A 144179-nucleotide genomic window follows, 5' to 3' on the forward strand; every position below is an offset into this window, starting at 1 on the left:
TGTTCAACAACTTATAGAAAATATGCATTTCTAAAATTCAAATCAGTTTCCTTAATCGATTTGTCATTATGCTTTAAAATCATTCTTGGATGATGAGTTGGCTGACCGAAAAGAATCCCACACAGTTTCCTAAAGGCTTGTGACAGTAGGTTAGGCTGGACATTCAACATAAGGGAATATTTACCAAATAAAAGACCATTGATTTTTGTATTAGACAAAGACATCTGGAAATTTCTAGATGGATTTAGGGATTCTGGTCACTCTAAGAAGAATATAGAGGTAAGCCACATCTGACTTATGGGCATATTCCAAGTCATCATTTCTCTTCCTACATCCTTACAAAGTTCCAGGAGAATCTGTCAATGGCTCTGAAGCCAGGCTCAGGAGGTGCATTGGTATTCCGCGAATGGGACACTTTGCTTCATTCCTTCAGTATAAGCTCCCCTGCAAGCTTTGTGCAGAGAGGCGGGAAAAGGGGCTATGATCCCCTTAAATGAATAGCCGAGTTAGTGAGTATATAAGATCTATTTTGCTTGTTATTCATTAATTGGGAAGCAAACATAGGTAAAATCACATAATGGTGGAGATTACCCCGTATGAAACAAACTGACCACAGTCACTATGACACCTCCAGCTGGTGACTAGCCTGATCAACCTTCCCGGATCCGCGCGCCCAGTCGGGGCCCGGGCCGGAAAAGCGCGGCAGAGGGCGTGGCCCCGAGGAGGCGGAGACAAGATGGCCGCCCAGAGCGCTTGGAGGACCTAAGAGGCGGTGGCCGGGGCCACGCCCCGGGCAGAAGGGCCGCTCTGTGCGCGCCCGCTCTATGATGCTTGCGCGCGTCCCCCGCGCGCCGCGCTGCGGGCGGGGCGGGTCTCCGGGATTCCAAGGGCTCGGTTACGGAAGAAGCGCAGCGCCGGCTGGGGAGGGGGCTGGATGCGCGCGCACCCGGGGGGAGGCCGCTGCTGCCCGGAGCAGGAGGAGGGGGAGAGCGCGGCGGGCGGCAGCGGCGCTGGCGGCGACTCCGCCATAGAGCAGGGGGGCCAGGGCAGCGCGCTCGCCCCGTCCCCGGTGAGCGGCGTGCGCAGGGAAGGCGCTCGGGGCGGCGGCCGTGGCCGGGGGCGGTGGAAGCAGGCGGGCCGGGGCGGCGGCGTCTGTGGCCGTGGCCGGGGCCGGGGCCGTGGCCGGGGACGGGGACGGGGCCGGGGCCGGGGCCGCGGCCGTCCCCCGAGTGGCGGCAGCGGCCTTGGCGGCGACGGCGGCGGCTGCGGCGGCGGCGGCGGCAGCGGTGGCGGCGGCGCCCCCCGGCGGGAGCCGGTCCCTTTCCCGTCGGGGAGCGCGGGGCCGGGGCCCAGGGGATCCCGGGCCACGGAGAGCGGGAAGAGGATGGACTGCCCTGCCCTCCCCCCCGGATGGAAGAAGGAGGAAGTGATCCGAAAATCAGGGCTAAGTGCTGGCAAGAGCGATGTCTACTACTTCAGGTACCTCCCTGGGGGGAGGGGGTCAGGGGTCAAGAGCGGGCCTGGACAGGGTATGCCAGGATGAGAGCTGGGGCCCTGGGGGCATGTGGCAAGGACAAGCTGGTTTGGTGGCGGAACTCTTGGGTGAGAGTTGACCCCAGTGCGGTGGGAGGCAGTGTCAAAAGGTGAGGGCCCGCAAGAGTGAATCTTATGTGGAAGACGTCAGGGAATATGGTTGGCGAATAGAGGGTTACCCTGGCAGGATGGTTAGTCCACTGAAGGGTTAAAAGGAGGTGTAATTCATCGAAACTATAAAACCCAGTCACTGTTGGCTCCTGTCCCAGCCTGTCCCAGATTCATCATCACAAGTGTTTAATCATGCACATGTGGAAGAATTAGCTATCTCCAGTAACACGGTTTCATTTACTTCATCCAAGAAAGTTTTGCATAAAGCAGCTATTTGGAATGCCTGAAGTTGTTTTGGAACTTCCTTGGTTTTGCAGAATATACTCTTTTGAAACTGACACACTGTACTAAGTTTTTAGATTCCTAGACTGAAATTTCCTCCCCAGGGAACATTTGTCACTATCTGGAGACATTTTCGGTTCTCACACCTGGGGAGGGTGTGATACTGGCATCTAGTGGGTAGAGGCCAGAGATGCTGCTACATATTCGATAATACGAAGAAGCTCCCACAACAAAAAATGATCTGGCCCAAAATGTCACCTGTACTGAGGTTGAGACATCCTGTTTTAAATGATTCAAGGTTTTTCACCTTAATGTGATCTTGCACTGCCGTGGTCATGCCACTCATGTCTTTAGTTTGTGTGACCCAGTAAGCTCAAGAAAGTGCCTATGGCAGTTGACATCCGTGGACTTAATACACATTTACTAAATTTTTTAATAAGCCATCCTATTGATAGAAGATAATATAAACTTGTATTCAGTAGTTTGGAGATTCGTGTTTGTGGAGTGATTGAAGCATTTTTCAGGGTATGTATATGTATATGGCTATTGGAGACAATTGTCATTTAGCTATTGTAATAATGTTAATGAAGGATTTCCTGTCCTCTACAAGAAGTTCTGGGAAAATGTGTCTGTACACATACCATGCTTATGAACTGAAAATACTTTTAACTAGATTGAAAAGGTTAAAGAAATGTACATACACATGTATACACACGTATGTGCACACAAGAATGTGATTACTGCTTGTGCAGCACGTAAATACGAACACATTCCTGGTGGTTGCTATATATGGATGAGTAGTTGTAGTGAGTTCACTTCACCTCAGCTAAAAAACAAAATAAGAGTGATGTTTCATTAGAACTTAGTTTTCCACTTGATCTGGACCCTCATCTTGAAACCTCATATGATAAAATGGAGGACTTATTTTAAATATATGAAGGTGATATTCGCCTGTGGTCCCAGTTACTCACGGGACTGGGGCTAGAGAATATCTTGAGTCCCCGAGTTCGAGGCTGCAGTAACCTATGATTGTGCCTGGGCGATAGAGTGAAACCCCATCTCTTTAAAGAAAAAAAAGAAAAAAGAAAAAGTGTGATAGTCTTGGTTTGTATTTCCTCGTAATTAAATATTTGATTTAATGATAAGAAAGTTATTGTGAGCACTTTCACAGGTCCTCCCTCAGGGTGTGGGGCCAGGATTTGGTAGCTGGTGCTAAGAGAAAACCTTTGATGGCATCCTTGTCCTGGGACTGTGCCAGTGGCAGCTGTCATTCAATGGGACAATTTCTTCTGATTAAAAAAAAAGTTATTGTGGTTAAAAAAAGATTAGTCCTCTCAAGTTCATTAGTTTCATTTAGTGCTGTTCATAATTGTCCATTTTCTAGTATTCTTTCATTAACAGAGCATTCTGTTTTCTTTGTAAGCAGGCAGTCTTCATAACCTTCTGTGAACTATGTGCTGATGTCTTATAGGCAATTATATTTGACAAAATTATTCTGTGTCTGTGATTGAACTCCTTGAGGAATAGATGACTAGTTTGTTCGCAGTAGAACATCTTAAACTTTGAATTTTACTCCTTATGGTAGTTCTCCTGGGATATGGTTTGTTTGGTTTTGGGATGATGTATTTGTTCAGACTAACTTTGGGTATTGCAAAGCTTTTTGTTTGTTGGTTTTTCTTGTAGTTGGAAAAGTTATTTCAAGAAGTCAAGATTGTTGTTGTACTCATTTGGATTTGTGGCCACTTAACATTTTCTTGAATGTGTTGTAAATTTTCTGATGTTAAATTTATTTTATTTTTTTTTGAGATGGAGTCTCGCTCTGTCGCCCAGGCTGGAGTGCAGTGGCGCGATCTTGGTTCATTGCAACCTCCACCTCTCGGGTTCAAGTGATTCTTCTGTGTCAGCCTCCCAAGTAGCTGGAACTACAGGTGCCTGCCACCATGCCCGGCTAATTTTTGTATTTTTAGTAGAGACGGGGTTTCTCAGTATTGGTCAGGCTGGTGTTGAACTCCTGACTTTGTGATCCACCCACCTCGGCCTCCCAAAGTGCTGGGATTACAGGCGTGAGCCACCAGGCCTGGCCATTAAATTTTTAAATACAAACTTAATAAGTTTTTTTTTTTTTTTTTTATTTGAGACGTAGTCTTGCTCTGTCACCCAGGCTAGAGTGCAGTAGTGTGATCTCAGCTCACTACAAGCTCTGCTTCCCAGGTTTGCCATTCTCCTGCCTCAGCCTTCTGAGTAGGTGGGCGCCCGCCATCACACCCGGCTATTTTTTGTATTTTTTAGTAGAAACGGGGTTTCACGGTGTTAGCCAGGATGGTCTCGATCTCCTGACCTTGTGATCTGCCCACCCGGGCCTCCCAAAGTGCTGGGATTACAGGCATGAGCCATTGAGTCCCCCCTCCCCCGATATGATCAATTTAAAACAAACTTTCTAAACAAATTCATCTTAAGGCAAGTCGCAAGCCAGTATAGTGGTAGTTACTCTCTATGATTTGCCTTTTACTTGTTTATGTAAAATGGAAAGGACACATTGAACAGATTTATGCCAAACCTGTTTCGTTCAGGGCCTAAAGGAGCATTGTCTGCTGTTTATTTACTGTCTACAGAGGTTCAGTTACTTTGCAGGATTGTTAACAACCAGTCTTGTTTTTCTTCTGAAAGGTTACATTCTGAGCCAGTAAGGTATATGTATGTAGCATAATATGATGATTGTGATACAGTAGTTAATTTGACTTGTGACTGTAGCTTTCTGTGATGAATGATGGCGGTCACTTATTGTAAAGAAAGACAAATTATTTTTCAGCTTACAGTGTCACTGCTTTACGTATTAGTGTCCCCATGTATACTCCACCCTTTAAAAATTCCATTAGTTCACCGAACACCCACTATCTGCTAAAAGTGGGTTAAGAGTTAATTCTCCTGTTGGTAATGTGAACACCTGCACCCAGTTGTTCACACAGATTCTAATAATACTAACCCCTGAATTAGCCTGCCCCTGGGGAGATTAATTTAAACAAATCTGTGCCTGTTAATGTAGGGTGTGGCAGGCACTTATTAATTGGACTGAAATTAAGCTCATCGAGAAAGCCTCAAATTTTGGTAGTATGTTTTTTGGCTGCTTTTTTGAAACTGCCAAGTTCTAATAGGAAGGAGTGCCCCTAGTTGCCAGTTAAGCAATGTAATTATAGCTTCTGTCAGGATTACTGATAGTGTTGTGGCGGTTCATATATTATCATACAGTGTGTTTGTTTAAGAGAATGTCGTTTGACTGGATCCATTGGTGTATTTTCTGAAAAAGTTTGTTGCCATCATTTGAAACCATTATTTGAACAGTAATTTTCTAACTTGTCTTCTTGACTCCTGTCATTTCTAGTGGCTTGCATAACACTTGCTGATTGATATTTTTGAAATATTTTCTTCCTCACATAGTCTTTGTTTAGTACCCCTCTCCTGCCCTTTTTAAAAAATCAAGTCTAGGCTGGGCGCCGTGGCTCATGCCTGTAATCCCAGCACTTTGGGAGGCTGAGGCAGGTGGATCACGAGGTCAGGAGATCGAGACCATTCTGGCTAACACGGTGAAACCCTGTCTCTACTAAAAATACAAAAAAAAATATAGCCAGGCGTGGTGGTGGACGCCTGTAGTCTCAGCTGCTTGGGAGTCTGAGGCAGGAGATAGGCGTGTTGTCCCAGCTGCCTGGGAGGTGGAGCTTGCAGGGAGCCGAGATCACGCCACTGCATTGCAGCCTGGGCAACAGAGCGAAACACAGTCTCAAAAATGTGTGTGTGTGTGTGTGCGCGTGCACCATTTGTTGCTAAAGACTAGTATGATACTTCAAGAGCATGAATTCTCAATCACTGAGGTTCAACCATGGTCCTCCCCTCATCTTGGTTTGCCTTTAAAAACAAACAAACAAAAAACAAATGGACCCTCCATGTAGGTTCTGTAGAAAACTGACTGAGTGGACCCAGGTAAGGAATGTGACCATTGTCACAGTTCTTACATATTTGAATTAGTCTTCTTGGCTTTCAATAAAAAGCCTTTTCTGATATTGTCCTCTTTCTCATTATTTCTATGTAGTTAAACTTGGTGTCCCTTGTATAACTTTCATATTCATTTACTTAGAACTTCTGGCTTTCTCACATAGCTGTTTTTCCCCTCAACACAATGCTGAACACACAGGTGCTAAATAAGGATTTATCAATTGATATTCCACCTAGCATTTTGTAAAACAAGCCTTAAAATGACTTCGTAGTTTTTGCTTTATTTCTGTTCCTGTGGTAGTGTGTTGGGATAAAATTGGTTGAGATATTTTATTAATAAGGCTACATGTTTTGTAGTTTCTAGTTTTCATCATCAATGTGAGGGTACTGCAGAAAGCCTTTCTCTGGGATTTTGAATATTAGAGATACAGTGAAAATGGAAAATAGGATGCTCATAGTGCACAGACACAAGTGAGAAATTGGCATTTGAATTTCATCGACTGTATAACATAGAGTAAAGTAGTGTAGGGTCTTCTGTGCCTTAATTCTATGTGTATTTGTGTTACAGCTCTCAGAATTTTGGCAGCTGTTAGTATTATTTTGCTAAATGCTTTACATGAATTGTCATATTGTGGTTTTTTTTTTTTTTTTTTTTTGAGACGAAGTCTCACTTTGTTGCCTAGGCTGGAGTGCAATGGCGCAATGTCAGCTCACTGCAACCTCTGCCTCCTGGGTTCAAGCGATTCTCCTATCTCAGCCTCCTGAGTAGCTGGGATTACAGGTGCACACCACCACGCCCGGCTGATTTTGGTATTTTTAGTAGAGACGAGGTTTCACCATGTTGGTCAGGCTGGTCTTGAACCCCTGACCTTGTGATCCGCCCGCCTCAGCCTCCCAAAGTGCTAGGATTACAGGCGTGAGCCACCGTGCCCGGCCTATCATATTGGATTCTTATAACCCTATGAAACATAGGTACAATTATCTCCATTTTACAGATGGGGAGTTAGCAAAGGGAAGTAGCGTGCTTGGGGTTGTATAGCTGGTAAGTTCAAAGTTACAATCCTGAAGCAGGTGGTTTAACCTCAGAACTCCTAACCACCATGCTCTGTTGCACAGCATAGAGATCCCTACTTGTATTCTCAAATATTACAACACCCCATGTCTAATCTACTTTATTGGGCTTAGTGTGCCATTAAAATAATGTGATTATTTACTATTATGCTTGTATCCTGAAGATGTCAAAGGGTAAATTTTAAATCCTATTTGATAGTGAAGCTATTGTACCAAAGGATAACCCTCCAGCTTTATATAATCCTGGAGGGGAAAAAAAAGTAATAAATCCGCATAATTAAAGCAGTATTGTTCTGGGTAATAAAAGTGATCAATTTGTTCAAAAATATTCTCTCTTTGATAAATGTTCAACCTAGGATTACCCTGTTATTTCTCAGATATTGAGGTTTGAGATACAGTTGAAATACACCCTACAGATCAATTTTTTAAAAATCTCTAGTTGGAGGAAGGAAAGAAATGCATTATTTATTAAGAGCTTAATTGCATAATAGAAAATTTGTCTTGCTTTTAGTCTTTTCTCTTGATGTTGTGTGATTGAAGCCTGCATCCAGAAATGAAAGACATAGGTGTGGTGGAGATTATGCTCTGATACATTTTCCTTAGCTGTACTATCACATCTTTTTGTGAGATGCCAAAGGAATTTTTGTTAGGGTGCAGCATTGCTGTCTGTCCTGCATCTGATTTTTAGAATCTGGCATGCAAAGTCTCACCTGCCCCAACACCCACAATACCTGTATTAGAGGAAATACATAGCTCAAAGGAACTGATGCATATACATTCTAAAAATACTGTCCAACAGAAATTGGTAGATTTTTTTCACATTGCTTTTTAAAATGTTATTAATGAGATACACAGTCATTTTTTCATAATTTAATTTTAATGGAATTTTAAAGGAAGTGATGCTTTTTTTGATTTTGTTTTTTAGATTCTATAGTGGGGCTCATAGACGTTCATAACTCTTTCACTCATGTTTAAAATCTTCTCAAGACTTGCATGATGAATTAGAAATAAACGATAAACTCTTCCTGGATTTAGTGTTTGGCTGGGAATCTTAATGCCTCTTACAGCTTTTGCATATTGATCTTTCATTGTTCTTTGCCATTTCCAGTGAGAAATGATGGGGAAAATTTTGTAATATGATGTTTTACTTAATTTTATCAGAACTTCTAAAAACTAAAACTTCCCAAGGAAGGAGAATAAAATTATGGAATAGAATGAAGTTTGAATAATATCTGCAGATTTCATGATTTTGTCCTGTCTTCTTTCTCAGTATAATACAAATTCAAACTCATTTTGAGAACTTGGTGTACATAAACTCCATGTGAATATAAATACTAAAACTTAAAATTAGATTTTAAAATTGAACACTTAGGACTTCTAGGAATAATTGAATGTTTTACAGATGTGAGGAAGAACATCATCCCCCTATTTTATTTTATTTTATTTTATTTTATTTTATTTTATTTTATTTTGAGATGGAGTTTTGCTCTTGTTGCCCAGACTGGAGTGCAGTGGTATGATCTCCACTCACTGCACCCTCTGCCTCCTGGATTCAAGTGATTCTCCTGCCTCAGCCTCCCAAATAGCTGGGATTACAGGCACATGCCATCATGCCTGGCTAATTTTATATTTTTTAGTAGATGGGATTTCACCATGTTGGCCAGGCTGGTCTTGAAGTCCTGAACTCAGGTGATCCGCCTGCCTTGGCCTCCCAAAATGCTAAGATTACAGGCGTGTGAATGCTGAGATTACAGGCATGAGACACCGCGCCTGGCCCATCATCCCCTTTTGAAGATTTTTTGTTAAATGCTGTATCTTGGTATTCTTTTCTTTGTTATTTTTACAGTGGAAGAATGCATAGATAAGCAAGGATGAATGTCGCTAAAATTCTTTTTAATAGGCATTCATCTCTTTTAAAAAGCCTTTCCTAGAGTCCCCTAGCAGAAATGGGAAGCTCCTATGGCATTTGAGTATAATTCTGTTAACTCTTACCACATTTGCTTTAAGAAATAGCTGGCAAGTCTTTGTTGCCCATGAGATTCTGAACCTCCTCAAGGTCAGGAGCTGCTTCTGATTCATTTTTGAATCTTCAGTATCCAGCACAGTCCCAGGTATAATATGGAACATTTTTGATAAATCCTTGTTAAATGAAGCAAATAGTAAATACATTTCTCTATTAATCAAAAAACTTACGGTTAATCTGGCTGTGTACATAGGCCTGCCTACCCTTATAGGGGCTGTTTTATGTCCCCTGCAGTTACCAGCATCCTGCCTTGCACTAAATCAGATATGCAAATATTGAGTAGCTGAAGTAAATGTAATTTTTTTCCTCAAACTTGTATATGTGTAGTGTTGATATATATGTATTACCTATAGGCTTTTACATCTAAAATGATTTATAGGACTTTTGATTTCATTTTTAATATTAAAATTCTTTTATATTTTGCTTGAAAAAAATCTACAAGGGCTGGGCATGGTGGCTCATGCCTGTAATTCCAGCACTTTGGGAGGCTGAGGTGGGTGGATCACCTGAGGTCAGGAGTTCGAGACCAGCCTGACCAACATGGTGAAACTCCATCTCTACTAAGAAATACAAGAAAAATTAGCCGGGCGTGGTAGCTGGTGCCTGTAATCCCAGCTATTCAGGAGGCTGAGGCAGGAGAGTCGCTTGAACCTGGGAGGTGGAGTTTGCAGTGAGCTGAGATCTTGCCATTGCACTCCAAACTGGGCAACAAGAGCAAAACTCCGTCTCAAGAAAATAAAAAAATAAAAATAAATAAAAAAGAAAAGTAAATAAAAAAAAGAAAAAGGCGGGGCACAGTGGCTCACGCCTGTAATCCCAGCACTTTGGGAGGCCGAGGCAGACAGATCACAAGGTCAGGAGATCGAGACCAGCCTGACCAACATGGTGAAACCACTTCTCTACTAAAAATACAAAAATTAGCTGGGCGTGATGGCATGCACGTGTAATCCGAGCTACTTGGGAGGCTGAGGCAGGAGCATCGCTTGAACCCAGGGAGTTGGAGATTGCAGCTAGCTGAGATCGTGCCACTGCACTCCAGCCTGGCAGCAGAGGGAGACTCCATCTCAAAAAAAAAAAAGAAAAAAACATATCTTCAGAAATTGCTTTTGTATCATCTTGGAAGGCTATATTTCTATCTAATTTTAACTAATTTATTTTTTCCTTTGCTATAAACGTGAAGCATTTGTTACAGTATCTTGAAAGTAGAGTGGTCTGTATTAAAAAAGAAGAGAAAAATGAAGTAAAAGTGGATATACAAAAAACATGTTGCAACTTTTTAGTACCAGATTCCTGAGTCACATAAACTTACCCTGTCAAGTTACCGTAACAGTTTCCAAATGCTTTCCTTATACTTGCGGACTTAAGTATTCGAGGACCAGTACATGTGCGCACAGACCACACTTCGGTTGTCCTGGTTTAGAATAAACAATGGGAACTTTTGAGTCAAAAGATTTGGGCTTGTATCTTGCTTTACTGTGTTAATCTTGGATGGATACGTTTTTGTAAGCCAAATCTAGTGTAAGAATTCTACCTCATGGAGGCCAGGCACAGTGGCTCATGCCTGTAATCTCAGCACTTTGGGAGGCCAAGGCGGGCGGATCACGAGGTCAGGAGATTGAGACCATCCTGGCTAACACAGTGAAACCCCATCTCTACTAAAAATTACAAAAAATTAGCTGGGCATGGTGGTGGGCGCCTGTAGTCCCAGCTACTTGGGAGGCTGAGGCAGGAGAATGGTGTGAACCTGGGAGGTGGAGCTTGCAGTGAGCCGAGATTGCGCCACTGCACTCCAGCCTGGGTGACAGAGCTAGACTCTGTCTCAAAAATAAAATAAAATAAAATAAAATAAATAAATGAATAAAAGAATTCTACCTCGTGGAATTTTTTTATGATTAAATGTGCTTGCCATGTGTAGGTGGTTAGTGCATCAGTAAAGTGTTAGCTCCTTTCTCTTCTTTTAATTAGACAACAGAAATAGAAGCGCATGCTTTGTATTTATGTGAAGGTTTACTGTCTTTTGTTGTATTTTGAATGTGATTAGGGCAGACCTTAGGTTATAAAGGTTCCCCAGAGTTTAAAAAAAATATTATCTATGGGTCAGGTATGGTGGCACATACCGGTAATCCCAGCAGGAGGATCGCTTGAGGACAGGAGTTTCAGACCAGCCTGGCTAACATAGTGAGACTCTTGTCCCTACAAAATTTTTTTTTAAATTAGCTGGGCATGTTGGCCTGAGCCTATACTCCCAGCTACTCTGGAGGCTGAGGTGGGAGGATTCCTTCAGTGGAAGAGTTCAAGGCTGTAGTTAACCACAGTTGCTCCGCTGCACTCCAGCCTGGGCGACAGAATGAGACCCTGTCTCAAAAAAAAAAAAGATATATATATATATATACACACACACACACACACATATATATATAATATGTATGGGTTATAAAAGTAACCCATGCTCAGTGGGAAAGTTGGGAAAATATAGAAGAGGATAGCGAAGTAAGGACAGTCATTATTATAGTCCCAAAGAGAACTACTATTTTATCAGGCAATGTTTGTTGTTGAAAGAAAGAAAGAGAGAAAGAGGGAGAAGAAGAGAAGAGAAAAGAGAACCACTGTTAATTTTGACATAGTAGCTTCCAGTCTGGTTTTTGGGCATTTTTGTTTAAGTAAATACTAATATGTGTGTGTATGTATATATGTAAGATATATGTATAAGGATATATATGTGTATACACACACACACACATATACCTACATACACACACTTTTAATTATGGAAAAGTTCAGACATAGGCAAAAATAGATGGAAAAGTATAATTAATCCCTATATAGTCATCCAGTTTTAACAGTTACCAACTCCTGGCCAGTCTTGTTTTATCTGTATTCACCCCATTCTCCCCAGTTATATTTTGAAATAATTCCTAAACATGCTTAATTTCTGAAAGTGTTGTAGTAGTGTCCAGTCCCCAATTCAACCAAAATAACCAGTGTTTTTCTTTTTTCCTTTCTCAGAAAGCAAATGCCTTAAGGATGAGACTAGGTAGAATTCTACATATGGCTCATTTTTCACATTTTAGTGGCACACCCTGGTTTTTAATTTTTTAACAAACTGATACCGAACAGTGGTCCCCACCTTTTTTGGCACCAGGGACCAGTTTTATGGAAGATGGTTTTTCCATGGATCCCGAATGGTTTTGGGATGTAACTGATCCACCTCTGATAATCAGGCATTAGTTAGATTCTCATAAGGACCATGCAACCTAGATCCCTCACATGCACAGTTCACCATAGGTTCATGCTCCTATGAGAATCTAAAGCTGCCACTGATCTGACAGGAGGCAGAGCTCACGCTATAATGCTCGTCTCCTGCTGTGCCTCCTGGTTCTTAACGGACCATGGTCAGTGTCCAGGGCTAGGGCTTAGGGATCCCTGAAATAGAGATAATACTATTAACTATAGTAATTTACTGTAGTAAATTTTTTCCTTATTCATACTTTAAAAATAATTCTCCCCACCCCCACCCCCTGCCGCCGCCCCCTGTAATCCTTCCCACTCAACCCCACTGCCAAGGAATTTTTTTAAATTTTTGTTTTGAGACAGGGTCTTGCTTTGTTGCCCAGGCTGGAGTGCAGTGTTGTGATCATTGCTCACTGCAGTGTCGACCTCCCAGGGTCAAGCAATCCTTTCACCTTAGCCTCCTGAGTAGCTGGGACTACAGGCACGTGCCACCATGCTTGGCTAATTTTAGTGTTTTTTGTAGAGGCTGAGTTTCGCCTTTTTTGCCCAGGCTTGTCTTGAACTCCTGGCTTAAGTGATCTGCCCACCTCGGCCTCCCAGAGTACTGGGATTATAGGTGTGAGCCACTTTGCCTGACCAGCAAATTCTTTAATGCTCAAATTTACTTGCCCAGAGTCTTGATTTTTTAAAAGCTTTCCTATTTTGGGGGCAAATCTTCAGCTAGCATACTTAATGTTTAAACAAAATAGAGAAATTTTCTTACATACATACAAAAGTAGTGGGAACTACCCAGCTTAAACAGTTTGTCAACACATGGTCAATCTTATTTCATCCCTATCCCAATTTACTACTCCTGACCCAACCTTCATTATTTGAAGCAAATCAGACATCGAATAAGTTCATTCATAAGTAAGTATTCAGTATGCTATTTGAGAAGATTTAACTTGTGAAAATTTTCTAGCAATGCAGAACTCTGTGTTTCAAAGCTAGAATGAGGCCAACAGGCAGTTCATGACTATTTGCCTAACGTAGGCAATAATTACTATATGGGTTCGGAGGAAAGAAAATTCCTATTACTGGGTTCTGTGAAGGCTTTATGGAAGAGGTAGTATATAAAGTGGATTGGTATTTCTGGGCTCTTGGAGACTGGGCATAGCATCATGCATTATGGACCAAGTAAAAGACATGGTTCTTGCAAAAAACTGTGGAAGCCATTTAGACTATTCAGAATAGAGTGATTAAACCAATATAGCTAGAGCAAAGGTCACTAGGTAAGAGTGGAAAGTAGGGTTGAAAGGTTAAGAGGAGGCCATAGCACCAACATAGAGAAATCCCGTCTCTACTAAAAATACAAAAAATTAGCTGGGCATGGTGGCGGGCTCCTGTAATCCCAGCTACTTGGGAGGCTGAGGCAGGAGAATCGCTTGAAGCCAGGAGGCGGAGGTTGCAGTGAGCTGAGATCCCACCTCTGCACTCCAGCCTGGGCGACAGTGCGAGACTCCATCTCAAAAAAATTTTTTTAAAAAAGCGATGAGGCCATAGGAAAAAGGATCTAAAACGCAGGCCTAAGATGTTTGGCTCTCTTTTTTGCTAATGGGGTAAAAGTCCACTGAAAGCTGTTAAGCCAGAGCTGTGTCAAAGTGGTGTAAATTTTAGGAAGGGCCATGTGGATAGTGTAGAATGCAAAGAGACTAGCAAAATTAGCTTATCATGGTGATTTAGACCTGAGGTGATGCAGACGATTTGGGCAGTGGCAATGGAAAGGAAGGCTGGGTTTAAAGGTGATCACTTAGAAAGTGATCAGACATGGGAGATATGAATAAAATAAGAGTAGATAAAATCTATCAGGGACAAGCTGTAGAAGAGTGCTGAGGATGGTGCATTGTAGGAAAGCCCTACATTTAAAGATTAAGGGGAAAGGAGTTAAGGAGGTTTGGGGAGCTGACTTAGGTAGGCTTTTCTCTTGGGGGTGTGTGTGTGTGTGTGTGTGTGTGTAGCAGTGGACATTCTTTCACTTTAGCGAGTTTCTGATTGTTTTGTATCTAAGTACAAAACACTAACTCTAATTTCATGTTTTTAGTCTCAGATGAAATTTGATTTCTCAAGAAAATTGTTATTTAAAGTTAGGGAAATGTTTCTTTGAATACTTAGTCTTGTAAGTAAGAAGTAAGCGTTAACATTTAAAGAAATTTAAAAAAAAAGAAAGTTGATGTTTCTTTTAGTCTCAACATTTCCAGTGCTGTAGCTTATAGAATTTTTAGTATGGAGATTTTTTTTATTCCCCATAAAGTATTTTCTGATACTGATGGGAAGTGATGTGCCTCTGAACATGCTGTTTAGCTGTCTAGCTAGCCATCTGCCATCTGTGACACCCCTTGTCACTCACAGTCCATTTCATCTTATTCCAATCTGGTGGCTGCTACCCCCATCGTGTTAGAAATTGATTTGAAAATAGACTTGTGTTTATTTAAACCTCTGGTCTCCTCATAATGGTTTGACTGAACATTATGATTATCCATGTTATCAAAGAAACAAGAAAAAGTATCTTCTATATTAGAGTAGTAGTTTCAGAGTAGAGTTTCACATGCAAGCAGCAGGTCTTCTGGAGATATAATTTTATGTCATAGACTGAGAGGGCATATTATAGTTGTCTAACTCAGGTAATGGTAATTACAAGTAAGTTCATAGTGCAACAAATTGTGAATACCACTAAATTAAAGTGAGCGTAATTGGAGTATTTCTGGTTTCAATTACTTTTTTTTTTTTTTTTTTTAAGATTTGAAAATCAGTTGCCACATAAAATTCCTTTCTTCTTGATAATAGAAACTTCTAATAGAAACATTAAAACTGCTAAGATGGAGTCAGGCTTAAAAATTGCTTTAAACAGTTTAATTGAAATGAAAAGAGGTCAAGACATAGTTTAAGTGATGACGTTTATTTTTGTTATTTTTATTTTTAAGTGATGAAATGTTCTTATGTGAACGGGAAAGATACAATTCATGTTTTGATTTTCAATTAGTATGTTTCTTCAGGGCTTTCTTCAGAGTTTATTTAAATAGTAGGTAGAAGAAGTTAAAGGTGTGATCACAGTTGGTTCAGGAATGGTATATCTAGGGGGCAGTTGATAGGGAATTTTTTTTTGTGGTTGAAAGTGAAATAGTATTTCATTACTGGGATTAGAAGTAATCATAATGGGCAGAGAAAACTGAAAATGACTAATATCCTTTACTCAGTCATCTAGAGTTAAACAGGTTTTGAACTTCCCTAAGTTACGAATTGATGCTTTTAAAATAAAAGCTTAGTCACTTTCAGTCTTGGTGTTTCTGAGATCAGGGCCTACAGCAGCCATTATTGAAGGTAGATAGGTGATTAAATTTAATCACTTTGGGTAAGAGTAGAACTTAGGTGACAGTCTTTTTGTTCATCTAGCATTTATTTCCTTAGTTTGCCTCTCCCAAGGTCAGTTTGCCCCTGTATAGATGGTGTGTATCTCATCTCATGGGCAGAATTCCTACTTAACCATTCCCTTGGGCCTTGCCGTCCTCCATGTTTGCTTTCAACTCCTGAAGAGTAAGGTCTCTGGCCTAAAATCCCCTGGGGCAGCCGGGTTGACTTCCCTTAAAGCACCACACACAGACTGTAGCAGTTACGGAGAAGAAAATGGCTTGTAGTACTGTTTTCTGAAGGCAGCAGTATGTATGACAGATACTTGTAGCTATCCAATACAGATGTTTCATAGAATTCCATCTGTAAGACAGGAAATGGTGATTCATTATGAATAAGAATTTGCTGGTTACTAGCGAATATTCCAGCTTTCTTTTGAATATGCTAATAGTTAAAACTTCTACCTTTTTTCCTTCATTGCTAATTTAGTTTATTAGTAGAGGATGTCTAGCCTTTTTGTTTATAATAAATACCTTCCATTTCTTTTTTTTTTTTTTTTTTTGAGATGGAGTCTCACTCTATTGCCCAGGCTGGAGTGCAGTAGCACAGTCTCAGCTCACTGCAACCTCCACCTCCCAGGTTCAAGCGATTCTACTGCCTCAGCCTCCCAAGTAGCTGGGATTACAGGTGCACGCTGCCACACTGGGCAAATTTTTTGTATTTTAGTAGAGACGGAGTTTCACCGTGTTGGCCCAGGCTGGTCTCAAACTCCTGAGCTCAGGCAGTCTGCCCTCCTTAGCCTCCCAAAGTGCTGGGATTACAGGTGTGAGCCACTGTGCCTGGCCCCCCATTTTCATTTTTAAAATCAATAAACATAGAAATAATATGAAGCCGCGTTAAACTGCTAATAAACTGCTAATCTAGATGATAAACATAAGCGATCACATTTCGTGAGTATAGCCTTTTAATTGAGTTCAAATTATCTTGATTTGGGAGAGAGGTATCTAAAATGAACTGATCGCTAATGAGTTTTGTTCTGTAGAGGAACATCGTACTGAGGCTCTATTATGTTTTCAGCTGCAGTGGATAACTGACATTTCAACTGTTAAATGAGGAACTACTTATTGCAGGTTTAATTTGTGAAGTTTGTCAATTGATTCCCTCATAAATAGCTTGCTATTTGTTCGCTAAGCCATATGCTAAGAGCAGTGTGCTTATCTTTTTGGTAAGAGTTACTGCCTGAACATTTCATCTTGTGGAAAATGAATCTGTTGAAATATGGGTTCTACTCTTGAACTGTTTTTTATTGCACTATCTGAGGGATAACTGAGAATTGTCATTTTATTTTATTTTATTTTATTTTATTGAGACAGAGTTTTGCTCGTTGCCTAGGCTGGAGTGCAGTGGCACGATCTCGGCTCACCGCAACCTCTGCCTCCTGGGTTCAAGCGATTCTCCTGCCTCAGCCTCCTGAGTAGCTGGGGTTACAGGCATGCGCCACCACACCTAGCTAATTTTCTATTTTTAGTAGAGATAGGTTTTCTCCATGTTGATCAGGCTGGTCTCAAACTCCCGAACTCAGGTGATCTGCCCACCTCGGCCTCCCAAAGTGCTGGGATTACAAGCATGAGCCACCGTGCCTGGCCACGGAATTGTCATTTTATTTTGTGGAGAGATTTTGTTTATTCATTTTTTGTGGTATGTTAACTAGTTTATCAGAATCTTGTTTACCAATAACTTGAGTATCTGATAATAAGGACCATATGGCTATTGCAGCTTTTTTTTTTTTTTGAGATGGAGTCTCGCTCTGTCGCCCAGGCTGGAGTGCAGTGGCGCGATCTTGGCTCACTACAAGCCCCGCCTTGCGGGTTTACGCTATTTTCCTGCTTCAGCCTCCTGAGTAGCTGGGATCACAGGCGCCTGCCACCACGCCCTGCTAATTTTTTTGTATTTTTAGTAGAGACAGGGTTTCACCATGTTAGCCAGGATGATCTCGATCTCCTGACCTCGTGATCCGCCTGCCTTGGCCTCCCAGAGTGCTGGGATTACAGGCGTGAGCCACCATGTCCAGCTATTGCAGCTTTTTATAAGTGACATAATAGCAGAGTAATCTTTACTAATGTTTCATATTAATTTAGGTCATTAGTATAATGACAAAGTATAATACTTTATTTCTTATGTGGTAAAACACATTAATGAAAATGTTTTCTAGCTTAGTTTTAAAAATTGTATGCCATATAACTTAAATAAGCGATAGTATTTATCTCATTGTGTCTGCAAAAACCACATCGTTTAGTATTGAACTGATAAGGTTTTTTGCTCTCAGAAAGTTACCTTGTTCAGTGCTAGCCTTTAATGGTGTTTGAAGTTTAAAAGTGACATTGTTGTTTGACTCAGCAAGGAAATATATAGGAATTATTGTAATGAAAATAGAATTTCGGGTGGTAGTAGATTATTTCTGACTTGAATTGGAGAATCTCAGAAGACTTCCTAGTGGAAGTGGAGCACATTTTAGCCGGGCTTGGAGGATTTAATAGCCTTTTGATAGGCAGGATGTTTCTGTGCTCATCCTTCCATCTGCAAAGACATGACTGGAAGATTCAAAGGTATATGGCATATTTTGGTGATTTAGAGTTTGGAATGTAGGCCACCAAGGCTGGTGGGAAAAAAGTCTGGAAAGAAAATATAACAGACGTAAAGCTTTTGATGGCTTATTAAGGAGTTGAAGCTTTTTTGTCAACATTGAGGAACCTGAACGTTTAGAACTTGGTACTGGATGTGTGACTGAGACATGGGGGTGCTGAAGGATTGTAATGTGGCCTTCTAGCTTGGAGAATGAAGTGCTAAGTGGACAGCAGTGCTGCTGACACAGGTGTGGAGTATAGAAGATCAGGTTTTGGGGGTGGAACTGTGTTGTGTGGTGGGCAGAGATGATTCAAGTTTTGGACAATATTGCGAGTGACTTGCTGTTTTATTTTGTGATACTGAGTATTCTGGAAATCCAGGTTAGAGTTGGAGTTGAGCTTTGCTTGTGTGGGATCCCGTACTCTCTCCTCTGGTGCTTTCTTGTATTGTTCTTGTTGTTACTGGTTGTTATCTTCATCTGCCTGCTGAACTCTATACCTTGAATTGTGTTTCAGGAGTACTTAAGTCATGTGGTTGTGGAAAAAGAATGTCGATAGGATCTTCAGTTGTCTTGAAGTGTGTTGGGACAGACTACCAAAGAGTTTGTGACAAGTCAGGGGTGTATTGCTGTGGATTTGACCCAGAGAGAAGTTTTCTTGTTCCAAGAGAATATTTATTGCTTGATCTCTCAGCCTTTTTCCTTTTATCTTCTTATGAGTTATTTTTCTTTTATTGTGGTCACTTGGTGCAAGGTTAAGTTCTAAATGTGACACATTGACTTCTTTGAGAAGTATTCTAGAATTCTCACAATTTTCTTGTGACATACCACGCTGACTTTGTTCTAGCACATTTATTTTATTCAGAAAATTTATTAGGTGAGACTTTGGGGCATTATTCCTATAAAAAAATTTCTTACAGATTAATGCCACACAGGAAAAAATGTTTTTGGGAAAGACATTTTCCCTCCATATAATTCTGGCATTTTTGTAACTTTCCAGCTTTAGCGGTATTACTTACCAGAAGTAAATTATTCTTCATGTGCTTCCCTAAGGGAGGAGTTTGGCTAACAAAACTCATGTCAGCATGGTACAAGCACGTTCACAAATATTTGCTCTAGTTTTCTCATTTCAGTAGTATTAGCATTTAAATATTGTCAAGATTTAAGAATTTTTTTATTGTGAGTGTTATGAGCCCAAATATGATATAGATTCCACATATTTGTGTGTGTGTGTGTGTCTCTGTGTGTGTGTTTTAAACAAGGGTTGCTGACTTCAGATTAATTTGTTATCAAGTTTTTTTCTGATTATTGCTGGCATAGTTGTATATGTAATACTTGCAGGGAAAAAAAGCATTTCAAAATCAATTTGGAAAGGAAGTTTGTGAGATTGAAGACATTTTTAGTATACCTGTTATGCTGTGCATGAAGTTTGGATTTAGGTTCTCACAGTAGTTGCTGAGTGACCTGTGGGATAGGCTGTGGCAACATGTTATGTGTTCTAGTGAACTACCTAGGGGAGCGTTATATTAGGTGACACGTGCTCTCTTCTTACAGGGAAGTTACGGAGTTCCCTGTAAAACTTTAACTTTTTTTTCTTTTTTTTTTTTTTGAGACAGAGTTTTGCTCTGGTTGTCTAGGCTAGAGTACAGTGGCGCGATTTTGGCTCACTGCAACCTCTGCCTCCTGGGTTCAAGCGATTCTCCTGCATCAGCTTCCCGAATAGCTGGGATTACAGGCGCCCACCACCATGCCTGGCTAATTTTTTGTATTTTTTTTTTTTTTTTAGCAGAGACGGGGTTTCACCATGTTGGCCAGACTGGTCTTGAACTCCTGACTTCAGGTGATCCACCCGCCTCTGCCTCCCAAAGTGCTGGGATTACAGGCATGAACCACCATGCCTAGCAGAACTTTAACATTTCTTTAAAAATATGTACAATAGAATGGGGTATCAATTGAGGGTAGAGGAAGACATGAAGAAAAGGCTTATGTAGAGACCTACAGTAAATATTGTTGCCTTTTATTCAATTAACCTTATCTTTCTTTTAGTCCAAGTGGTAAGAAGTTCAGAAGCAAGCCTCAGTTGGCAAGGTACCTGGGAAATACTGTTGATCTCAGCAGTTTTGACTTCAGAACTGGAAAGATGATGCCTAGTAAATTACAGAAGAACAAACAGAGACTGCGAAACGATCCTCTCAATCAAAATAAGGTTGGTTAATTTACTTATCGCATGTATATGCTACTTCAAAAGCTGTCCAAAAAGTATCTCACATCATAGTCACTGGAATTTTGGTTGTCCAAATGTCCCATGCATGTCCCCGTACCCTGCCCACCCTGTCCCAGCAAGAGAGAGCTTAAGTAAATTGTGCACAGTAGAAAATAGCATTTCAGTATCTCTCTAGGTCAGTGAACGTCACACTTTCTGACCCACTGGGGCTGTTTACAAAAGGTTTCTTTAGTGTTAATTGTCTGCTTTTTTTCTTTTTCCCTCAAAATCGTTCCTGTTGTCCAAAAAGTGGCAACATTTTAATGTGGCAGGTATCTTTATCTCATAGTTTATAATTACGTATTGATTTTCAGGTTCAGGTTTTGAGAAAGGGCAGTGTTTTGTTTTTGGTTTTTTTTTGACTTTTGATGATGTTGAAGATAATGAGTTTTTGGAATAATATTCTAATACTATGTTTGGATATTTTTCCGTTAGCCCTTAGCTTTATTGAGCTGTTTGGTTGATAGTTTATTGTATAGCAATTGAAGCAAATCTCATTTGAATTACGATACAGTTTGAACATTCCAAATCTGAAAATATCTGAAATCTGAAACTCTTCTGGTCACAGGCATTTCAGATGAGGTATACTTAAGCCTGTACTAATTTAATTGTGTTAAAGAATCCAATATCTTTACAAAGAAAGCTGCTTTTTCCCTGAGGACAACTAAACCTATGTGATTATTTTTTCTTAGTTTTTCTTCCTCTAAACTTCAGGGATCTGTGTGTATGTGTATTGCTACCACCATTGTCTTCACAGTGACAGTGAAAATAGTGGAGGGAGAAGTAGGGGCTCTCTTTCTTAAGATGTGACTGATGTGTGGGACTAATGGGACTCATGTAATCCCGTAAGTCCCAGTGGGCTCATTTTAGGAACCCATTGGCAGCGTAGCGGAGTAAGAAGGGCTTTGGACCTGGGAAGGCATGACTTGGTGAACTGGCTCTGCTACTTACTAGCTGATGCAGTCATGAGAAACTTTCTTAGACTCCAAGGGCCTTCGGTTTCTCATTTGTAAAATTAAAGAAAGAAAATTTTCCCTTCGCATTGTTGTGAGGAGTAAATGGGAATTTTTTAGAACATCTAGCAAAGTAAATTTGACCCATGTTAATTCCTTTGCTTTCCACACTGCTCTTTCCATAAGCCACCCCCTTTCCTAAGCACCAAGCCACCTCAGTGAACAGTGTTGCCTCGTGGCCAGCGTTGGAAACTTTCTGACCCAAGCTCTCTTCCCTCTTGTCATTTTACATTTTCTGAGGGGCATGGGGTCTCTGCTTCATACCTGTCTTCATTCGGAATTCAGCTTAAATTTGTGCAGTTTACAGTAATATAATTTCTAATAATTGATACAGAGGTCAAAATGCATTGTTTCTTCATAGCATAATACCTTGCATTGGTTTTCATAGGGACATTGGCAGGTCCTTTGTTTAGAGAGGCAGAGTGGAAAAGAAGGCTAAATTGCCTCTGTATTCCTTAACTATGGGGTGGATTTGAGTTGGTCATTATGAAGATGTTAAGAAAGGTAAGAATAGCAGTAGACGGGGAGCTCAAGTTAGCAAAAGTTAGGATCTTGTGTGTGTATAAATCACTGTGATTTCAGCTTCAGGAAACCTTTATTCTGGGGTTACTTTGCTTCTTAAATGTACAGAGAAAAATTCAGGTTTATGTTTCTAAAATTGCCATCTTAAAACACAGTGCTGGGTACCTATAAAAGGGGCTTCAGTATTTATGAAATGAAGGGTACTTTCAGATTACCGTTCTGTACCAGAACCACAGTTTAGTTACGTTAAGTGTAATGTGCAGATTTATTTTTCTGACACTTACGTTTCATCAAAAACCAAACACTAATTCATCTCTTCAGTTTGTGTGCACCTTTCTGCTCTAGCTGCGCTGGAACGCTCATCGTCCTGCACCATGGCATGCGCTTTCAAGACTGCTTGCTCATGCGCTGTTTGCTCTGCTTGGAATGTGCTTACCCCTTTCCCCTTCATCTGGTGAACTCCTACTCGTCCAAGACCCAGCTCCGTTGTCTCCATCTCTGGGAAGCCTTCCCTGCATACTCCAGGCAGAACCAATCCTTTCCTCCATAATGCTTCCCTGGTGCTTTGCCATTGTGTTTGTGACTTGTTTGTCTGCTTTAGCTAGACTGTGAGCTCCATGAGGGCAAGGACCATGCCTGTTTTTGTTTTTGTCTATGTAGCCAAAGCCTAGCACACTGTAGGTACTTAATAAATATTGCTTTATGTTTATTTGATTTACCATCCACCTCATTTCAGAAGTGTATAGTGGTAATTAATGTTTATTAAATTAATAAATATACTATACATTATTTTGGAAATGCCTTTCATTTTCATTGTTTTCTGAAGCTTTCTGCATGAATTTTTGGAGGCATGGTCTTTTTGCGTGTGATTTTATTTAGATGGTCAGAAAGTGGAGCTTTGCATTTTAAAAAATAAGTTTTCTTTGAAAGTAACACCAACAACATATTAGGTAGCTCTATAAAGCAGAAAATGTATTTGTGGCTAGTTAAGTAATAACTGTATTATGTCTTTTTTATGATAGTACAGTGTAAAGAAAGCTAAGAGCTTTAAAGTAATTAATAGAAATCTGAGGTAAGAGTGGTTGTAAATCTGGCTTCAGTACATTGTTGTGTTTGTTTTGTTTTGTTTTGAGACAAAGTCTCGCTCTGTTGCCCAGGCTGGAGTGCAATGGGATGATTTTGGCTCACTGCAACCTCTGCCTCCCAAGTTCAAGCGATTCTCTCTTCCTCAGCCTCTCGAGTAGCTGGGATTACAGGCACCAACCACCACGCCTGGCTAATTTTTGTATTTTTAGTAGAGATGGGGTTTTGTAATGTTGGCCAGGCTGGTCTCGAACTCCTGACCTCAGGTGATCTACCCATCTCGGCCTCCCAAAGTGCTGGGATTACAGGCGTGAGACACCATGCCCAGCATGTTCTGTTTTTTAAGCTCTTATCTTGAAAGAATTAGAGCTTTAATTGACAAAATAAACTTTGAAACAGGCTAAATTATAATTTAAGTAATTATAAGCTATGATTTTAACATATTTTCCACATCAGAGGTGAATTACTGGTGATGAATAATATCTTTAGGTATGATTGGAAAGATGTCTTTTTTTTTTTTTTTTTTTTTTTTTGAGATGGAGTCTCGCTCTGTCGCCCAGGCTGGAGTGCAGTGGCACCCTCTCGTTCACTGCAAGCTCTGCCTCCCAGGTTCACGCCATTCTCCTGCCTCAGCCTTCCGAGTAGCTGGGAATACAGGTGCCCGCCACCATGCCTGGCTAATTTTTTGTATTTTTAGTAGAGACAGGGTTTCACCGTGTTAGCCAGGATGGTCTCCATTCCTGACCTCGTGATCCGCCTGCCTTGGCCTGCCAAAGTGCTGGGATTACAGGTGTGAGCCACCGCACCCGGCCAGAAAGATATCTTTTTAAGAACTCTGCAGAGTGGTTTTAAATTCTTTTAGGATGGGAGAGTAGGGTGAAGGGGGCATTGTGTTTAGTCTCTACTACTATTTTTGCAGTACCTATTTCAGATATCTCAAACTCAATCTTAACCTTACCCTGAAAATCGATTCCATTCTTGATTACATTATATCTTATTGATTTTCTTGACTGTTATAATTATTTCCAACCACCACCTCCATCTCTTCAACTGACATTGTTGAAATATCAAGAAGGTTACTGAAGATATTCCATTAGGTTAATGGAAAAAGACTAGAGAAAGATTTGGAAGTCATCGGCACAGTTTATATTTGAAGTCATGAGCAGGTTTCTCAGACCTTAAAGGGAAAAGTTACAGAGCAGCATATCCAGGGGAACATTCTGTGATGACGGGACTCTTTTCAGCCACAGGTGACTGTTGAGTGCTTGACATGTGGCTAGTCCGACTGAATAACTCAATTTTTAGTTTTACTTTAAAATTAAATAGCCAGATGTACCTAGTCAGTGTCAAACAGCACGGCTCCAGAGCTTTGCCTCTCAATATGCAAACAAAAACCAAACCTTTGCTTCAAAAGCTAAATATTGTTTAGGCATTTATGTTTGGTTTTTCAAAGAGGAGATGTTGCGGGGTTTCATAGATGTGACTGTCAACATTTTTAGCAGGGAACTGGGAGGAGAGGCAAGATGATATTAAAATTTAATTGGAGACACTCTAGGATAAAGAAGAATACAGTGATTCTAAGTGCAAGAATACAGTGATTCTAAGTGCAAGATATGTTTAGAGAACTTCAAGTAGCTTGGTTTGTCACTGGAAGTTTATTTTAGTGTTTTAGATGTATAAACATACTGAATTTGTGTTTCTAGGTCTTAACATCAAATGTTTTATAAATTAAATCTACAAAACTAATAAAATTCAAGTTCCCTAACATTAATTTAATGTGACATATGACATATTTTATAAATTGCTTACAATATGAATATGGTATGGAACAAATTATTTTTTAGTTTTGCTTGACAATACTACAGGTATCTTGGAAAGGCTCAGTTCTGTCATCACATTTCTCTATTCACCCAAATTGGATACATTTGAAAATAAAGAACATCATATTCTCTTGAGTGGAATCAGTTGTGTGTTAAGTCTGCCATTATTTATTTCTCATGAATGATCTTGGTTTAAGGTGGTAGTATGTTATTGTGAGTATAAACACATACTTGGATAGGTATATGGCTGTATGCTAGGTTTTCAGTCACATGATCTAGAAAGTACTTGTTTTAATTATCCTCAACAATAATAAAATATTTTGTGGAGAGCTCATCTATCTTGGTGGCAATTTCTGTGTAGTTTGAGAAACTCAGTGGTGATGATAAGAATCAGATTTGGGTATATTGAATGGGGCACAGTATGGAGACTGGATTTGGGAAGGGATGAAACTAGAAGTAGGGAGAATAGTTGGGCTGTTGAAGTCTGGAAAAATAAAGATGGCCTGAATTAATCCTGTGGCAGAAAGTATGGAAAGGTGAGACTTGAGAAATTAGAAGTACCTGATGGTTACAGAAAGAGAATTGATGCATGCAACAATTCTGGCTTTGGTCACTTGGGGCAGGGAGTCAGGGGATAGGGGAATAAGGGCAAGTTTTGGGGGTGGAGTGGGGAAGATCGAGTTAAAATAGTTTTGTTTCTTGGACTTCCAAAATGATCTTGGAGACCCCCAGGAATTCTCAGATCACACTTTGAAAACTCCTTTGACAGTGTTTTTGTCATTGATAATGCCCAAAATAAGGACAAACGAAGTGTATCTTGTCACTCTGTAGGCCCATGGATTAAATGAATAAATGAATCTTGTAGAGAGTAAGAGGACCTTCCAGAAAAGAAATAGGAGAATCAAGAGAATGTAGTGTTACAACAGCCTGGAAAACAAGACTTTTGTTAGAGATCAGGGAGGATAAAGACTTGTCTAGCCATTGGATTTCTAAATTATGAAGCAACTGGTGACTTTACATTACCAGTTTCAATGGATAGAATAAGTCCTATTTAGAATTCCAGAAAGTTTCTGGGAAATGGGAGACTGGAAAAACAATGTGCCTGTTCTTTCAGATGTTTTAAAATTTTATTATTTGGTTAAGTGATTTGGGCACATAGTGAAAAGGATACTCAGTGAAAAATGTCTCCCTCTCTCCTGTCTCTCAGTCCCAGTCCTCTTCTTTAGAGGAAACTTGTTAATGAGGCTTTTTGTATGTCTGTCTAGAGCTTATATGCATTTATGAACATGTACACATACATGCATTTTTACCCCTTTGCACAAAAATGGTTGGACTACTGTCAAGAAACTTGAATGAGAAGTGGAAGAGAGAAGACAATATTCAGAAGAGAATGCATGATCAGAGAATGTTATGGTTATTTTTCCTTTAAAGGTTTAAAGAGGTCAGCTTGGAAGGAACCAGTAGGCAGAGAGGTTTCTAATCTGGGTGACCATGCCTCAGAAAGACCTCCAGGAACCTTTGCATCGTGTGCAATTTTTGTGTGTGTACATTTTATTGTTGAGACAGGGTCTCACTTTCTTGCCCAGGGGGAAGTGCAGTGGTGTGATCACAGCTCACTCAGCCTTGACCTCCTGGGCTCAGGTGATCCTCCTATCTCAGCCTCCTGAGTAGCTGGGACTGCAGGCGCAGGCCACCACTCCTGGCTAACGTTTTGTGTTTTTTGTGGTGACAGGATTTCACCATGTTGCATGGGCTGGTCTCAAGCTCCTGAGCTCAAGCGATCCACCTGCCTTGGCTTCCAAAGTGCTAGGATTACAGGCGTGAGCCACAGCATCCAGCCTTGTGTACATTTCTCCAAGAGAGCTTATTTTCCTCAAATTCTCAATGGAATCTGTAACTGAAAACCACTTTTTTAAAAGCAGGAGAAGGAGCTTGGCAGAAGATGTGAGGGAGTAGGTGAAGAGCCAGATCACTTGCTGCAGCTCAGAATAGGCATTTGTTTGACTATGGATTTTGCAGTTATTGAAGTAATGCCGTACTGGACTGACTTATTTCTGCCTGAGGTACTTCATGGCCAGTTAATTACATTCAGAGCCCTGTGATAGGACCCTTCCGATGACCAGCTCCTGGTAGGGCCTATAGTGTGGTAAGAACTGCCTCTTGGCTTCTACCTTCCTAGGATTCCTCCATCCTAACCGAAAACAAAGACTTCATTTATTCCACCAACATTCCTGACCTATGGAGAAAGTAAAATTGTTGCCAAAGATACTGATATCCTGTTTGTCAGTTATTAAAGTCTTGCTCAACGGAGTGTTTTCTGGTCTCTGTAGATAAAGTTGGGGACAGGGAAGGGGAATGAATAGGTCGTAGGTGATAAGTCTAGCATTTCTAGGCCCTAAAGTCCCTCCAAGGGATAAGTGCGGGCCACTGTTGAATACAGGTTTCTACTAATTGGATGCTGAAATCAAAAGTGGAAGTGAGGAGCAAGTAGCTGTTGTAGGATGATGCTGCTGCTGCTGATGATGATAATGATGATGCTCTAGACACGTGCCCGTGGAGATAGAAGTGGACAGATTCTAAATCTCTTTTGAAAATAGAATTGACTGGTTTTGCTGATGAGTTGTGTATAGAGCATAACAGAGAAAGAGTACTTAAGGGTGAGTTCTTGGTTTTTAGATTAAGTGAGTAGACAAAAGTGCCATTTACTGAGGTCACTTTAGGGAAATAATTTATGTGAGTAAATAAAATCAATTTTAAATATTCAACATTTGAGGTGCTATACAAAAACCAGAAGGAGAAGCTTTCCCCATGGAGGGAGTAGCCAGTGTAAATTCTCTAAGGAAGGATGCACTCATCATGTGAAGACAAAAAGGCCAGGTTTGCTGGAGCTTAGTGAGTGGAGGAGTATTACTAGGTGAGGTTAAAGTAGGCAAGCCTGGTAATAGGGCTGTGCCAGCCAGCATAAGGAATAGTATAGAATGCTGTCTGAGAGTTTTATGTAGGGAGAAGTATGACTGCTTTGACTGTATGGAAAACAGAGTTACAGAAGTGAAAGTCGGAGACCGGTTAGGAAGCTGTTGTATTTGTCCAGGTGGGGATGATGGTGACTTGGACAGTACTGGTTTAATGAATGAATAAAGGAAGAAAGGGTAGGATGTAGCAAAAGACCGTAGAGCTAATTCATGTTCTCTTGTTCAAAGAGCTAATTTTTCTCAAATACAGAAATATTTTTAGTAAGTGAATACATAAAGGATATTTAGCTGATATTCTTTACCTAATGAAGATAATCAGGTTATTAGCTATTAATAATAGTACTGTTCCATCCTTTTGGCTAATTTGAGTCATGTAGATATTGATTGGATAGAGATTGCTAGGATGCAAAGAGTGAACAAAAGAATGTTATCCATGTTAGCAAATGGGCTTGCTGATGAGAATGATTTGTTCAGTATGATACCAGCTTTATTATATTATAAACTAGTGCTTCAAATGTGTCTGAGTGTGATAGAACTTTTTGAGAGGGCCTGGACTTGGCTATAGTGATAATCATGAAGGTAGATTCGGAAACAGAGTTGTCCATGATATGGCTTTAACAAGCTTTGTTTAGTATGCCCAGGTGTTAACAAAACTTTTGTAGGTCCTGAAGAGTTAAGCTAACTTGTAGGCTCCAGGTTGGCAATAGAATTAAGCCCTACGGAAAACCATTTGTGTCACTATTTCCATAGTTCTCCCAATATGTGTACATAGCTAATGCCAACTGAGAAGTAAAGGAGATGATTAATTCCATATAATAACTGTCTGAGTTTGAGTAGGACTGTTCTAGGATATCTGGTTGAAACTCTCTGGCATTTTTGGTGATGTCTGTTAATGATCTTACATTAACTAAAGCTCCAGTAAGTTATTTTTCAAGCAGAACTCTTCAAAACTTGTTTCATTGATGAATTGTAATCATTCTTCTGTGAACAGGTGTAGTCCTTTTTAATGAGCTCAAAGTATAGTCCATCCATCCTATTAATATTTTAATATGCCATTGATCTCCTTTAAAAAAATCTTGTTCCCCACATAGGATATCAGACTAAGTAGATTTTCTGCATAAACATCATGGGTACCAGATAATTTTTTCTTTACTTTTTGTAAAAACCTATGAAGTTGCATAAATTAGTGAATATACTAGAAACCACTAAATTGTACATTTTAAAATGATGAGTTTTATGGTATGTGAATTATATTAAAAACTTATGAAGAATTGTAAGGCACTTTCCATTGTTGGCATTTGATTTTGTAGAAAGACATTCACTATGGACTACTGTATATATTCTCGAGCAAATCTCCAATTACTTTTTGAGAATAGCCTTGATTTGACCTAAAGGTATCACTCAGGCACACCTTTGTTTGAACCAGGGGATACCTTTATTTCTGGGAAAACTTTAACAGGTTAAATTTCTAAATTTTAATAGCATGTTCAATAACCTGTTTAGGTTAAAGAAATAACTGCTATTTATTTAGAATTTGTACCAACATGACTATATTATAAACTATAAACTTGTTTTATTAAGGGCTGAATTTTTTTCTTTTTTTAAATGACTATATATAGATGGTCCAGTCAGTGCCTGGCACATAGTAGGCACTCAATATTTGTTCAATGATCAACTGAATGAAAGCTGCATTTGTAGCAGCAGCAGCATAACATGCATTATCTCATTTGATTTTTATAAGAATCTTATGCAGTAGCTATTATTATTCTCATTTACAGATGAGGAAACCGACCTTAGAGATACAGTCTCTGCTTCTCAAATTGGAGTATCTTTTGGGGGAGTGTGTGCGTGTATGCAAAAACCACAGAATTAAAATGACACTTGAATAATATTTGGAAGTGTCAGTTTTATTTGAACATTTTGGGTAGGTAGAGCAACATTTTTACCTTAAACATGGCTAATGTTTAAGGTAAAGTGCAAAATTTGCGTGAATTTTAAAGATAAAATGAGCTAGACTTGGACCCTAGAATATGTACAATTTGAACTGTCATAAAGCTTTATTTCAAAGTCATACTGAAAAAAAGTGGTATTTACAATATTGTATAGTATAAGTCCCTGGTGTTCAAACTATGCTGTGTGGAGGCTTTACATGATATTCATAGACATCAATGGCTTTAAAGGAATCCATTTTGATATCTTTAAATTCCATATACACTGTTTCCTTCAATTGATCTGAGAATGTAACCTGTGATAGAAGTACACATTATTTTTTCTGTAATTCTCCTTTATAGTCAACCTCCCATTTTACAGAACAGCATACTTCTCACTTGTATGCAATATTACCATGGTACAAAATGTTTGATATCATAAAGGGACAGTACGAGATACTGGATTGAGAACACAACTGACTCAGGAACAGTCAGTTCTTTCCACAGGTACAATTATTTGCTTTCAACAAAATTTAGAGGACTTTATGTAGATGTTGACTGATTTTTTAATTTTTTTGATGGTTCACTGTTACATTCTATCATGTAACTCAAAAGGAGTTCAGAGAATTTGAATGACTTGGAATAAAATTCATTCTATCTACTCATTTATGTGAACAACATTTCTCAGTGCTACATTTATGGAAAAGGGACACTAGGAATAGAATTGATGCTATAGCTTGTCCCATTCTAGCAATTAGTAATACACACTTGAGAATATAAAATTGTTTAAAAAATTATTTTCATTAAGCTACATATATATATATACACACACACAATAAATTTCTATATATATAATTATGTACTAAAAATTGTAATACTTTATTTTGGTCACATATATACTAATAATTGTAATAAACCAGAAGAAATTTGTTGTTTTATCACTAAGAGCTTTATGGTCACAGAAAGTGAAATAATTTCATGATATATAAATGATCAGTGAAAGATTATCAAGTTTAAAATAGGAAATAACTTTGGAAATGGAATTATTCAAAGAGCAAAGGGAATGAAAATTTATAACCATTGAAGAGTTTGTTCATATATCAATAGGTAATGGTGGGTACATTTAGATTCTGTTAGATGTAACAGTGCATTATTAAAGTATTAGCATTTAAATTACTTCTGGTAAGTGCATCCTTTGCAACTGATTACATTAAAATATGAAATATTCTTGCTGACTTTAAAATGCAGATGGGGTATATATATTTTCAAATTTCTCATAAGGGGCAGAAATACAAAATTAATTGACAACCACTGGCTTATGATACATGTTCTTCATATGCCTCTTTATTCTCTTGTATCCTTAATCACGTGAGATCACTGGAAGATTATACAATAATTAGGCCCTAGGTGCCAATAATTAGGCACCTTTACTGAGTTGTCCTTTAAGTCTTATGTTCTTGGTTTTTATGGAAAGTCACTAAAAAAGAAAAAAACATTTGAAATCTGCTTAGTATTTGTTGTGAAGTTTAGTGCCTTTATCCATTTTCTTCTAGAGTTAATACCTGGACATTTTTTGTTTTCCTCATTACTTGGTATGCGTCCTCCTTTCTGACCATGATATCTGTGTAATTGAATGTTTCTCTCTCTGCCCAGGCCCCTTGAAAATTCAGATCCACATTTGATGCTCAGCTCTAGTATCACTACTGATCTTTTCAAACAGATATCTGTTTTTTCCTTGTCCTTGATTTTCTGTTTTTAAAAATTAATTTTTGTGTATTTTGTCCTTTGGGAATGTACAAATGATATATCTCAGATACTTATTGGAAAGAGGAAGTAAAATTTTTAAAAATAAAGATTTATTTTATGTTCCTCCCTGCAACTAGGGGGATAAAATAGATCCTCAAGAACAATACTTTAAGCCTAATATACACATTATAAAATTTATTACATTTTGATTTGAGGACTAGTCTGTACATAGATTTTTCAAAAGTTGGAAACTTAGTTCTGATATTAGAATGTGTTTGCCAGTTTAATTTTGTAACAAAGAATTTCCGCTTCACTTTTTCTTATATTGAAGTTATAAGAAGATTGCATATACATAAAAGCTTTAATCTTGTCCCATAAAAAAGTGTCTGGCTTTTAACTCCAAAGTTGATGGTAGATTGCTCCTTTAGATTCTAAACTAAACTGTAGAAAAAGACACACAACTGGGCATAAATTAATAGTGACTCAGGGCAGTCCTCAGGATAGAGGTAATAGAATTGACGGTTTCTGGGAAAACTAGTTAGTCCAGCTTTACAGATTACTCAGCTTCATGTGATACTGTTTTAGAAAACCAAATTAAAGACATTCTTTCTGTTGTCAGAGCTTCTAGGCCAGTTAAAAGGAGAAAAAATCCTAAAAACCAAAATAAGATTGAGTGAAGAATAATGCAGCATATTTTGAATAATGTCTCATTCTGTACCAGTGGGGAATGAACTGTCTCATTAGACAATGGAAGTTAGTTGTATATCTTAAGTATTTTAGCCAGGCTTTTCTTTTAATTTTTTTTATTGCACAGAAACATAAGTGAATGGAAAAACGTCCATCTTACCAGTGTAGCATCAATAGCATCAATAGTTTGACATATTCCATGCTTCCTTCCAGTCTTCATGGATTCAGGATTCATAGTTTAAAACAGTTTAGAGTAGTTCCTGCTGCCTCCAGTCATCCTTGGTTAAGAATGAGAATCTCACAGGTTTGAATATGTTTACTCATGCAGACAGTTGCAAATACTTCTCTGTGTCTACTGAGTAGACACGTGATGCCACCTTTGTTCTAATACCAGCAGAGTATATCATTCTTTATTAAGAACAAAGTCCAGGCGCAGTGGCTCGCATCTGTAATCCCAGCACTTTGGGAGGCTCAGGCAAGCGGATCACGAGGTCAAGAGATCAAGACCATGCTGGCCAACATGGTGAAACCCCGTCTCTACTAAAAATACAAAAATTAGCTGGGTGTGATGGCGCATGCCTGTAGTCCCAGCTACTCAGGAGGCTGAGGCAGGAGAATCGCTTGAACCCAGGAGGTGGAGGTTGCAGTGAGCCAAGATCGCGCCACCGCACTCCAGCCTGGCGACAGAGTGAGACTCCATCTCAAAAACAAAAACATTAAAAGCCAAACAAGGTATCATTTAGTGATACATATTGATTATACCTAATTAGTGACAAGAAGTTCCCTCTAAGCATTTATGTGTGAAGCTGCTTAAGGACTGAATATTGCCTGTTGTCATTAATAGGTTGGATGACTTCATTTAGGGCCTCCAAATGGTCTAGATGTCATATATCAGAGGTGTTCAAACTTTCTTTGCATCACAGAATGACCAGGAGAGTATTTAAAATGCATACTCCTGAGCCTCACACTTTGTAGAGTTGGCAACCTAAGTGGTTACTTTGCAGCTTAGCCAAATTTGCACATTTTATATATTTTTTGACAATCCATAAAGATAAAGCTAAATACCTTAGAAATAATACTGTTAGAGTCATGTAAGATGAGTATATCTTTTAAAGGTAAGCAGAGACACTGGGGGAAAAATGAGATAAAGGCATGACAGGATTGCCCAATATAAACAGAGAGGAGGGCTGTGTTGTGTGGGGAGGTGTAGAGGTGAGGACACATTTAATAGTGAATCTAAAGAATACTGTAATTGTAATAGTTGTCAGATTATTGTGAGGCTTATCTTTCTAGGCATGCTGATGTTCTTCAAGTAGAGGTCACAAACTCAGTGCCTATAGGGCCCAGACAGGTAATGCAAATATGAGTTGTTGAGGAATGTTGCAACAGGAGACCCTGAGGCCACTACTGGACAGCCATTTCTAACCAGTCACAGCCTATTGTTGCCAAACCAAGTCCAGTATTTCTAGATCTTTCAGTTTTTAAGAGAAGCTAGAATTCTGGATTTTATATGAAAACTCTAGATTTTTAGGTGCTGACTTAATTTATTAAAGGCACTAAAAAATGAACACTCATCTCTGGGTTGGACTTGATCCACCTGTGATCAAGTTGCAATCTTTGTTGTAGAGCTGTGCTTCCCCAGGTGTGGTCCCGGGCATAGCAGCATCAATAACACCTGAGACCTTAATAGAAATGCAAATTCCTAGGCCTTATCTCAGACCTGCCGAAAGCCCAGTGCCAGGGGTGAGACTCAGTCATCTGTGTTTTAACAAGCCCTCTGGGTGATTCTGATGCATGCTGTTTTGGAGCATGGAAGTTGACACTACAGTTTCTATGTGGGGTAGTAGTAAAGTTCATCAAATATCCTGTAAATATCAAAAAATATATCAGATGTATTTTGTTTTCAGGTATATGTAACTTCATCTTTTTTCCCAGAATCTCAGAAAACACAATAATTGTGTTTTCTCCCTTTTCTTTCTTGTTAAGAATATTGCAAATTAACTTAATAGCAATTCTGGTCACATTTTGACCTCGTTGGAACACATCTTAGATTTTATTGATTGATTGATTAAAACTAGGTAAATAAGTTATGTCGCTTTACGAAGCTTCAGTGTTAAGTCTCCTTTAAAAGTATTAAATATAATATTCAGTAAGTCCTCACTTAATGTTGTTGATAGGTTCTCGGAAACTGACTTTTAGCCATATGATTTGTAATGAAACATATTTACTCTAGGCTAATTGATATAAACAAAAATTAAGTTCCTGTGGCATATTTCTGGTCACAAAACATCCCAAACTTCTAAATAAAGACCAAAACACTTCTAATGATAAACATTGAAATTAATGTGAGCTCTCCACACGTTTAAGGAAGATTAATATAAACAAGATTATTATTCACCCACTGATTCCAGTTCAGGGTCGTGGGTGGCCAGAGCCTCTCCCAGCAACTCAGGGTACCAGGCGGGGACCCCACCCTGGAAAGGACCCCTTCCCATCACAGGTTGCACTCACGCTTGCTCAGGCTGGGACCATAGGGATGCACCACTGAACCTAAAGTTCACTCATCTTTGGGATGTGGGAGGAAACAGGAGTACACAGAGAAAACCCAAACAGACCTGGGGAGAACATGCCAACGTCACACAGATGGGCTTAGGCTGGGAATGGATTATTTTTTTCTCATCATTGTTATAACAAAATGACATTGAACAAAACGACATTATTCAAAGACCTACTGTATATTAAAAATAAGGAACATCACATTTTTCTAAATTGAGTTCTGTTTGCTGGAATTAGAACTACCATTTCTACTTACCTATTTTTATATAAAAGAGGTTAATTTATGTGGTTTTATGTAAGTCTGGCCTCCTAATTGCTGATCAGGTTGTTTATATTTTAATGCCCAAGTATGCCAATATTTCCCTCCATTCTCAGAATGTAGAAATGGTTGCTATCCTGATTGTTATCCTTAAAGTTCTTGGCCAGGTGTGGTGGCTCACACCTGTAATCCCAGCACTTTGGGAGTCTGAGGACTGCAGATTGTTTGAGTCCAGGAGTTTGAGATCAGCCTGGCAATGTAGGGAGACCCCATCTCTACAAAAAAAAATACAAAAACTTAGCCTGGTGTGCGGTGGCACGTGCCTATAGTCCCATCTACTCGGGAGGCTGAGGTGGGAGGATTGCTTGAGCCCAAGAAGTCGAGGCTGCCGTGAGCCATGAGCCATGAGGCATGCCGTTGCGCCAGTCTGGGCAACAGAGTGAGACCCTGTCCCTAAACAAACAAACAAAACCCCAAGTTCTTTTTTTTTTTTTTTTTGTATAAACCAACCTTAAACATATTTGTTCATTTAAAGTCACTAGTACCTTGCTAATCAGATACGAAATTTATGGAGAGAATTTTCTTACACTTAAAAGTATACAAAAAGCTGGCCAGGCGCGGTGGCTCATGCCTGTAATCCCAGTGCTTTGGGAGGCCGAGGCGGGCAGATCACGAGGTCAGGAGATCAAGACCATCTGGCTGACACGGTGAAACCCCGTCTCTACTAAAAATACAAAAAATTAGCTGGGCATGGTGGCGGGCGCCTGTACTTCCAGCTACTCGGGAGGCTGAGGCAGGAGAATGGCGTAAGTAAACCCGGGAGGCGGAGGTCGCAGTGAGCCGCACTCCAGCATGGGCGACAGAGCGAGATTCCGTCTCAAAAGAAAAAAAAAAAGTATACAAAAAGTTTTTCATTTATTTTGAGGAAACTTCGTGCATGTGTGACGTATTAGGTGCTTCAAATGTACTTTAGAGTATTTAAAATGCTGCGATAGACTGAGAAGTTTGGAATAATTTGATTTAAAGTAATAGATATTGAATTTGTAAGAAGTCATCTGCTTGTGTTTATGTAATTTTAAATAAAAATAAATTTATATTCACAGGGTAAACCAGACTTGAATACAACATTGCCAATTAGACAAACAGCATCAATTTTCAAACAACCGGTAACCAAAGTCACAAATCATCCTAGTAATAAAGTGAAATCAGACCCTCAACGAATGAATGAACAGCCACGTCAGGTAAGGATCTAATTCTTTCTCCAATCTTATTTTTCAGAAAAATGCTGGTATTTTTACCAGACATAATTCAAATAAATTCTGGCTAAAATGGAGTGTATTTGGAAAGAAAATTGTTTTATGTCCTAGGCTATTACATGAATGCTGGAGTATGCAAAATTTAGGTAAAATATTTTTAAGAAAATACTTAATAAGTTAATTAAGAATGAATCTAATTCATAATATGGACTAAATTTTTATGCTTTTCGTGTGGTAATATACATCAGACTTGGTTCTGCTAATCTTAGTTTTTTAAAGATTATCTTTCCAAGGATAATATTTCATAGAAGAATGAAGCATGTAGTTCGTGTTGCTTAGTTTAAAAATATTTTCTATTATTTGGAAGCTAAGACTACTTTTTATTCTGATTTCTTATTTTGTGAAATCTGTCCCACCCCTTTTGAAAAACAGAATTAGATAAACTTTGTCAATCTGGTATATTGTCCTGTGACTTCCATTTTTGTACAAATTCAATTTATTTTTCTCTTTCTTTATTGCTTCAAGCTGTATTCCACTAGAATCTTTTCTTAGAAAAAAAGCATTACCTGAAAGGCCTCCCTGCAGCCTATTAATGCCATATATCCCGGGGAGGGAGACTGGACAAAATGCTTAAACCTTCCATGTAACCTTGCTTATTCACTCCCTAAATATGGTCAAAAAGCCTAGGTAGTTCATGAATTTTTAGTAGCAATTGGGGTGAGGGAGTGGAGGGAGAAACATCTGTGCGTTTTTTTCTCTCCTTTCTCTGCCTCCTCCCACCTGAGTCCAGCTAAGGATTAGAAACACTGATTTACCTACGACGGTTATCTTTTGCTCTCATATTCCCCTTTTAGATGTCTCACTCCACCTTTTCATTTGAATTTTGTTTTTCACTAGTCCTTCAAGTGTCTCATCTCCAGACTTCATAAAGGATTGGGCCAAAACTTTCAGACAGTTGCTCTAGAAGAAACTACATAAAGAAATTCAGTTCCCACATCCTCTGTAGTGTTTTTTCCTCTTCAGGTGAGCCAGGAAAACAGAAGATATTTGGAGCCACATTGGATCAGCATCTTGCTATAGATGTCTCAAGATTTGAAGTTCTAAACTTGCTTTACTGTTGGTCCCCAAGAGATTCAACAGGGGCCATGTAAGTGTATCACATCCAACATAAAAGATGCGTACCTGCATGTGCCTTTAGCCTCTTGTCACCACTTAGGTTTTCTTTGGGCCATTCAGCTTTCTGTGTGAGGCTTTTCCCTTCTGTTTTACTACCACACCCAGTGATAGTCACAAAACCACAGGAAGTTGCAGTATATTCATTACAACAGGGAAGGAATTCTGGCATTCTGAACTTTGTCCACCTTGATAAAGCCGTTCCCTGATTGTATTCTTTCTCAGATACTATCTAAAGTCTTGAACATCTTGTCCTTTGACTTTTTGGTGATTTAAAAATCATTTCCCCACAAAGATATTTGTTAATGGAAAATTTTGAAAGTATGTAATTTGGTAAAACAGATTTGCTTCAAAAATTCTGAAAGATAAAGAAGGTGGAATGTCATCTTTAATTAATAATATCATTCCACGTTGGAAATTTGAGTTCTTTATGAGATCAGATAGTATTTAATAGATTTGATCCTCATCTTTTCTTTGCCAAATCATTCTCAATATAGTCTATAAACCCAAATATTTTATTTAAAGATCAACTGATTAGCAAATTCTGTCCATTTTAACAGTAATTTAATTATTTTCTGCACCTAAATTCAGTCACAGTTTTAAAAAACTCTGGTAATTTTTTACTGGGTGTTTATCTGGCTATAGAGATACTGGTAACTTACAGTTTTAAAGTTGAAATAACCAGACTAGTTGCTCCTTGTTCTTTGGTATGTTGAATAGTTTTAAGTTTTCCTTCTTTTATTATGGTGTATGAGATTATTCTCAAATGAAAGGTATGTGTCCAAAAACCTAAGTTCCATCTCCTCCATCTCTCCCCAAAAAACTTAAGTCATTTCAACCCAGATCTTTTGAGGGTTTAATCTTCCTTTTAGCTTGCATAGACAGGAAGTGTTTAAAATTATTTAGCAGGCCACTTCTCCAAAAGCTTTGGCTGTTTTTTACTTTATCCTTATGGTACCTGACAATTTTTGCTGGATGCTTTTGATTGTGCTAAGACATTAGTTGTCTTTCCTCTTTCTTTATCTTCAGTGTAAGAAGTGAGGTAATATTTGACCACTGTCTCACCAATAGGACTGTGCACTGGGCAGAATATGGGAAAATAGTAAAAAGACAATTTTCATGTTAATGTTTTAAAAATCATGATCTGTTATCCCAAGTTTTCCAGTTTAGATTCAGTTTGTTAGTAAAGGAAAGATGTTAGTTTTAATTCTATTTTGATATACATATGGCAGATGACTGCTAATCAGCTATTGTAATTGAGGAGATCGTTGGCACAATATACATAGGCAAAAATGATTCTTCCAATTTTGCTACCCATTACTTAGATTCATTGAATTCGGTTGGTAATATAAATTGCCAAATATTCCAATTGGAGGAGTTATTTTTATCATAGAGTAAATGAATTAGACGATGAGGTTTCTATTTTTGAGGTTTCCATAGATATAAATGTTTTTATTCTTTATATCACATTCTTTTAATAAGATGTTCAAGATAATGATATTGTAATTCCTTTTAAAGTGTTGAATTTTGAAGCCTATAACTAGGATTAGGCTTCTGAATATTAACTAGGCTTTACTGTGAAAAGATCTGAAATGTTTAATTTAGACGAGAAGCAATCATTAAAAATAATAATTCTGTCTTTTATAACCAACATCCTATGCCCAGGTCATTTATATGGCAGCCTAATTTGAATTCTATAAAATGTATAAATTATGAAATTTTAATGTATTTATTCCTTGAAAATGCCTTAACTTTAAAAGTGCAAATTAAGGTATGTAAAGAAAAGCATTAAACAGAATTCAGTGATTTCTATAATTAAAATTGTAAGGTAGTGATGGAATTTGTAAAACCTGGTTATAATAGGGTAGTAGCCAGCCATCTTTGTATATAGCATCAGTGTATTTGATAATTGCTTGTCTTTTCTTTAGATTAAAAAGACCCCTGTAGTGGGGAGGAGGGAACTCTGCCAATTACCAGACTATTATCCCAAACAGTAATCACTGAAATATCATTATTCAGCTAGATGCATAAAACACATCTCAAGATCTTTTTAGTGTAATTGAGTTGTAATTTTTTGCTGGTAACAATGCCTTTCCTAGTTTACCCCCTTTATAATATGAAGAACTACCATTTCTGTTTCTTATTTCTTTACTGCTGTCATCTTTGATACTATCTGGTCTCTTGATTCCTTCTTTTTCTCTTTTAGTGTCAAACCAAAGAAGCTTCATCTTTGAACTATTACTTCTTCCTTTTAATTATTAGATTATAGAGGGATAAAAGGCTTTTGTGTTTTTGACAGTCTTTGAATATTAATTACATTTCTTACAGAATATTCACTTTTTTGTAGGAGTAATTGTTTAACAGTAAAGAAGCAGATTTGAATCTTCCACTTGATCTTAGATATTTTTTTCCTTTTATTTCATTTTGCCAACTCTCCTCGCAAGGATATGAAACTTTCCTTTACCTACTTCTCTAGAAGCCAGCCTTTTCTTTTAGAAGGAATGTTTTAAAATGTATTAGAAGAAACTTTCCTGGTTGAAGATAAATTTTTTAAATGTGCCGTTTAAAGTCACTGTGTATGAAAAGTGTATGAAATAGTTCAACTTTCAGTTGCTAAAACCCAGAGGGTTACTATTTCAGGCATTCTAGCAACATTTTCTTGTTTCTAATCTCTAACAGTTATTTCTAGTATAGTCTCATTATAATGTTCTTAATGATTGACAAATAGATAAGCTAAAGCACAGAGTCTCATGGTGGATATATTCCTTTGCTCTGGACAGAAAAATTGACTGCCTCGGCAGAGAAAATAGAGGATGTGTCCTATAACACTTAAAAATATTACTCTGGGTACTGTTGGGAAGATGCCATATACAAAGTGCCAAAGGAATAGTAGAGTAATACAGGCAAGTGCTATAGGTGTTTAAGAAAAGTGAGGTTACTGTTGCTAGGAGGCTTGAGAAAATCTTTAGAAAAGGCATGAAACATATGCTGGACATATTTTTAAAATGTAAAAAATATTGTGTAACAATATTTTATAATGTTTCCTTGGGCTAGATTCCCAGAAATATAGTTAGTGTGAATATTTACATTTTTGATACATACCAGCAAATTGATTCCAAAGGGTTGTACCAAATTAAAAGACTATCAAGAAGTTATATACTTTCCAGTTTCAGCCTACCTTCTGTAGCAGCAGTCCCCAACCTTTTTGGCACCAGGGACTGGTTTTGTGGAAGACAATTTTTCCATGGACCAGGTGAAGGGGTGGGGGGTAGTTTTGGGATGAAACCATTCCACTTCAGATCATTGGGCATTAGATTTTTATAAGGAGCATGCAACCTAGATCCTTCACATGCACAGATCACAATAGGGTTCGTGCCCCATGAGAATTTAATGCTGCCTCTGATTGGGCAGGAGGTGGAGCCCAGGCAGTAATCCTTACCTCCTGCTGTGCTGCCCAGCTCCTAACAGGCCACGGACCGCTACCTGTCTGTGGCCTGGGGGTTGGGGACTCCTTTCCTATAGCTTTGACTATTATTAGTTCTTTTTTTTTTTTTTTTTTGCAGGGCGGGGGGGAGTAATTCAGTAATTTAAAAGGGTATTTTATTTTCAATTTAGAGGCATTTGTGTTAAATTTTAAACATAAGAAACGTTTAGAGCTTTTTAAACTAGGGAGTAGCTTTTATATTACCCATCTGAACTGAACTTAAAGGTATCTCTTGGTGGCCTAAAGCTAATTCCAACACGTGTACTCTGCAGATACACTTCGTCCTTCCTTCTCAGAGACCCCATCCAATGGAATATGTCACTTACCTTTTATCTTCAACCTGTCTCTAAACTGGCTTCTTCCCAAAGCATTTAAATGTATTCAAATCCACCCCATCTTAAAAAAAATTATCCACCTCACTGCTCCCCTTTTAGCGTTTGTTCTCTTTCCTTTCTTGTTAAAGTCAAACTTCTTGGCATTGTGTGTGTGTTTACTATCTGCTTTACCTCTTACTCGTATGTTTATATCTCTGAAATAATAGCTTTTGGTCTCACTGAAACTGTTCTTATCAGGATTGCTGATGTTCCTTGTTAAACTGAATGGATAAATTGCAGTCTTTAAATTTCTTGCCCTGCTTTAACATTAAACAATATGACTACCCCTCTTTCTGAAACATTCGCTTTCATTCTTTGACTCTGCACTTTCTTGGTTTTCCTCCATACTTTTTTTTCTCAATCCCCTTCTTAGGTTCTTCTTTCTCTATCTGTCTTTTAAAATGTTGAGGTTCCCCAGGGAATACTATGCATTCCTTTTTGTATGTAAACCCTCCAGGGGTGATTTCACTCATTCCCATGGCTTCAGTTATCATCCATATGTTAATGATTCCCAAATTTATATCTTCATCCTGAGCTTCAGTCGTTTGTGTCAGTTCTCCTACTAACATTGTTCACTTGGAAGTCTCACCAGCACCTGTAATCTATCGCTTTATCTTTGTGAACTCCTTTGTCATCTGGTCAAATCTGCCTTTTATTGGATGTGCTTTATCTCAGTGAAAGGACCACTATCCACTTGGCTGCCTAAGCTGGAAACCTGAGCATCACCCTTGACTCTTCCTATCTTTCACTCCAAGCGTCTATTTAGCCAGCAAGTCCTATTGATCCTACCTCCTGAATGTTCTCTTACTCCATTCTGAGACTAGGTAACTATCATTCATTTTATCTCATCTCTCATCTCTCTGCTTTTTGACTTTTGTTTGTTTGTTTGTTTTTGTTTTTGGAGATAGGGTCTTGCTTAGCTACCCAGGCTGGAGTGCAGTGGTGCAATCATAGCTCATTGCAGCTTCAACCTCCTGGGCTCAAGTGATGCTCCCACCTCAGCCTCCTGAGTAGCCAGGACCACAGGTGCACACCACCATGCCTGGCTAATTTTGTGTTTTTCATAGAGATGGGATTTCACTATGTTGCCCAGGGTGGTCTTGAACTCCTGGGTACAAGTACTTCTTGTTTTGTTCCCTTACTTCTCTCTTCATATTGCAGCCAGGTGTTCCTCTGGGTGATGGTCTGATAGTGTTCATAGTGTTATACTGCTGAAAACCCTTCAGTGCTTTCTGGTAGCTTTTAGGGTAAATTCAGAACTCTTTGACATGACTGCCAAGCCCTTTTGCTTACCTCTCTGGCCTCACCTTCTCTTGTTCTACACTCAAATCATATGGAACATTTTTCAGGTTTTTGCATATGCTATTCATTCACTACCCCTGACCCTTGCATACCTTGATCAGATTTCATGCTGTTTCCTTTCCATCCTTCAGCTGGCTGTTTCTTACTCATCTCTCAAGTGACATCAAGAACTTAGAAGTCACTTCTTCTGTTCAGAAAACCCCTGATTTACCAAGTTTGGATTTAGAGACCTTCCTTAGTGTTTCTTCTTTCTTCTTTTCTGATCACAACTGTATTAGGTTATTCATTGCTTCATCCACAATTTCTCTATTATGTAAGTGCCTAATATGTAAATTTGTTGAATTAGTGAATTAAATTATTCATTCATTAAAAAATTATTTATTGAGCCTTCAACTTGTACTTTTCTAAGCAGTGGGATACTGCAGTGAACAAGACAAAGTCCCCGCTGTCGTGGAATTTTCCATCTAGTGTGAGGATAGGAAGTGAGTCAGACAAATACATGTATAGATAATGTATCATGTTGTGTTAAGTGCAATGAAAAAAACACCAGAAGAGTGAGAGAGCATGTGGTCTTCAAAAGCAGAGAAGTATGGAGGGAACATTCTAGACAGAAGTCTGTCAATTGTATGTAGTATGAGGACTGACAGGGTTAGGAGATCATTGAAGAAACTCTTACAGGAAGTTAGGGCATAAGTGATAAGGGTGTGTTTTATGCTGGTCATAAAATAATTGATGGCTGAGCATGGTGGCTCGCGCCTGTAATCCCAGCACTTTGGGAGGCCGAGGCGGGTGGATCACACGGTCAGGAGTTCAAGACCAGCCTGGCCAAGATGGTGAAACCCTGTCTCTACTAAAAATACAAAAAAAAAAAAAAAAAAAGAAAGAAAGTAGCTGGGCATGGTGGCAGGTGCCTGTAATCTCAGCTACTTGGAAGGCTGAGGCAGAGAATTGTTTGAACCTGGGAGGCAGAGGTTGCAGTGAGCCGAGATCGCACCGCTGCACTCCAGCCTGGTGACAGAGTGAGACCCTGTCTCAAAAAAATAAAAATTAAAAAATGACGAAATTTAATGACTTATCAGCTCTGCCTATATGAAGAATCTTAGAATAAAGTGTGAGAATGATGTCATTGACAGAAATATGGACATAATAAAGGCTTAGCTCAATATTTTTTAAAAATAATAAAATATGAATTTGAGTAGTAGAAAATTTATACTCTTTTTTTTTTTTTCTGAGTCGGAGTCTCACTCTGTCGCCCAGGTTGGAGTGCAACAGCGCGATCTCTGACTCGATACAACCTCTGCCTCCTGGGTTCTAGCAATTCTCCTGCCTCAGCCTCCTGAGTAGCTGGGATTACAGGCGCCCACCACCACACCACGCCCGGCTATTTTTGTGTTTTTAGTAGAGACAGGGTTTCACCATATTGGCCAGGTTGTCTCAAACTCCTGACCTCATGATCTGCCCGCCTCGGCCTCCCAAAGTGCTGGGATTACAGGCTTGAGCCACCGCGCCCGGCCTGAAAATTTATAGTCTTAAAGTAATTGTTACATGTTGAGCTAGTAGGCTGGAGTCCAAGAGAATCTGGAGATATGGTCAGTCTTTATGGAGGGAAGAATTGCAATGGAAACATTATATGTGAATTTTTAAAAATTAAGGAATGAGGCTAGATGCAGTGGCTCAACATCTGTAATCCCAGCACTTTGGGAGGCTGAGGCAGATTTCTTGAGGTCAGGAGTTTGAAACCAACCTGGCAACATGGTGAAAACTCATCTCTACTAAAAATGCCAAAATTAGCCGAGCATAGTGGCACACGCCTGTAGTCCCAGCTTGGGAAGCTGAGGCATGAGAATTGCTTGAACCCAGGAGGAGGCAGTGGTTGCAGTGAGCTGAGATCAGGCCACTGCACTCCAGAGTGAGACCCTGTCTCAAAAAAAAAAAAAAAGAAAAAGAAAAAAGAAAAAAAAATTATGGAATGCATAATAGGCTGTTGGTTCATAGTTACCAATAATTATCATGTATTTTTCTAGTTCATTTTAAAAACATGAAAACTGTCATGTGGAAGGATCTGTGCAATTTTTTTATTTCTCTAAGTAACATAGGAATACAGAAGAAAAAAATCGAATAGTGTTTTTAAAAACTACTTCTCAAAACAGTAGTTTACTACTCCAGTTAAGTCTTCTAGTCTGTGCCAGAAACGTTTATTCTTAATTCTTATCATATCTTTTTATAATTCTCTTCATATTTCTAATTAATATACTTATTAGGCTACGTCTTTGTTAATTTTAACCATTATTTCTTTGCTTTCCCCAAGGATAAGTGACTATATAGTTCTCTCTCTCTGCCGTCATGCTCCCAACCTAGATGTATCACAATTTTAGGTAAATAGGTTAAATAGAGTTTGCATTATTATGAATGAAAATTCTTCTGGGTAGGGTAAGTAATGCCCTGCCACTCCTTTCTGTCATAAGTCTTTGTTGTTTTTAATCTTAATAACTCTATGTTAGGTTTTCTAATATAATTACAGTTAACCTTTTCTGATTTTAAAATTTCTGCCACATAAAGAAAATCAATAGTATTTTCTTTATGCTGCTAGGATGTAAATCTGTGGATCAACTGGGGAGAATTAATATTTTTATAATATTAAGTGTTACAGTTCACAAATCTTATGTATTCCTCCATTAAGGTTTTATAGTTTTCAGTCTAGTGATCTTATATATCTTTAATTGATTCTTAGATATTTGATGTTACTGTAAGTGGTGTCATTTATAAAATTTTTATTTCCTAATCATCTTTGGCTAATATTAGAAATAAACTGATTTTGTGTATTCACTCTGAATTCAGTTATCTTTCTAAATTATTAAGTCGTCTATGATTCTTTTCGACTTTACATGTGAATAAACATGTCATCTGTCAAGGAGAGTTTTCTTTCTTTCTTTCTTTCTTTCTTTCTTTCTTTCTTTCTCTCTCTCTCTCTCTCTCTTTCTTTCTTAACAATCTTTAAACCTTTGATTTTTTGTCCTTGTTTTATTTTACTAGTAGAACTTCCAATACAATCTTGAATAGAATTGATAACAGATATTCCAGTCTTATTAGTGATACAAGGGATCATTTTTAATGTTTCTTCATTAAATGTGATACTTGCTTTTTTGTAAATATTATTTGTCAGATTAAGGAAATTTGCTTCTATTTCTATTTTACTAAGAATATTTCTTATGAATGGATATTAAATTCCATCAAATTATTTTCCTTTACCTAGTTAAGTGATCAAGTAATTTTAATTATTTATTCTGTTAATAAAGTATATCATATTGATTGGTTTATGTGATTAATTTCACTGTTTGATGTTTTTGAATGTTAAACAGATCTAGAATTTCTGGAGTAAGCCCCATGTGGTTGTAATGTTTTATCATTTTTATCATTGTTTATAGAGTTGCTGTTATTAGGCTTAGGATGTTTTGCATTTATATTCATGATCGAAATTGACTTGCACTTTTCTTGTAATTTTCTTCTCAAGTTTTAGTATCAAAGTTTTTCTGGCTTTGTAAAATGAGCTGGGAAGTGATCCCTCTTCTTATATTCTCTGGAAGAGTTTGCATAAAATTGGCATTTTTTAAAAACAAAAAACATTTCTTTTTGGAATAATTAATTGGGAGGTCATCTCAGCCTAATTTTTTTACGGAAAAGTTTTAAATTATATATACAATTTTTTTCTTTGTTTTTGAGACGGAGTCTGACTCTGTCGCTTAGGCTGTAGTGTAATGGTGCGATCACAGCTCACTGCAGCCTTGCCCTCCAGGGCTCAAGTGAGCTTCACACCCCAGCCTCTGGAGTAGCTGGGACTACAGGTACACACCACCACACCTGGCTAGTTTTTAAAAATTTTGTTGCTTTTTGTAGGGATGAGGTCTCACTATGTTGCTCAGGCTTCAATTTTTAAAATAGATACATGGAAGAATATTCATTTTTTCTTTCTAGTTTTTATCATGTGATTTTCTAGGAATTTGTGCATTTTATAATTTTCAAATTTAGTGGCATAAGGTTGTTTATATATTTCTAGTAATATTTTTAATGTTTGCAGTATCTATTGTGATGTTCTTCTCTCTGATCTTGGTAGTATCCAAATGAAAAGTGGAATGAGGTATTGGGGAGACCTTTCCTAACAGGTTTTGAACTCAGTCTATACACGAGCTTTTCCTCATTGAAATTCAAATCCAATTCGATCAAATTTCTTTTTATAAGGAAACATTTATTTTATAGAAGTTATTTCTTTATAATGGATTATGCCTCGTCTTATTTGTCACTGTTGCCTAGAAGTAATCTTATAGTACTATTGGGATCTTTGTTTTTTTATGCCTGTATTTGTTTGCTATTTCTTTGCACTTTCTTTTTATTTCCAGCTTTCTGAGTCTTTTTACTTTTACATCTGTCTCTTGCATAAAACATATAGTTGAGTTTTTTAATTTGTTTAAAAATATGATCTGAAGGTCTTTTTCTTAATTGGTAAGTTTACCATTACATTTATTGCTATTACAGATATGTTGGTCTTAATTCTGTCACTGTGTTTATATAATGTTTTTAATATTTTATCATTATTTTTTGGTATTTCTATTTTTGTTCTGTAGTCTGGGTTTTTCATTTAAATATATACTTCTGGTAATTTTGAGGATTTATAACCTGATTTTAATTCTAGTGGTTGACTAATGTCAAATTCTAAATAGTGCATATGGTGCTTCTATTTCTCGATGTATTGGTATTAAAAAGGAAGAACGACTGGGCTTGCTGGCTTATGCCTGTAATCCAAGCACTTTGGGAGGCTGAGATGGGAGGATTGCTTGAGGCCATGAGTTTGAGAGCAGCCTGAGAAGAAAGTGAGACTCCATCTCTACAGGAAATTTTTAAAGAAACTAGCTGGCGCAGTGGTGTGGGTCTGTAGTCCTAGTTACTCGGGTGGCTGAGGCAGGAGGATTCCTTGAGCCCAGGAGTTTCAGGTTGCAGCGAGCTATGATCATGCCCACTGCATCCCTGACTCTCCTGCTTGGGCAACAGAGTGATACCCTGTCTCAAAAAAAAAAAAAAAAAAAAAAAAAAAAAAAAAAAAAAAAGAAGAAAAGAAAAATTGTGCCTGTTAGTGTCCTACAGAAAGAATAGGAATTAATTGGCCGGGCGTGGTGGCTCATGCCTGTTATCCCAGCACTTTGGGAGGCCAAGGCGGGCGGATCATGAGGTCAGGAGATCGAGACCATCCTGGCTAACACGGTGAAACTCTGTCTCTACTAAAAATACAAAAAAATTAGCTGGGCGTGGTGCTGGGCGCCTGTAGTTCCAGTTACTCGGGAGGCTAGGGCAGGAGACTGGTGTGAATCCGGGAGGCGGAGCTTGCAGTGAGCTGAGATCAGGCCACTGCACTCCAGCCTGGGCGACAGAGCAAGACACCGTCTGGAAAAAGAAACAAAGAAAAATAAAAAGAGCAAGACACCGTCTGGAAAAAGAAACAAACAAAAATAAAAGGAATTAATTTACACTACTGAAATTAGTTTCAAGAAAGCTTTTCTTAAGGGAATGTCTTCTCATAAACAACTAATGATCGATTCTTATCTATTAGAGATCAAAGTTCCTGCCATTGAGTGGGTTTTGAAATCAGCAATTTATTCATTCCACAGCATATATTGCTGATTAACAGATGCTATATTAACAAAAAGTCGAACATGTTCCCATCCTCATAAAACTTTGAATTTGATAAGGAAAACCAACACTGAACAAATAATTACAGGCATACTGATGTACGACAAATATGTGAAAAGTAGTGAAGGAGCACATCTAAGTTCCTGTATGAACTTATGTATCAATAAGAAAATGATTATAGCTTTTTCTGTGGAAGGAGCACATGAAAAATCTAGGCACCTCGAATGATGCTCTTATTCCATAGTTGGTCATCTTAGGATAATGGTACCTTTTCAGGCACTTGACAAGTATTGTATACCCACAGTGTGTAAGTTAGAGAGTATTCATGGCAAAATTTAAACAAACAACTACAGCAAATGCTTACTGCACCTCTATCTTCATCAACCCTAAAATCTGCCCTTTGCTTTATTAATCTATCCTATTTAGCCCAAATTATCTTTTGCCTTAACAAGAGATCACGTTGTAGTTTGCACAGCACATGAAAGAAGCTTTTCCTTGATTTATGCAATAATTTTCTTGTCATTATCTAGCTCTTTCTTCTTGGGCCACTCTGACAAAATAAGAGGGTAGCTCATACTTGATCTTTGATGTTTGCAAACCATGGTATTTAAGTTAAGTTGTTATTGCTGACCATTAACTAGACAATTCAGATACTATATGGGGTTGATCTGAAATAAAGCAGTTTATAAACTGGACGGTGAATTTCTTCTTGGCAGGAAACACTATTCATCCACATAGCCCTAACTCAGTGTCTTGTATATTTAGCTTTTTGAGAGTGACAAGAAAGTACACACTTTCTGGATTTTGCTTTAATCGTCAGTTATGTGACAAGAGTCTCTATTATTTGATTAGCTTTAGTAACTGCCTTATGAAAGTGAGTAAGATATTCATTGAATTGATGGAATCCTAACATTAGAAAAAAATTCTGAGCAATTTGATAAAAGTTTTTTTCTCAAAAAACTTTCTCATATTTTATTAGTGTTTTGATAACCTGAGATAGATCTGACAGTTATTAGGATTTCTAGTTTACTAGTGAAAATATATGCAAGGAGATTAAGTGCTTTGCCCAAGCACATCTATTTAGTGTTTGCACCGGGATTAAAGCATTTAGCTGCCAAACCAGCACTTTCTATCACCCTGTCCTCCCTCTACTTAGCCAAAAATTCATCTCGCAAACATCTGAGTGCGAATTTTGTGTCTAGCATCATGCTCTTGACAGCTGTAGATTGCAGATAAAACTTTAAAAATGGGAAGATTTTTAAGGTAACTTTTGGTTCTTTTGTTTTATAAAGCATTAACACTGTTGTCCTCATATACTTTAAAAAGTATATCACATATCTTATGCATTTAAATTTTTTTCATTAGAAAAAAGAAAAATGCTTATAGTCTAAATCTTTGACAATTAATGTTAGACATTTTAGTTTGTTGCTTAATAGTAGTAAAGAATACAGAAACATACAGAGAACTGTCATGAAAGGTCCTCAGTCCCCTGGCAGCAGGCGAATATATCAGTGAAGTAGGACAGGGGAGGCTTGAGCTAGGAATTGGATTTGGTAATTAGGTTACTGTAACCTTGGGCAAGGTCAGTGTTCATATAAATAAGAGAGGCAGAGCCTGGGTTAGAAGGAAAAGAATGAATAGAATGTGGGGAAATAAGACACAAGGTCTCTCTGCTAGTGGGAGGGGAAGATCAAGATGGCTTGAGGGGGAAGCAGTGTGAATAAGGACATGTTTTAAGTTGTCAGTGTTCAAGTGCATTTGTCACTTAAAAGAAGATGTCCCAGGAGAGGAAGGGAAAAATGGAAAATGTGAGAAGTTGGGCAAATTGATGGGGCAAGAAGAGGAGGAGGTAGAAGACGTGATCAGGAGCGCAGGTGGCGGGATAATCTTAGAAGGGCAGCAGATTCTTATTTCTCTAAAATAGGAGGAGATCTGAGGTGGAAAGGATGACGTTCATAGAGGCTCTAGACCTTCAGGCTTCATGCCTGACTTTTCTAGTTGTTCTGAAGTTGCTCTACAGGCTTCTTGGCTTGGAGGTTAATATTCAGCTTATGGTGTCTAAAATAAACAATAAAAAACAGGAATTTGGATATGTAGGAGTTTTAGATGAACTTCCCTTAGTTTCATTATTGAAATTCAGCAGATTTCTCTGGTCAGTTTATTTTTTGTTCTAACGGAGATTATAATTTCAAAAGGGAAGATGCTTTTTAAGATAATGCATGAGGGCTAAAATAAGTTTTAGGTTTTCGTGTGGCTCAGTTTGGTGAATTTTCTCCAGTTTTCATGTAAGAATTAGCCAGGCCTACTGACAGCTACATGCTAATTTATGGAAATTAACATGTTCCAAATAAACCTGTCTGTTCTATTTTGCTACTGTACCTACATTTGAACACTTAAAGTCATTCTAAATGGAGCTGTGCCTTTCTCAGTAGTCAGTGACAGATTGCACAGGTGTGGGAACCTCGATCCTGTGGTAAATAAGAGAGCCCCTTCTAAAATCTGACATCTCTCTATACAGATAATTTCTAGTTTACAAGTTATGATACAAAATTTCATGTTTCATTTATTTGGAACTCTACATCTTCCAACAGAAATGATATTATAAATGACTCTAGTGTTCCAGACCCACCCATAAAAGACCATTTAATCTAAAGTATATCTGAATTATTAAAAATACTTACAACCACATTTCTAGCAGCAAATACGTTGACTATCAACTTTCTGAGGTATGAAATGTTTCTCCCACTTGTGCTTTATCTGACTCTCCAGAATGACTGGGTTCTCCACCACTCCTAGTTGTCTGGCAGTAGAAAAAAGAGGCACCCACATCCAAGCCATTTAGATAGGTTCTTCTAAGGCTCATGAATGAGGGGAGCTGGGAGACACACTACTGAGAACTGAGAGAGGAGCTTGCAGTGATGGTGCATGCTGGCGGGGGCCCTTCTTTCTGTTTCTCCTGTGAGATCTGGGTGCCTGCCTTTATAAACCTTATTTCCCTATCCTTTTTCACTTTCTCTGGACCAGTGGTTTTCAACTACACATGATTTTGCTTCCCCCATTTCCTCTTACTGCCCCACTGCCCACCTACCTGGGTACATTTGGTAATGTCCAGAGATATTTTTTGGTTGTCACAACTGGGGTCGTTCTTCTGACATCTTGTGGGTATATAAACCAAGCAAGCTGATAGTCATTTACCCCCAAATGTCAAGAATGCCAAGGCTGAGAAATTCTGCTCCAGACAGTTAATGCTACTGGTTAGGGTTGTTTTTGCCTTTTTTGATTCATTGCAGCTTAGAAATATAGTCTGTGTTCCCTGATTCTCTCCCACCTTCTATTCTTGAAAACAAGCTCATAGCTCTTTTGAGGTTTTTCTAAGGGCTTTAGTATCATCACATCATGGAACTAGATGGACCAAAAATAACAAGAAGATTACAGTTTTAGGAAATCTTAATTAAAAGCTATCCATCCTCTCCACTGGACTTTAAATAAAGCAAAATTCTGATCTTTCTCTAGGCTTCAGTCCTTTCCTCCCCGTGATGATGGTTTCCTCATTCCCTGGTCTTCCAACCTTCTAATTAATACTGCTCCACCATGGAGAGCTTTAGCAGTGATCCTGTTCCTCCCAATGAGAAACTACAGGGATGAAAAATCCTTGTGTTATTTTAATGAGGAGTTAAGGAAAGGTTCCTTTGTATTGCATAGATCTGGCCAGAACTGTTTTCTGTTGTTCTCCTTCTTTTAAGAAAGTTTCAGGAAGAGATTTCATCCCAGCCTTTCCTTAAGTACTGCTGCACAGCGCAGGGACCTCCTTTCTCTTCTCTCCTTCTGTCTACTGCTGCTCCATACTTGCCACCAATGCCAGCTTCATGGACATGTGACCTGTGCAGTTACACAGGGCCTTGTGCTTAAAAGAGCCCCTCACTTAGAAGGAAGGGCCTATGCCTGGTTTAATGCTCTGCCGCTATATACCCTTGAAATTCTTAATATTTTTTTAAACAAGAGGCTGTACATTTTTAATTTGTTCTGGCCCCAGTAAATTATATAGCCAGTACTGCTTACCAAAGTACTCCCAACCAACATTAGGTCCAGGTGAGAGGCAGTCTGGCTTGGAGGAGAGGAGGAAGAGGAGAATTTAAAAATATTTGTAGTAGCAAGAAATCCCCAACTGAAAGCGAAGGAAGGGAAGGGAAGATTCATATTCATGTGCTCAGTCTCTTCATTTGCTAATACTTACCTTTCAGAATTGATTATTTTTGCTTTGTTTATACTTACTAATTTTAATAAAATGACCAACTACTTATTAAGTGCTATTGTATGATCAGCAATGTGCTACAAGCCACAGGTGAAACGAAATAGTAAAATGATAGTTGCTGTGTACTGGGCATATTCAAGTGTTTATAACATTTCCTCATTTTGTTCCCGTAACCCGTTGAGATTGCTTATATTGTCCCATTCCATAGAGTATGAAACTGATATTTAGAGAGGTCAGTTGTCCAATTTATAAAGCTCGTGAAAAAGCAAGTTTGAACATTGGTTGTTCAGATTCTAAAACCCAATCCCATTCACTCTGCTAATAAGTTAGATATTCCTGTCCTCAGGGTTGACTGTTAAGTTGAGGTTGTGAGTATACATGGAAAATCAGTTTCATTTTGTCTAGTGAATTATTTTTTTTAACACAACAGAGACACATCAGTACTTTACAAATTGGATATAATGATTTATGAAAATAGTGCTAGGATATATGATGTAGATGCTTTTCAGTGTGGTCAGGAGAAGTAGCTATTATAATTAATCCGAAACAGTATTCTTACAGAAAAAATTCAAAAGCCTTCAGTTATATATGCAAATCGCTCCATCTCTTTTTCCATTTTTTTGAAATACTTGCTCCCATATCATTGTTAGTGTTGCTTAGCTGAAAGTGTCTTCTTGGAGTAGTTTAATTTCTTTTTTTTTTTTTTTTTCAGACGGAGTCTTGCTCTGTCGCCCAGGCTGGAGTGCAGTGGCATGATCTCGGCTCACTGCAAGCTCTGCCTCCCGGGTTCACGCCATTCTCCTGCCTCAGCCTCCCGAGTAGCTGGGACTACAGGCGCCTGCCATCACGCCCGGCTAATTTTTTGTATTTTTAGTAGAGACGGGGTTTCACCATGTTAGCCAGGATAGTCTCGATCTCCTGACCTCGTGATCCGCCCGCCTCGGCCTCCCAAAGTACTGGGATTACAGGCGTGAGCCACTGTGCCCGGCCAGGGTCTCTTTAATTTCTATTCACCAAATAAAAATTTCATGTTCTATGTGACTGATATTTGCAACTGTGGTCTAAGAAAGCTAATTTGCAGAGAATATATGTTACACCAATTCTTTATTTTTTACCATGTGAGCTACTTCTCATGACAATTTGGTATCCCCATAAAACTCTATGCTGGTCTTAGCCTCAATATATTATCAGCCTGTCTTCTTAATTCTGCTTAAGGAAGAGGCAGGCATCAGGTGTAGATTACCTACAATTGACGAGTATCTATTACTTAGGAGTTAAATGGATTAAGAGTAATTTGATACTTCTCTTAAAATTTACTGATCTATTATTATCAGCCTTTGATGGCAGTAGAAGTGTCTGAGGCTTGTACTATATAACCTAACAGGAGCCAAACGTATAAATGCTCTTTCAGAGCTTTTGTTAAGAGGACTGTTTAATCACACTGACCTGAGTTTTAATTCCAGCTGCACCACTGATTAATTGTGTAAGTTATTTAAGTTCCTCACGCTTCTGTTTCTTTATCTGTAAATGAGAGTAATATCTTCTCCAAAATGCTGCAGGAAAGTTTAACTGAATTTCTGTACATAAAGCACTTAGCACAGTGCCAGGCCTATGGAAAGGTGTTAATGGCTAAGTGATAGTTTTCCTCCTCTTCCTCCCCCTATTTCATCAAGACAGTATGACTGGGCATAGTTTCACTGGGTAAAACAGAACATTGGGTAAGCCCTTTCTTGATTTATACCTAAACAATTAGCTCTACTTTTAAATAAACTTCAACGTATCTCCTCCTGCAATGAAATAATTAGAAGGCAAATGTCTTCCTCTTGTTGTCTGCAAGGAAGAGGATAGAATAATATTTTTAAAAAATCTTTCAGCATATTTAAGAATAAAAGTTGGAGATCTTGGTGGTCACTACACCCCCACTACATGCACACTACCATTTTTCTTTTTTTTTTTTTTGAGACGGAGTTTTGCTCTGTCACCCAGGCTGGAGTGTGATGGTGTGATTTCGGGTCACTGCAACCTCCACCTCCCGGGTTCAGGCAATTCTCCTGCCTCAGCCTCGTGAGTAGCTGGGATTACAAGCATGTGCCACCATGTCCAGCTAATTTTGTATTTTCAGTAGAAACAGGGTTTCACCATGTTGGACAGGCTGGTCTGGAACTCCTGACCTCAGATGATCCGCCCACCTTGGCCTCCCCAAGTGCTGGGATTAGAGGTGTGAGCCACTGCACCCAGCTACTAACATTCTTTCAACACAAACCAAGCCAGTCTTTCTGATACCTCGAACCTGCATCAGAATCACCTAAGGTATTTGTAAAAAAATAAATAAAACTAGCTCTCTAATCCCAGACCTACTGAATAGAATCTCTGGGGATGAGGCCTTGGAATATATTTTTAAAATAAGCCACCTTGGTTATTTTTCTTTGTAAGATCTTTAGAAACACTGACCTGCACTCTCTTACCTCCTTGCCCATACGATTCTTGGGTTGAAATAGTCTTTTCTCTTCTACATGCCTATGGAATTCTTACACAATTTTCAAGGGCTACCTCTTCCTAGAAGCCTTTCCAGATCTTCCCAAATTGAAGTTAGAGACGTATCTTCATTATTGCAGTCGGCCTTGTAGAGTTTTGCATGTTTTCTACCAAACAGCTCCTGGAGGGCAGTGGTTGTCGATTATCCTACCAAGCATCCCCAGTGCCAGAAAAACACGTTACATATCATGGGCATTCAAAGAGTATTTGTTGAATATTGTTGATCCTCAAATTCCTTTTTCCTAGTAAGCCATCTCTTTTGTTCTTCAGTAAAGAGTAGAAATCTCTTCAGAGTAATATTAATAAACTCGGGGTGATGAAGGTAAATAATAATCAGCATTATCAGCCTCAGTTTCCAGAGCATCAAAATAGGGATCAGTGTCTGTGAATGGTGGCGAGGGGTAGTTTGTGATCCCTGTTTCTTTCTCATCCTCTTTGTATATTCTTCATAAGGCAAATTGAACAAATCCCTCAAAGTCCAAGTTGAATACATAACAATTACGAAAAGGAAATGCTATCGTGGGTTCATTTTACTTTCAGTAAACAGATTTGATCATTGACCTCACTAAAGAAGCAGTTTTTGTAATACACCTTCATGTTTGTTCTCTGGGACACTAAGTGGAGTAAAGTCCATGCAGCTGTGCTTCCGTTGATGTCCTTCCTAGGAGAACTGTGCAGAGAAAATGTGTAGAGATGAACTGCAGTGACCACTAAGATGGTTTCTCCAAAGATGCTCTGCACTGTCACTTGAATTTTAGGCACTTTTGTGGTTTTAAGTGACTTTTAATTCCATCCCATGTTTCTCTCTCCATCAGCTGGTTTCCTGGATAGGGCATTGCCCAGACGGTGTTATAAGGTGATAGGCATGTGGAGCTAGCCAATGTTCTAATATACTGGAAAGTGACAAAGAGAACAAGGTATTAGATGCACTCAGAGTATCTGGTTATTGAGGATTAGAGGGAGATGTAATAACTGAGGGTGATAGCACATTTTGGGAGTTTCTCCAAATGTTAAATCACTCTTCCTTATACATGTTCTATATATTGATCATTTGGCTTCACACCAGGCAGCAAGATTAAGCTGAGAAAACCACTGAATTTGGCAGGGGAAATCAGATTTTCAGTGAGTAGGTTAGGATTTATGACAGCAGTAGTGCTTATGGAGTGTAGTGCAAGAGACTAGGTAGCCATCATAGAGGGAGAGTCCTTACATATGTTTTGAATATTTTGAGTATTACTCATCTTTTGAATCTTAAAGTCTTTGGGCTGCTAATGTTTGAGAAAGCGGGGAGACTTCCAAGTGAACAGAATCTCCAAGGAAAAACCTACTCACCTAAGTGAGTAGATCAGGAAATTTTAAACTTAGGCAAAGGAAGACCTTTTCCTCCCCTGCTCCCTCTGAAGCACTGAGGGCTATAGTGGCCAAAGATAATGAGAAAAGATCTTGGAATTTGGTGAGAGGAGCTGACTGTTAGAGTAGGTTTAGTGCAAGTTGGCTAGAAAGGGGGTGGGCTAATAAAGTTGCAGTAGGCTTGGGAAAGGGCAATAGTGCACATTGGGCCATTCCTTGAGGAACAGGCTTAGAAAGAAAAGAAAATGGTCATTATATAAGCTGGACAAAGTCTCCACGTATTAACAACCAGAAAGTACAGTCCTAGCACCCCAAAGAAGTTGCTTGTGCTGAGCCTTTGCTGTCAGACTCCCCTCCATCCTAATCTCTGGCAACCTTCCCTATAGGTTTTCCTTTTCAGGGTATCATAGGAGTGAAATCACACAGAGTGGGAAAGACTGGCTTCTTTCACTTAGCATAATGCCTACTGTATGTACATTTAAAGTGCATTTTAAAATGCAAAGAATCCTTGCCCGCATCCCCTGCCGAAACAAATAAAACAGGGATCTGAGAAGATGGATGTACAGAAAAGTGAGTTAGGAACATACTGAGATGTAAACAGACATTTACCTCCTGAGGACTGTTTCAGTTTTCAGTGAAATTAGGCGAGCTTGTTAGCTTTGAGTGAGTGTTGGAAAGGTTGGAGAGGAAGTGACCTTGACCATTTAAGTGTTTTCTTAAACTAGCCTCCTCTCCTTCTCTGACCTTTTTCACTCCCCCTTTCTTCCCTGAGTTGGTGGTGGGGGAAGATACACACACACACACACACACGCATATATATATATATATATATATATATATATATATATATATATATCTCCATTTTCATGGCATAACAATTTTGTTATTTTTGCTCCTGAACTCTGGAAATGGTGCTTTTACTATCGAAAGAGCATATGCAAAATCTTAGTTTCTTATGTCCTCTCTTGTAAAGAGAGCATCCACACATAGCAGATTCTAATTTCAGCCGTAGTTGAGGGCTATCAGATGACACGTGGTGGTTACCAGGATGTGATACAAGCTAGAGCCATATACTTGTATTTCAGTCCGGGATTTAGTTTTACTAAATTTTTCTTTTTAAATTTTTGTATTGCTTTCCTTGTTACTGATAGAAGTTTAAAAGTTAAGAATTAAAAAAGATAGAATAAAACAAATTATTTTTTAGTATCTGGAATTGGAACTTTTAGATGTAAAAGATAAACAATGTATCTGTTCATAATTCCTATGCTTTTATTTGGTAGTGTTGATTTATTTTTACAAATCAGTGACTATGAGATTAGTAAGTGCTTTTATTAAATTGTATATATACACACACACACACACATATATAAATGTTTAATTATATTTAATTCTAAAAGCACTTACTAATCTTATCCTCACTAATTCTCCTGGATACTTTTTCAATAGAAATGTAACTGGGTTTTGTTTTCCTTTTTTTTTTCTATAGCTGTGATATTCAAAGCACAGATGATATTATTCCACCAAAGAGCAAGTAGAAAGCAGGCAGGTTTTCTTGGGACATTTATTGCATTCATCAATTATTACCTTCACCTTACTACTTTTCATTCATGATGAGTAATACATTTATATCCTCGAATTGTTGACTTGTTTATATTGACAACATATTCTACTGATAATGTGATTAGCAGAGAGATGTAAGATGTTACTATATACCAAAGGCCTTCCTTGGTGCTAGTGTTGTGCTTATTACAAATTCAGCATATTGCTCTTCTAACATAAATAGAATTACACTACTGTGTCTTCTCATTTATCTGGAGAACAATTATCTGATACTTCACATATATCTAGAAGTCAGAATGTAAGCCCCAAAAGCCCTCAGAGTGGCCACAGTTTGCTAAAAGCAAATGTGATAAATCTTGTGCCCAGTTTATAATGGATACTTTATACATATTGCCTTATTTAACTCCCACAGTAATCTTTTGTGATAGCTATTGTTGCCACATTTATAGAAGAAGAAATAAATTGAAGATTCTGAAGAGGTTATAAACCTTGTCCAAGGTCTTCTATCTAGAGAGTATCACAGCTGAGATTTCAGCATGGGTTTAGACCTTGTCCAAGGTCATCTATCTAGAGACAGTGTTGCCGCTGAGATTTCAGTATGGGTTTGTGTGTCCCCCAGATCCTCACTCTGAGTCCAGTTGCTCCCATTTTCAGTCATTCTCATAAATATTTTTTCAGTACCAACTATGTGACAGGCCCTGGTATCCGGGATTAAAGGCAATTATACAGAGTCCTATAGAAATCCTTTATCTGTTTTTTTTGGCTGCAGTAAATATGAAACAGACTAGAAAAGAAAGGAGGCATGAGGACAGTGATATTGTCTCTGCTACTGACTGTCACATCTGCAGGGTGAGCACAGTACCTAGTAGGAACTCAATAAATATATGTTGAATGGGTGAGTGATATTAGTGAAAAGTAATAACTAGGAGAGAGAATCAAACATGAAAAGGATATAAAATAAAAACTGTAATTGTCTTGGACCAGTTAGTGTTTGAATAAGCAAAAAGCTCCATAGCCCCTAGGGCATGAAGAGCCTCTCAGTGTACTCACTGATGCCCATAATGATGACCTGAGGCCACTAAGGACCATGGTGATCCAGGCCCTGTGCAGCAGGGAGTCACTCATGAATGTGACATCCAGTTTAAAAATAAAGGAGGTGCCTAAAACATTTTAGAAAACGTTTCATTAAAAATGGTCTTTTCTCCCTTAAAGTGTGCTAAAGAGCTAAACTTCATTGTCTTGGAGAAATCCTATATTGGAGTAGCTCTTTCTCTAATAATATTGGATAAAGAGGGATAACACATCATATAATTTGTTTTCTTTTCCCTAATAAGTCGTAGCATTAAAATTTCATGCCAGATGAATCTTTAAAAAATTCAAATTCTTTTCTTTGGAAGATACCCTATAAGAAACTATACATAGTATACAGCATATAACCATCCATAGTACTGTAACAAGTGAATAGGTCACATAAAACAACCTTTTTTGAGCAATGTCATCTGAGAGGATTATGATGTGTTGAAATAATTCACGTTTGGAATATCATTTAGCTTTTTATAAGGAAAAATGAGGAAATTATAGGAAACTATTGAAATGATTTAAATTTCATTATTCAACAGCATCGATGCGCTACTTTCTTGTTTCAAGAATGTATCTATTAACAGTGATATTTTGCCTTACAGCTTTTCTGGGAGAAGAGGCTACAAGGACTTAGTGCATCAGATGTAACAGAACAAATTATAAAAACCATGGAACTACCCAAAGGTCTTCAAGGTATTATCTAAGTTCAGTTGAGCAGACATTTATTAAGTACCTACTGCATGCCAGGCACTCTGTTAGATGCTGTGGATTCAGCAATGACTGACAGGAGGTCTTTGCCTTGGGAGGTCATATGCCTTGCTGGATGACGTACCTCTTGTGTTTTAGTAAAGCCAGGCAGAAGCTACATGAAAAACTTGTATGTTACAGGGATGCTGCCGTGTAGTATATTATCTTAGATTTTTTCTGTGTAAAAATTTTGGTTTTAGGTTAGGTTCATCACAGAAGCTAACCCATGTGCTGCTTTTAGCACTGGATGCGGATGAGTAACAGAATTTCTCAAGCTTCCTGCTTATAGCAGCATCTGGCCCTACCACCTGCTCTTTCTCTCATCCTCTTACCACAAGAACAACTAACAGCTCTCCTTCTGCCCCTCCCTCCACAAACTGGTGCTCTAAGTAGCAGTGGGAACAGATGCACTTTGGTCCAGCAACAGCAGCCAGTGGGATCTGGGGTAGAAAATTCAGTCGCTGGTCTACCTTTCGTGTTATATGAGAACTGCGAGTTCTAAAGAAGAGTTTATTTTTCAAGTATTAAAAATTTGGCTTCTAAAGCTTGATATATTGAGAATTGCTCAAAAATCCTCATAATTCATGGTTAGATTGTTGCCTTATCTCTTTATGTTCTTGGAATGTTGGCCTTAACTAGTTAAACAGGTTTAGGACTTTAACCATTGCATTTACATGTGACACGGTGCCAGTATCTTACAAGTAATCAAAGTGTGCAGTTATTAATTCTCTGATTTTGGCTGTTTTGTTAGGTTTATGAGAAAAGCTGTTAAAGCCACAGGTACAGCTTGCTTGCATTGGCTTTTTCTTTGAATCCTGAGACAAAGAAGATAATTGTTGAGATATTTCTGGAAATTAATGTTAAAAGCTATAAGGAGAAACTATACCAGTACTCTAGGAATACATTAAAAGGGATACTTGAGTATAGTCGCTTCACCAGGTCTCACCTCATTAAAATAATTAACATTGCTTGGGGAAATATAGCCAACTTTTTAAAAGTTTAGTACCTTGGAAAATGTGTTTTAAAGTGCTGGTAAAGTATTATTAAAATGCTCAGCTATAAGCTTACAGCAAGCATGAGGATTTGTTTTTTAAAGTAAGAAAAAATGCTCAGCTATTTTGTTACTATTTCTTTAGTGTGAATTATTTAGTGTATCATACCTATTGAGTAGATATATTATCTTTTGCTGCTTTGTTTTATGTCAGTTTTACATATATGATCTCAAATATATATATAAATATCAGTTGTTTTAGGTCACATAAAGTTTGTTCAGCACATTGAGACATTTCCTTTAACTAGTACTTATTTCTCATTGCAGGAGTTGGTCCAGGTAGCAATGATGAGACCCTTTTATCTGCTGTTGCCAGTGCTTTGCACACAAGCTCTGCGCCAATCACAGGGCAAGTCTCCGCTGCTGTGGAAAAGAACCCCGCTGTTTGGCTTAACACATCTCAACCCCTCTGCAAAGCTTTTATCGTCACAGATGAAGACATCAGGTAATACAGTTTAACATGACTTCATAAACTTGGGTTTTTACATTTGGGTAAATTTTATGCTGTTCATTAGGTTCAGTGGCATAGCTAGTAAGTGATATATCACCTAGAAAGTTATACTTTTTTTTTTTTTTTACAGAGTTTTACAGAAACTGATGGAAGGTGAAAAAAGACCATTATAACAAATACATGCTTGAAAGGGGTGTAAATGCTGCATGCCAGGGATATCATCATGGTCATGTCCAAAGGACAGGCACCAGATCAGTTATATTCCCTAAGCATCATTTTTACTGTGTCTTTTGCAATTTGAGATTCTGACTTTCTATTCTAAAGAACCTCTTTCTGACAGACACAGTGGCTCATGCCTATAATCCCAGCACTTTGGGTGGCTGAGGTGGGAGGATTGCTTGAGCCCAGGAGTTTGAGACCAGCCTGGGCAACATAGTGAGACCCCATCCCCACAAAAAATTTTAAAAAATTAACCAGGTGTGGTAGTATGTAACTGTAGTCCCAGCTACTTGGGAGACTGAGGTGGGAGGACTGCTTGAGCATGGGAGGTCGAGGCTCCAGTGAGCTATGGTCGCATCCCTGCACTCCAGCTGTGGCGACAGAGCTAGATCTTGTCTTAGAAAAATAAAAATAAATATAAAGAACCCCTTTCACTCAGTCATGCCTTTTCTGATTGCTTCCTTCATTGGTTTGTCTGGAAACCAGTCTCTCTTTAAATCAGATGATAGTGATGCTGCTCTTAAACTTACTTGTGACACAGTAGAGCAAGAAGAGAAGCAAGTAAGAAAGAAGAAACCACAGGTAAAGCAATAAAACAGAGTCAGGAATGAGGCAAGACGCAAACTATCTACTGACATCTTTCACTCTTTCTAAGGCTGACTCACAAGTTAGGGTTTCAGCAGCAAATGGTAAAAGGAAAACATCCAACTCAGATTGGTAGAACCCAGAAAATAGAAGCAAACCATTGCACAGGAAAAGCAAAACTACTCCAGTTAGTAAGACCAAAGAGCAATTCTTATATGGGTTTTATGACCTCAGTATCATTACTTTATAGTGATACTTTATAGTGATACTATAGTATATTGCATTTTCTTTAAAAATATGACCTTGTGTATACTTCACTACTTCTGTCCCCTGAATGTAAATCAGTTTAATTAGAGTATTATTCCTAGACAAAACCAGCAGATGGCACTTTCGAATCCTGTAATTTTAAAATGTTTTATATTTGTTATTTTGTTTGTTTTTTGAGATGGAGTTTTGCTCTGTTGCCCAGGCTGGAGTGTAGTGGCACAATCCCGGCTCACTGCAACCTCCGCCTCCCGGGTTCAAGCAATTCTCCTGCCTAAGCCGCCCGAGTAGCTGGGATTACAGGCGAGCACCACCATGCCCAGCTAATTTTTTTATTTTTAGTAGAGACAGGGTTTCACCATATCGGCCAGGCTGCTCTTGAACTCCTGACATCATGATCCGCCTGCCTCAGCCTCCCAAAGTGCTAGGATTACAGGTATTACAGGTGTGAGCCACCACGCCCAGCCTATATTTGTATTTTTTAAAAAAATCCATACAAAGTTGACATGAAAATGTTTTTAAATGGGTAAGTCTATCTAGGTTTATAATGCGAAAGCCCTTCTTGGGTCTTAAAGTAATTATTTTGCAAAGATAAAAAGTGGTACAAAGTTGTATTCATATGCCTTGCATATGAATATTGCATATGAATATGAATAAAGTTTCTTAAAAACTTTATTTTTTAAGAAAACAAAATGTAAAAAATCAATGAAAGGAGTCAACTTGCTCATTGGATTGTTCTTACCCTTGAGGAAGAAAATTACTCCAGAGATAAGTTCTTTTCCATCTTGAATGAATACTGAATCAGCAGGGATTCCGCCAGGTCCTTATGTGTGTTGATGGAGGTTCTCTGAGTTATATCACAGGAATGTTGATGGCTTCAACACCAGATCTTTTGATAGTTGAGGAAACTATCTCAAAGCCAATTCTGGAAGATTTCCTTTTTGGGTAAATTTGTCTAACAAATTGCTCATTTGATTTAATTGTCATGACAGAAATTAGGAAGCAAATACTCCTTGTTGAATTAGTACATGTTCAAAATAAATTACTGCAAATGGAACTGTTACTCTTTATCTAATTGTGTATGCAATAGTCTGTCTACATTAAACCTCCAGCTGAAGACCCCAACAAGATATATCTCAAGTATTTTTAGCATATTTGATACTATTTGCATTGATGGGTAGTTTTGTTTTTTCATACTTTGTAACAAATTCTCACAAACTTTGCAGCTTAAAACAACACCCATTTATTAGCTCGAAGTTCTTTGAGGTCAGAAGTCTGGGCCTAGTGTGACTGGGTTCTGTGTTTGGGTCTTACACGTGTCACTGGACTGTGTTCCCTTCTGAAGCTTGGGGTTCTCTTTCAAGCTCATATGATGGTTGCAGAAATCATGCCTTGTGTTTTAGGGCTGAGGCCCCTGTTCTTTTGTTGGCTATGGGATGGTGGCTGTCTTAGCTCCTGGAAGCTGCCTGTAGTTCCTTGTCTTGTGGCTCCTCCATGTGCCCCTTTATGCTCCCGTCAGGAAGATCCCAGCTCCACTAAGGGGTCCTATTAGGTCAGGCCCACTACAGTAATCTCTCTTGATTGACTCAAAATCAGTTGATTGGTAACCTAATCATGGAGAGATATACCATCATATTCACTAGTTCTGCTCACCCTTAAGGGGAGAGAATTATATAAAGAGTGCACATAGAGGTGGTTTTGGGGAAGGGGGACTGTTGGGGACATCTTACAATTCCGCCTATAGCAATGGGCAAATGATTAAATTTCAGCTTTCACAAATGTGGAAAGTAATGCTCAAGATAGAAGAAAATCAATGGGAAATGTTAGAGTTTAAGATAAAATTCTCCATCCAAATCACTGCAGATGGTGCCATTTGCTCCATTTTCCCCATCTTCCTAATGAGGTTACTCTAGGACAGCTGTGGAGATTCTTGTACTCTTATCAGTGAGAGCCTGCCAGTGAAACTAATAGGTCATTTGTCATAAACTTTGAGTCACTGACCCAGAGGTGAGACTAACTATATAAGAAATAAACAAATATGTTCTGCTTGACCCTGTCCCATGGCATGAAAATCTGTCGAACTCCAGTTTCTTTTAATATGACAGAGGCTATAGAGCTAAGACTGACCCAGTGACAGCTTCCCTCTTTGAAAATTCATTTAATAAGTGGAAGTCTATACTTTTTAACTCTTTGTGGTGTTTTGGAGTTTCATAAAGATATCCAAAGTTTTTGTGGGAAGCAGTACATATATGTCACCTTCACTATCTTGGACATAGTCTTATTTGGTCAAAGGGGTGTGATCTTGAGTAGACTGAATATGACTTGGCAGCTGGTTGAGCCCCTATGGAGTGAATACTCAGGGACCCTTAGTGCAATCTTCTATAGCATTGTTCCTCTACCCCTCTGCTGTCCCAGGTTTGGGAATTGCTGCAATCTGTCTTCCTCAATTATTGGTAGAGAAAATTACTTTTTTTTTCAGTAGAACCCTTAGTACATTCCTTGTTGCATCTTCATTTCCCTCTCTGCATTTTTCCTTATCTCCTTTCTTCTGGTCTCAGGAGGTTTGCCCCGTTTTCTGTTCTGCTGACCCTCCCTCCTCTGCCATTGCCTTCTGTTCTTGTTCCCACTGGAACCTTTTCCTACCAGTTTTCTCTCCTTCTCTCTTCTCTTGTCTTTCTTCAACCTTTGCCTCTCTATTTGGTTCTGGATGTCACTTTATATTTACCGAGCTTTGCTTGCTAGACCCGTATTAGGAATTTGTCTCTTACCCTCTGGGGGCTCTACTTTCATTTTTTTTTTTTTAACTTTTTGAAGATAAAGTGTATACTGGTAGCCTTTCTTCCTGTGCTTTGTTCTTCATCTAGTGGTTCAGAGCCTTTTTAATGACTTGGAGTTATTAACCCTCACTTTTGAGGTTCCTTTGTAATCACTGAGACACAGAGAAACTCATGGCATGTTCTTAAGCAACTCACTTTCTCAGTCGAAGAGAACTTTCCAGTGTCTGTCCTCAGTGTGCAGAATCATGTGGTCTTGGCTCCTTCATGCTGACCTGTTGCCTGCAGACCTGGGAACTCAGGAGAGAGCTCTCTCCTAACTAACCTAGCCACGGAATGTCAATCAAATCCCAGCTTATCATGTCTCTGCTTTCTCCATCTTTCTCAGTGCTTCCATGAACAAGTCACTTTTCCTTTGTTATTTATGTTCCCTCCATCTTTTATTCCTGCTTCTAAGTTATTTCTAATTGTCCTTATAGGAATAAACCCAAATTTTGACACAGTCGACATTTTCAAAGTTGAAGAAAAGGTCACTGACGTCAATCTGCTCTTTCTAGAATTTCATGTGTGATGAGGGATAACTGCCTGTGTGAACATTCCTCTTTTTGGCAAGGCTCATTGGTGAGATTTGATTTATGTTTAGAAGCAACTTCTGCAAAATCTGAAAAGGAACTCTATTCTTCTTAGAAATTTAATGATTTTGAAGTAAGGATGAACTTATGTAGCAGCTTCATATTGTCATTACTTGCCAAATTATCAGTGCCTTTTTATTCTGTTTTTAAAAAGGAAACAGGAAGAGCGAGTACAGCAAGTACGCAAGAAATTGGAAGAAGCACTGATGGCAGACATCTTGTCGCGAGCTGCTGATACAGAAGAGATGGATATTGAAATGGACAGTGGAGATGAAGCCTAAGAATATGATCAGGTAAACTGACACCAGAGAGAGTGACTTGGAACTTAAGATGTTGTGTTTTCTTGGCCGGGCACAATGGCTTCTGCCTGTAATCCCAGCACTTTGGGTGGCTGAGGTGGGCGATCATTTGAGCTCAGTAGTTCAAGACCAGCTTGAGCAACATGGCAAAACCCCATCTCTACCAAAAATACAAAAAATTAATTGGGTGTGGTGTTGTATGCGTGTGGTCCCAGCTACTCAGGAGGCTGAGGTGGGAGGATCACTTGAGCCTGGGAGGCAGAAGTTGCAGTGAGCCAAAATTGTGCCACTGTTCTCCAACCTGGGTGACAGAGTGAAACTCCATCTCAGGAAAAAAAAAAAATGGTGTTGTTATATTTTCTTGTTATTTTCCCTTTAGCTTCCTCTGCAGTGAATGAAAAAGCTACTCCTCTGCTTGGGTTAGGCATGTGCTGTTATTTGGTTCTTCTCTCTGGATTGAAGGACCATATAAGTTATTGCATCCTTTTGTTCCCATTCTGGGAGGACATTCACACCCCTGCAGTCACTTGCAAGGGATCTAGTCTCCTTTATTAAAACCAGGTGGAAAACCTCTAAGGTGTCATTAGAGAAGAGCAGCAGCAGAAGAAAAGGACTTTGTCAGGTAGGGAGGAACGGCCCCAGGAGAGGAAGGTGACTGTCATCTCCATCACAGTAGCCTGTGGGACATATTGCTTCTCTTTAAAGTTATGGTGGCAAAGTAGCAAAATCTCTTTATTTTTCTTAGGTTCTCCCTAGCACAGATTTGATGTGGGGAGAACAATAAGGACACTGAAAAGCATAATAAATACTTTACCTTAAAAAATACACAATTTTAGGCTGGTTTTGGTGACTCATGCCTGTAATTTCAGCACTTTGGGATGCCAAGGCAGGCAGATCACTTGAGGTCAGGAGTTTGGGACCAGCCTGGCCAACATGGTGGAACCTTGTCTCTACTAAAAATATAAAAATTATCTGGGCATGGTAGGATAGCTGGAATTTTGTAATTGTAGCTACTGGAGAGGCTGAGACACGAGAATTGCTTGAACCCGGGAGGCAGAGGTTGCAGTGAGCCGAGATTGTGCCACTACATTCCAGCCTGAGTGATGGAGTAAGACTCTGACTCAAAAAACAACAACAAAAATGCACATTTTGATCTTATCTCAAACTCACATTCCAGGCTCATTGCTCTGTGCGGTGGGCATACTTGTCTTCAGAGGAGCACATGCAGATCTCCAAGGCTTTCTGTTGCGTCTTGCTTCCTGGCTTCCATCCTGCTTTATTTTGGCAGGCCATGTCTTCCTTTTTGCCAACCCAAAACCAATTATTTATTGTTTCCTTTGAAGCCAAAACAGAGGGAGAGATGGGGGTGCTAATGTGATGTCAAGGGTCAACAAAGCCTCTCTGCGAAAGTGACATTTATGTTGAGCCTGAAAGATACATAGGAATGAGCCAGGGGAGGTTTGGGTAAAAGTGTTCCCATTAGAAGGAACAGCAAGGAGAAACTTGATTTCTTTAAGGAATGAAGAAATTATCCATGTGGTTGGAATGTAGTACGTCTGGGGAGGGGCGGGGGGAATGTGTGGGCGGTGAACCTAGTCACCTAGGACCTGTGGGTTGTTAGAGAGATTGATGACTGCTTGAGATTGATTATGAAAATTAGTAGGAATCACTGAAGAGTCAGTAGCATGATCAGATTTGCTTCTTTGCAAGAGCCTTATGGCTGCTGCATGAATACAAGAATTGGAGTAGGGAAAGCTTGGAAGCAAGGAGACCAATTGGGTGTTGCTGCAGTAGTCTCACAAGAGATGATGGTGGCTTTAGGAGGATGTTGACATGCCATTGGGTTGGGAGAAGAAGAGACGGGTACATCTAAGATGTAGCTGGAGAAAGAATCACGTGACCAGGTGACTGCCTGGAAGTGAGGGTGAGAGAGTGGTGAGGATGCCTCAGGGTTTTCACTTGAGCCATCACTTGAGCTGGGTGAGAGGGAACTCTGTTTGGTAGGGGAACAGGCTAAGGGTAGGGATTGCACGGAGGGTGAGTTTAATTGTTAACACAATTTTCCCCTTCCATGAGTGCCTTTATCTTAATCGAGGAGTGGTTCATGCCACAGCAAGACCAAAATCCAATAGTACATATAATGTCTTACATTTACATGTCCATCCATGGCAGCACTTCTGGGTCACAGTTTCCTGACCATACAGAATCATTTCAGGATGGGTGTGGTGGCTCACGCCTATAATCCCAGCACTTTGGAAGGCTGAAGCGGGTGGATGTCCTGAGGTCAGGAGTTTGAGACCAGCCTGGCCAACGTGATGAAACCCTGTCTCTACTAAAAATACAAAAATTATCCAGGCATGGTGGTGGGCACCTGTAATCCAAACTACTTGGGAGGCTGAGGCAGGAGAATCTCTTGAACCTGGGAGGTGGAGGTTACGTGAGCCAAGATCGCGCCACTGCACTCCAGCCTGGGCGACAGAGCGCGACTCCATCTCAAAAAAAAAAAAAAAAAAAAAAAATCATTTCAATCCAGTTCAGTGCTATTTTAGCTCTTTTTCTCTTCTCTTATTGAAGACATGAAGATGCTGTGTTGATACTTGGATTTTGTTTTCCAAGCTGGCAAAGATATATTTATGGGCTTTGATGAGTGTACTTAAAATGCTGGAAGTCTTTCAGAGGGAGGTCTGAAGTGCGTTTCTACTGTCTACGGCTTCAGCTATGCTGTCTCTGGAGCACAGAGGGATCTGGATCTCACCTAATCCAGCTTCTGCACTGTTGCTTCAGAATGGACTCTTAGAAAGCCCTTCTGTTCTGTCAGGGCTTTTTGGTTTCTTTCCAGACTTTTCTCATGAAATTATTTCAGATAATCAAGGGTCACCTAATTGAGGTTTTACTAGACTTCTGCTTCGTTTTTAAAAAAATTCTTATTATTTTTGAGATGGAGTTTTGCTCTTGTCATCCAGGCTGGAGTGCAGGGGTGCAATCTCAGCTTACTGCAACCTCTGCCTCCCGGGTACAAGCAATTCTCCTGCCTCAGCCTCCCGAGTAGCTAGAATTACAGGTGCCTGACACCACACCAGGCTAATTTTTTGCATTTTTACTAGAGACGGTTTTTGCCATTTTGTGCAGGCTGGTCTTGAACTCCTGACCTCAGGTGATCCGCCCGTCTCAGCCTCCCAAAGTGCTGGGATTACAGCATGAACCACCAGCCAACTTTTGCTTCCTTTACAGATTACTTTGCAGGTTGGCATCAAGGCTATTCCTGAGCAAGCCTGTGTTGTAGGCACTGGCACTATACTTATATAGAAGTTGGCAACTGCTCATTGCCTTGCACAAATGTGGATAATAGTAATAACAAACTAATATTGAATGATTAGAATTTTAATCAGGTCTTTAAAAGTAGCCATTATTTTGGCATGTTAGGTAGGGAGAGATTCAAATTATGTATGCAATCTTCTAAACTTGAGGATGGCATTATTAGACTAAGCCATTAGACTTGTAGATTGGAGAGGATTTAGATGTACTTCTTAATTATGAAAAATACATTTACCTTACTCAAATAACACCATATATACCTAAAAGTTTTAAGAAACTAAAGGACAACCACATGACTTAATCAGCTGTCCATGGTAACCTGTGGTAAGGTAGGACTTAGTTGAGTAAAGGGTGGGATATGGCCATCTTCACGGGCTCATAAGCGATAACCAAGGTCCCTTCAGGTCGACCAGCCTCATCATGCCTCAGCTCTTTCTAATCCTCCTTATTAGTAAGGTGGATGTTTATTCACTTATTTATTTGGTTAGTTAAATAGCAGGTTGCAATTTACTGTGTTATTTAAATTTTACAATCGTAGAGAAATGCCAGGATATTAGACAAACATTTTAGAAGTGATTGTAAGAAGATGACTATAAAAACAAAGGTGTGAATATATTTAGCTATACATGAGATAGGATATGAAATACATAAATAGTTCCATTTGCAGTTGCACAGTGCCATTTCATCCAGGTTAAACAATAGGAAGACTCGGTACATGCCTGTCATCTGTAAATGCTCTCATGTGAAAGAAATTGTGAAGTAAAATAAAGTATCTTGAGTAGAAATTTTTCTACGTTTTCTCAAAATATATTTGGATTGTTCTGTATCTATTCTGCTCTTTCATTCGTATGCCCTTTGAATTCTCTTTTTATTCTGATGTAGATAATTGTAGTTAGAAAATATTTGCATAAACATAAAGAAGAATACATATGATTTCTTTGGAAAATTAACAGGATAATAAAGGTTATCATCAAAATAAAATGAAACAATGAGGGGATATGTTGAGCACTTTTTATTTATGAAGTGCTGTAACTAAATGTTCATCAAGGCTGTAAAAACATGGTTCTAAGTGGAATTCAGTCTCTAATTCTTTTTTGAGTATTGCTGACCTCTCACCTGATAAATCACGGGATTACTTAAATTTGTTCTTTTTTTTTTTTTACAGGTAACTTTCGACCGACTTTCCCCAAGAGAAAATTCCTAGAAATTGAACAAAAATGTTTCCACTGGCTTTTGCCTGTAAGAAAAAAATGTACCCGAGCACATAGAGCTTTTTAATAGCACTAACCAATGCCTTTTTAGATGTATTTTTGATGTATATATCTATTATTCAAAAAATCATGTTTATTTTGAGTCCTAGGACTTAAAATTAGTCTTTTGTAATATCAAGCAGGACCCTAAGATGAAGCTGAGCTTTTGATGCCAGGTGCAATCTACTGGAAATGTAGCACTTACATAAGATATTTGTTTCCCCCACAGTTTTAATAAGAACAGATCAGGAATTCTAAATAAATTTCCCAGTTAAAGATTATTGTGACTTCACTGTATATAAACATATTTTTATACTTTATTGAAAGGGGACACCTGTACATTCTTCCATCATCACTGTAAAGACAAATAAATGATTATATTCACAGACTGATTGGAATTCTTTCTGTTGAAGAGCACACACAATAAAGAACCCCTCATTAGACTTCCTCTGATTTACATTCATCTCTGATCCCTGGGCCTTAGGTTTGACACGGAGTTGGAGGAAGATAGCGCATACATTTGCAGTATGAACTATTGCCTCTGGACATTGTGAGAATTGTGCTTTCACCAGAATTTCTAAGAATTTCTGCTAAATATCATCTAGCATGTGTAATTTTTTTTTTCCTTGCCTGTGACTCGGACTTTTGATAGTTCTGTAAGAATAAGGCCTTTTCTTCCCTTGGGCATGAGTCATACACAAGTACCCTTCAGGTGTTACTAGAAGGCGTCCATGTTTATTGTTTTTTAAAAACAGCAGTTTATCCTTGTTGAAGCGACATCCATGCAATCTTTTATCTATATTTAACTTCCAAATAAAGACATTAAAAAAAAAAAAAAAGAATGTTTGGCACTCTCTAACGTCCAGTAGCTTACTGAGTTAACAGGTGCAGGTCAGACTCTTGGCTACAGTGAGAGGCAGCTTCTGGGCAGAGTTGCTTAATGAAAGGGTTTGCAATACTTTACAAACCATTACCTGTACCTGGCCTGGCCTCCAAAATATTAACATTCTTTTTCTGTTGAAACTCGTGAGTGTAACTTTCATACCACTGGAATTTATTGATATTTAATTGTGAAAACTAGCATTACATTATTAAATGAGTTCCAAAATCAAAACATACTTAATCTGATACCGAGGAAGGGAGGGAGTAGTTATAAGCAAATTAAAACAAATTTTGAGAGATAGAGCAAAAGTGAAATCATTCTATAGGAAGGATGTGTTTATTTCTTAACTCTTGAGTGCTTTTAAAATTAGACCCTAAATTATGCAGTCAAGGGTGTGACCAATTCCACATGAGTGTCACCTGTACATTTTATTATCACTACCTCCAGTTCCCAAGGCAGGGAAGAAGAGGGGAATAGTCAAAGCAATATGACTGGCTAGGTTTGGGCTGCTGTTTTTCCTGGACCTTTATGCCAAACTACATAAACACTTCTTGGAATTCCTGATTTACACTCAACTTTGATCCCTGGACCCTAGAGCCATTAGTTTCCTTAAAGCAGTCCTGCTGGTGGATGAGCAGGGAAACTTGTAGACCCTGGAGGCCAACTGGTAGAGGGTGCTTGCCCTGGCCCCATCAGACTGTCCCAACTGGGGTGGGGGTGAGGATCATAGTGATTTCTTTTTAAAAGCTAGTGTGACTAGTGAGAATGGATGTCCAAGGGCTTTTCTCTTCCTCCCCTAAGTCCATGATTCTTCATTTGTGATCAGGGTTGGGGTAACTTCAGCTTGGTGATCATATATTCTTCTTACAAACCAATACAGCCAAGATAAATGTGTTTTTCTAAACAGCTTGTAAAAGCAAAAACAATATATACACATATAAAACTTTGTGTGTTTTTTTGGTTTTTTTGCTTATATACTTCACTCAGGTGGAGAACAAGGTATGAAAGCCATTATATGGTGTCCCTTGGGGACCATGCCGTAAGTCCAGGGTGTTCCCAGTATACCCACAAGACAACATGTTCAAAACTTCACCACCTGGTCCCCACAAACCTACACCCTCTTCCATTCCCTCACTCTGGTAAAAGCAAGCCATCTTCTCCAGCTGCCCAAGGCAGAAGCCCAGGAGTGAGCACAATGCTGCCCTTTCCCTTGCTTCTGACTTCTCATCAATCCTCTTAGAACTACGGACTGCACCCCACATCTCCTCCATCCCCACGACCACTGCCTTCATATGAACTGGCTTTCCTGTCCCCTTGACTTTCAGTGGCTTCCTTTTTTGCTCATCTGTCCACTTTCTTCCCCTTCCCTCTCTCCATCCCCCTTTTTTTCACTCCATATAGTCATCAGAAAGATCATCAAAACAGGCAAATGTGACCGTATTATTTCCCTCACTTACCTTTGTATGCCGTTTAGAGTGATTTTTAAGAGCATGCACTTTGAAATTAGGAGAACCTGTGTCTGAATCCTGATTTTGCCATTTGTATGACTTGTCAGGTTATTTAATCTCTTTGAGCCTGTCCCTCCTCAGTGAAATAGGAATAATAATACCTACCTCATAGAGTTGTTGTGAGGATTCAGTGAGATAGACTGTTTCTAAAGTGTGTAGCACAGTGCCTGGCACATAGTGGGTGCTCACATTGGAGCACACTATTGTTCCTATCCCTGCAGGTGTGAGTTTTACATCCTTTCCAAGAGGCATTTGCTAATAACCCTAACTACCGCCTATCCCTGTGACACTGTATTCTGCCTCAGCACCTTATTTCCCTTGTAGACATTTTCTAAATCTGTATTTTATTTATTTGTTGGCTTTTTGTCTATTTCTCTACTAGAATGTAAGCTCCCTGAGAGCAAGGATGTGTTTGTCTGATTTTCCGTTACAGCCCCAGTGCTTAGCTAAGTGACTGGCACCTAGTAAACACTCAGTAACTGCTGAATAAATGGAATAATGGTCAAAAGGCTCTTCATGATCTGATCCCTACTTCTCTGTCTGATTTACATTCATCCTGCCACTATCCTCATTGCACCTTCAGCTCAAGAAAAACCTCTTTACTTGCTTCTTTGAAGTGCCCCTTGGGCCTCCGTGTCTTTATACCTGTTGTTCCCTTTGCCTGAAACACGCTTTGCCTGCCCATCTACATGGTGAATTCCTAATCATTGGTGAAGTCTCAGCTCAATGGCTACCTCCTCTGTGAAGTTGTCCCTGATTTCTCCAGGCAGATGTTCTTTCCCCCCTTCCCAGTTCCCACTGCACTTTGTAAATACCTCCATGGAAGCACTTTATTGTATTGTATTGTAATTTTTTTTTGCATGTCTGTTTCTACTATTAGACTGTAAGCACCGTAAAAGCAGAGATTGTGCTTTTTCATCCTAATGTTCCCAGAGCCTAGCCCAGTGTCTGGCACATAATAGCTTGTCATTAAATATTTGTTGAATGAATCTGTGAATGAACAAGAGTCATGCAATTGAAAAAGTGTTAGAAGCTGTATGTATTATAAAGGAAAGAAATGCCCTTGGTGGCTTCCAGGGTTTTTTTTCTTTGTTTTTTTTTTTTTTTGTTTTGTCTAAAAAGGAGATCTAGAGAGTGTTATACAATCTCTTTGAATATAGGATCAATTGTTTGGATTTTTAAAATAATATAGAGCTTCATAAATAATTGCAAAGATATAAACAAGCTTTGTGATTTCTCAAATGCTATGAAGTCCAAAATAAGTATTTGCACTATTAGTATTTCCATAGTAAATGCTATGAGAATATGTACAGCAATAAATTTTGAAGCTTTAAAACTGTTTGTGTAAGTCATCTTCAATGACTTAATCCATGAAGGACATCTCTGGATTATGTTTCTTGGGCACAGGGGACATCAAGCTGAGGGGTGGGGTCCCAAAGTTCACAGGTCGGGCAGGGAACACCAGTCAGTTAAAACCCAATTAGCTAGCAGTAGCTGTGGGATTTGGACTTGGAGCAGTAGGCCGTCAAAATGCATGCCTCGAAGGATCTGGAGTAGGCTTTGAAATTTTAATTTGCATGCTGGTTTTCTCTATAAGGGCACATACAAATATTATGTGAAAACAGTTACTTTTTTCAATTATTTGACTTTTAATGACGGGAAAACAAAAAGTTTTTTATTTCCTCACATTTATATAGCATTTTATAATTTATGGAACACTTTCACCTCCATTAATGTTATCTTTGAATTTTAATCTACATGTAAGCCATGTAATATGTACATATTCTTCTTTTTTTTATTTATGAGTTAAGGAATCTAAGACCCAGATAAGTTAAATGACTTATCCTAGCCAATAAGATTCAGAGAGGGAAATTTGAATGTAGAGGTTTTCTGTTTCTATAACGCCATGCAACCTTCCAATGCTATTCTCCACTCAGGTCTTAAGCTGACAAAAAGCAACACAGTTTGGTTTAACAAGTAGAGTATGACTGTGGACTGAAAGCTGAGTGATTCTTCCAAGGAAATCTGGTCCTTTTATGGGTGACTAGTCAAAGCTTTTCCAGTAACCCCCCGCCCGCTGAGAAATCTTTACTAGGATTATTTATCTTATAAAAGAGGTGAGAATAGGTAAAGCTTCTTAATCACAGAATGTTAAAAATTATTTTTATCTGACGGTTAGGGTTTTATTTGTAGTACTTTCAGCTTTTTGCCTCATGAACTTGATGTTCTGAGAAGTCTGGCAGCAAGATGCAACGGGACCATAGGCTCTGGGGCAAGAGTCCCCAACCCTTTTGGCACCAGGGACTGGTTTCATGGAAGACAATTTTTCCAAAGACCAGGGTGGAATGGGTTGATGGTTCTGAGATGAAACTATTCCACCTCAGATCATCAGGCATTAGAGTCCCATAAGGAGTGTGCAACCTAGATCCCTCGCATGTGCGGGTCACAATAGAGTTCGTGCGTCAATGAGAATCTAACGCCACAGCTGATCTGAGGAGGCGGAGCTCAGGCGGGAATGCCCGCTCACTTGCTCACCTCCTGCTGTGTGGCCCGATTCCCAGCAGGCTGAAGATCAGTATGAGTCTGCTGCAGCCCGGGGCTTGGGGTCCCTGATGTAGGGCATGTGTAAAACCATTCACTGGGAGTGGGAAAATAGCTGACCTTTTAATATTTGTTTTTATCTAATGTTTTCGTGATTCTAATTTTTGAGTTTTTGTATATACACATTAGAACAGTACATGTATATAATTTGTAAGTAAATACCCATAAATTTGGGAATACGTTTTTGTTTCAGAAAGGATTTATTAGCAAAGGAGTTTTGAGACTGTTGCTCCAGTGCAGGACTCCTCATCGGGAGTCCATATTCCGCTGGAGTCAAGGAGCCTGCCAGACTCTTGCCATTACACACACAATTTTATGACGATGAGCCTTTCTCCTGGGGTAGTATCAGTAGCTTCTGTAGAATTCTCAATGGGGAATGTATATCCAAGAATGAGCCACGAGGGCTGATCTAGTGATTTCATTCCACTCTTGAAGCAGAATGGCTGGCACATACAAATTCAGATCATTTGCAGCTTGGTTTGTTGTTGTTGTTGCTGCATTTGTTGGTAGCCTCCAACTGACTTTCCCTTTTGATTTAATGAATTAATGCTAACAAAATACCTAATACAGTGACTTACATATGGTAATGTATTTCATAAATGGGAGCAACCTCTTCCCTCAAAAACAAACAAACAATGCTGGTAAATTGTTAGGTATTGCAATATGCTTTTGGGGGAGTAACCTTGATTTTTGCTGACTGGATAAATATTCCCTGGACTGAGAGAGAACCAAAGCAGGGAGTTAATTGTGTGTGTGTTGGCAGAGGTTGATAGCAAGCAAGAATATGCTTGTTGAACACAGCATGGTTCATACAAAGGCCTTACACCCAACAATAGATAGTTGTGTGAAAACAGAAACATTTGGAAACTTGAGGGGACTGATACAAATAGCAACATGGCAGAATGTGCTATTGGGAATGAATGCCTTCTTTTAAGCCTTTCTCTTCCCCTCCTCTGTCTCCTACAAGAACCGAGTCACTTAGTGTAATTTTACGAATGAGAAAACTATAAGTAATTTTACGAATGAGAAAACTATAACCTTACAACTATGACTTTTCTTTTAAGAAACTCATGTGGTAGTTTGGAACAAACAAGAATTTGGTTTTACAGAAGCTGCTGTGAGAAGAGGATGAATTAGTCACCTAACTCAGAAAACATTTAACACTGGGGGTGGAGGGCTGGGGGAAGGGTGAGTGCATTATTACTCAGTGAGTCAGAAGCACACTCAACTTTACTGGAACTTTGTATTCATTCAAGGAATGGTCACAATCTTTGTTGTTGTTCTTCTTCCTCTTCTTCTTTTTTAAAATGACATTCCATAGGCTCTATTGCCATGTTATTAAAGATCAGTAGAAAGGCAAGAGGAAATATGGGTTAGGGTTAAAGAATGGAGATAATTCAAACTACTCAGGAAATTTATTCCTCAGAGGGTGCGACTGTGGTCCCTGGTTTTTTGCTGACTGTTAGTCAGGATTTGTTCTCGATGTCTAGGGGCTGCCCATATTGCTTGGCTCATGGCTCCCTTCATCGTGTTTTGTTTTGTTTTGTTTTGTTTTGCTTTGTTTTGAGAGCCTGGCTCTGTCACCCAGGCTGGAGGCTGGAGTTCTGTGACTTGATCTTGGCTCACTGCAGCCTCCGCCTCCCGGGTTCCAGTGATTCTCCTGCCTCAGCCTCCTGGGTAGCTAGGATTACAGACATGCGCACCACCATGCCCGGCTAATTTTTATACATTTAGTAGAGATGGGGTTTCACCATGTTGGCCAGGCTGGTCTTGAACTCCTGACCTCAGGTGACCCGCCTGCCTCGGCCTCCCAAAATGCTGGGATTACAGGCATGAGCCACGGCACCCAGCTGGCTACCTTCATCTTTAAAGCCAGGAATCAGGTCAATTTGTCTTATTGCTCCAACTTCCCTTTCTGCCTCATGTCTTTCACTCCAGCCAGAGAAAGTTCTCTTCCTTCAAGAATTCATTTAATTAGATTAAACTCACCCAGATAATCCAAGATAATCTTTCCATTTTGAGATCTGCAAACTTTATTGTAGCTGCAGAATCACTTTAGCCATGTAACCTAACATGATTACAATTTATAGACATTAGGGCTTGGATAATTTTTTGGGAAAGGGCATTCTGCCTGCCACATACAGATTATCAGTCTCAGATGGTTAAACAATAAGGAAATACATATTAAATGTAACTAAAAGACAATCCTAGGGTACTTTAGATTCTTAATGCAAACCACAGGGGTCTAGCTTTGCTTCTGTGTAGCCTTCTAACCATGGCCTCCCTTCCATGAATTGACTTCAGCCTCAGCTCAGTAGTAAGACGGTTCCAGGTGACACATCCACACACAATAATAGCCAGAAGGAAAAGATAGACGTCTTCCTATGCCTGCTTTTTATTATTTATTTATTTACTCTTTTAAATATATGATAGAGATAGGATCTCATTATGTTGACGGGGTTGGTCTTGAACTCCTGATCTCAAGCAATTCTGTCTCAGTTTCCCAAAGTGCTGGGATTACAGGTATGAGCCACCACACCCAGCCATATGCCTGCTTTTTAGAAGGCCCCAAATACTTTCCTTTGTGCCGCATTGGCTAGAATTGGTTAACACACCCTTTCCTAAACTAGTCGCTGAGAAAGGGGATTGGAATTACCCCACATGGCTTAGATTAATCATAATATGGGACTGTTGGGGCTGCTGGGGAGTCAACCACAACACCTGCTTCAATCTTCTGTCTCAAACTGCCTACTATTCTTTTGTGCTTTCCCCTACCTTTCTGCTTTCATTTTTACTGGTTTCTCTGTAGAATTAGTTTCTTTTATTCTCACAATCAGTCCAGACCCTATATTTTCTTTTCTTTTTTTTCCCCAGATCCTTTTTTTAACTTAAGCCAAAACAAACAAACAAACAAAAAAACCCCACCACATTTCTTTCCTAAAGCCTTGTCAAATGCATTCCTCCCTCCAATCTGTCCCTTCTCAGTAGCGCGACTATGCCTGACACCTTGTATATGAGTACATATTGCCTGTTCCTCAAATGCTTCTCATCTTACCTAGGTTATAAGTTCCTCTAAGACATGAACAATGACTTTTTAAAAGAATGAATTTGGGCATAAGTTCATCAACTCATTCCCAAATGAGTTAAGAATCGAAGTTGGAGGACACAGTCCTCCACAAGACCACCTTCACTTCTGAAACCACTGCAAGTTTAGGCGATTCCCACAACCACCCTCAAGTTTGGTAATTTGCTCGAAGGACTCACAGGACTTGCTAAAAATTATTATGTTCATGGTTATGATTTGTTGTAGGGAAAGAATACATGTTAACATTAGCCAGAGAGATATATAGTCTGCAAGGATTCTAAACTTAAAGCCCACATTGTCCTCCTCCCATTGAGTGATAAGACATTACCCTCCTAGCATTGACGTGTGGTATATATGGGGTATTGCCAACCAGGAAAGCTTACCTAAGCTTTAGTGTTCAGAGTTTTTAACCAGGACTGTGCTTAAGACATGATTGATTGCTTGCCCACATGGTTTTACTCAGTCTCCAAGTCAACTGAATGCATAACACAAAATCCCCACCCTAAGTCACATGGTTGATCTTTCTGGAGTGGTCAGAGCCTACCCTGACACAAGTGGCCCTACCCTAAAATCCAGTCTGACCGGGTCACACCCTACAAAGAAGACACTTATCAGATATGACCTAGATATCCCCCAGACGCTGAGGGGAAAGGCTAGTTCTCTCTCTGGGCAAGGCCAAATTCTTTATTTCATACTTTGTGATAAGTATTTTGGTAGTAAACACTAATTTGGTTATTACTATGGCCCTGAGAAAAGTTCCCTTGATAATTAAATTAATATTTAGGTATTCTAGAATGATCATATTTTAAGAGCAATTAACATTTAATGCCATTCCACTAAAGCTTTGTTTTTCAACTTTATTCTTTCTATGCAGGAATACTTTCTTGTAATCATCACATAAAATAAGCAAGATAATTTCTCTGTTGTGCTTTCTTCACAAGTTATATAAGATAATTAAGACATAATTGCTTCCTTTTCCCTTAATCTGGAGCAAACAAATGGTTCAAGAATAAACAACAAGGACATAGACTGAGTACTCTTGCAAACACTTTACAAACTCCTGGAAAGAAAAGACAATGATCTCCATTAAACTTCAGCAATAATTCTTACTTATTGTATCAACTACAAAGTCATAGGTCTTTCTTATCTTTAATATATTTTAAATCTTTTTAAATTCATTCTTTTGCCTATATCATATTAGAACTATTTTGGTTCTAATCTTATAGCTCTAATAAAAGAGATAAACCAACTCAGTGAGGCTATAGGACGAGAGACAAAATCTTGACATATATTATTTCTATGATAAAGTCATCATTATCTGGAGAGTCCTGAGGTTCCAAAGTTGATATACAAGGTGAAAAATCTCTCTTTCTATCCACTCAGTCGAAATTACCCTAGAAAACTCTCTAAACCCCTATATAGTACACCATATATAGTTTGGCATATATGATTTTATAAAGTAATTCTTTTTTTTTTTCTTTTGAGGCATGGTCTTGCTCTGTCAATCAGGCTGGAGTGTAGTGGCAAGATCTTGGCTCACTGCAGCCTCGGCTTCCCAGGCTCAAGTGATCCTCCCATCTCAGTCTCCCAAGTAGCTGGGATTACCAGGACATGCTACCATGCCCAACTAATTTCCTTTTTCTAAATTAGAAATGAGGTCTCACTATGTTGCCCAACCTCAAACCACCCTCCTGCCTTGGCCTCCCAATTGTTGGGATTATAGGCATAAGCCTCTGGGCCTGGCCAAAGTAGTTCATAAAATTAGTCTAAAGCAGTGATTCTCAGTCTAAGACAGCTTTGCCTTAGACTGCCTAGGAAATACATGACAACATTAAACCATTTTTGGTTGTCACAATGAGAGGAGAATGGTGCAGTTGCTACTGACATCAAGTGCATAAAGGCCAGGCATGCTGCCCAAAGTCCTGCAAGGCACAGGACACATCCCCAAAGTATCAATAGTGCCAAAAGGCCGGTTTAAGGAAATATATATTTTTAAGGCTCTCTGGATATGCCTGATCATTACATTTTGCCTTTCAGATAACTGTCAATCTCCAGAAGTGAATGGAGGTTGGAGGCGAGGGCAGAGAATTCTAAAGTGTTCCCACATGACTGAAAAGCTACATACCATTTTATTCTTGTTTTTGTGTTTCTGGTTGGGGTTCATTTATTCAACACATATAAAAAGCACTTAATTTCTACAGTTGCCTTTTTAGAAACTAGGCATAATTCAGATGACATTCCTGGGCCTCAGTTCTCTTTTGGGAGTTAGACACTCACAGTAGACATTATAAGCAGGTCATGTCCTCAGAATGTTAAATGTGATGCCCTATCAGGGACCCCTCTAGGTATGGATGCATTTCCCCAAATTCTGACCTCAGGACCAAGTATAACATTTAAATAGATTCAGAAAAAAATATTTTACATAACGTACCATTCTTTTATGATAATAACTCTCAGCATATTTGGTGTAGAACAAATGTACCTCAAGTCAATACTGAACATGCATGACAAATGCACAGGTAACATCACACTAAACAAAAACAAGTAACGCTTTTTCTCTAAGAACTATAACAAGACAGGGATGGCCACTTTCATCACTTTTGTTCAACATAGTACTGGATATCCAAATCTGAGCCTTTAGAGAACAAAATCAAAGTCATCCAGATTGTAAAGGAAACAGTTAAATAATCCTTCTTTGCAGATGATGTAATTTTATATAATAAAAATCCTAAACACTCTACCAAAAAACTTAGAACTAACAAATTCTGCAAACTTTCAGGATACAAAATGAAAACACAAAAGTCAGTAGCATTTCTATACAGTAAGAATGTATTCTCTGAAAAAGAAATCATAACTACAATAGCTATAAAAATATATTTAGAAATAAATTTAACCAAGAAAGTGAAAGATCTCTACATTAAAAGTCAAAGAACTTTGAGGTAAGAAATTAAGTAAAGATTGGGCATGGTGGCTTACTCCTGTAATTTCAGCATTTGGGGAGAACAAATGCAAGAGAATCATTTGAGCCCGAAAGTTCAAGACTCGCCTAGGCAACATAGAGAGACCTCATATCTACAAAATTTTTGAAGTTAGCCAGGCGTGGTGTCATACACCTGTGGTCCCAGCTATTCAGAAGGCTGAGGTGGGAGGATTACTTGAACCCAAGCGGTTTAGGCTGCATGAGCCATGGTTGTGTTGCTGCATGCCAGCCTGGGTGACAGAGCAAGACTCTGTCTGGAAAAAAAAAATTAAATAAAAGACAAATAAAAAGAAAGATGTTCTTTATTCATAAATTGGTAGAATTAATATTGTTAAAATGTTTATATTACATAAAATGATCTACAGGTTTAATACAATCACTGTCAAAATGCCAATGATATTCTTCACATACAAAAGGAATCACCCATTTATATGGTACCACAGAAAACACTGAATAGTCCAAATAATTAAGCAAAATAAAGTAAAGCTGAAGGCATCCAGTACTTGACTTTGAAATATACCACAAAGCTATAATAAGCAAAACTGCATGGTACTGGCATAAAAACAGACACATAGTACAATAAAGCAGAGTAGAGAGCCCAGAAATAAATCCATGCATTTACAGCTAACTGATTTTAGACAAAAGTGACAAAAACACACAGTGGTTAAAGTACAGTCTCTTCAGTAAACAGTGTTAGGAAAAAGTGGATATCCACATGCAGAACAAAGAAATGAGACCCTCATCGAATCTCATACCACATATAAACAACAACTCAAGATGGATCAAACACTTAAATATAACATCTGAAACTACTGGAAGACAACATAAGGGAAAAGAAAATATGATATTGGTTTGGGCAATTACTTTTTGAATTTAGCCCCAAAATGCAAGGAAACAGAAGTGAACATAGACAAATGAGATTATTTCAAACCAAAAAACTTCTGCACAGCACCAGATACAATCAATGGAATGATAATCTAGGAATGGGAAAAATATTTCCAAATTATGAATGTGACAAGGAATTAATATCTAAAATGTTTAAGAATCTCAAATAACTATATAACAAAAACAAATACATATTAAAAATAAGGAAAAACTTAGGCATTCTCAAAAGAAGACCCACATATGACAAATAGATATATTAAAAGTGTGAAACATTAATAACTATTCAGGAAAGGCAAATAAAAACCACTATGAGATATCAACTCACTCCTTTTAGAATGACTATTCTAAAAAGGCAAAAAATAACAAATACTGACAAAGATTTGAAGAAAGAGAAGGCTTGCACACTGTTGGTGTGGATGTAAATCAGTACAGCCATTATACACTTTCCTGGTTGTATTAATCTATTTTCACACTGCTATAAAATAACTGCCCAAGACTGGGAAATTTATAAAGAAAAGAAGTTTAATTGACTCAGAATTCTGCATGGCTGAGAAGGCATCAGGAAACCTACAGTCATGTCAGAAGGAGAAGCGGGCATGTCTTACATGGCAGAAGGTGAGAGAGTGTGTGAAGGAGGAACTGTCAAACACTCATACAACCAACAGATCTCATGAGAACTCACTATCACAAGAACAGCATGGGGGAAACCATCCCCATGATTCACTCACCTCCCACCAGGTCCCTCCCTTGACACCGGGGGACTGCAATTCAGATTATAATTCAAGACGAGATTTGGGTGAGGACACAGTGCCACACCATATCATGAGTCTTTCCTTAAGTGTAAATTACAATGACCACCACAATTTCCATACCTTCTCAGTACTGGGGTTTTTTGTTTGTTTGTTTGTTTGCTTGCTTGCTTGTTTGTTTTTAAGCGAAATTTTGTGCATTGCTCTGGCTAAAGATCTTGGGTCAAATGAGAAGACATAGCTGAATGTTTGACCACTGTCTCATGTTTCATCACATTCCAGGGCTCTTTTCTTTGCTCTAGGCAGGTGATCAAACCTAGCTTAGAGACAGTGAGGCCAATGTAGAACAAGTTTCCATAGTTCTCTAACATCACATCCCTATATAAATTTTGCTGAGCCGGGTCCAGGAGTTTCTACTTCTCCAGAGAGAATTCTATAGCCATATAATGTTAACAGCTTCGTTTTCTGGCTTCCAGGAATCCTGGTGTTTGACTTAGGGATCTCCCAATACCTTCAGGTCACAGGGCCATATATGAGCAGAGAACACAGAGCAGTGAAGACAGGAACTGGAGCTCTGTCTGGAGTGAGAGACAAAAGCCGAACCCCATTCTGGTTTAAAACAAAACTTGTGTTTATTTAAAAAATTATATACATTAAAATTTAGCCTTTTTGATGTGCAGTTCTGAGTGTTGACAAATGAATAGAGTCATTTATCCACCCCCATAATTACACAGAGCTATTTTATCACTTCCCCAAATTCCTTAGTGATACTCCTTTGTAGTCAACACCTTCCTTACCCTGATCTGTTATCAGCCACTGATCTGTTCTCCGTATCTATAGTTTTGTCTTTTCAAGAACGTTGTATAAATGGAATTATGCCGTATGTAGCCTTATGGGCCTGGCTTCTTTCAGTTAGCATAATACATTGAGAATAATTCATGTATCAAGAGTTTATTATTTTATTGCCATGAATTTTTAAAATCCATTGTTATCCTTTCACCTGTTGAAGGATAATACTTCATTCTGTTCTAATAGAAAAGATTGATAACTTTAACACATTTTGAATTTTTTTTTGTTGTTAGGAGAATCAAATACAAGAGTAGCCTTATATCCTATACATAATGAAGTTCCAAATTCAATGTATGTCAAAAGTACAATGATGCAATTGCTCTGTTTTTAACCATTGTGTTTTTTGCTTCCGAGAACTGCATTCATTCACCTTAATATATGTTCAGGATTGTGCTGGATGCAATCATGAAAATGTAAAATATTCTACCAATGCAACACATATCCCAGCATAATACTCAAAGCCTGGCAGGAAATTGATGCCACCCTCAAAGGGATTAACTAAATGTTACTCAAGGAAGGAACTCAACGAAGGGATTATTTTAATAGGTGTTAGCAGTGTTTGAATCAAATGCTTGTTAAACATTCAGAGACCAGCCACACCAAGAACCCAACAGGAAGCCAGAGGGCATGTGTGTACAGCGCAGCTTTCTGGAACACAGGGCAAGGCAGAGAAAGATGGGTTGGGACAAGGGGGCACATTGAGTAACGTGACCACCCTGTTAGGCTCATCTTCTGTCCTTGTCTTTCCACTAATGTTGGTTTTGCTCTTGTTCTTGTACCCAGTTCTTTCCCCTTTAGTTCTACAGAAATATAATCAATTCTGTAAGGCCTTTCTTTATAAATCACTTCACCCTTACTCCAGTCAACTTTGATCTTTTCTCACCTCCACTGTTCATAACATCAGTTTTCTGTATCCCATGTTCTGGCAGTTGGTTACAGTCATTTGGGGTTGTTATTCTATGCAGTTTTATTCCTAATCAATCCTATTGCTTTGTCTCATCTTCATAACCAGATTGTAGTGACTAAACAATGTTTTTTTATTCCCCACAGTTCTTGGCATAGAGGAAACCAGATGTTTTTTGAATGAATGGCAAGTCTATATCACCAGAAAACATTTATTGCTTACTTTTAGGTGGTATTTTAACAACTGTTAGATGGAACAGAGCCGGCGTATTTGTCTGTTCTCACACTGCTATAAAGAACCACCTGACACTGGTAAGAGAAAAGAGGTTTAATTGATTTATGGTTCTGCAGGCCCTACAGGAAGCATGGCTGGGAGTCCTCAGGTAACTTACAATCATGGTGGAAGGGCAAAGAGGAAGCAAGCACATCTTCACCTGGTGGCAGGGGAGAGAGAGCATGAAGAGGGAAGTGGTAAACACTTTTAAACAACCATATCTCATGATAAATCACTAACTATCATGAGAACAGCCAGGGGAAAATTCACCCCAACGATCCAATTACCTCCTGCTAGGTCCCTTCCCCAACATTGGGAATTACAATTCAACATGAGATTTGTATGGGGACACAGAGCCAAATCATCTTATTCTGACCCTGGCCCTTCCCAAATCTCATGTCTTTCTCACATTTCAAAACACAATCCTGTCTTCCCAAGAGTGTCCCAAAGTCTTAACTCATTCCAGCACTAACCCAAAAGTTCAAGTCCAAAGTCTCATTTGAGACAAGTTCCTTTTGCTTATGAGCCTGTAAAACAGAAAATAAGTTAGATACTTCCAAGATACAATGGGGATACAGGCATTTGGTAAATGCTCCCTTTCCAAAAGGAAGAAATTGGCCAAAACAAAGGAGCTACAGGCCGAGTGCAAGTCTGAAACCCAGCAGGGAAGTCACTAAATCTTAAAGCTTTAAAATAATCTCCTTTGACTCAATGTGTCACATCCAGGGCACACTGATGCAATGGGTGGGCTCCTAAGACCTGGGGAAGCTCTGTCCTTGTGACTCTGCAGGGTACAGCCCCTGTGGCTGCTTTAATGGGCTGGCATTGAATGCCTGTGGCTTTCCAGGCACATGGTGCAGGTGGTTGGTGGGAGGACAGTGTTTTAGGGTCTGGAGGACAGTGGCCCTCTTCTCACAGCTCCATTAGGCAGTGTCCCAGTGGAGACTCTGTGTGGGGGTTCCTACACCATAATTCCCCTCTGTACTGCTCTAGTAGAGGTTCTCCATGAGGGTTCTGCCCCTGCAGCAGACTTCTGCCAGGACATCCAGGCATTTCCATACATACTCTGAAATCTAGGCAGTTTTCAAACATCAACTCTTGCCTTCTATGTACCTGCATGCCTAACACCATGTGGAAGCTGCTGAGGCTTGAGGCTTGCACCCTCTGAAACAACAGCCAAAGCTGTACCTTGGCCTCTTTTAGCCATGGCTGGAGCTGGAGGAGCTGGAACACAAGGTGCCATGTCCAGGCCACAGACCAGCAGGGCCCTGGGCATGGCCCATGAAACAATTATTCCCTCCTAAGCCTCTGGGCCTGTGATGGGTGGGGCTGCCACAAAGGTCTCTGAAATTCCTTGGAGTTGTTTTCCTCATTATCTTGGCTATTAACATTCAGCTCCTCTTTACTTATGCAAATTTCTACAGCTGGCTTGAATTTCTCCCTGGAAAATGGGTTTTACTTTTCTTGCACATGATCAGGCAGCACATTTTCTAAATCTTTATGCTCTGCTTCCCTTTTAAACATAAGTTCCAGTTTCAGATAATCTCTTTGTTCACACATATGAGCATAGACTATCAGAAGCAGCCAGGTAACACCTTGAATGCTTTGCTGCTTAGAATATTCTTCTGCCAGAAATCCTAAATCACCTCTCTCAAGTTCAAAGTTCCACAGAGCTCTAGAGCAGGGGCACAATGTCACCAGTCTCTTTGCTAAGGCATACCAAGAGTGACTTTTACTTCAGCTCTCAATAAGTTTCTCATCTTCATCTGAGACCTCAACCTGAACTTCATTGTCCCTATCACTATGAGCATTTTGGTCACAACCATTCAACAAGTCTCTAGAGTTCCAAACTTTCTCTTATCTTTCTCTCTTCTTATAAGCCCTACAAACTGTTCCAATCTCTGCCCACTACCCAGTTCCAAAGTTGTTTCCACATGTTCAGGTATTTTTATAGCAATACCCTACTTTTCTGGTACCATTTTTTTTTTTTTTTGTATTAGTCCGTTCTCACACTTCTGTAAAGAACTATCTGAGACTGGGTAATTTATAAAGAAAAGAGGTTTAATAGACTCACTGTTCTGCAGGCTGTACAGAAGGCATGGCTGGGAAGTCTCAGGAAACTTACGATCATGGCAGCAGAAGGGCAAAGGGAGAGTAAGCACATTTTCACATGGCAGCAGGAAAGACAGTGAGTAAATAAGGAAGTGGTACACACTTGTAAACAACCAGATCTCATTAGAACTCACTATCATGAGAATAGCAAGGGGGAAATCCACCCTTGTGGTCCAATCACCTTCCACCAGGTCCCTGCCCCAATATTGGGGATTACAATTCAACATGAGATTTGGGTGGGGACACAGAGCCAAACCATATCTGTCAGTCACTATAAGACAAATAATGTATAATTCTACTTGCTTGAGATAACAAGAGTAGTTACATTCATAGAGAGAGAAAATAGAATGGTGATTTCCAGGGGCTAGGAAAAGGGATATTAAGAAAGTGTTTACTGAGTACTAAGTTTCAGTTGGGGAAGATGAAAACATTCTCGAGATGAATGGTGGAGATGGTTGTACAACAATGTGAGTGTATTTAATGCCACTGAACTGTACACTTAAAAATTGTTAAAACTGTGAATTCTATATTATGTATATTTTACCATATTATAAAAATAAAAATAAAATAGTTGTATTAGATAAGGAGTTAGACATCATTTTTATCCTCTGGCCTAACCGAAGATAATATGGGGATATGATTTGCCTGGTAATCACAAACTTTGTGGGGCTAAAGAGAAAAGGAAACAATATAGTATAACGCTAATGATATTCTTAAGGAACTATAACTTAATTCTGATATTTATTTCCATATTTCTCTAGTAAGTATTTTTGAGTGACCTTTTTCTTATGTTAGTGACTTTCATCCTTAGAGATCAGAATTTCTTTGGCTATCATACTATTAAACAAATGTGGATAGGAGACTACACATCTGGCTGCAACATCTGCTATACCACAAATCTGCAGGATAGATTCAGCATATCTGGCCAGAAAAGGGTGTGTTGCCTTTCTCATTTATCATTTATCAGAGAAAATAGAATGGTGATTGCCAGGGGCTTAGGGAAAGGGATATTAAAAAAGTTAGTGTTTAATGAGTGCTAAGTTTCAGCTGGGGAAGATGAAAACATTCTCGAGATGAATGGTGGTGATGGTTGTATAACGATGTGAATGCACTTAATTCTATGTTATGTATATTTTACCATATTATAAAAGTAATATGGTAATATGACCCTCCTCAAGCTCTGAGAAGAGGCAGACTTTCCGGGTAGATCTTGGCCATGGTAGTCCAAACATGGAACTTATAAATCATAATAGCATCTTCCTTACTACATACATTTCAGTTTTAATTTCTTTCTTTCCTTTCTTGATGGCAGACTAGTTTCTTTGTTTTCTTGGATAGTTGGGGGACAATTTTTGGTTAATTCCTGAAGAAGAAAAGGTGAAATCTGATTTCGTTATCTGTAGTAATCCTAAATAATGTAACATTGGTAGGTTGAACTAGTGAGCATAGGAAATAACTCTCAGTTTGATTCAGTGATGTGCTATCAAAAGATGCAACTACTTTCAGAACCCTATGTGAAGAAACAGATGAGAAGGGGAAGAGATATAGGAGGCAAGAACCCAGAGTCACTCTTGTGATCAATTAGGCGGCCACACTGGAAAAGGGAGAGAACGTCCTGCAATGACTGCCCTTCCTGCCTGGGAAATTACACAGGTCAGACACATCCAGGATAAATATTACTTTCTTGTTTCTTACCACAATCCATTTTTGCTTCCATAAAAATGTTAATCAGTCCTTACTGATATGGTGAACTTCCAGAGCCCAGCTCATGAAATATAGTTGACCCTGGAATAATGTGCACAGCACATCACTCTCAACTTCCCCAAAACTCAACTACTAATATCTTGCTGTTGACTGGAACCCTTTTCAATAACATAAACAGTCAATTAATGCATATGATGTATGTTATATGTATTATATACTGTATTCTTGTGGTAAAGTAATAGAGAAAAGAAAATGTTATTAAAATCATAAGGAAGAGAAAACATTTACTATTCATTAAGTGGAAGTGCATCATTATAAAGGTCTTCTTCCTCATTGTTTTCACATTGGGTAGGCTGAGGAGGAGGAGGAAGAGGAAGGGTTGGTCTTGCCATCTCAGGGGTGGTAGAGGCAGAAGAAAACCTGCATGTAAGTGGACCAGCACTGTTCAAACCCATGTTGTTCAAGGGTCAACTATAATAACAATAACACTAGATATAAATGATCTCAATTTAAACTCACAGTAACCCTACAAGAGAGATACTACTATCCCCATTTTGCAGATGAAAGAACTGAGTCCTGGAGGACCTTCAGCAGGGCCACTCAGCTGGTGGGCCGCAGACAGAGCTTGAACCCCAGCAGCGTGGTGCCAGGGTCCACACAGGACACCATCTTCACCTCTCGATTCTCTCTGTGTGGGTCAGGTTAGTATATTTGGAGAAATAATGGCATTGGGGAGCCACCATGATCCTAGAGCAAGATGGACTGTGTTAAAGGGAGAGAGCAACCTTTTTGGCAACAATTATTGTAAAAACTCCAGAACTGAGAGAAGTAAAATAACTTCTGTCAAGTGGTGAATGGAGAGTTTGAGAGCAGTAGGAGAATTGGGAATGAGGAAAGAATGAGAAAGGTGAGAAAATGTGGCTTATGATAGAAATACATACATATATAGTCCTTATCATTCCCTATTTTAAAATGTATATTTGGGACCATACTCATATATACAGGAAATGATAAGGAAAAATGATGATTTAAAAAAAACAAACAAAAACAAAACCTTGTGTCAAAGATTGAAAGAAAATAAAGGCAATAGTCCCATGGCGAGACAAGCCACATTTAGATATGTTAGAAAATATTGCTTCTTTAGCATTTTGCATCTTTGCTAGTCCCATGGTGGAAGAAGCCACATTTAGATACTTTAGAAAATATTGCTTCTTTAGCATTTTGCATCTTTACTGTGCTTCTTTAATGCTTCACTTTTTCTAGCCTTTGGTTGGGGAGGCAGCTTCATTACCTTCATTTTTTTCCTAGTTGTCCAGATAACTCAGGTTCAGATGGGCCAAGCAGAGTTAATGAGCCAGGCAGGGTAAATGGGAAACTTTCTGTACTCTTGGGAATAAGTCATCAATTTAATGTCTTTCCTGAATGCTACATTCTTTCTAAAAATAATATAAAAAATGTGTGCAAACCAGTTTCTGAATAGTTTTTATTCAATACAATTTAAGATGAACATTGCAAGCTCATTCATCAATGTCAGTGAAATACTTAAAATGAAATGTGTTCCATGAAGCAGGCGTTAAAAAGTCACTGCTGCTAAATTTCTAAAATAACTCTTCTGAGGTCCTATTCAAGTTTACCATACTCAGACATTTTGTCGTGATTCCTTTACAGAGCTGGTATGTAATGATTGCCCAGGCTACATCAAAGAGAACCATTTCTAGGATGGAGAGGCTTTCCTTTCTTTCCTCTCCTTTCTTTCTTTCTTTCTTTTTGAAACAGGGTCTCACTCTGTCACCCAGGCTGGAGTGCAGTGACCTGATCATAGCTCACTGCAGCCTTGAATTCTGGGCTCAAGGAATCCTCCTGCCTTAGCCTCCTGAGTAGCTGGGACTATAGGCTTACATGTACCACCATCCCCTAGCTAGTTTTTTTTTTTTTTTTTTTTTTTTAGAGAAAGAGTCTTGTTATATTGCCCAGGCCGATCTCAAACTCTTGGCCTCAAGTGACCCTCCTATCTTGGCCTTCAAAGGTGCTGAGATGAAAGGCATGAGCCACCCCACCCATCCTCCTCTCCTCTTCTTTCTTTTGTCTCATTAGCACCACAGTATGCATAGCTTCATTTCAGAATCTGTTTTAGGAGAGGAAAAGCAATCGGGGTTGGCTCACAGAATTGAGCAATTGTTTCCCTTGAACCTACATTTGGTGTTAACATTCACTTCCCATGTACATGAAACACAGCCCTACCATTACCCTCAATTATGTATGGTGATAGTCTAGGTACTATACAGGGAGATACAATCTTTGCCTTCTGGACAAACCCAATGAGTGCTTTTAACAAGGGATAGCCACAGTTTCCCCCAAACATAAATACCTACATCTACATCTTTCATGCTTGTGAGTACTTGCCTATGAATTCTTTTCCTCTTACCATGTAATTGAATTTATGTGGATATGAAAAGCTTTGTATTTATTGCTGACTCATTGGGAGTAATAAATTGTATCTTACATAGTATCATCTTGTAATAGTCTAGGAATTTCAAAGCATGTAGTAGTATTTCAAAACAAGTTCCCAATAAAATTCATAATAGCAATTCCAGTAGAATTTACTATTTTTCTTCATCTTTTTTCAATATCAACACATCAAAGTATAAAGGAATAAATGTTCTTCCTCTTTTTTGCCACCCTTTCCACTTTTTGGTGTAGGGTACTTCATTGCTCCCACTGTTTCTATTACCCTGGCTATTGGTTTGCTAGTGCTTCCATAAGAAAGTATGACAGACGGAGTTGTTTAAGCAACAGAAATGTACTTTCTTAGAGTTCCGAAGGCTAGAAGTTCAAGATAAAGATGTCAGCAGGGTTGGTTTCTTCTGAGGCCTCTCTCCTTGGCTGGTGGGTGACCATCTTCTCTTCCCTGAATTTTCACTCTGTGCCTGTCTGTATCCAAATTTCTGCTTCTATAAGTACACCCGTTGTATTAGGTTAGGGCTCAGCCTAATGGTCTCATTTGAACTTAACCACCTCTTTAAATAACCTATCTCTAAATATGGTCACATTCTAAGCTACTGGGGGTTAGAAACTCAACATATGAATTTGGCAGGGGTTGGGGGTGTGGGGCCACAACTCTGCACTTAACATCCTAAATACCTCATACAACATCTCAGATGTTTATAGTTGTTAAATTTAGATTAATGTTCGTTGTACCAGCATATTCTCACTATAAATATGATTTTGGTTTAATGCAAGGCTTCTGATCTAGACAGCCCATGGGTTACTTGGGGTAGGGGCCCATAAACATGCTGAAATCATATGCCAAAATTTATTATGTTATACATTATGAACACTTTTCTGTCAGACTCTTAAAATGTTTGTCATGCAAAAAAATGATCTAATGACTGACATAAAGGGATTTTGTCTTGTTCATCTCACAATATCTTTTCAATTAATAACAAATACTCCACATTTTGTTTCTGTATTCAACAAACACATATATAGCATTGTATAACCCTGACAATGTTCCAGACTCTGTTTTAAGTGCTTCCCAAATAGGATCTCATTTAATCCTCACAGAGACACTTGAGGGAGGTAATATTTACAGATGGGGAACTGAGGTACACAAAGGCTAAGTAACTTAGGTCACCGAATTAGCAAATGGCAGAGCCAGGATTCAAAACTAGGTACCTGGGTCAAGAGTGTTAACCATGACTTTGGACTACTTCTCCTTTCTCATCATAATGTGCACGAGAATTCCAAGCCATGTTATTTGCATCCACAGAATCAATGATCTTCATTACTGTGTTAGTCTGTTCTTGCATTGCTATTAATATAAAGAAATACTTGAGATTGGGTAATTTTAAAGAAAATAGGTTTAATTGGCTCACAGGTCTGCAGGCTGTACAGGAAGCATGGTGTTGGCATTTGCTTGGCTTCTTGGAAGGCCTTTGGAAACTTATAATCATGGTAGAAGATGAAGGGGGAGTAGGCAGGTCATGGGACCAAAGCAGGAACTAGAGAGTGGGGAGGTGTCACACACTTTTAAACGACTAGATCTTGCAAAAACCCACTCACTATCCTGAGAACAGCACCAAGAGGATAGTGCTAAACCATTCATGAGAAATCTTCCTCCAGTCATCTCCCACCAGGCCCCACCTCCAACACTGGGGATTAAATTTCAACATGACATTTGGGTGGGCAAAAATATCCAAACTATACCAATAACTATTGGCATAACTTACTTTTTTTTCCCCAAAACTTACAATGAGAAGGAATTTGAAAGTTCTGTGAAAGCCCTTGCTGTGTATGCATCTAACTTTGGTAACTGCTGGTATTAGAGCTCTCTACCTCCACTTAGTCAATTATTTTGTGTTTCTACAATCATGCATTCAAGCAACATCCAAACCTCCTAAATTAAGCTCTTCTATTTGCCTGGGATGTATGGACAATGATAACTGCATGTAAACTCAAAAATAATCAGAAATCACTTTAATAATACAAATAACAATCTTTAAAACTTTATCCAACTTTCTAGAATGTCATAGTATGTTGACCTAAAAGGAAGAAGCAGAAGCAAAATTAATAAAAGTAGAGAGTTTATTTGGGTCGTTACTGAGGATTGCAAATATAGACTCAACTTGCCCTGAATATATACTCCTGTTAGCAGGTGTTACAAGTAGGTTTTTTTTTTTTTTTTTTTTTTTTTTTTTTTTTTGAGACAGGGTTTCACTCTTGTTGCCCAGGCTGGAGTGCAATGGCGTGATCTCAGCTCACTACAACCTTTGCCTCCTGGGTTCAAGTGATTTTCCTGCCTCAGCCTCCCGAGTAGCTGGGATTACAGGCTAATTTTGTATTTTTAGTAGAGATGAGGTTTCTCCGTATTGGCCAGGCAGATCTCGAACTCCTGACCTCAGGTGATCCACCCACCTTGGCCTCCCTAAATGCTGGGATTACAGGTGTGAGTCACTGAGCCCAGCCACAAGTAGGCTTTTAAAGGAAAAGAGAGAGTTCCTAAATTGTTAACCAAAAATCTACTTTAAAATAATAAGTTATGATTGGCTCTACATTGTTCTTCGTATCACAAATTCCAGAAACATAAAGACTACGAGTGAAACAGCAAATCGGGAACAAAATGCCTTTAAATAATTGCCCTCAGGCAGTGGTTGGTGGGAGTGGAAGTCCCATGCTGATATCTTTCTGGGCCTGATAAATGACTGAAGTCCCAACTCATGCCTTTCTGGGACTGATGCATTCTGCATAGCTCACATAGCTCAGACTTCTCTGGGTTATTTTTCCTTTCTCAATCACTTTATGTATACCCAGCATTTTGAAGGGAGGAAAAAAAGGAGATTCTCATACAATTTTTACTTTCTCCTAGGCTTTGAAAGAACAATAGTATTGTCAATGGACTTCTTTAAATAGAATGTTCTATCATTTGCCTTGGGCTGGGGTGGGGACGGGGAGTTAGCCAGGCAGCACTTGCTTTTGTGATTCCAGTCACTGCCTAATCTCTACTTACTTTTACCTTCCAACCCCAGGGAGAACAAGAAGTGCCTTATTCCCTCAGGTAAAAGATGCTTAATTAACAAAACACAACTGACAGGGAAAGTAAATATTAGTGACATCTTTCTGTAATTGGGAAATATTTGTATGCTCCCAGTTTTTCAGAAATTATAGCTGTAACCATGAAACCTTTTGCAACTGGTGTTTGTTCTGATACTTTTTGGAAACTCAATATATGTGTAAGGAAACAGGATATATTTTTAAGGCATTCATAGTCCTATATGCCTTAGGACTGTGTCAAGGTTCCTTAAGTAAATGAAAATGGGAGCTCCTAGACTGAAGGTTGCCACCAGTGAGGCGAATCATTTAATAAGGGCTTACATATTTATGCATTTCTTCTGCTGAGCTTCTTGGTATACTTTCTGAGTGACAACTGCAGTGGGAAATTGGAAAATTTTGTGAATAATTATGATTCCCTTTGAATCTATTGGAGTAAATGCATAACATCCTAATGGGTGAAAGATGGTGTGGTGAGTGAACACCTCATCTATGGAAATTGTCAATCCAATTATTTCAGCTAGCTCACCCATTAAATCAGATCACTGCCCAATCAATTACTAGATGATCAGCGGTAAAGACAGCCTGAAATTCCAGATGCATAATGCTTGGGCCAGTGTCTAAGGCACAAGTGTAATTTCATGAAAAAGGCAAGTGGTTAAGCTACAGGACATGAGTGGTTTAATTACTTTCCATGTTTTTATTTTTGGTGTCCAATCAAATGTCTAGACTAGAAATAACTCCCTCCTCTTGTAAGTTTTGTACACCTAAAAGGAAGAGGCTGAAGCACAACATACAATGTAAAGAGTTTAATTGAGCCAAAGTGAAGACAGCTGCCCGTAAGACTCAAACCCTAGTAATCTTGGATATGAGCTTCTTTTGGCCTTTATTATAAGCATGTTCTTAAAGGCAAAAAGAGGAAAAGGGAGTGGGCTGGTTTAAAATTCCTTTGTATAAACCCAGGAATCCTCGTGAGTTTATAGAAATGACACTGATTAGTGATTGGTTTTACATTGTTAAGCTACAGGGTGTGGGTAATCGTGTCCGGTGCAGCATTCTTAGATGAATCTATGGCTGTTTGTGGCACTAGCAAGCAGTTTCAAGAGATGAATACGTAACTCAAAGTGGGGAGTCGTGCATGATTGCTGTTTCATTGTCATGTCTCTCTGGGCCTGATTAGTTAAAAGGACTTGCCTTCCTCAGATAAAAGTTCTTTTCTCAGATTCATTTTTCAAAAAAATAAGATTCACCCATATATATACAGGTTTAAAAATGCTTCCCCCACAGTTCGTAGAGATAAAGAGATTTACCTAAGATTACCTTTTTCAGGCTCACCAGTTTTCAATACATTCAGCCTGTTCCCAGGTGCGTGCTCTGGAGAGGCCAGCTTTGTTTGAGGTGGTAACGATCACCACTGCTGAGGAAAGGAGCTTTCAGGTAGCTGTCGTGCAGGTAAGACCATTATTACCCAGAGGAAAATCGATTAGGACTCTCCCAGGAACTCTTGCATGCTCAGACAAAGACAGTCTGGCAATGAGGATCCCGGACACCATGCAGCTTCTCCCATTGACCTCAGTGAACTCTCCAGGGCAGCTGGGGAGCATCATCCACTCAGTGGCGATCAGGTGGCCCTGAGTCCTGATCCTAGGTCAGGTGCAAATGAAGCCACTTTAAAACCGGAGATGCTGTCTTGGAAGGGCAAGGCTCTTTTTGGTAGAACTTGGCAGCTTCACATGTGAGAAATTCTGTACATGATGTTTAGAGAGTAACCAAGCTATTGTTTTCGAACTGTTGTTTCCAAAGGGCCTTATATTTTTTGTTCTTCCCTTTCAGTGAGACTATGGATATTGTAATTATATATAACTATATAATATAATCTATATAACTATAATGATGGATGCACACTTGTGGATTATTTGAATTTTAGAGCACATGTCCCAGCCCCTCTTGGATCTCTTATTCCTCTGGACTGTCTGCCGTGAAGAGGGATTAATTCCTTAATTTGAGGGACATGCACTCTTAAAATTTCCCACAAGTCACACTTGCGGACTGGGAATCCCAGCTCCCTCAATATTTCTGATTCCTCCCTTTCTTCTCCATAAGAGGACAGATTTCTGGATGGCCTGTGGGTTAAAAATCAAATTTTCTATTGCCATAAGGCGTCATTAAGATTCTTGTGAGGACTTGACATGCCACGCTCTTTTTCCCCCTACCCTGTAATAATGATGCAGCCTGCTTCCCCAAACAGAGGTGTGTTTCAACCTAACATGCATGTGGGCACTCTGGAGACTCAACCTTCTCCTCTGGGTGAGAAATTAAGCAAGGTGGCAGTGATAAGGCAATCCAAGCAACTGGGTCTTCAGATAGGGCCACAACTTCCCACCGTCCTTGTATTGGGAAGGGACTGGATGGGGTTGGCAGCTGGTCTAGGGTCTCAGTTGCCACATGGGCCAGGGAATCAAAGATGCACATTTAAAATGCAAGCTCTTGTTCCCAATCTGTTTTACTAATATTGTAGCAAGCTTAACTGCTGGTGCTTGGGGCATGAGAAATTCACTGACGAGATTTGCTCCTCTTATTAAGGTGGTTTTAATTGACAGCCCTTGGCAGTGAGATCACGCTTTCCTTCTTTTTCTGACTTTTCATACCCCTTTTGATTGTAAGAAAGAAAAGCAACATTTTCTCTTATTTTATTTTTTTCCCCTGGGCCAAGTACATAGCACATTGTGAATGAAAAGGAAGAACCTCTAGGGGTCAGTGCAGCGTAAAAAATGGCCAAAGCTCAGGCCCTGTAGCCAGGTCTTTAAGGTTTCAAGGATAGCTTTGTTCCTATTTCATTCTAATGAGGTAACCATCCCATTACTTCATGCTGAGCCTGACTCCAGAAACAATCCCCTTAATGGTCATTTTCCTTTAATATAAGTTTAAACATTTGCAATCAAAGGCAGTTCTAATTTGAAATTTAGGATTGGGAATGCTATTTTCAAAAATGATGCTATTCACCTTTTCTGTTTGAACCTAGAAGGTTCTCCCCTCCCACTGTCCTTTCATGGGTTCTTGCCAGGGTGGGCAGGGCCTGCTGTTCTTTTACTTCCCTTTAGCTGCCCCCAACTTCTTTTAGTGAAAGAGTCTTGGCTTTTGTGTGTGTGTGTGTGTGTGTCCTTTTCCTTTTGTATGTATGTGCCCCTTTGGCCTTTGTCTTTTTTTTTTTTTAATGAGACAGAGTCTCAGTCTGTCACCCAGGCTAGAGTGCAATGGCGCAATCTCTGTTCACTGCAACCTCCACCTCCTGGGTTCAAGTGATTCTCCTGCCTCAGCTTCCCGAGTAGCTGGGATTACAGGCATGTGCCACCACATCTGGCTAATTTTTGTATTTTTAGTAGACACAGGGTTTCACCATGTTGGCCAGGCTGGTCTCAAATTCCTGACCTCAAATGATCTGCCTGCCTCGGCCTCCCAAAGTGCTGGGATTACAGGCATTAGCCACCATACCCAGCCTGTCTTTTAAATTAGAAACTTCCTAACTTCTTTTGTTGTATTATCAAAGAATAGTTAAGTTTGGGGCATGTTGTGGGTAGTGTGGGATTTGGTGGGAGAGATGATTAAAAAAAAAAAAACACAGGACATGGGCAACAGAGTGAGACTCCATCTCTACAAATAACTAAAAATTTTGCTGGGTGTGGTGGTGGTTGACGGTGGTCCCAGCTACTTTGGAGGCTGAGGTGGGAGATTGCTTGAGTCTGGGAGGTGAAGGCTGCAGTGAGCTAGGACCACAGCACCACACTTCAGCCTGGGTGACAGAGTGAGACTCTGTCTCAAAACAAAAACAAAAACAAACCCCAAAAAGCACAGGACACACCAAAGTGGTAGGCTGGGATGAAGAATTCTGCTGAGATTCCTGGGCAGACATTGGAGACTATGTCGCCCAAGCTGGAGTGCAATTACTCAGAGGAAAATTGATTAGGACTCTCACAGGAACTCTTGAATGCTCAAAGACAGTCTGGCAATGAGGATCCCAGACACCATGCAGCTTCTCCCATTGACCTCAGTGAACTCTCCAGGGTGGTTGGGGAGCATCGTCCACTCAGTGGTGATCAGGTGGCTCTGAGTTCTGATCTAGCTAGACAGGTGCAAACAAAGCCAGTTTAAAACTAGAGATGCTGTCTTAGAAGGGCAAGTCTCCTTTAGGTAGAACTGGGCTGCTTCACAGTGTGGGTAAGACTCTGGGAATTTCTTGGGGGCATCGTCTTTCCTCACCAAGGTCATTTAAATGATTCCCCTTTGCTCTTCAACTCTCCTCAGTTCTGCCCCCTCGAAATCAATGAGACAGCTCCCCATGAAATCGCAAATGTCTAATTTCCAGCCTCCCTGCTTCAGCCTGTAATTCTATATCATCTCCTGATGCACCTGCCTCCACTAAACATGTCTTTCTGATGTGTTTTCTTATCATTCTTTTGCAGTGTCACCTCTTGCTGCCTCCTTTTCCTCTGTCAGCCTCCTAAATCTGGGGTGCCACCACTTCCACCTTCCCTGCCACTAACAGCCCTGTGAATCCATCCTCATACCCTGAATGTGGCCCTAGAGTCTTCCTTGGGAACTCCCTGCAGACACTACCAATTGATCAATGTCAACATGGTAAACGAAACCTCCTTTCCAGCGTCCCTTAATTGTGCTTCTCCTACAATCCTTGATTCCATTTCATTTTGATCTCCATCCTTTCTGTGGATGACATCAACTCTTCTTGCTATTTCAATTAGTACTCAGGTGCAAAAAACATGCCGATTTCTAGCTTGAGAACAACTCTTTCCCCTGATCTCTAACACTGACAATTGTTAAGTCAAAGTCACCTCCTTACATATTTTAAGTTCAGCCTAAAGGTTTCTTCCTATATAGTGAACTGTAACCCAACTGGATGTGTAAACAGACTGTCATCTACTCTTGTGACAATCATGGAGAATCTGCCAATTACAGGAGGCTGACTATTGAAGTGTTCAAATAAGGGAAATGCTGAGCCGTAATCAATCCAGCTGTTTCTGCACCTCATTTCTGTTTTCTGGACCTCACTCCTTTTTTCTGTTCATAAATCTTATCCTACCATATGGCAGGCCCAGAGTCACTCTGAATCTATTCTGGTGTGTGTGGCTGCCTGAGTCACAAATTGTTCTTTGTTCAATTAAACTCTGTTAAATTTAATTTGTCTTAAGTTTTCCTTCTAACATAGTTCTATAACCAATTGAATTACTCCATCTGGAACTCCTACAAACATTTCCAATTTAGTATGTCCAAAACCAAGCTCATCATACATCCCCAAATCTCAGTGGCCTATATTCTCCACCTTTATTAATGCCATCATTATCCATCCAGTAGCCCAAGCAAGGTGCTTCTCTTCTTCTCTTTCAATTCCTTACACTCCTGATCCATCATGGCTGCTTCCTTTCCCTCAAAATCCAACCATAATAAAGGGCATATATGAAGTGCCAAATGAGTAAAATAGGTAATTATTTTGTGGAGAGGGCTGTAGCTTTTTTTTTTTTTTTTTTTTTTTTTTTTTTTTTGAGACAGAGTCTCACTGTGTCACCCAAGCTAGAGTGCAGTGGCCCAATCTCTGCTCACTGCAACCTCCGCCTCCCAGGTTCAAGCAATTCTCCTGTCTCAGTCTCCCAAGTAGCTGGGATTACAAGCATGTACCGCCACACCTGGCTAATTTTTCTATTTTTGGTAGAGATGGAGTTTCACCATGTTGGCCAGGCTGGTCTCAAACTCCTGACATCAAGTGGCCTGCCTGCCTTGACCTACAAAAGTGTTGAGATTACAGGCCTGAGCCAACGAACCCAGATGCTTTTTCACAATCTCCATTAAACCACCCTTCCCATCCAGCCATCCTATGTAAACATACATTGTAAGTATAATGACGTAGTTTCTCTGCAAACACAGCTTCTTTATGCAACCTCTCATTTGAGGAAAGCTGGCCTTAAACTTTTGTGTATGAGTTTTGGGGCTTTCTCCATGGGAGAGCTATCTAAAGCATAAATCTAGTCATTTTCCCAACTTAACAAATCTCTCTCTCTCTCTCTGTATGTGTATGTGTGTATCTTTGCTTATAACATAAATCCTAAACCTCTTAGCATGTTATCCAAGGCTCTATCTGGCTCCACGCTCCCTGTCCAACCATGTTTTCTGCCCATTCCTTTCCCCACATCTAGCCCCCATGCCTGGCATGTTTCTTACATACTTAATTAACTGACATTTTCCAGGACAATTTCCTTGCAATTCTATTCGATGTGCCTTTTCCTACTAATTCTCTATTTGGTCACTGAACTTTAATGTCATTTCTGGGAAATCTTCCTCAATAAGAATTAGGTGCTTTCTCCACTATGCTCCCCCAGCACAGGATCCATTTCTCAATAGTGTGTATCCTGTAGAGTCCTGATTGTCTGATGCCAGATTCTAAGCTCCTAGAGGGGAAGACTGCTGCTGAGTTTTGAGTCCACAGGATCTGCTTCATGTCTAGCACAAGCAGATATTCATTCATTGTTTTGTGAATGAAGGAGGCAGTGGATGTGCTAAAAGAGAAAATGAGTGTTATTGATGACAAAATGTTAGAATTTTGCTTCAGGCCAATCCCTAGTAAGGACAAGGACATTTAAAATCTGAAAGTGTGGTTCTGTGCTCTGCAAGGCACAAAGGAATCCCTTCCCCACACTGAGCTGGGATGAGGAAGAGAATAATATGGTATTGGTGGAAGTTTAGACTTTTTGTACTCTGGTCAGTCTCTCTCTCTCTCTCTCTGTGTGTGTGTGTGTGTGTGTGTGTGTGTGTGTAGGGGAGGATGAAGGGGTAGGTAATTCCCCATGGAATTATCTGTTTATAAGCAAAACGAGAATCCCCCACTGTCAAGGATAATAAAACTTGATTTTCAAGCACTGTTTGAGCTATTCCTTTGGGCAAAGCACAGCGTAGTGTGTACGGAGGGGTACAGAGGAATGGGACACAGTTCCATCATTGAATCCTTTGTAGCTCAGCCAGGGGGATTAGATTTTTGCAAAGATAGGTTTGATAAGGTAGATGGTTGCATTTTATCATCCAGACTGGGACATTTTTGAGCATTTTTGAATGCTATTAAGTATTTCACCAGCAACACAGGTGCAAACCAGGATTGTTCCACACAAACTGGGGATAACTGGTCCCATTAAGGAAGACTGTCAGATGTGTAATGTGGACCATACATGTTCTAGGTTCAGAGGAAAAGGCAATCACTACAAGACTGGGAGTTCATAGAATCTCTGAAGAGGGGTGCCTTGACCTAGGCCTTGAAGAAAGAGGAAGACTTTCTTTCTTTTTCTCTCTTTTTCTTTTTCTTTTTTTTTTTTTTTTGAGGTGGAGTTTTGCTCTTGTTGCTCAGGCTGGAGTGCAATGGCACGATCTCGGCTGGCACGATCTCGGCTCACCACAACCTCCACTTCCCAAGTTCAAGTGATTCTCCTGCCTCAGCCTCCCGAGTAGCTGGGATTACAGGCATGTGCCACCAAGCCCGGCTAATTTTGTATTTTTAGTAGAGATGGTGTTTCTCCATGTTGGTCGAACTGGTCTCGAACTCCCAACCTCAGGTGATCTGTCCACCTAGGCCTCCGAAAGTGCTGAGATTACAGGCGAGAGCCACCACACCCAGTCAGAAAGAGGAAGATTTTTTTAGTGAGAGGAAGTGGGAGAAAATGTTAACATGTGGAAAAGTGAATGATATAAATTCACTGGGGGAAATAAGATGGTCTGTATGAATAACAGAGAGCAGGCCCATTTATTTGGAGCAGAGAATTCATAGAAGGTGATGATGAGGGGGTTAGAAGAGGGACTAGAAGTTAGGAGGGTAACCGAATGCCAAGTGGGAGCAGGAAAGAACTTTGTCAAACTAGAACATTGGGATTTTTAAATTCAAGGCAATGAGGGACTGATATGGTTAGGCTTTTGGTCCCCACCCAAATCTCATCTTGAATGGTAGTTCCCATAATTCCTGTGTGTCATGGGAGGGACTAGGTGGAGATAACTGAATCATGGCAGTGGTTTCCCCCATCCTGTTCTCATGATAGTGAATAAGTCTCACGAGATCTGATGGTTTTTTAAAGGGCAATTCCCCTGCACATACTCTCTTGCCTGCTGCCATGTAAGAGTAAGACATGCCTTTGCTCCTTCTTCACCTTTCACCATGATTGTGAGACCTCCTCAGTCACGTGGAACTGTGAGTCCATCAAATCTCCTCTTCTCTATAAATTACCCAGTCTCAGTTATGTCTTTATTACCAGTGTGAGAATAGAATAATACAGGGACCAATGACAGTTTTGACTGGAGTGATTTGTTCAAAACCAAAGAAATTATACGTGTGTGTATGTGTGTGTGTGTATTTATTTATTTATCTTTTATTTGTTTATTTTTTTGAGACAGGGTCTCTCTTGCCCAGGGTGAGATGCAGTGATGCAGTGATGGTTCACTGCAGCCTCTACCTCCTCACCTTCAGCAATCCTCTCACCTCAGCCTCCCAAGCAGCTGGGACTACAGGTGCATGCCAGCAAGTCAGATTATTTTTTTATAAACATGGGGTCTTGCTATTTTGCCCAGGCTGTTCTTGAACTCCTGGGCTAAAGGGATCCTCCCACTTCAGTTTCCTAAAGTGCTGGAATTACAGGCATGAACAACCACACCCAGCCTATATACTTTTAGCTAAGGTTAACCTTGCAATATTTTCAGGATGTAGCAGGGAAAAGCTAGAAGTGCAGCAGGAGATTGTAGCTATCTAGCCATAAGGTCATAGAATCTTCAGCGGGGTTGTGGCAGAGAAAATGGAAAAAAAAAGATGTTTGCAAGATACTTTGTGAGGGTGGGAATAAAGCCCAAATGTAATCTGGAGACTGTTTGCATCTGGGAGGTGAGCAACAGGGATAGGAAGAATCCAGAAACACCTGAGATTTGATACTGGGTGACTGGGAGGTGTGGCCCTACCATTAACAGGGAGTAAAAATGTAGGTAAAAATGGTTTATGAGAAGATAGTGAAGCTGAAAGGATTTTTAAAATTTTGTTTTTTGACTTTGATATTAAAAGTAATACACACTGATTTTAGGAAACTTGGATAGTGCAGAAATTATGGATGAGAATTTTAGCATCTGATGATTTTGATATGTCTTATTCCTAGGATATTCCTAATGTCTAACTAATTCTGAAGGAATAGATATAAAAAGTAGGTGGAGTGAAGTGAAGCCTGATTTCCATGTAAGTTTTAAGAATGGGTTTCCTTCTGTGTTGGGGAAGATATTTAACTTATAAAATATGTTTATTTAAAATATATTGGTCCCTTACTTTGTACCAGACATTGCGGAGGAAAAAGATTTTAAAAGTGGCACGGAAAAACCCAGAGGTGAAAACCTGTGGGACAAGTTTGATATGAATGATGATAAGGAGTTCAGATACCCAAATGAAAAGCCCAGTTGAAACCTAGAAAACATGAACTCCCATGGTGGGAATAATTAACACAGTGAAGATGCTGACAGGTTCCTTGTATGTTTGAGGTTTAGACAATTGAAGATTCTCTGGGGTTTATTCTCTGTGGAGCCTGGGTTGTTCCAGTCCTAACCAAACTATTTAGTTTCTTCCAGCCTTCTTCTGTTTCCTTTGTTCTTGATGTGTGTTCATTCATCAGAACTGTTGCTGCCTTATCAGCAAGAAAATTTATGTTGCATATTGGTAAGTTTATCAGCCACATTAGCTTGCTCACAATAGTAGGGTAAATACTACTTGTCTAGCTCTTTCCTGTCCTGCAATTTTAGGACCTCCAACAGCCAGTTATTTCTAACCATCTTCAGAGAATATCTCATGCTGCTCATGAATATAATCCTGTCAGCCACCAAAAGGCATTTCCATTTTCCTTCTCTTTGACAACACATCCTGACCTGTTCTGCCAAGGTCATTGGTGATGTGGATCCCTGCAGTGAATGATGCCTTGTTTTTGGTTCTGGTGCTGCTGCTTCTTAAGCAGCTCTTGGTTACCAATATTTGCTCTTGGCCCCTGAAGTTGTGCTGTGCCATCCTTAAAGGGTCCTGTAGTTATTGTCCTGTGCTAAAACACTGACACTGCTGAGGCTATTTCATGTCCAGTGCCCTTGATGTGATGGTGCCATGCTGTGCTGACAGAGGAAGTGAAGGGATATCATTCCCCTAGCTTTGTGTCACACCCTCTTTGTTCTAGGGCAGTGCTACCTTCTGCTTCCATGATAACTGATAATTTATTCCTGAAAATAAATCGATTTTTATGAGCAGCTCTCAACTTTCTAAAATTCTAGCAGAAGACCAGAGCTTCTTGGGCCAGAGGACAGTCTGAGTGAAGGATACATACTGTGCCCAAAATTATCCCTTGGCATCTAGAATATTGTCATGTGACCAAGTGGATGGGCATGATGGCTTCTGCTTGAGCTCTCACCCAAGGGCTCTGCATTTCTCTGGTCTCTCATATTTCATACCTCTGCAGAGCCTACCCAACTAACCAAAAGACATACCCAGATGTGTCTTTTTCCTAGCATAACATGACAGTCAGGATGGAATCCGTACTCTTCTGGTAGCTCAGTAACGATGTTCCTCTAGTTGCAGGCAAATTTCTGTTGTGGAAACCAGAATAGCAAGCTTGAAGTGCTAATCCCATCTTTCCACTAGAGGGCAGATATGGCATAGCTATCGAAACACACACAGGTTATGTTTTACAATAAAAACCACATTAGTGAAAAATGTAACCTAAAAATTATATTCCTGTATCCTTCTCTGCATATCTTTAATATTTACGAGCATGTAGAGTATATTAATATATATAATATTGATATCCTAAGTGAATGTATATTCTTATAGTGGTTTTATGGACACAGAAAGGGTATTTAGCAATAGAAATTGTTTTGTATACTCTGGTTTTCTTTTGAAGCATAAAAGAGGCATCATACCAAAAAGAGATTTTAAGAAGAAATAAATGTAGAATTAATTGGCATGGCATACCATTTGCAAGAATTTTTGCTTTTATATCCTACTTTTGTCTGATGTATCTTTGAAAAAACAATTCTAATATGCTGATTTTTTTTTTTCAGCTTGTAGAATAGCTATCTTCAATTTCTAAGTGGCAATATTTTGATTTTGACTATTCTTTCTGTCAATTTACTTCTACTGATTGGAAGTTGAATCCTTCTGAGTGTCATGATTGATTTGTGGTTTTAAGGAGTTCTCTAAACCACATAGAAATGGAAGCCTTACAATGGCAATATAAGATATGTCCTCTTATGGATTACTCTTTGACTACTGAGAAAACCAAGGTACAGAAATTATTCTGAGGCCCAGAGAGGGTGAAGTTCTTTATGTGCCTGTTTTGGGGCCATGGATTTTAAAAAACTGGTGCAATTTTTTTATCCACAATTTTTCTTATCCACAATTTTTCAGTTAAAGATGTGTTTCTAAAAATATAGAACTGTAATCTCATAGTTAGTTTCAAAGTTGATACAGTGCTTAGAACCCAAAGGTATTCTGGGGCTTAGGTACTCCTTTTGCCTTAGTTCAAAGGAAAAACTTAGCATATCCAGCACCTCTCTATTGTTCCAGAGATATCTCAAGAGAGGAAGAAGCCAGAGTAAAAGGCATTGCGTTAATTTTTTTTGAAAGAGTGAGCATAGGAGGCTCAGAGGAATGATATTGCGTGAGATCAAAGCTAAACCTTTGACTGTTCCCCAGTTACCCTGCTTTTTCACTGCTGTTGTGAAATAGGAAGATGCTGCTGGAAATGTTATGGTAGCCGACTCCCTGCACTAAACAGAGTGCTACCTCCTACAGAAGTGAGGATGGGGTTGGGAATGCGATAGGAGAAAACAGGAGGAAACAGAAAACATTGTCTCAATGAGTCCCCCCTTTTTCTCTGCCTGTTTCATCACTGATATGGTTTGGAAACCTCAAATATATTTTGCCTGGATGGTCAAATTGCTGATAAACTGCACAGCACAACACATGTTTCTTGCCATTTATTTCATCAGCTTAGCTTATATCCTTGCTGCTTAAAGCATGCATGGTGCATGGACCAGCCGCATTGGCATCAGCACCCGGGAACTTGTTAGAAATGCAGAACTTTGTGCCTCACCCCAGACCGCCTGAATTAGAATCTGCATTTTAACAGAATCCAGGTGCTTTATGTATGAGTCAAAGTTTGAAAAATGCTGGCTTAGATAACACTTTCTGTTTTGTTTTTGACCTAAGGTTTCCTGGAGCAGAGACTGCCCCTCCTATTCTGACTGTTTCCTGGGATACTGGTCTATTTGGTGCATGTGATTCCGAACTAGAGCAACTGATCTCATGCACCTAATGACTAGACTGCACAGAAAGAGAAAGTCTTCCAGCATACTCTTCAATATTGCTTATTTTTTTTTTTTAACATAAATAGAAGGTGCAGTTTGTCTTTCATTAAGGAAACCTAGCAAAACTCCAACTTACAAGACATACGATAGGGAAGTGATTATTCACATTATGAGAGAGTCTCTGTTTTACAGAGACATTTTCCAAATTATTTTTTAAAATTGCCTTGGAGTACAGTTGAAATAGAATTTGACTCAAATATTACTTCACAGTCCAGTTTTTAAGATGGTGCATAACACATAAATTGAGACGTGATTGTACAGATAGTAGTTTTGTGCACATTCGTTATTAATAAATTTCTGAAAGAGCTCTTAACCAGCTTCTCATTTCTTTTTCCCATTTCATCCTAATTTCTCTAAGTCTACAATCTGGATTCATTTCTTTTTATTCATCTACCAACCTATATAACTCTATTGCTTCACAACCTTATGAAGCCAAAGACCTCACTGAGATTGAATTATCAGAGGAGACACCTAAAGATGAATTCAAGAAAAATGACACTTCAGCCTAATGAATAGTAATAGTGGTATTAACACTTGATTTGAGCTTGTAAAGTCTTCTCTGGCAGTAAAACCCTGCCTAGGGAAAGCAGATAGATTCCAGCAGAACACTGAGCAACAGCACAAAAATGTTTCTTGGGCCCCAAAATATTATCTATAACTGCTAAACCACATTGAAATAGCTACTCTGATCACCAGCTCTCCTAGATTCACATGGGTCTTGTTCATATGTCTAATATGGTATGTATATTTCTATAGTGCAATCTGTGTTTTTGACCATTTCTTCTAGAGTATTTGGAGGTCAAGGACTTTGTTTTTCTCATTGTTATGCATCCAGTGTCTAGCATGTAATAGTATTTCACACAAGCTTGTTGGATGAAAGTCTTTGCAATCTATTGCACAATTACTGATACTTTTAGAAAGGAGCAACAATTTGACCTCTGAGCAAAGCAGCTACAAAAATCTGGTGAAACACTGATCTGTTATCTCTTCCCACAGAGGCAGGAATAATGCAGTTCATCTAAAATATCAGATAATAAAAATTAGTATTTGGCTTGGAAATTGCGACTATATTTGAATGTTAATAACTATGAAACACTAAAGAAGAAGAAGAAAACGATGGCTGCTTCACTGAAAAGCTTTGACTAACTAGTTACATCTCAAACTGTTGTTTATCTCAGAGGCTGGCTATGCTTATGCATGGAGTCACTTCTCAGGTCAATACAAAGAACTCAGCTCTGCTGGAAACCTTGCTTGTTCACATAGGCAGATAAGGTTTTTAAAAACAGGTCTTCTTTTCTAGGTTTTGCTTAGAAAGAATCACATCTTTGTCACCTAAGTACTGAACTAAATGCAATGAGTCTTCCCAGACAGATTAAAAATCCTGCCAAAGTAACGTATTAGGAGGTGGGTGATTTTCTGGAGTAACATTCTTTTTGCAGTTGGAACAGTTCCCTCCTGGTGCTAGAATCCTAAATGCTGTAGTCATTTGGGTCCCCTGTGTTCAGATATCTGTCCCCCATGATATCTGGAGGTAGCTGTTACTTCAGAAATTTGTGAGGATATATTAGTTCATAGTGATGGAACTCATACTTCGGAATGAAAGTCACACAAGTTTTCTATGCACCTAAATATACACCACAAATCAAAAGTAGGGTTCTGGTAGAAAGTTTCTCAGTAAGAAAATGATGAGTGAATGTAAAGAGAAGAGGCCCTGTTCTTGTCTACTCTGGGCATCTCTTTTTCCATTATATAAAATGTGATTATTCTCTGAAGAATTTCTTATACATTTTTCCCCCATACTCATGTATCCAGAGATTTCATTTGCTTCCATCATGAAACCCAGTGGCAGAAAAACAAAAGATTTTGTTTTTAAGAAGAAGCAAGATATTCTTTTATTTATACTGTTTGCCTAATGAAGCTTATTACCTCCAGAAGGCTCTGAAAACTGTTGTTATTATTATCCCAAGAATGGGATGCCAGCTGTTTGTTCTGATAGTTTTTGATCCTCAGTCCAATTGCTTTCAGGGCTTTGGCCATCTTCCCTTGTATTTTCCATGATCTACCCTTAACTGTCATTACTATTGACAGAAAAGTCACTTTCTGACCAGTGTTTGAACTAAAAATGGATCCCCTGTTAGGTAGACATATGGGTACCAGGTGCTTTACATGTGCCACTATTAAATACATCTCTCTCCCATTGCAACAGTCAAGTAGTGCTTCTCTTTAAAAAATTCCATACCCTATATCTCATGGGGTTTCAAAAATAGAGTTGGTGGCAAGAATAATTTCAAAGGGCACATTCAGAACAAGATAAAATATCATGAGGTTAAATCTTTGAGGATAATTGAGCTGGCATAAGCAATGGTCCAGGGGCACAGATTTCTCATGAAAGGGATAGAATAGAAAGTTAAGGCTGTCTCATTAGTGATTCTTGGAATTACATGACAAGCAATCCTCCTTCTTCTTCCATCTTGGGAAATAGCTTACACTTGGAGATGTGAAACTTGCTTGGAATATTAACTTTACTCAAGTTTGTAAAAAGTGTTTTTAATTACTTTTTTTTTTTTTTTTTTAGAGATGGGATTTTGCTACATTGCCCAAGCTGGTCTCAAACTCTTGGGCTCATGTAGTCTCCTGCCTCAGCTTCCCAAGCAGCTGAGGTTACAGATGTGTGCTCAGCTTTTTTAAAAAAAATTATGAACTTACAGCCACATTTAATTGAGCATTTCAGAAGTGAAACTAAACAGACGCTTGACTGATTCCTTGCAATGTCAATCTCCTTTGTGCCTGGGTGACACACGGATAGTGTATGAAAATGTGTGTGCTTTAGTTTAACACCTGGAAGGGAAGGAGGAGCTTTTGAGACAGGTGCCTCAGTCCTTGGCATTCTCTCTCTGGGGCTTTGCAAGCTGCCTTGTTTCTTGGAAACCTGCGTAATGTAGTACGTCTGGGGACCTTCTTCTGTGGCTGTCGGAAGTGTGTCCAAAACTGTTATGAAATGTAGTTCAAGAAGTTGACAAGTGATAAAAGCAGTTGATCTCTTATCTTTTGTGTGCTGTTTTAATGCTCTAAGCACTCTCTTGAAGGAGATAGGAAGCAAAGCTATTGATTTTTGCTCCGTTTGGGGCGGGGTAGGCTTTAGTTGTATTGACGGATGCATGTCGTCAGGGAGTTTGTTGGGAGGAAAAAATACATCTCTTCCCTGGGTCAGACAGGCATATTCTCCAGAGGGTTCCAACTAAAAGTGAGCATGGAAGGATTTCTCAGGCTTGTGTTTTATACTACAAAGGATTACCACCAGTTAGCTGAGAATGCTGGTTGTTATGATTTGTTTTACATTAAAAGATTTAGAGTCTTTGGGATTATCCAGTAACTCAGGGTCATCAATCCCAATTATACAAAGATTAGAACCTCTTTCAATAGGCTAGAGTAATAGGAGAAAACTGTCTAATAATGCTCCTTGACATCTACCAATCTAAAATTATTGGATTAGCATATAATTGTTGGTCTAAATGTTCAGATTGTTTTCAGCCCAGAAGCTGTTTGGAGTACATTATGTACTTCTCAGACACATTTATAAGAGAAAAAATCAAACTATAGCATACTAAAGGAAGTATACAGCCAGATTTGACCCAAGAAAAAGCAGAGGGGGAGACAAAGTTCAACTTCAGCAACTCAAATATTCCCACCGGATGTTAATTTACCTTTCCCGTACTCCCCGGCTGAGGCAGGAATGCATAGTTGTTTTCTTTTTAACCTTAACAATAAGATTTGGATACTTGTCAGGTCCATACAATATACATATTCATTAACAATTTAAATGGCTACTTATTATTCTATTGTGCATTTTCTCTTCCTTGTCTTAGGTATGCACTGTTCATGGGTTCTCCATATCTTCCTATCAAAATCAGCTTTAAGAAAATTCTCTGATTAATTTGTAATCAGAGCTTGTTAATTCATTCAACAGACAATTGTTGAGCAAAGTATACTGGTGTTGAGGAAGGAAGAGAGGCAAAAGAAAAAGGTATTAAGAGGAATGGATAGGAATAAGATAAGATATACCCTCAGTGCTTGAGTTGTGTGCTACTTTTCTGAGAAAAATGTAATTTTATTGTCAAATACGGCTCCATGGTCTTGTTTTCTCTTAAATGAATTTCAGCCTCAGTTATAGGGAAAGGGTAGACTTGTGGGAGTAGAGGGGCTTTTCCAATCACATGTTATTTTGCAAGTGAGGCTACTACATGAGAGTTAATAGAATAGATACATAGCTGCGTACTTATTTGTTAAGAAAGGGGCTTTTTTTCCCCCAAATGCCATCCATATATTTTAAAAATTACAAATAGAATGGAAATTCATTGCAGAAAACTAGAAAAAAACCCACACACAGCTATAAAAGAAGAGCATGAAGATCAGCTCTAATTGCGACATCCAGAGATACATATTTTTAATGTTTTGAAATTGATTATGCCTTTTTACAACATGAGATTATAGATCTTCTCATTTTTATAAAAAGGCAGAATCTCTGAGACATAGCAATAGCCGTATTAAAAGAAGATTATAGTGCTAAATGCCCACATCAAAAAGAAATACCTCAAATTAATAAACTGACATAAAACTTGGAGGAACTAGGATAACAAGAACAAAACAACTCCAAAGCTAGCAGAAGAAAAGAAATAATCAAAATTAGAGCTGAGTCGAATGAAAGTGAGACATGAAAAACCATACAAAAGATCAATAAAACCAAAAGTTGGTTGTTTGAAAGAATAAATAAGATTGATAGACCACTAGCTAGACTAATAAAAAAATAGGGATGATCCAAATAAACACACTCAGAAAAGACAAAGAGGGCATTACCATCGAGCCACAGAAATATAAAAAACCCTCAGGGACTATTACAAACACCTCTATGCATACAAACTAGAAAACCTAGAAGAAATGGATAAATTCCTGGAAACATACTACCCCACCAAGATTGAACCAGAAAGAAATAGAAACCTTGGACAGACCAATAACAAGTTTCAAAATGGAATCAGTAACAAATAGCCTACCAACCAGAAAAAGCCCTGGATCAGACAGATTCACATCTGAATTCTATGAGATATATAAAGAAGAACTGGTACCAATCCTATGGAAACTATTACCAAAAAAAAAAAAAAAAAAGAAGAAGAAGAGACTCCTCTGTAAATCATTCTATGAGGCCAGCCTCATCCTGATGCCAAAACTTGGTGGAGACACAACAAAAAAAGAAAACTTCAGGCCAATATCTCTGATGAACATATTTGCAAACATCCTCAAGGAAATCTTAGCAAACTTAATCCAGCAGCACATCAAAAAGTGAACCCGCCACACTCAAGTAGGCTTTATCCTTAGGATGCAAGGTTGGTTCAACATAGGCAAATCAGTAAGAGTGATTCATCACATACACAGAACTAAAAACAAAAAGCACATGATCATCTCAATAGATGCAGAGAAAGCTTTGTATAAAATTCAACATCCCTTCATGATAAAACTTCCAATAAGCTAGGCATTGAAGGAACATACCTCAAAATAATAAGAACCATCTATGACAAACTCATAGCCAATATCATACTGAATGGGCAAAAGCTGGAAGCATTCACCTTGAGAACCAGAACAAGATAATGATGCCCTTATCACTCCTATTTAACAACATGATACTGAAAGTCCCAGCCAGAGGAATCAGGGAAAAAAAAAAAAAAAAAAAAAAAAAAAAAAGAGAGAGAGAGAGAAAAGAAAGAAAGAAAAGGCATTCAAATAGGAAGAGAGGAAGTCAAACTATCTTTCTTCACATATGATATGATTTTATACCTTGAAAATCCTATAGTCTCTGCCCAAAAGTTCCTAGATCTGATAAGTAACTTTAGCACAGTTTCGGAATACAAAATAAATGTATAAAAATTAGTAAAATTTCTATACACCAATAATGTCAAAGCTGAGTGCCAAATCAAGAATGTAATGCCACTCACAATAGACACACACACACACACACACACACACACACGCTACCTTGGAATACAGCTAACCAGGGTCTCTTCAATGAGAATTACAAAACATTACTCAAAGAAATCAGAACTGACACAGACAAATGGAGAAACATTCCATGCTCGTGGTTAGGAAGACTCAATATCATTAAAATGACCATACAGCCTAAAGCAATGTACAGATTCAATGCTATTCCTATAAAGCTACTAAGGACATTTTTCACAGAATTAGAAAAAAAGATTATAAAATTCATATGGAATCAAAATGAGCCTGAATAGCTAAAGTAATCCTAAGCAAGAAGAACAAAGCTGGAGACATCACACTACCAGACTTCAAACTATATGACAAGGCTACAGTAACCAAAATAGCATGGTGCTGGCACAAAACAGACACATAGTCCAATGGAACAGAAGAGAGAACCCAGAAATAAGGCCACACACTTGCAACCATCTGACCTTTGACAAAGTAGACAAAAACAAACAATGAGAAAAGGACTCCCTATTCAATAAATGGTGGTAGGATAACTGGCTAGCCATATGCAGAAGATTTAAACTGGACCCCCTCCTTTAACCATATACAAAAATCAACTCAAGATGGATTAAGACTTAAGTGTAAAACTTAAAACTATAAAAGCCTTAGAAGAATACCTAGGAAATACCAGTCTGGACTTGGACCTGCCAAAGAATTCATGACATACTCCAAAAGCAACTGCAAGAAAAGCAAAAATTCACAAGTGGGATCTAATTAAACTAAAGAGCTTCTGCACAGCAAAAGAAGTTATCAACAGAGTAAACAGACAACCTACAGAATGGGAGAAAATATTTGCAAAGTATGCATCTGACGAAAGTCTAATATCTAGACTCTATAAGCAACTTAAATTAATAAACAAAAATAAACAACCCCATTAAAAAATAAGCAAAGGATATGAACAGACACTTTTCAAAAGAAGACATACATGTAGCCAATAAGCATATGAAAAAATGCTCAACATCACTAATCATTAGATAAATGAAATCAAAACCACAATGAGATACCAGCTCATACCAGTCAGAATGGCTATTGTAAAAAAGTCAAAAAATAACAGATGATGGTGAGGTTTCAGAGAAAAGGAAACATTTATACACTGTTGGTGGGAATGTAAATTAGTTCAGCCACTGTGGAAAGCAGTTTGGAGTTTTCTCAAATAAATTACAGCAGAACTACCATTGAGCTAAGCAATCCTATTACTTAGTGTATACCCAAAAGAATATAAATCATTCTATCATAAACACACATGCACGTGTATGTTCACTGCAGTGCTATTCACAATAGCAATGACATGGAACCAACCTAAATGCCCCTCAACAGTGGACTGGAAAAAGAAAATGTGGTACATATATACCATGGAATACTACACAGTCATAAAAGGAAATTTCCTTTGCAGCAATATAGATGGAGCTAGAGGCTGTTACCTTAAGTAAATTAACACAGAAAGAAAACCAAATATAGCATGTTTTTCCTTATAAGTGGGAGGCAGATATTCAGTACACATGGACGGAAAGAAGGGAATGACATAGGCCAGGGCTTAACTTGAGGGTGAAGGGTGGGAGGAGGGTGAGGATCAAAAGGTTACCTATTAGCTATGATGCTTATTACCTGGGTGACAAAATAAATCGTATACCGAGCCCCCATGACACAGAGTTTACCCATGTAAAACCTGCACATGTGCATATGTACCCCTGAACCTAAAATAAAAGTTGGAAAGAAAGGAAAAGAAAAGAAAAAATATACTATTTTTGTTGCCTAATTGTTTTATCTTAATAAATTCTCAACATTTTTTCTATGTCAATAAAATATACCTATTAATCAATGATTTTAATGATTGCTTATTACTTTATTGTATATCTGTTTAAAACCAAACCCTAACTAATGAGCATTTACTTTACTCTCAATTTCTTACTCTTCTTTAAAATACTTAGATGAGCATCCTTGCATGTGCAACTTTGTATCCTTACCCAATATGTCTTTAGGATAATCCCTTTTCAATGAAATTACTGAGTTAAACAGTTTAACACTGATTGAGGTTGCCAAGCTGCTTTCCAGAAGGAGCCAATACATATAACCATAAAATGTGTATCCATGTTCTGTTTCTTCCAAACTGAACCTGTACTGGTCTTTAGAATTTCTTTCATCAGTTGGAGAAATAAAATACAGTTTCTTATTTCAATTTGTATTTTTTTGATTATTAGTGATTTTAAACATCTTTTCATGATTTCTAAGAGTCCTATCATTTTAGCTCTTACATTTAAGTCTTTGGTTCATTTTGAGTTAATTTTCGTATGTGGCATGAGGGATGGGTCCAACTTCATCCTTTGAGATGGGCACATCCAGTTGTAACAGCAGTCTTTATTGAAAGGACTGTTCTTTCCCTACTGAGTTGTCTTAGCACCCTTGCAAAAATCAATTGACCATAAAGGTATGAATTTATTTATTGAACACTCAATCCTATCCCATTGATACCTCCTCATTTATCTGTGGTTTTGCTTTCTGAGGTTTCAGTTACCTGTGGTCAACCATGATCCAAAAATATTAAATGAAAAATTCCACAAATAAATAATTCCTCAGTTTTAAATTGCATGCTGTTCTGAGTTGCATAATGAAATCTTGTGCCATCCTGCTCTGTCCTGCCTGGGATATGAATCATCCATTTGTCCAGCAGATCCCTGCTGTCTAAGCTCCCCACCCTAAGTTAGTCACTTAGGAGCCATCTAGGTTATCAGATAGACTTTCATGCAGTGCTTGAGTTCAAGTCACTCTTACTTTACTTAATAATGGCCTCAAAGCACAAAAGTAGTAATGGTAGCAATTTGCATATGCCAAAGAAAAGCTTTCAAGTGCTTCCTTTAGGTGAAAAGGTGAAAGTTCTCTACTTAATAAGGAAAGAAAAAAATCCCTGTATGCTGAGGTTGCTAAGATCTGTGGAAAGAACAAATATATCTATGAAATTGTGAAGACAGAAAAAGAAATCTGGTTTTGCTGTCATACCTCATACCGCAAAATTACAGTCAAAGTGCATGATACATGTTTAGTTAAGATAGAAAAGGCATTAAATTTGTGGGTAGAAGACGTGAGCACAGAAGTGTGTTGTGATTATGACAATCTGGTTTGGTAGTATCCATGGTTTCAGGCATCCACTGGGGGATCTTGGAACACATCCCCCAGGCATAAGTGGGGACTACTGTATGTCTATTTTATACTAGTATGACACTGTCTTGATGAGCGTAGCTTTGAAATAAGTTTTGAAATTGGGAAGTCTGAGTCTTCCAACTATGTTAGTTTTCAAGATTGTTTTGGCTATTCTTTCCATGATTTGGCTATTTCTATTTATCTTTTGAATTGCCTATTTATGCCTGCAGCAAATTACTTATTGATTTGATTTGTGAAAGGAGAAATTTCTCCTAATATCTCATGGCTTTGGGGAATGACATAAAATGAGCATGTGATGTGGGATTCAGTACAGTGTTTTAGCTGTTATTTGTCTTTTATTGATTCTTGTGTGGAAAATATCTAGATTAGGCAAGATTGTGATCAGAAAAAAATTTAACTTTATTACTGCCATGAGCAAGACCACCTTAAGACAAAGATGAAATGAATTTAAGAAAAGCGAGCACAGTTGTTAAAAACAGACAGCCTCAGTCAGCTCGTCAGTAGTTTCCAAATAGGAAAGTGAATGTATGCCACAATGTGCAATGATTCATTGGTGTGTGGAAAAATTATTAAAAGTTGTTTTTTAAATGATAATTAAAGGCAAATTAAACTCTGTAAGTAAAAGATAGTTGATTACAATAAGAAAACCCATGAACTCAGAATGAGTTGTTCAGCATTTGAACCTCAGAGCCATAATGTACTGATTATATAACCATGTTTCCTCTTCTGTAAAATGACTGTAATCACAAGATCTTTCTCTCTCTCTCTCTCTGTGTGTCTCTCTCTCTCTCTAAAGTCTTACTCTGTCGCCTGAGGTGAAGTGCAGTAGTGTGATCATGGCTCACTGTAGCCTGAAACTCCTGGGTCAAGGATCTGTTTGCCTCAGCCCCCTGAGTAGCTGGGACCACAGGCATATGCATGACCACACTTGGCTATTTTTCAAATTTGTTGTAGAAATAGGGTCTTGTTGTGTTGTCCAGGCTTGTTTTGAACTCTTGGTCTCAAGAGATCCTCTCACCTTGGCCTTTCAAAGCACTGGGATTATAGGCATGAGCCACCACACCTGGCCTTGATCACAATATTTTTATATGTAATGTGTAGGAAACACATACAAATATAGTGGAAGAATTGTCAAGAGCAAAATGAATGTGATGCTCTCAAGTCAAGCATAGCTCTTTGATGTGGACCAATAAGGCGGCACCATGATACAAGATTACTTTGGGGAATTTGACATTCTTGAAATTTCCATCTTTTGAAATATGTTACCTTTACCAACAGGGCATCATTCTCACTGTTTACAGTATTCTCTCCTTGAAGAGCCTTCGCTGGGCTTTTAGGACATCTTTCATTTATGTATCAAGGGCTCATCCCCTCCTTTTCCTTCCACAGTCAAATCTACTTCTGAGAAAAAATGATGTGTTATAGGCAAACAGTGACATTTAACTATTTTCATCTCATTAAAACATCTATTTCATGCATGTGGTTTATAATGTTTATTATATAGTAATACAGTGACACATGTTTTTATGTTAAAAGAAAAATACCTATATTAGAAGTGTATACTTAAAAATATTTTCCTGATACTAGTGAAAAATAGGAGGAAATTGGAGGCCACAGGTCTAATTATGTCTCAGGCCATCCTCATGCATTTTCTTTATTTCTGTGCATATCTTGATAATGACCTGATTTTCTGACAACTTGAATGCAGTTATTTGGCCATCCAATTTCTTCTTCTTTTTCTTTTAGAGACAGGGTCTCGCTCTGTAACTGAGGCTTAAGTACAGTGGAGTCATCACAGCTCACTACAGCCTCAACCTCTTGGGCTTAAGTGATACTCCTGCCTTGGCTTCCCAAAGTGCTGGGATTATAGACAAGAGTTAAATCATGTTAAGCAATTAGAACAAAAATTAGCACAAGGAATATACTTCATAAATATGAACTATTATTATTATTGTTATTGTTATAGACAGCATTGCATTGTTTTTTAATGTGAGAGTCTAGCTACAAATAACCACATTAAAAGCAAATATTTGAAAGACAAATTTTGGTAAGTTAGGACTTACCTTTATTGGAGCTGTGTCAGGGCAATTGCTCTGTGGACTCACAAACCAGGTGCAGGATGGAGAGTGAGGTGAATGGGTCTAACATAAACTCAGCAGTCTGGGGTATTTCCATGAAATTCCTACCACTCAGGCTAGTACCATGGGATCTGAATCAAATCTATTCTGTCCACGTCCCCTTTCCATACATTTTGAATTGCACCTGTTTCATTTATTATTACAGCGAATATGTAGAACATCTCAGGGGAAGGAAATCTTGCAAGAAAAATGATGGCTCACAAAGTTGCCCTGGAGGAAAAAACAAAACAAAAATAAAAGTTCTTGACTTTGAAACACTTGTCAGCATGTATTTTCCCATGTGCCAGTTATTGTTTTAGAGAATTTCTCTTCAGAAACATGACCACAAATTTTTTTTTTGCAGGCTTGAAGTTCAACTTAAATAGCTTGAAGTTCCTGTGTAATTATTTGTAAAAGATTTAAAGAAGAAGAAACAAAAACAATATTCATTTTCATTCTCTTCTTTAGCAGCTTTTGCCAGTAAGCAGATTAATTGAAAATGTTATATTTTAGGTTTGTTTTCCCCTTGAATCAAATCCCTTGAGAGAATTCTTTGCAATTTAAAATCTACTGTAAAGGTAGGATCACATTATTATTATTTATAACTAGCTCTGGTTGATAGGGAGATATTCACTGTGGTGTCCACTGCAGCTGAAATCGCTCTCTTTTTTTTTGTTTTTGTTTTTGTTTTTGTTTTTTTTTTTTTTGCTTTTTAGGAAAAAAAAAATCTAAGCTCTGCTGACAAGAAAATTAGATCATAAAGGAGAAAATGGGACTGTATGGTTTATTTTGTAAACAGTACCTATTTAAGAGATAACTTCTTTAATAGGAGTTTTATAGTGCTTCCAGCTATATTCCCTTCTGTCATATTTAGTGAGAAAATTTACAAGGCAAAAAATTAAACACCTTTAGGTTTGCCTCAGGCACCATGTCTGTCTGGTATAGATCTCAACAAAGGTCAATATTATTATCTTGTTTAGAGTTTTAAGGCAATGAACAGAGAGTTACTGTAAATACATCTTTAAACAAGTTTTATAGGCAGGAAAGTGCTATATTAAAAGGCAGCAATGAGGTGTAATTTTGTTTTTGAATAGCTGGTGTAATGGCAAGAGCACTGAACAGGGAGTCCCAGGAGCTGGATTCTAATTATGGCTTTGTCACTAACTAGCTCTGCGTCTTTTTTTTGAGATGGGGTTTTGCTCTTGTTGCCCAGGCTGGAGTGCAATTGCTCAATCTTGGCTCAACACAACCTCTGCCTCCTGGGTTCAAGTGATTCTCCTGCCTTAGTCTCCCGAGTAGCTGGGATTACAGGCATGCACCACCACACCCAGCTAATTTTGTATTTTTAGTAGAGATGGGGTTTCTCCATGTTGGTCAGGATGATCTCGAACTCTGGACCTCAGGTGATCCACCCACCTTGGCCTCCCAAAGTGCCAGGATTACAGGCATGAGCCAACGTGCCTGGCCTGTAGCTCTGTGTCTTTAGGCAACTGACTCTTCTTCTCTTCAGTATCTTCATATATAAAATGAGGGTGTTAAGTTGTAACAAGGGCATTTAAACATTTTGGTTACAACTCTCAGTAAGAAATAAATTTTATATTATAACCTAGTATACATGCACACATATATGAATAGATACATAAAGTTTCATGAAAAAATAGTGTTACTTTTTCTATGTATGGTGCTCTGATATTTTCTAGTACATTCGATTCCATTCTATCTATCTATCTATCTATCTATCTATCTATCTATCTATCTATCTATCTTTTTCTTTGTTGTTTTGAGACAGTCTCACTCTGTCACCCAGGCTGGAGTGCAGTGGCACAATCTCAGCTCACTGAAACCTCCACCTCTCAGATTCAAGCAATTCTTGTGCCTCACCATCCTGAGTAGCTGGTATTATAGATGTGTACCACCATAACCAGCTAATTTTTGTATTTTCAGTAGAGATGGGGTTTCTCCATGTTGGCCAGGTTGTTCTCAAATTCCTGACCCCGAGTCATCCTCCCGCTTTGGCCTCCCAAAGTGGTAGGATTACAGGCGTGAGCTACTGTGCCTGGCCTCCATTCAATCTTACTGAAAGAAAAATGCTGGTTGAGACTCACTGAATTGAATTTCACTCATAGGTTACAATCACAGCTTTAGAAACACTGGGCTAGATAGTTTTAAGGTCCCTTGTAGGTAGAAAAACTCCTTTGCAAGTCCTCAAGATTCCTGTTGCATTCTAGAAAGGTCAAGTGACAGACATGACCAGGCTACCAAGCAAGTGGCCTCACGTCAAGTGCGTCCTTGGGGAACCAGCTAAATGCTAAGCTTGTTTACATTGGATGTTTTCGTAGAACAGAGGCTGAAACTCATCCTTAATGCTTGAGGGCAAACTGTCTTAAAACAAGAATCAAGCTATTCACGGCCAGCCTCATTTCCTCTATTTAAGCCTTTCTAATTACTCCAGTTTTTATTGCTCTCTTATTTTCCTGAATTCTTGGAGTGATTTTAATCTACATCACTGATTCTTAGAGTTCTAGAATTAATGGGTGTTCTGTGATGAAAGCATTAATTGAGATTGAAACATGGTGGTAAAAGAGAGTTCAGTTCATTTACTCCTAATGAATACTGTGACTCCCTGCTGAGGGAACCTCGAATGCAGTATTGACTATACCTGCCTGACTGTGAAAGCCTTCTATAGCCTCTGCTAGACTGTACGCCCAGTGGAAGCAGGAGCTTATTAGTTTTCCCCAACAGCGTCCTCAGCACCTGACACATATTCATAATCATTTGTGGAATGAATGATGTTGAATGTAGACCATTTGCCTGTATTGACATCATTAAAAGAATGAGTTCATCTGAAGTTGTCTGTGACAATTGACCTAAGAAAAAAAGGAACAAGATATTGGCCCCCACACATCCAGTCTATAGTGGTGGAGCACCTGATCTTCTAGTGCTGAAAATCTCCCTTTCCTTTATTCCTCCACCCAGCGTCCTGCTTCCCTAACGAGTGGCTGGAAAATTTAGTAATTTAAAAAAAGGTTGAGAATGGTCTACTGTATTCTCTCTTCCAAACTGTGTATTCTCTATTGTCAATCAAAGGAATCCCTGGTGTTTGAATTTTAGGTTAGGGTTTGAGGAAAAGGTCTGGAAGAGTCCTGTGCAAGGGGCTGCTAACTCCTCCTGGTAAAAAGCTGGCCCTGCCTGTGACTGTCATGAATAAGGGGATTTCAAGACTCATAGACATGGCAAAATATTGACCTTTAGTTAGTTTAATCCTTTCATTATTTCAGGGCCAATCCAGATTGTGATTTTAGAGTCAACGTATTAACTTCTCTGCTTAGGTGCAGTCAGGAAGAGTAGTATGCACCTTTGTTGAAATTAAGGGTTATGGCCGGGCACGGTGGCTCATGCCTGTAATCCCAGCACTTTGGGAGGCTGAGATGGGCAGATCACGAGGTCAGGAGATCGAGACCATCCTGGCTAACATAGTGAAACCCTGTCTCTACTAAATACACACACACACACACACACACACACACACAAAATTAGCTGGGCGTGATGGCGGGCGCCTGTAGTCCCAGCTACCTGGAGGCTGAGTCAGGAGAATGGCGTGAACCCAGGAGACGGAGCTTGCAGTGAGCAGAGATCGCACCACTGCACTCCAGCCTGTGCCACAGAGTGAGACTCCATCTCAAAAAAAAAAAAAAAAAAAAAAGGAAAAAAAAAAAGAAAGAAGAAATTAAGGGTTATAGGTTGGGCGTGATGGCTCACGCCTGTAATCCTAGCACTTTGAGAGGCTGAGGCAGGCGGATTGCCTGAGCTCAGGAGTTCAAGACCAGCTTGGGCAACATGGCAAAACCCCACCTCTACTAAAACTACAAAAAGCCGGGTGTGGTGGTGCGCGCCTGTAGACCCATCTACTCTGGAGGCTGAGGCATGAGAATTGCTTGAGCCTGGGAGGCGGAGGTTGCAGTGAGCCGAGATCGTGCCACTGCGCTCCAGCCTGGGTGATAGAGTGAGACCCTGTCTCAAAAAACAAGAAAAGAAATGAAGGATTATATAATAATTGTAACGATAATGGTAGCATAATACTGAATTTTCATAGCAAGTTACAAACTGGCAGATAGTAATATACATATAAACATATATAAAAATTTTTATAGTCATTTTTCATCCACTTATGAAGTGGCAATATTCTTATTTTACAAATGAGGAAACTGAGGGTCATTTAATGTGATTTGCCCATCTAGCAACTACATCTAGGAGTTGGAGGAGTTTAACTGAAGTATTGCCTTCAGTTAAGCCTCTGACTGGTGTTGCTGCTGGAGTATGAATTATTGCTTTTTTTCCCCCTTAATTTTTGGTAAACATTTAATTGAAATATGACAAATATAAAGAAAGGTGTGCATATGATGAATTTTCACAAGGTGAACACACTCATGAAACCAGCACTCAGAGCCTGTCCAGTCCTTCAGAGGCCCCTCTCATGCCCTACCCCAGGGATTAGGCCTTCCCAGCCTCTGTTGCCAAGGAAAACCCTTGTCCTGCCTTCTGACAGCACCATTACATTTGTGTGTTTTTGAACATACATGATTGAAATAATCAAGTGTGTACTCCTTTGTATATTTTTAGAAAAGAAAATATTAAGAGCTTATAAATATTTCTTTAGTAGAATATCCATATTATTTCATATGATTTTAATTGGTTCCCTTAGAGGACTGTTTTGTTCTTCCCTGATGAGTCAAGAAGGCTGGCTTTGAGATGAAGATGAATACACTTCTGTCAAAGGGAAGTTGTGCTTGACTTGGAGCTCTGTTTGAACAGGTCAATTAATCAGATTGTAGTGGTAAAATACTGCCACTTTCAGGAATCATTGCAGGTGGTGTTAAATTATAAAGTCTAGTCTTGATGTTTATGAATAGCTCATAATAAATAAATAGACTTAGCATTTCTACAGAGTTACTAATAGAGTTTGACTTATTCCTGTGGGCTGATTTAACGTGTTCAATCAGCTGTCAGGAATGGGTGCCCAGGAAGCACCGCCAGTGAACAAAGTCTAGAAGGAACATTTCTACTTAGGAAGGATTTTGCTTTGCTCTTAATGGATAAAACCTCCAGATCTTACAGGTGAATCACATGGAGCTTATTGACTTGGAGACTCTCCTCATTCTCTGGACAGTTGGTTTTAGCAACCAAACAGTTTCATTTTCTAATATATCTAGAGCGCTATCATTATGGTTTAAGAGGGAGTCACAATAGGCTGTATCTCAGGGCCTCAGTTTCCATGTCTGTGAAATGGGATGATAAGACCTGCCTGACAGTATTGTGAGGATTAAATGAGAGAATCCATGCGAAGCATTTAGAATAGCACCTGTCACATGATAAGCACTCAGTCAGAATTACCTACTAGAGATACACTAATGTACAGGTGGTAGTGCAATGAACTAAATGTGTACCCACAAAATATGTATGTTGAAATCCCAACTTCCAATGTGATGGTTTTAGGAGGTGGGAACTTTGGAAGGTAATTAGGTGATGAAGGTAGATCCCCTCATGAATGGGATCAGTATCCTTATACAGAGAACCCCAGGGAGCTCTCTTGCCCACTTTTCATCATGTGAGGACACAAGATGGCAGTTTACAATCTGGAAGCACAGCCTCACCAGAACCTGACCATGTTGGTACCTTGATCTTGAACTTCTAGCTTCCATAACTATGAAAAATAAATTTCTGTTGTTTGTAAGCCATTCAGCCTATGGTACAGATGCTCCTAGCCTTACAGTAGGGTTATGCAAAGTCAAAAAATTGTAAGTCCAAGCATTGTAAGTCGGGGACCATCTGTACTTTGTTACAGCAGTTGAAACTAAGAGAGATGGACTAGTTCACCATATGGCTGCCCACATGGTGTTTTCTGAGGAGTTCCAAGAGAGTTCCATCTATAAAAAGAATTTCTGAAAACTGTCATCATCCATAAGAGATTTATTATTGGTTTTGTTAAATAGCAGGGCAATACCTCAGAGCACAGAGACGTCAGCCAACCTACTGTGACTCACTCACTCAATCTCTTCTCATATTTCTGCTTCCTTCCAGGTCTCTTCACGGTTCTGTTATCTTATAGAGGCTGCTAATGCTGACTGTCTATTTTTAGCCCAAACATACTCTCTTGAGCTCTATAAACCTGTTTCCAGTTGTCTGTGAGGTAACTTCATTTGAATATTTTACAGATACCTTAATCTGATCATGTTCAAACCTGAACTCACTATCTTCTCTCCTTCATCTAGATTAATTAATGAAATTATTCACTCATTTGTGCACTCATGATAAATATGTGAAACTCCAGTGCCAAGCTAGGTACTGGGAACACAGCGATGAATACCGTGGACTTGGCCCTTTCCTTATGGAGCTTGCAGTCCAGGGAGAGGCTTAGTTTCGATATGGAAAGAACAATCATAGGGTCATATAGTCAATGCTGCAATGGGACAGTGCATGGGGCTCACACAACAATTAGTTAATTCAGACTTAAGCAATCAGGAGGACTTTCTGAAGAAAGTCATGTGTAAGAAAAGATCTGAATGAAGTTAGCCAGGAAAAAGGAAGTAGGGTAGGTAGACACCAGTGTGCAGGTTAAAACTTAGAATTGCATTGGAATTTGTTTCTTATTCTCACTCTCCAAAACATTCACAAAGGCCTCTTGACTCATCTATATATATGAGTGGTGAATTTTTTTTTTTTTTTTTTTGAGAGAGGGTCTTGCTTGGTCACTCAGGCTGGAGTGCAGTGGCACAATTATGGCTCACTGCAGCCTTGACATTCTGGGCTCAAGTCATCCTCCTACCTCAGCCTCCCAAGTAGCTAGGATCAGAGGCATGTGCCACCACCACACCCAGCAAACTTTTTGTTATTTTGTACAGACAGGGATCTCTCTATGCTGCCCAGTCTGGTCTTGAACTCCTGGGCTTAAGCGAGCCTCCTGCCTCGGCCTCCCAAAGTGCTGAGATCACAGGTGTGAGCCACCACACCTGGCCAGTGAGTATTAATAGTAACAGTAATGTTTATTGAATACATAATACTTGCCAGACAGTTGTAAAGCATTTGATGCATATTATCTCATTTAATCTTCACCACAATCTGGTAAGTCCTATAATTGTTTTCACTTTAGAGGAGAGAAAACTGAAGCACAAAAGTGTGAGTAACTTTGCCCAACTTTATGCAAAAAGTAGATAGCAGAACTAGGATTCACATTTGGAATGTGTCAGAGTATTACCATTCTCAGCCACTCTGCTGCCTACAACCCCTCCAGCTCATTCTCTCTTGCCTGGCCTCCCAGTGATTCCATTTGCCCCTCTTCTTGCCACTTCCAAGCAATCACTCATACTGGTAAAGTTTGGTAATGTTTCCAAAATACGACTCTAATCATGTCACCCCTCCCTGCCTAATGTTTGCCAATGTTTTCTCCAGCCAGCAGAGTCATGTTATCTCCCATCTTATCTCACCATCTCTGACCCTCTGTGGGAAACAGCCCCCTGGCTCCCACTCTGACAGAATTGCTCACCATTCCCTGGTTGCTTCCCAAGGTTTCTCTGCATTTACCATGGGTCTCTTGCATTTCTGGATCTGCACAGTGTTGCCTCCTCCTTTATTTGCAAATCCCTTTCTTCTTTTTGTTGGACTGGTGCTTACATGAGCTTCAATATTTAGTTCCGTCCCTAGCCCATGGCCCTTCTGTATGAGCCAGGGTTCTCCAGAGGGACTGACCAATAAAATGTATGTGAATATAAAAGGGAGTTTATCATAGAGAACTGGCTCCTGTGGTTATAAGATGAAGTTCCACGATGGGCCATCTGCAAGCTGAGGAAAAAGAGAAGCTGGTAGCGGCTCAGTCCAAGTGTGAAAACCTCAAAACCAGGGAAACTAACAGGGCAACCCTCAGTCTGAGGCCACGGGCCCAAGAAACCCAGAGAAGCCACCAGTACAAGTCCCTAAGTCCAAAGGCTGAAGAACCCGGAGTCTGAGGTCCAAGGCAGGAGGAGAGGAAGTGAAGCATCCAGCCGTGGAAGAAAAAGTGGGAGTGGACTCTGCAGGCTACTTGTCCCCCTTCATCCGCTGCTTTGTCCCAGCCACACTGGCAGCTGGTTAGATGGTGCACACCCACACTGAGGGTAGGGTTCTTCTCCCAGTCCACCCACTCAAATGTCAATCTCCTCGGGCAACAGCCTCACAGACAAACCCAGGTACAGTGCTTCCCCTGCCATCCAGGCATCCCTCTGCCCAGTCAAGTTGATACCTAATATTAACCATCACATCCTTCAAATCCGGTGAGAGGCTTCCCTCCATGCCCCCTAGCACCCTCTCCCCTGATTCCAGCAAGACTCTCCATATTGAGCCACTTACAAACCTCTAATACAAGGGTACCCAACCCCGGAGCTGGCAGATCAGTATCAGTCTGTGACCTGTTAGGTACCAGGCCACACAGCAGGAAGTAAGTGGTGGGCAAGCAAACATTACCATCTGAGCTCTGTCTCCTGTCAGATCAGCAGTGGCTTTAGATTCTCACAGGAGCATGAACCCTGTTGTGAACTGTACATGTGAGGGATCTAGATTGCACGCTCCTTATGAGAATCTAATGCCTAATAATCTGTCACTGTCTCCCATCACCGCCAGATAAGACCCATTTAGTTGCGGTAAAACAAGCTCAGGGCTCCCACTGATTCTACATTATAAAGAGTTGTATAATTATTCCATTGTATATTACAATATAATAATAATAGAAATAAAGTGCACAATAAGTGTAATGTGCTTGAATCATCCTGAAATCAGCCCCCATGCTGGTCAGTGGAAAAATTGTCTTCCATGAAACTGGTCCCTGGTGCTGAAAAGGTTGAGGACTGCTGCTCTAATGAACTTTCTGTTTCTTGCCTTGCTGCTCCACTAGACTGTGAGCTCCGTGCAGACAAGGACTGTTCTTGTTTATTTTTGTATCTCTAGCCCATTGCCTGGACCAGAGTAGTGCTCAGCAAATGATTGATTAGTGAATGAATAAAAGGCTGTCATACAGAGAGCAGGACTCTGGGACGACAGGACTGAGAATTGGAATGGAGAGGGCTTAGGAGCAGCAGCTCAGGGGCACTTTGCTAGTATTTGGAGGAACTTAGCAGAGGGTACGACATAGTTACTTATCAGCAAATGGAGTGACCAAGGGATATACAGAGAGGCCCCCAGGAACTGTGCTGCTGATATCTCAGGGCTCCTGTCAGCTGTGATTTTTTTTTCTTTTTAGAGATGGAGTCTTGCTCTGTTGCCAGGCTGGAGTGCAGTGGTGCAATCTTGGTTCACTTCAACCTCCACCTCCCGGGTTCAAGCAATTCTCCTGCCTCATCCCCCCGAGCAGCTGGGACTGCAGGTGCACGCCACCACACCCAGCTAATTTTTGTATTTTTAGTAGAGATGGGATTTCACCATGTTGGCCAGCATGGTCTCCATATCTTGACCTCATGATCCGCCCACCTCAGCATCCCAAAGTGCTGGTATTACAGGCGTGAGCCACCATGCCTAGCCAGACAAGATTTTCATTATTCTTCTATTAAATACCTCCTGTGGGATCATCCAAAGTGGTTCACTTAACAATAAGAGAATTTATTCTCACCATCTTTTCTTCCTTGCTTCATTCTTTTTTCTTTCCTTCCTTTCCCTCTCTCCTTTCTTTTATTATAACGACCTTTTCAAAATTAGTATATATGCATTAGTATATATGCAAAATTAGTATATGTGCATTGACAGTAGAAACTTACAGACAAGCAAAATTTTGAAAATAATTATGGTATTCATTTATCAGGATTTCCATAACAAAGAGCTACAAACTGGGTGGCTTAAAACCAGACATTTGTTTTCTCACAGCCTGGAGGCCAGGAATCCCACATTGAGGCCTCGACAGGGTAGCTCTCTGGAACACGCAAAGGAGAATACTTCCTTACCTCTTTCTAGCTTCTCCTGGGGCCATCAAGATTTGGAATTCCTTGGCTGGCAGCTGCATCATCCCAATCCCTGCTTCTCAGCATGTGGTCCTCTCATCCTGTGTTTGTCATCATATGGTCCCCTCCCCTGCATGGCTTTCTCCTCCTCTTATAAGGACAGCATTGATCTTGGCTTAAAGGATGATTCCAGTGTGACCTCATCTTAGCTAATCACATGTGCATTGACCCTGTTTTCAATAAGGTGACATTCCAAGGTACTAGGGGTTAGAATTTCAACATAGATTTTTGGGAGACACAGTTCAAACCGTAATAGATAGCTTCCTGCCACTCAGAGATAACCACTGGTAACACTTTATTGAATATTTTTCTAGATCTTTTAAAAAATGCGTATGTATATATATATGTGTATTTTTTTAACCAACATGAACTATATATACTGTTGTGTAAGACTACTGTGCTTTTTTTTCTTTAGTTAGCGATCTAAGGTGATTAACTTTTGTTATCTGATTTCTTTTGTTTCACTTTTTAAGTCTTGTTTTCTGGCTTATTTGCTGTGATTTTTAGCCATTATATCTGAAATGTGAACCTGTAGTGCTTTTTTGAATTGTGAAGCATATTTTCTGATTATTAAGGAACTTGCTGGGTTCCCTGGGGGGATAAGAAAGAAAAAAGAAAAACAGATTTAAAGGCCCCATTTCATTATGCATAATCCACCTGAGCATGTCTTACGGACATTTCCTCTCTAATTGACATTCAGAGATCGAGGACCAAGCTGAACACCTACTATCTGCCCCAGCGGAAGAGGGCTGAGGTCAAGTGTGACCCTCTTTGAATCTTTCTGATTAGATTCAACAAGCTGTATGCCTAATGAAAGTTCCCATCTAAAGGCTCATTTGTTCAGAGGAACTTTTTCTTAACCTTTTTTTTTTTTTCTCTACCTAATGCAAATGTCTGCAAGGGGCTGCAAAAGAAGAAAGCTTTGTTGTTTAAGCATAATCTAGATACTTGCGCAAGTGAACTAAAATAAAATGAGACATATTAGAAAAGAGAGGATATTAGCTCATTTTTATTTTCCATTTTTCTTTCTCTCTCTTTTCTCCTATTTATAAGGAAGATGCTAAAGCTGACCCTGGTGCTTTTCAGAAATAAAAACATGTTTTCTGCCTTAAAAGAGAGGAATACGTAATGTTTATGATGGCAGGGATAACCGAATGGGAGATGTCCAGCTGAGCTAATGGAAAATTGATCCTCCAGTGATCAGGTGTGTTCCCTCCGAGACAGAGGTTTGACTAGGAATGTTTTGCAGAGGGAAAGTTGTAATCACCAATGTGAAAGGATTTGTGAAATATTGGGAATAAACACCCTGGCAACAAATATATTTTTCCCACCAAAATGCCTGAAATTATGACAGTACATCTTGGAGAGACATCATTGAAGGACGAGTTTAAAACATAAAGGTTATCTGTGCTTGATCCACATACAATCATTGTCTTCAGTCGTATAATACCTGTGCAAGTTTGGGATCATCAGAGTCAACTAATGCAGAATGAGACACAGGGTTTAGAACACAGGGAAAAGTTTTGTTGGGAGATAGAGACCAAGAGTATGTGGGCGTTTAATTGTGAAGTGCTACAAATAAGTGGGCATCTTAAGGGAAGCAGGAGTTTAGGGGCTTAGAATGAAGGTAAGAGGGAAGATGTGGCTCTGAGAAAGCAGATGTAATGCTACTGAACACAAAATGCAGCACCAACTGCCTGGCTTCACATCTGAGCTCTACCACTTACTAAAAATGAGACTTTAGTCAAGTTATAGTCTCAGTCTCTTTATCTTTAAAGTGGGGGTAATAGTAGAACCTACTTCAAGGGGCTGATGTGAGGATTAAATCCAATAATGAGTATAACGTGCTTAACGCAGATCCTGGAACGTAGTAAACGTCCAAGAAACATTAGCTACTGCTATTACTAATGTCGACATATCAGAAGAAATGTGTTTAGCACCAGCCTAGAAACTTTTAGCAGTGTTACAACTTTTAATTCTCACAATAATTTTGTTTTCTTTTTTCTTTCTTTCTTTCTTTTTTTTTTTGAGATGGAGTCTCGCTCTGTCGCCTAGGCTGGAGTGTAATGGTGTGATCTCGGCTCACTGCAACCTCTGACTCCCGGGTTCAAGTGATTCTCCTGTCTCAGGCTGCCAAGTAGCTGGGATTATAGCCACATGCCACCACACTTGGCTAATTTTTGTATTTTTAGTAGAGACAGGGTTTTGCCTTGTTGCCCAGGCTGGTCTTGAACTCCTGACCTCAGGAGATCTGCCTGCTTTGACCTCCCAAAGTGCTGGGATTACAGGCATGAGCCACTTCACCTGGCCTAAATTTCTACTAATATCTAATTTTAGAGATGAAGAAATTGAAGTTTACAAAGGTTAAATAACGTGACCAATATCAAGCAGCTAATAAATCCCGAATTTGAATTTGAAAAAATCCCTCCAAGGATCAATAGGTTGAGGTGTTGACCCTGAGAGCAGCTAGTGTCTTCAATGAGTAGCCGCACCTAACCTCTGAGGCCAGATATCTTGCATAGAGTTTTCTAGATGCAAAGTGCAAGATTTGGCTGCAAGTGAGGGAGAACCTTCAGGAAAACCTGTAAGAGAGTGAGGAGAGCAGGAGAGGAAGGGGAAGGAACTGAGTGAGGGTGTGGTTTCAGGGAAAGTTTAGTCTTGCCATGGTCCATGAGAGAAGAAAGAGTCAAGAAAATAAATCAAACTCACACCACCGCTGTTCCTCCTTCAGGTAAATGACTGGCCTTGTGTGCTCATTCAATCAGTCATTGGCTTTGGGCTGCCTCCCTCTCCTTTTCCCTTCTCCTCCTGGGTGAGGTAGCTACTAGTCAGAGGCAATTATCCAGAGAAGTAAGCAATTTCCAATTCTCCAAGCAGCTGGGATGGCTATATCAGCCCAGATATCTGGGTAGGGTACTCTCTGACTCCATTTGGTCTGCTATAACAAAATGCTATAGATTGGGTGGCTTATAAACAACAGAAATTTATTTTTCATGGTTCCAGAGTCTGGGAAGTCCAAGATCAAGAACCCAGAAGATTCGGTGTCTGGTGAGGGCCTGCATTCTGGTTCATGAACCATTGTCTTTTTGCTGTGTCCTCACATGGTAGAAAGGGCAAGGGAGGCCAGGCATGGTGGCTCCTGCCTATAATCCCAGCATTTTGAGAGGCCAAGGTGGGTAGATTGCTTTAGGCCAGTTCCAGAGCAGCCTGGCCAACATGGTGCTATAGATTAGTAGAAACCCCATCTCTACTAAAAGTACAAAATTAGCTGGGCATTGTGGTGCATGCCTGTAATCCCAGCTACTCAGGAGGCTGAGGCACAAGAATCACTTGAATTTGGGAGGCGGAGGTTGCAGTGAGATGACTGCACCACTGCTCTCCAGCCTGGGTAACAGGGCAAGACTCTGACTCACACACAAAAAAGGGGATTGGCAAGGGAGAGCTCTCTTGGGCCTCTTTTATAAGCACATGAATCCCATTCATGAGAGCTCCAGGAATTTTGGGAGGACACAAACATTTAGATGGTGGCAAGTGCCAATGGCAACTATTACACCAGGAAAAATCAGGCAGACAAAGTGCAGTAGGGTCAGTCTGGGAGGGGTGTTACTTGAGGCAGCCTGCAGAAATACTTCCATTATGGAATATGAGCCCTAATAGGAGGAGTATTCATATTAATTGAGCTTCAGAGTCAAGAGAAAATATAATAAAGGAACAATACATGAGGCTATTACTAAATCACAAAGTTGTGAGAAATCTGGTGAGGCCAGATGAGGTGTGAGGACTGAGATCAAGCATGACCCTTCTTGAAACTCTCAGCTCAGAGACTCATCTATAGTCTTCAGGAAACATGATTAAGGGAAATGGAGAGAGAGAGAGCGACCCTAGTCTGTGGCTCTCAGCATGTGCTTCAGGGTACATGGAGTTGCTTAAGAGGCTGAGCAACATCTCCCCTAGCAGGTGGTGGACCTAACCTGAGAACAGGTGGAGCCAGCCTGTAATGGTGTCACAGGCTTGTGGGTAAGTGAAGCATGAACCAAAGTTTCATTTCTAGTTCTGTACCACACTCCTTGCCTGAGCTTCTTTACCCAGTGGATAGTGGCTTTCTCATCTGTAAAATGAGGTTGTTCTCTCATCTCTAAAATGTCATTGTATTTTGTTTGCACTCATACCAAACACCACTAAAGTGCAGCTTTCACTGAAATTAGATGTGACAGTTTAAATATGCTTTGCCAATAATAAACAATGGGTTTACTGCTTATTCTTTGTGTTTCACTTTGAAAAATCAATGAAAAGCTTTGAAAAATTGGTTTTAAATAACACAGAGAGCACGTGGTTTGGTAGAGATGGATGGTCATAGCAATGGAAGCAGTCTAAGGTGGTGAGAGAGCCCAAGAGGCTGGCTGGTCCCCTGTCTTTGGGGCAGGCCCAGCCGTCACCACTCCAGACAGGCAAGAATCACATCACTCAAACAGGGTAGGTGGAGGGTCACCTGATGAGGTTATTGCTTCATTCAGAGCAAAATGGTAGGCCAGGCACTGTGGCTCATGCCTGTAATCCTAGCTCTTTGGGAGGCCAAGGTGGGTGGATCACCTGAGGTCAGGAGTTTGAGGTCAGAGCAAAACAGTAATCTCTGTGATGGCTACTGCCTTAGTGATCTATTAGCACAGTCTCAGAAACAATAATTTGCCATTAATGAACATTGGTAGCTACAGTGATTTTTAGAATCTTTGCTGGTGCCTTTGCTCTTTTAAAAGATAGCCTTTACAAGGACAATATCCCCTTGTTCCTCTCTGGCTTCACAGAATCACGTCGCATTCTCTCTGCTTGTCTGTCTCCCTGATTCCCAACTGCTTAGACTGACTTGCTGATATGGTTTGGATCTGTGTCCCCAACAAATCTCGTGTTGAATTGTAATTCCCAGTGAGGGAGGTGAGTCCTGGTAGGAAGTGATTGGATCATAGGGGTTGAGTTCTCATGAATGGGTCAACACCATCCCCTTGGTGCTGCTGTCATGATAGTGAGTTGTTAAGCTGTTTAAAAGTATGCAGCACCTCCCCACTTGCTCTCTGTCCTTCCTACTCCACCCATATAAGATGAGTTTGCTTCCTCTTTGCCTTCCACCATGATCGTGTTTCCTGAGACCTCCCCATAAGCTGAGCAGATGCCAGCGTCATGCTTCTTGTACAGCCTGCAGAACTGTGAGCCAATTAAAACTCTTTTATTGATAAATTATCCAGTCTTAGGTATTTCTTTATAGCAATGTGAGGACAGTCTAATATACATACGCTAATTGAAAAGCAGCACTTGAATATCATGGTCTAAATGATGTGCTAATACTTGTGTGGTGTCTCTTGAGTGTGACTCAGAGACACTCAAAAAAAGAAATTCAGAAGAGAACCTTGAGCTGACATCCTCTGGTATTGAATGAAAATATATCCTTTGAGCTTATAGCACTAAGTAGCAAGTCATATATGGATAGGAATGCTTTTTCTTTTTTTTTTTTTTAAAACTTTAAGTTCTAGGGTACATGTGCACAACGTGCAGGTCTGTTACATATGTATACACGTGCCATGTTGGTGTGCTGCACCCATTAACTCGTCATTTACATTAGGTATATCTCCTAATGATATCCCTCCCCCCTACCCCCACCCCACGACAGAATCTTGTGTGTGAAGTTCCCCACCCTGTGGTCAAGTGTTCTCATTGTTCAGTTCCCACCTATGAGTGAGAACATGCGCTGTTTGATTTTCTGTTCTTGCGATAGTTTGCTGAGAATGATGGTTTCCAGCTGCATCCATGTCCCTACAAAGGACATGAACTCATCCTTTTTTATGGCTGCATAGTATTCCATGGTGTATATGTGCCACATTTTCTTAATCCAATCTGTCATTGATGGACATTTGGGTTGGTTCCAAGTCTTTGCTATTGTGAATAGTACCGCAATAAATGTACGTGTGCATGTGTCTTTATAGGAGCATGACTTATAATCCTTTGGGAATATACTCAGTAATGGGATGGCTAGGTCAAATGGTATTTCTAGTTCTAGATCCTAGAGGAATCACCACACCGTCTTCCACAATGGATGAACTAGTTTACAGTCCCACCAACAGTGAAAAGTGCTCCTATTTCTCCACATCCTCTCCAGCACCTGTTGTTTCCTAACTTTTTAATGATGGCCTTTCTAACTGGTGTGAGATGGTATCTCATTGTGGTTTTGATTTGCATTTCTCTGATGGCGAGTGATGATGAGAATTTTTTCATGTGTCTGTTGGCTGCATAAAAGTCTTCTTTTGAAAAGTGTCTGTTAATATCCTTTGCCCACTTTTTGATGGGGTTGTTTGATTTTTTTCTTGTAAATTTCTGTAAGTTCTTTGTAGATTCTGGATATTAGCCCTTTGTCAGATGGGTAGATTGAAAAAATTTTCTCCCATTCTCTAGGTTGCCTGTTCACTCTGATGGTAGTTTCTTTTGCTGTGTGGAAGCTCTTTAGTATAATTAGATCTCATTTGTCAATTTTGACTTTTGTTGCCATTGCTTTTGGTGTTTTAGACATGAAGTCCTTGCCCATGCCTATGTCCTGAATGGTATTGCCTAGGTTTTCCTCTAGGGTTTTTATGGTTTTAGGTCTAACATTTAAGTCTTTAATCCATCCTGTCAAAGATGGTTTGTCAAAGATCAGATGGTTGTAGATGTGTGGTATTATTTCTGAAGGCTCTGTTCTGTTCCATTCGTCTATATCTCTGTTTCGGTACCAGTACCATGCTGTTTTGGTTATTGTAGCTTTGTAGTATAGTTTGAAGTCAGGTAGCATGATGCCTCCAGCTTTGTTCTTTTGGCTTAGGATTGGCAATGCGGGCTCTTTTTTGGTTCCATCTGAACTTTAGTTTTTTCCAATTCTGTGAAGAAAGTCATTGGTAGCTTGATGGGGATGGCACTGAATCTATAAATTGCCTTGGGCAGTATGGCTATTTTCACGATGTTGATTCTTTCTATCCATGAGCATGGAATGTTCTTCCATTTGTTTGTGGCCTTTTATTTTGTTGAGCAGTGGTTTGTAGTTTTCCTTGAAGAGGTCCTTCATATCACTTGTAAGTTGGATTCCTAGGTATTTTATTCTCTTTGAAGCACTTATGAATGAGAGTTCACTCCTGATTTGGCTGATTGTCTGTTATTGGTGTATAGGAATGCTTGTGATTTTTGTACATTGATTTTGTATCCTGAGACTTTGCTGAAGTTGCTTATCAGCTTAAGGAGACTTTGGGCTGAGATGAAGGGGTTTTCTAAATATACAATCATGTCCTCTGCAAACAGGGACAATTTAACTTCCCCTTTTCCTAATTGAATACCCTTTATTTCTTTCTCTTGTCTGATTGCCCTGGCCAGAAATTCCAACACTATGTTGTATAGGAGTGGTGAGAGAGGGCATCCCTGTCTTGTGCCAGTTTTCAAAGGGAATACTTCCAGTTTTTGCCCATTCAGTATGATATTGGCTGTGGGTTTGTCATAAACAGCTCTTATTATTTTGAGATATGTCCCATCAATACCTAGATTATTGAGAATTCTTAGTGTGAAGGGCTGTTGAATTTTGTCAAAGGCCTTTTCTGCATCTATTGAGATAATCATGTGGTTTTTGTCTTTGGTTCTGTTTATATGATAGATTACATTTATTGATTTGCATATGTTGAACCAACCTTGCATCCTAGGGATGAAACCAACTTGATTGTGGTGGGTAAGCTTTTTGATGTGCTGCTGATTTGGTTTGCCAGTATTTTATTGAGGATTTTTGCATCGATGTGCATCACGGATATTGGTCTAAAATTCTCTTTTTTTTCTGTTGTGTCTCTGCCAGGCTTGGTATCAGGATGATGCTGGCCTCATAAAATGAGTTAGGGAGGATTCCCTCTTTTTCTATTGACTAGAATAGTTGCAGAAGGAATGGTATCAGCTCCTCTTTGTACCTTTGGTAGAATTTGGCTGTGAATTTGTCTGGTCCTGGACTTTTTTGGTTGGTAGGCTATCAATTTTTGCCTCAATTTCAGAGTCTGTTATTGATCTATTCAGGGATTCAACCATTTCCTGGTTTAGTCTTGGGAGGTTGTATGTGTCTAGGAATTTATCCGTTTCTTCTAGATTTTCTAACTTATTTGCATAGAGGTGTTCATAGTATTCTCTGATGGTAGTTTGTATTTCTGTAGGATTGGTGGTGATATCACCTGTATCATTTTTTATTGCATCTATTTGATTCTTCTCTCTTTTCTTCTTTATTATTCTTGCTAGCAGACTATCATTTTTGTTGATCTTTTCAAAAAACCAGCTCCTGGATTCATTGATTTTTTTGAAGGGTTTTTTGTGTCTCTATCTCCTTCAGTTCTGCTCTGATCTTAGTTATCTCTTGCCTTCTGCTAGCTTTTGAATGTGTTTGCTTTTGCTTCTCTAGTTCTTTTAGTTGTGATGTTAGAGTGTCAATTTTAGATCTTTCCTGCTTTCTGTTGTGGGCATTTAGTGCTATACATTTCCCTCTACACACTGCTTTAGATGTGTCCCAGAGATTCTGGTGTGTTGTATCTTTGTTCTCATTGGTTTCAAAGAACATCCTTATTTCTGCCTTCATTTTGTTATGTACCCAGTAGTCATTCAGGAGCAGGTTGTTCAGTTTCTATGTAGCTGACCGGTTTTGAGTGAGTTTCCTAATCCTGAGTTCTAGTTTGATTGCACTGTGGTCTGAGAGAGAGTTTGTTATAATTTCTGTTCTTGTACATTTGCTGAGCAGTGCTTTACTTCCAACTATGTGGTCAATTTTGGAATAAGTGCGATGTGGTGCTGAGAAGAATGTATATTCTGTTGATTTGGGGTGGAGAGTTCTGTAGATGTCTATTATGTCCGCTTGGTGCAGAGCTCAGTTCAATTCCTTGATATCCTTTTTAACTTTCTGTCTCATTGGTCTGTCTAATGTCAGTGGGGTGTTAAAGTCTCCCATTATTATTGTGTGGGGGTCTAAATCTCTTTGTAGGTCTCTAAGGACTCACTTTATGAAGCTGGGTGGTCCTGTATTGGGTGCATATACATTTAGAATAGTTAGCTCTTCTTCTGGAATTGATCCCTTTACCATTATATAATGGCCTTCTTTGTCTCTTTTGATCTTTGTTGGTTTAAAGTCTGTTTTATCAGAGACTAGGATTGCAACCCTTGCCTTTTTTTTTGTTTTCCATTTGCTTGGTAGATCTTCCTCCATCCCTTTATTTTGAGCCTATGTGTGACTCTGCATGTGAGATGGGTCTCCTGAATACAGCAGACTGATGGGTCTTGACTCTTTATCCAGTTTGCCAGTCTGTGTCTTTTAATTGGAGCATTTAACCCATTTACATTTAAGGTTAATATTATGTGTGAATTTGATCCTGTCATTATGATGTTAGCTGGTTATTTTGCTCATTAGTTGATGCAGTTTCTTCCCAGCATTGATGATCTTTAAATTTGGCATGGTTTTGCAGTGGCTGGTACTGGTTGTTCCTTTCCATGTTTAGTGCATCCTTCAGGAGCTCTTGTAAGGCAGGCCTCATGGTGACAAAATCTCTCAGCATTTGTTTGTCTGTAAAGTATTTTATTTTTCCTTCACTTATGGAGCTTAGTTTGACTCAATATCAAATTCTGGGTTGAAAATTCTTTTCTTTAAGACTGTTGAATGTTGGCACCCACTCTCTTCTGGCCTGTGGAGTTTCTGCCAAGAGATCTGCTGTTAGTCTGATGGCCTTCCCTTTATGGGTAACCTGATCTTTCTCTCTGGCTGCCTTTAACGTTTTTTCCTTCATTTCAACTTTGGTGAATCTGACAATTATTTGTCTTGGAGTTGCTCTTCTTGAGGAGTACTTTGTGGTGCTCTCTGTATTTCCTGAATTTGAATGTTGGCCTGCCTTGCTGGGTTAGGGAAGTTCTCCTGGCTAATATCCTGCAGAGTGTCTTCCAGCTTGGTTCCATTCTCCTGTCACTTTCAGGTACACCAATCAAATGTAGATTTGGTCTTTTCATATAGTCCCATATTTCTTGGAGGCTTTGTTTGTTTCTTTTTACTCTTCTTTCTCTAAACTTCTCTTCTTGCTTCGTTTCGTTCATTTGATCTTCAATCACTGATACCCTTTCTTCCAGTTGATTGAATCGGCTACTGAAGCTTGTGCATGTGTTATGTAGTTCTCGTGCCATGGTTTTCAGCTCCATCAGGTCATTTAAGATCTTCTCTATGCTGTTTATTCTAGTTAGTCATTCATCTAATCTTTTTCAAGGTTTTTAGCTTCTTTGCAATGGGTTTGAATATTCTCCTTTAGCTCGGAGAAGTTTGTTATTACCGATCATCTGAAGTCTTCTTCTCTCAACTCATCAAAATCCTTCTCCATCCAGCTTTGTTACATTGCTGGAGAGGAGCTGCGTTCTTTTGGAGGAGAAGAGGCACTCTGAGTTTTAGAATTTTCAGCTTTTCTGCTCTGGTTTCTCCCCATCTTTGTGGTTTCATTGACCTTTGGTCTTTGATGATGGTGACGTATAGATGGGGTTTTGGTGTGGATGTCCTTTCTGGTTTTAGTTTTCATTCTAAGAGTCAGGACCCTCAGCTGCAGGTCTGTTGGAGTTTGCTGGAGGTCCACTGCAGACCCCGTTTTCCTGGGTATCACTAATGGAGGCTGCAGAACAGCAAATATTGCAGAATGGCAAATGTTGCTGCCTCATCCTTCCTCTAGAAGCTTTGTCTCAGAGGGGCACCCAGCTATATGAGGTGTCAGTCGGCCCCTACTGGGAGATGTCTCCCAGTTAGGCTACTCGGGGGTCAGGGATCCACTTGAGGAGGCAGTCTGTCCCTTCTCAGATCTCAAACTCTGTGCTGGGAGAACCACTACTCTCGTCAAAGTTGTCAGACAGGGATGTTTAAGTCTGCAGAAGTTTCTGTGTCTTTTGTTCAGCTATGCCTTGCCCCCAGAGGTGGATTCTACAGAGGCAGCAGGCCTCCTTGAGTTGTGGTGGGCTCCACCCAGTTCGAGCTTCCAGGCCGCTTTGTTTACCTACTCAAGCCTCACAATGGCGGACGCCCCTCCCGACGCCTAGCTGCCACCTTCCAGTTCGATCTCAGATTGTTGTGCTAGCAGTGAGCGAGGCTCCGTGGGTGTGGGACCCTCCAAGCCAGGCACGGGATATAATCTCCTGGTGTGCCATTTGCTAAGACCACTGGAAAAACTCAGTATTAGAGTAGGAGTATCCTGATTTTCCAGGTACCATCTGTCATGGCTTCCCTTGGCTAGGAAAGGGAGTTCCCCAACCTCTTGCACTTCCTGGGTGAGGTGCTGCCCCACCCTGCTTTGGCTCACACTTCATGGGCTGCATCCGCTGTCCGACCTGCCCCAGTGAGATGAACCAGGTACCTCAGTTGAAAATGCAGAAATCACCCGTCTTCTGTGTCACTCACACTGGGAGCTGTAGACTGGAGCTGTTCCTATTTGGCCATCTGGGAACCTCCTGGAATGCTTTTTAAAGCCCTACTCCACCTGAACTCTTCTTCAGTAAGGAACATAGAATCATGTTTATGTCATTTTTTTGAGTATTTTATCTATCATAGTTATATGTTTGGGATTTGCTTGTAACTCACTGACCCTTATAGATTTCTTAATTATGTTGACCTTTGATGGTTAAGAGAATTCTTCACTGAGAGTGCTGGGGTTAAACCTCTGTCTTAGCCTGTTTTCTGTTGCTATAACAGAATATCACAGGCTGGGTAATTTATAAGAAACAGAAATTTATTTAGCTCATGGTTCTGGAGGAAGGAAAATCGAAAATCAAGGGGCTGGTGTCTCATGAAGGCCTTTGGACTGTGTCATCAATTGGTGGAAGGTGAGACCACAAGTGAGCACATGCCAAAGAAGAGAGACATCAGTTGCTGGACATGCTTTTCTAATATATAAAATTTTGATATTTTAGAAAAATTGGAACAGACAGACATGCTTTAAAGCAACCCACTCTCTCAATTACTAACCCATTTCCATGATAATGAACAACATTAATCCATATTTAAGGACTCTGTCCTCATTAGGCCCCACCTTCCAACACTGCTGTGTTGAAGGTTAAACTTCCAACACATGAACTTTTGCAGGACACATTCAAGCCACACCAGCCCCTGTGAGCTCAGTTCTCAGCAGCTGCAGTAGGTGAGAAGCAGATATTTTCTTTCACAGTTACTATTATATAAGTATTTGGGTTCAGGGTTTAGGGCTGGGCAAACTGCTCATTCAGTAAAAATATAATAAGGTTATCCATCCAGCACTTTGGGAGGCTAAGGCAGGTGGATCATGAGGTCAGGAGATCCAGACCATCCTGGCTAACACAATGAAACCCCGTCTCCACTAAAAGTACAAAAAATTAGCTGGGCGTGGTGGTGGGTACCTGTAGTCCCAGCTACTTGGGAGACTGAGGCAGGAGAATGGCATGAACCTGGGAGGTGGAGCTTGCAGTGAGCCGAGATCATGCCACTGCAGTCCAGCCTGGGCAACAGGGTGAGACTGTCAAAAAAAAAAAAAAAATAATAATAATAAGGTTATCCGGATACGGTGGTGTGTACCTCTGGTTCCAGCTACTTGGGAGGCTGAGGTGGGAGGATTGCGAGTCTGGGAGGTTGAGGCTGCCATGAGCCATGATTGTGCCACTGCACTCCAGCCTAGCAGACAGAATGAGAGCAAGGGTCTATATGTTATCACTTGCTTAAATGGTAGAAATTAAACCAGGGTCCACTTATATAACAAGTATTATTTAGATTTGAATTTTAGAGAAGGAAAACTTAGATCATCCTATAAGCTGGATTGTTTTACACTATATAATAGACAACCTGCCAATAGCTGAGTAAAAACAAAGGTCCATTTATCCCCATATTCTAGGGGTTCCCCCTTGACATGATTCCCAGTGCTCTGATACTTCCCCTGTATATAAGTCTGATCACTTGTGCCATAAGGCAATCCCCTTCAATGGTCCTACACCATAAGGCCATCCTCTTTAGTTACTGTTTGTTCACATGTGGGTCTGCTAAAAAAAGGCCTCTGCCTTCCAAACTACCATGAGCTCCTTATGAGTCCTTAGGTTGCAGGCTTGGGGAAACAAATACAATCCAGGCTCATCCTCTCAGTGTGCTCTGTTCCATCTGCCCCAGAGCCCAGGGAGGGGGATGCCAACTTCCAGAACAATCCCTGCTGCAGTGGAGGTACTGGTATTTCTTAGCTCCACCTATAATAACAAAACATTTAAAATGTCAACTGAATTTATTTTTTTTGCCAGCCTAATAAAAAGGAAATATAATTTATAGGAAAGAAAATAAACCAGAGATGGCTTACTTCATAAAATAATTTTATATAGAATTCCTTTTAATCACAAACATTAATATATGTTCTTGATTCATTGGTAAATTTGCTTGACTTTTACAAAAAAACTGTACACTCTTACAAAAAAGCTGTACACTCTTAAAGGATCCCATTAGAACTCAGAACAAAGTTTCTGCTGTCACTGTTTAATAAAAGTAGAAATAGTCCTAAGGGAAATGATCAAGTGATTTGTTAATTATTAATGGGAGACCAATGGTTCATTTCTGCCTTCTATGAAAAACTGAAATCACCCCCAAAAGAAAAACTCAGGAAGCATTATTACTGTGTAACATAACATTGTGAACTTTCACTACATCTGTTAAATAACTGTCAGTAGCCTGACTGCATATATTGGGTTGAAGAGCTAGAGAAACTAAGAAAATTTATTCTGAAGCAGGACTAAAGCTAATCATGTTTTGACACCTGGACTAATGTCTCCCACTCCAAGGGGGCGAGGTCCATGATGATGATGTCAACATTGGTGAATGTTCGTTATTCATTCTGATGGTTTTGAATACTAATTTTGGTGGTTTTGTTTACTGTAGCAGAACCTGAAATTGAAGGTGGAATGTGGCAATTTTACATGCTGTGTACAGCATTAGAACTGTATTAGAATTAGAATTCAGTTGTCACATAAAATATTCAGTTATGTAGGTAAAGAGCCTGGCTTTCAGGGAATGTTAAAACTGGAAGGATTCCAATTTTCAAAGGAGAAAATTGAGACCTAGATAAAGAGTCACAGACTTATGTAGAGTCTGATTTAGGAATTGTGTTATTTTTCTCCAATCATTGCCTTCTACCATGCTCTGCTGAATCTCTTTTTTCTATTTTTCCGTGACATCTCAGGTTTATCCCATGGCTTTCCAGTCACTTTCAGTTATTAACAACTCCAGTTCAGCCTAGGCCAATTTAAAATGTCAGTCTTAATGTAGGTTATCGTCTCCCCTCCTCCTAGCCTGGCTGTGAAGGGCTTGGAATGGGGAAAGAACATAGTCTGATGTTCCATGCTTTCTCTCTCTTCCCTCTACTGCGCCTCTAGATTTTCTGGGGTTGGGTATGGTAGGAGAAAATATATATGTATTTTTAACTTAACTGGGAATGGAATTGCAATCCTGTGTTGGGTGTTGCTGTTCAATGCTCTCTCTGTGGCAGGTGTCCAAATGCTGGCCCCTTTGGGGCATATGTGTGAGTCCCTAGGAGGATTTTGTGAGATTTTGTGAGATCCACCTGCAGACTGTCCCTTGCTATGCATAGTCACGTGTTTAGTTCTCAAGGCGGGTGGTCTATGCAGAAGACTCTTTCAGTGAGGTCTTGTCCTGATGAACAGCTCTATAGGGTGGGTACTGACAAGATTGCTCAAACTGATCAGCATCTTAAGGGTCCACTTTGCCCATGGCACACTCACCATCCTTGTTTGGCTAAATCTAGGGAGGGCTTGCTGCTCTGCTGCAGACCTATCTCTATCTTGCTATTTAAAATGTAGGGCATAGTAACAAGCCTGTTGCTTAAGCCAGTGACCAAGCAGGGAACCAGTGTTAGAATCTCTTTCTTGAAAATCCTTCCACCCCCTTCCTTGCTCTTGCCCTCCCTACAAGACAAGTAATGCATGACTCTTAGGATTTTCCTCTCTTCCCACCTCCCTTGCCTGTTGCTAGGTAGACCAGAGGAGTATAACACAAACTAAGTGATAGTATCATAATGAGGAGCTATCAGAAACAAAAAGGTGGAAAGAAAATTGAAGTGTACTGTTGCCAAAAGTGAGCTACAATTTCTTAGTTGTGTGGGGATTATCTTGATCAAGTCTTGTGCTGAATCTTGCCACTGCATCTGTTTCAGAGGGCAGATTTTCCATAGCTCTCAATGATTTATTACTCTTCATAGTAAACGTGCTTCAGTAATGAACAAAATGTAATGGACTGCGTTGGCAAATGGCATAGCTTGTGACTGTCCTGCTTACGGTTTTCTAAATTCAACGCAATGGTGTTCTGACCACTGAAGAAGCTTTAATTTCATTTTAAAAGATACATTATAATACTTTCTTGAATTTGTACATGTAAAAACATACTAGGTAGCACATTCTGTCAGGTGTTTTTTGTCACTTGTTTAGCATGTAACACTCAAATATTCCCTGGTGTCCAGGCCAGAAGAGAATTGGTGTTATTTTAGGTTTACCATAATTTTCATGAATGCTACTGAAGAGTTTTGCAAATAAGGTAATGTATTTATATCTAATATAAATATTCAATGGCTTGATT

General features: G+C 39.4%; 1 protein-coding gene and 1 non-coding gene across 3 annotated transcripts; both read left to right on the forward strand.

The window, feature by feature from the left end:
* The first annotated feature begins 750 nt into the window (after positions 1-750).
* MBD2 (methyl-CpG binding domain protein 2) lies at positions 751-71112 on the forward strand. 2 transcript variants are annotated; one of them, XM_007973967.3, is made up of 7 exons: positions 778-1479; positions 20292-20451; positions 36198-36335; positions 59742-59832; positions 61205-61382; positions 66017-66155; positions 70642-71112. In XM_007973967.3, the coding sequence occupies exons 1-6, from the start codon at positions 935-937 to the stop codon at positions 66141-66143; spliced, it is 1239 nt and encodes a 412-aa protein (XP_007972158.1). In that variant the 5' UTR covers positions 778-934; the 3' UTR covers positions 66144-66155; positions 70642-71112. The 2 variants fall into 2 exon arrangements, with proteins under 2 accessions (XP_072862386.1, XP_007972158.1); XM_073006285.1 differs by lacking the exons at positions 59742-59832; positions 61205-61382; positions 66017-66155; positions 70642-71112 and adding an exon at positions 53327-53655 and having other exon boundaries at positions 751-1479.
* Positions 3083-3211, forward strand: LOC119618683 (small nucleolar RNA SNORA30/SNORA37 family). Its single transcript, XR_005235053.1, has one exon. It is a non-coding gene; the product is annotated as a small nucleolar RNA SNORA30/SNORA37 family (small nucleolar RNA).
* Positions 71113-144179: the final 73067 nt, after the last annotated feature.

This window comes from Chlorocebus sabaeus, chromosome 18, assembly GCF_047675955.1.
Source record: "Chlorocebus sabaeus isolate Y175 chromosome 18, mChlSab1.0.hap1, whole genome shotgun sequence".
Classification (NCBI taxonomy): domain Eukaryota; kingdom Metazoa; phylum Chordata; class Mammalia; order Primates; family Cercopithecidae; genus Chlorocebus; species Chlorocebus sabaeus.

Bases quoted from the DNA above. Each gene is read 5' to 3' on its own strand.
- MBD2 (XM_007973967.3), top strand. From the start codon at position 935: ATGCGCGCGCACCCGGGGGGAGGCCGCTGCTGCCCGGAGCAGGAGGAG. The intron at 20,452-36,197 runs GTTGGTTAATTT...TTATATTCACAG, and splicing joins ATCCTCTCAATCAAAATAAG to GGTAAACCAGACTTGAATAC. The intron at 36,336-59,741 runs GTAAGGATCTAA...TTTGCCTTACAG, and splicing joins TGAATGAACAGCCACGTCAG to CTTTTCTGGGAGAAGAGGCT.